The 141,621-nt window shown below is 39.0% G+C and overlaps 1 protein-coding gene across 3 annotated transcripts; it reads left to right on the top strand.

Annotated features, from left to right (window-relative positions):
* Positions 1-28,334: 28,334 nt before the first annotated feature.
* LOC128228022 (glutamate receptor 2-like) lies at positions 28,335-124,757 on the top strand. Of its 3 annotated transcripts, XM_052939044.1 has the most exons (13): positions 28,335-28,705; positions 62,395-62,523; positions 69,624-69,863; positions 75,634-75,812; positions 79,574-79,627; positions 80,581-80,817; positions 81,500-81,625; positions 102,831-102,959; positions 118,764-118,967; positions 120,129-120,958; positions 121,245-121,422; positions 122,128-122,161; positions 122,508-123,882. In XM_052939044.1, the coding sequence occupies exons 1-13, from the start codon at positions 28,615-28,617 to the stop codon at positions 122,570-122,572; spliced, it is 2,496 nt and encodes an 831-aa protein (XP_052795004.1). In that variant the 5' UTR covers positions 28,335-28,614; the 3' UTR covers positions 122,573-123,882. The 3 variants fall into 3 exon arrangements, with proteins under 3 accessions (XP_052795004.1, XP_052795006.1, XP_052795007.1); XM_052939046.1 differs by lacking the exon at positions 122,128-122,161; XM_052939047.1 differs by lacking the exons at positions 122,128-122,161; positions 122,508-123,882 and adding an exon at positions 123,901-124,757 and having other exon boundaries at positions 28,337-28,705.
* Positions 124,758-141,621: the final 16,864 nt, after the last annotated feature.

Here is a 141,621-nt window from a genome sequence, read left to right as displayed (position 1 = left end):
AATGTTTGTTATTTTGACACGCACGGTAATTTAGCGACATGCCGCAAACCGTATTGAATATTTTAGCACCTACAACACAATCTAAAGTTCGACATAAGAAACAAGAGCAATGTGTGAAAATGGACCAAAAGGGCTGAAATGGGAGGTCGAAATAGCGAAAAATCGAGATAGAAAAATCGACTCAAGCGGATTAATTTTTTATAGAATAAAAAAGAATAAATTCGGGACCGGAGAAACAAGTCGACACAACCGGAAAGTCGAGATATCCGACGTCGACATAGCGAGTATGGACTGTAGCTGATCAAGGATGGCCCGGACGGTGTTGCCTCCACGTTGGCTGCATTTAGGCTCCGTTTTGATGCATGTTCATTAAAGGTGTTTCGTGTTTATCCGGGATGGTACAATTTGGGTCCGGCTTTGGTTTGACTGTACCTTTAGTTTAAAGTTATTTCATTGTGTAATGGGGCTGGGTATGAAATAACAACAACAACAACAACTACTACTACTTCTACTACTACTACTACTACTACTACTACTACTACTACTACTACTACTACTACTACTACTACTACTACTACTACTGCCGCATGCTGCTGCTGCTCCTGCTGCTGCTGCTTCTGCTGCTGCTGCTGCTGCTGCTGCTGCTGCTACTACTACTACTACTACTACTACTACTACTACTACTGCCGCATGCTGCTGCTGCTCCTGCTGCTGCTGCTTCTGCTGCTGCTGCTTCTACTACTACTACTACTACTACTACTACTACTACTACTACTACTACTACTACTACTACTACTACTACAACTACTACTACTACTACAACTACTACTACTACTACTACTACTACTACTACTACTACTACTACTACAACTACTACTACTACTACTACTACTACCTACTACCTACTACCTACTACTACAACTACTACTACTACTACTACTACTACTACTACTACTACTACTACTACTACTACTACTACTACTACTACTACTACTACTACTACTACTACTACAACTACTACTACTACTACAACTACTACTACAACTACTACTACTACTACAACTACTACTACAACTACTACTACTACTACAACTACTACTACTACTACTACTACTACTACTACTACTACTACTACTACTACTACTACTACTACTACTACTACTACTACTACTACTACTACTACTACTACTACTACTACTACTACTACTACTACTACTGCCGCATGCTGCTGCTGCTCCTGCTGCTGCTGCTTCTGCTGCTGCTGCTACTACTACTACTACTACTACTACTACTACTACTACTACTACTACTACTACTACTACTACTACTACTACTACTACTACTACTACTGCCGCATGCTGCTGCTGCTGCTGCTCCTGCTACTGCTGCTGCTGCTGCTACTACTGCTACTACTACTACTACTACTACTACTACTACTACTACTACAACTACTACTACTACTACTTCTACTACTACTACTACTACTACTACTACTACTACTACTACTACTACTACTACTGCTACTACTACTACTACTACTAATACTAATACTAATACATTAGCATTTTTTTAATCAAGATAATGAATGGGAGAATGCAATTTTAAAAAGGGTTAAACATTTACAATTTTGAATCATATGATGCTGTAAGTTGAGACTGAGATTGAGATTTGACTTGAGTGTTTTTGTGATATTGGGGCCAGATGTTTTTTTTACAAATGAAAAGGCGGAGGAAATTTGTAATAATGTTGGAATTAAACAAAGTAATGAACTTAAATCGCTATTGTATATTGTTATAAGAGAAGTGGATATATTATATAGATGACAATTGGATTAATAATTTTACAAGTGTCGACTTACCTTCCTTTTGACCATATAACACAATGAACAATTCCCGTGAAACGTGGGCCCCATGCTTTGACACAATGATCGTCGATGCCAAAAATTATGCTTAAAAATCAACGAAAACCTAAATCGGAAAAGAAAAGAAAAACAGTTTTGGGAAAATGTTATAAACGAAAGCAAAACTACATGTTGAACCTTTTCCAGAAATAATGAACTTAATGTTAAGGTTAATGGCAAATTTTTTTTGGGTTGAATAACAGATTTTCTTCTTAACAAAACCAAGCAGTAAATATTGCAAGTATGTTACACTATGGCAAAGAACGATTGAAATTCATTTGAAAGTGGGACCAACAATTCGTCCGCCACAAAGACATTGGGTGTGTACAATTTGCATTGAGATACTATTGATTTATTGGATAGTCTAGGATCAGAGAGAAAAAAACATATTCAATATTAAAATAGAATATCAATTCTTTATGGGAAAAAAACTTAAATTTGTTTGAAGTGATAGTGCCAGGTGTACAAAAACAGTTAACCTAACAACAAACGTTGATTGTGGATTTTTTGCCATTGCCTTTGCAACATTTTACTGTTTAAATAAAACACCATGTCAAGAAATGACACTTGATTCCACTTAACAATATGTGTATTTTCCAACAGCAGGTAAAAAGGGGTTTATTTGTCAATGATTCATCTTTTTTGTTGTCTTTATGCTTATATGCATGCTTCTTGACATAAATAGATTTTTAACCCCACATAGGACCGAGAAGGAATAAACAATTATAAACTTTAGAAACCGAAGACTATTGCATATGCAATATTCCATCTTATCTTGATACCATGTTGCGGAGTGAGGAATGTGTTGGTATCATAATTATAGTGTATACGCACGTTGAGAAATTCATCACGACCGACACAGACGTTCAGTGCCTTACATAAAAAGCCGTTTAGAAGTGTTAATTTTATCTTCAAATTACGCTGATGATTCCGCCGTACAACCTCCATTTTCTGCATTCTGCAGCAATTTGTCTGATAATATTATCAGCGCTGAATACCGAGACCGGCATCATACTGCGATGAACAAATAGACCACTGAAGCACAGTACCGATTTAAGTGGTAACTGTTACGAGGCTCCGGATATTAGGCTATAAAAAGCATAATAAGATGAAAAACACACTGGGAGTTAAATTTTGATCTTGAAGAGTACAACATCGATGTTGTAATACGATATTGGAAATGGAATTGCAGTCTTGTGGTTAGATATAGCAATTTGTTTACGATCGGATCACATTCAGACGTACAATATGAATAGTATATCTAAGAAAACACACTACACACTGTTGGCCTACAGTCAGAAAATGCAATTTCATCATGTTTGAACTCGCCTACATAAAAGCAACCAAATGGCTATTTGCGACCACCAATATTCGTCAGCTCCTCTGTGATTACCGTCGTTGACATCATCAAAAATCTCAGTTAGAACTCGAAAGTGTAACAAACTTAAATTAAATGTAAAAAAGTGTGCTTTATTTTCAGCTTTTTAGGTCAAATGCCAAGGTCACAGTGAGGTCCTATATATGGTCGCGTATCGACTATGCATAGAAACATGTTTTAACATTTATTATATAAAGGTCAGTGAGTAACGAGGGCGCCTCCTTCTTTCTCGTTACTATAAAAACATTTGCAAAATATTTTCTAAATGCTAATTGAATGTTTCATCTTTAAATTTCGTCATGTCCGGTTTACAAACAAATATAAAAGCACATACGTTGATATTCAAAGGACAAATTAACCAACAAATGAAAACATAATTATACGATCAAAAATAAAAGTTTATTTCACAATCATGCTCTAAGTGGTATCAACTTTCCAAGTGTCAAATTCCGACCTTGAAGCCCGGTTTCATATTCTGGATATAACAAGATTATAAGTTTTGCATTTTGCCTCTGGTGTAAAACACATAAAAGACAGATTAGTTAATAATACATTTGATTTTAATGTTTTACTTTTTGTTCCATGAAGCCATCTTTCAGTGACATTTGTTATGACGTGACGTTAGCAGAGCGGATGGATTATGAACAAATGTAGTTTATGGGTTTTTTTGCGATATGTATTGCTTACAGATTTATGATGCGAATACATATATATGTATGTATATATTGTTATTGTTGGGTATTAACTACAAATATATAACAATAAACTCAACCATTACAAGTTATACTGTACTGCCTTTGTCCATAATTTCAAAGAACAAATTCCAAAGAATTCATTCGACTGAATATTGTTTATGCAAAACATTTTTCTTTCTATCGCCTTTTCTCTTAAAAGTAATATTTCCGTTATGTGTGAGACAAAAAAGTCAACATCAGTGTTAATTTAAACTTCGAAAACTCGCATAAATTTGTTGTTTAGAGAAAATGTTAACGTTCTTTTTAACTCAGTTATTTATGAACTACAAAAGTCTAACTTTTTCGTTTGGTATTTTCAGAAGGATAATTTTTTCAGTGTAAGGATAATATTTCACCGAATGAAATGCCTAAAAATGGTATAAGATTGCTTTTAATTGCATGTTATCAGAAAGACTCGCCAAAGTGTATGCATACTTAGCATCATTTCGTAAATTATATTGTGTACCAACATTGTAAGCGCTGATATGTGTGTTGAATAGCAGAACGCGGTAAAATTTCAAAACAGTGAAATATCATTTTTATTTCACTGAAAAATCTCTATAGTATAAACCACTGGAAAGCATTTAATAAGATATACCCAAAACCTTCCACTTTGCTTGTTAAACATTGACTCAGTATCGTCTATATGATAAATATGGAATTTTCAAAGTGGTTCTTTTTCTTGTCTAATGACAATACTCTTGCCATTATACAAAACTTAAAGAGTTTTGCTTCTTCAAGCGGGACTGTCCTGTTAATTCATTTGAAATTCAAATGTCCTAATAGTTGTTCATTTTGAATTATCCATCAAATATACCAAATCTCGAAGTGAACATTATTGCAAATATTATACGCCACCAATACAGCCCATTTTCTTAGTTTAGGGCTCCCCTTTACCCACAATATACTTTTTATGTATGAGGTTAAATATTCAACACGCAACAAGCTGCACATATAAACGCCTTAAATGGCATGATAAACATAATGTCTGTTGTCTGAAAACACTGAATCAAGTCCATTACCAAATGTAGCCCTGGCTGAAGCCATTATCACTGTCGATAAACGAATTATTGTCCACACCACAGCCATTTGCAAGCTAACCCTTCTGGCGTTAGGCCGCCTGGTTTATGGTGCTCAAGAAACAATTTTGTTCCGCTAATTCCCTTAGGTGGGATGAGCAACTACTGGAACAGACACACGGTACCAACTATTCTGTTTCCAATGTTTCTGGGATATACCACATCGTCGTATGAAGGGGTTTGATGCTGAATGTGAATGGCCAGTTCGTATCATTAGAGAACTCATGGTAATGCATACAGTAGTAGTGTGTTAGTAGTTTGGCTCAAATACTTCAACAATCTGACTTTCAAACATGAAAATATATATGAGTACATTTAGATCACTTGCCAAATGCATTTAAAATTGTAATCAAAGATTCATCAGCATGATCCCGTTTAAAAAAATATGGAAACCACAGCCAAATGTCAATCACCTGTTTATATGATTGTATAAATGTTGTTTTATACATATTTATACATAACAGCACATGCTATATGCATATGGATACAGTCTCTGTACACCACACACAAACACATATTGTACAAACATCAGGGCGTGGCGACAGTTAATCAAGCACAGCGATGTGAATAATTATAGTCCCATGTCGACATTAAGACCGAATCTACACACTAACTCCCAAAACACTCTAGACAAAAAAGTCCCACACATACCTCTATGGACTAAACTATCGGACACACTGTGACGAGGGTTAGGTTAAGTCTAACGTTGACTATTCATGAACCAGTTTAAACCCAAATACATGTAAACCCAAATACATGTAAACCCAAATACATTTAAACCCAAATACATTTAAACCCAATTTCGGTTGCAAGTCCGTGGCAGTTATGCCAACATGTATCTTATAGAGTTATTTGACTGTATATGTTACCCGTCTGGTTGTGAGTCTATCGTGGAAAGTTAGTTATGTTAGTTATAGTATTGTGCCTCTAACCAAGTTCATCATTTATGTTTTTGTACTGTGCATGACCCTGTAATAGCTACTGTATTATCAAACCAAGATGTAGGCTCCATAACTCGTGTTTGTCAGTACAGTTGAATATGTAAGGCTGGAAGAGGAAACAAACAATTTCAAAAATAACTTATTTATTGAATGTTTCATGCCTATTTTTAAATTTGTGTATTTTAAAATTTGTGTCGAATACGCTCAACGCTGTTGTAATTTATAGACGTGTGAACACAATGTGTATGCTCTGAATTAAAGAGAGCTTGTAAGAATATTATAATTTGTCAAGATCGTCATTCTTAAAGGCCTAGTTTAAGCCTTCTATAAGTGACCCCCCCCCCCCAAAAAAAAAAAAAAAAATAATAAAAAAATAAATAAATAAAAAAACAACAACACCAAAACACACACACAAAAACACACACAAAAAAAAACTCTGTATAGTACACAACCTCTGTTTATTGATCTTAATCTACTTGCTTTGATCCTCTTATCAGATCTTTGATCTTGGTATGCAGTTTTGAAAGATTTATTATATAAATGGATCCTAAATGGCCCTGAGCCAATAAACGAATACACAGGAAATTGGCCCCTACTGTGATAGCAGCCAGGAGATGCACAGCAGGGGATTGTCATGCCAAACATTCCTTAAACTAGGCCTTTAAGATGGACAAAACACCTGTAGTAATTGCTAAGTGCGTTCAACGAACGCTTCAAATGATATCATCTAAATTGTATCAATAAACATCTTCATATCCTGATTATAATGTACCCATTTAATCACATTGTGAATTTCAGATTATATCTAGCCAAATAAGAAATTCCTGGTCAGCACTGCGACATCAGTGCCAATATACAGATTGGGATTTTAGCGAAAAAATGTCAAAACTTCCATCAAAGTGTGGCCAGTGTAGAAGATATTCTGACAATGTGACAGTTCCATACTTTTATTGGAAAAGAGGATCGCATCAAAGAGGGATTGCGGGAAGAGCTCACATATTGCATGCGCCAGGATAATAAACCGAAAATGAATTCCGCGAGCAAGGGTTAAAGAAAGTAATTCCAGACAGGACCGGAGGATGGATATCGTCATCCAGTGCGTCAAGTATCACGGCGATACATACTATTTTATTAAATCAATAACTAAGTTTTGAATCAAGTATGAAGACGTGGTGATGTTTGGTAGACACAAATGTCTAGTCAGTTGCAATCAGTGCACATTCGATTACAGTAAATTCTGGATCTGAGATAATACCTTACTTTTCGTTTATAATAGCAAACGTAAGACTAAGAGAACGAGGTGCCGGTGTATGAAAGACCCTTAGGTTAACTAAGTTGCCTTCAGCGTACATATGACCTTAAATGGCTGAATATGATGCATCCTACTGAAGTAAAACCTTTTTGATATAAAATTTTAACAAATGTGCTTCAGCCAAGGAATTGAGGTAGAACTACCTACCAATACATCTCAAATAGACAAAATGCATGCGTATGGACGTCTAGCGTTGGTTGGCACTTATGAGTAGATTGCAAACGCTGAATGTGCAAATAAACTTAAATTCGAGGGAAATTGATATGAAATAAACTTGGCGTTGATACAAGAGTTTCCTCCCATCAGTTCTGTAATCAGATGTGGGTGGGTGTAGTTGTAGACATTGATTATTTGTATACATGTTATGTGCTTACAGAATGAGTTAAAAGAATGTATGTCGAAGGAAAACAATATGTTAACAAATAAACCAAAAACAGTATTACAAAGCTTTTTCGTTGTGAAAGATAGCAAAGTATGCTGATTTCCTTTAACGCCCGATTTCAATTGATTTAAAATAAATCGATAATACCGCCACAGTGAAAATATGTTTTGCTATGTCTCTTGTGAAATTGAATACGATCTTACAATGAAATCGGTACATTTTCTGTGTATTTGAATGCTTATTTTTGTACATTTAATTGGTATTTTAATTTCATTGTCAAAAACGTTCCCTTTAGGAATACCCCCTCGCCTCACAGCAAATCTTCGTTCGATAAACAAGAAGTTTGAGAAAGCAATACAAAAAAAATATGTTTTCAATAAAACTTCTTGAACAAATTAAAATCAATTGTCGTAAGATTCGCAACCATCTCTATATAATTTAATGTTTAAACTAGCATATTTCTACCAATAAACGTTAATCAATCATTTAACGAGTAACAAAATTTTCTTCTGGTAAAGATGCTAAATGTTGGCTATGTTCCCATAAACCGCTTAATTGTCTCGAATAAATTCCATAATATTGTCTCGAAGGCATGGTTTAAAAATGACACATGCTCGATCTGTCACGAACACAGTTGATATTCACTATATAATATGCTTTACACTGTTTTATTTAGGAACGCTGTTTTAAGTTCAAAATGAATTTGTTTTCTGTTACGGTTCATCCTAGTTAACGATGATTGACTCATTACAATGGAACAGAAATGTGAACTGTTGCCTGGTTAACCATAGTGATAAAAGTGCATCGTTTTAAAGCAGGTTCGACACTGATTCATGTACAAGAGGGAATTTAAGCGCTTCCTCGGAGCCTCGCCAAACCTTGAGACCTCAGTGAACTCAAAGTTTTACTTAACGCTCCAAAGCTGTAACCCAGAAAATTATTTATAAATGATACATTTATTTCTTTAAACAGTGTTCATTGTCTTCTATTAATCCTCATTTGTTTTTTTGTTCACCAGACAAGGCATAACCCCTTTGACGGTATGGTTAATCCAGCCTCTTAGGTACTTTTACGAAATAACTATTAAAAGTAAAAGACAAACACATCACAACAACAGTTACAACCCCAGTAGTCTAACATTTATCATAGATCCTCTTACATCGTGATACTATTCCATTTGACAACTACACGGCTATGTTATAGAAGTATATTTGAGATTTAGGGATGGAAATCCGTCTAACATTGATCTTACGCATATTTACATTAAAACTATCTCATTGCATACAAATAGGTAAAATGTTTTTAAGATACATTCCAGGCACAATAGAACGAGTAAACTTGACTGTATAATGTAAAGAAACTCCTATTTTCCGTCGTCAATGAAATATTACCATATTATTTCCATTAGACGGCTTTCAGGGATTTGGAAAGAAATCGCTGACTGAAGCGTTATGTAGTTTGTTTATTCATGCTATTGATGATTTGATTTAATTTTTCCCAAAGAGACAAGTCAAATACCATAATACGTCCTGAAATCTAATTGAAATGAGCCACTTCCATATCGAGCCATGATCTACATAATGCAATGAACTCTGAAGAGACAAGTCAAGAAGTTAAATGATGTTGCAAAATTACAAACATCTAAAGCAAAGCGACAAAAAAAACAAACAAACAGTACACAGGACAACCCATATCAATATCACATTGTTCAACCGTCATGATGTCAAATCTACACCCTCTCAAAATGAATTTCAGACATCCCCTATCATTATCTTGGGTGGTATTCATTGAACTTTTTTCAGTCATTTCCTAACTTGAGTCACGTTCCTAGTGTTAGTAAGTGTACCTTCAGTCATTAAGTCATATGAAATAAAAAATAAAGATTTTCCAAAATACATTATTTTTATTCAGGACCATATTGAGAAAAAATGCTTATTGTTAAAAACACTTATAGATTTCTTTTACTTTGACTATGACAATTTTAAGACATCGACTTAAGTGTGGACATAACTAAATTTTATGAATTGACATACCTTGACAATGCATTTAACAAATACTTCTAGGGACTAGGCAATTGGATGCACAGGGGAGAAGGGTCAGTATAAGTTTGAGATTGAGTACCTATAAACTAGTTTTAACCCTAATTGACTCAAACTCGGCTGGCTGTCAATGGAAGCAATCTAAACATATTTAATAGAGATATTTGAAATAATATATTAATGCCTTTGCCATTTTTCGAATATTCTAAGGCTATTGTAATACATAACACATTGACTCTAAATGTGTATGCTCTGACTCAAAGATATTTTATATGAATACGATATTTTAACGCAATACAAGAACTCTTGTGACAGATGAGTAGTAATTGCAAAGTTCATTAAACGAGATGCTTCAAAAGGTCTGACTTAAATTGCATAAATCAAAATGTTTTATATCCCGCATTTAGGTTCCCGTTTTGTTACGAATCGAGTATCTAATTCTAGCCAAAGCAGCACATTTCAGGTCAGCACTGTAACATCAACTAAGATAGGACAACATTATCAAAAACTGCCGTCAATGTAAGAAAACATTCTGACAGTGTAGGAAAACGTTCTGACAATGTAGGAAAACATTCTAACAGTGCAGGAAAACATTCCGACAGTGTAGGAAAACATACTGACAATGTAAGAAAACATTCTGACAGTGTAGGAAAACATTCTGACAAAACATTCTGACAGTGTAGGAACACATTCTGACATTCTGACAGTGTAGGAAAACATTCTGACAGTGTAGGAAAACATTCTGACAGTGTAGAAAAACATTCTGACAATGTTAGAAAACATTCTGACCGTGTAGAAAAAACATTCTGACAATGTAAGAAAACATTCTGACCGTGTAGAAAAAACATTCTGACGATGTAAGAAAACATTCTGACCGTGTAGAAAAACATTCTGACGATGTAAGAAAACATTCTGACAGTGTAAGAAAACATTCTGACAGTGTAGGAAAACATTCTGACATTCTGACAGTGTAGGAAAACATTCTGACAATGTAAGAAAACATTCTGACAGTGTAGCAGTTCCATCTGACAGTGTAGCAGTTCCATCTGACAGTGTAGCAGTTCCATACTTTTATTTGGAAAGACACCAGGACTCATCAAAGATGGATCATAGATAGGGCCTCAATATTGTATGCACAAAGCATATAAAACGAAAATAAACTCCGCGAGCAGGGGTTAAAATAGGTTATTACAGACAGTACCGGATGATGGATAGCGTCATCCATTGCGTGACGTATCAAGGCGATGCACATTATTATGACATTTTCTCTTGATATCAACTGTTTACAAATGTTCTGTATGAAGGACTCTAGGCCACGTGGTGTTTGGTAGGCATCAATGCCAATTCAATTTCGATCAGTGTATGTCCGAATATTAGGCTAAAACTATCTTTTCTGCACATTAACTTTGAACGGATATGCCTTAGTCAGGGTTCTGATATAATACCCCGTTTTGTATGATAGCCATTGGAGCACGAGCACGAGCTGCGGTGTTTAATGTACTCTTACGTTGGCTTAATCGCACGTTACAATGTACTTACAAGTGGCAATTTGACGTCGATTAAATTACATACATGAATTATGACGTTATAATGCCCGAATACAGTACATTCTAGATTAACCTGTAAACTTTTCTTGATTATAATTATCTATTAACTAATGCGCTGTAGTAACACTTTTGAGATATGCATATAGGTCGGAAGGTGATTCGTCACCAACATGAAGAAAATTGCAATCGATGTTTGTCCGAATACAAGGCATACAGCGTAAGTAACAGCATCTTAATATTAACAATTAACAAATGAGCTTTAGTCAGGAATTTGAGATTATATTCCCAACACATACATGTCAAATAGACAAATGAGCTTTAGTCAGGAATTTGAGATTCTACTCCCAACACATATATGTCAAATAGACAAGATACTTGTGGAGGACGGTTTTACAGTGTGTGGTAGGGACTGACGAGCCGACTGTAAATGATGAATGTCCGATTACTGTTGCTGATTTAACTCAAGGGAAATTGATATGCAATCAATTTGGCGTTTGTACAAGAGTTTCCTCCGATCAGTTCTGTATTCAGATGTTGTTTGGTACCAAGTGTAGACATCCAGTATTCGCATTGGTTTTCATAAAATGTAATTAATTCGAATACACTTCATTGTCATATACTTGTTTAACATGCTACGGCTGTTTAAAAGATGTTATACGAGGGGCGGTCGTAATAAAACAATCATTAGTGTTGCATTTCGTTCAACTATTGACAGAGGCGTTGCTAGCCCTCTATTCATGTTGATTAATAATTGTTCGAGGGGGGTTCGGGGGTATGCCCCCCCCCCGGGAAATTTGAACCCATTGTGCAATCTGGTGCATTCTGTTCTGAGATGCTTTATTTATTACTTGCGCCTGATCATATGAAGTTTATTCATTTATTCTAAAATTTCAAAACAAACAACAACTAAATAGTAAGCTGCTCCGTGTTCAAAGGTCTGGAATCACTTTAGTTTATTTGGTTGTACTTTTTAACGTACTCATATATATGCATTTTGGATACGTGGTGATCTCTAATTGTTAATTTAAAATGGTTTGATGTGGAGAGAAAGATGAATCTACATTACTACGACCTAGATTTAAGGCCATTAACGATTTCAAACTATGCATTTTTTGCCCAATATCAATTGAATTAAAGAACAAAATTAACTACAATTTACCATAGCTTTCTCTATGTTTTATCTTGCGGTCATTTATTTTTCAGTTTATTTATGTGCAAGTACTTCCCTTTCAAATGAGACTAAAGTTATGTCATAAGGCATTCGATGTCGCTAGGAACGTATATATCACCACACGTTAGACGTCGTTTCTTTAGGTATCTGTGTGTATCTGTTTAAGGCACCAATATGTTTCACAGGCACAGCCAAAACATTACAGCTTATTTTTGGTAATTATGAATGCTATTGTGCCTTTTGATTTATAAATGCAACTTTCATGTGAATGCAGGTATTTTTAGCGTTTCGACTCGGTAATGGTGTAGAATACAGGGTCTAAATATGTCCATTGCAGTACATTAATGCCTTATTTATAACGATCGATAATACCAATTTATTTACATCAACTGTATTCATCTAACTTAGAACATTCCTCATACAACGAATTTGACAAAGCCATGCGAAACCAGACATTCAGAAAAACTCAATTGCTGAAACATTCGTAACAGTTTCTCCAACGAATGTTTAAACTAGCATACTGTATTGCTACCAATAAACGTTGATCAATCATTTTACGAGTTACAAAATATAGGTTTTGGAATTTTTCTTCTGGAAACGCCTGTAAATGTGGACTTTGTCTCCATAAACTACTTAATCGTCTCGAACATAATCAATAAGATTGTCTTGAATGCATAAACTAAAAATGACACTTGCAAGATCTGTCACGCTTTATGTTGTTGCTTTTTTCCGAAGAGTTTTGGGTAAGCATTGACAACTCAGCATTTAACCATATTTCATGCTAAATACAGTGTTCTTAAGGGATGTTCTTCTGAATGAAAAATGAGTTTGGTTTCTGTTACGGATCATGTTGCTTAACCATGCTTGACTCGTTATAACGTTAAAAAACACACGTGAACTACTCTGTTGTCTCACAACACTATGTTCATTGGTGATTTACAAGTGGGAGATTAGAACCTCGAAAGCCAGTTAACACGCCCACTCCGCCTCAAGTGAATTCCATTTTTGACCCACTGTTTACAGGCGGCAATCTAGAAGGTTATTAAAAAATGATATGTGTATTCGTATTAACAGTGTGTGTTGTCTTGCAAGTATTCCTTTATGCGTTTGTGACTGTCACATCTCATTTTCTTCTAGATTTGAACTCAGCATTTTTACCATTTCTAACCAAAAGGAAAAAAATACTTTCCTCGGTTGAATGGATTCCATTTAAAGAACTTCCCAACCTCGCCCTTTTTCTCGCGCCAAACATTCGACTTGATCATTCCCCCTGTGTACCATATTGAGACGATCATCAACAAGTCATGTGACTACTGCTACCGCAACTTCAGATTAGCTTGCTACTCCAACAGAGATTATAGGCTGCCTGGCCTTTTTCAATGTAGTTGTATGTTTGCTTGTTCAAAAAGTAATCATTCCAACAAAACACGTCTGATGGCAAATGGTTTGACGTTTAGACAGTTCTTGGTAAGGATTTGGCTTTGCACAGTTAATATATATGAGGTTATTTAACAATTGACGTTGTCGCATTTCACAACTTTTAGAAAATAAAAATTAGTTCAAACGATACCAAATTGCTTGCACATGATATCAACAAACATATGCAAAGATGTTGTGCAGTGGACGCTTAGAATCGAAAAAATGTAATTCATTTTAGGTGTTAATCTTTATCTATTTTTTATTTTTTATATTTTTTCTGGGGTGGGGGAGTGGAGGAGGCGGTAGCCATCGAAAGGTTGGACATACTTTGCATTTGATGATCCAACCGGTAGCATAGATAAGGTTTTAAGCCGAGTTGCTGATTTAAATTGGGAGGCTTGTTCTATAAAGTATGGAAAGATGCCAGTCTAAAATTGTCAAGAGCAGAATAGTGGTATTTCCATTCAAAAAGAATAGAATCGTAACATTTTCAGAGCCGAATTATGCCCTAATTGTCCTCCAGTGTTTTCTAGTCAACAATTGAAATCCACTCCGAAAATTCAACACTTAGTCTGTTGTGAAACATACGAGGTGGCAAGGCGGATACTTGAATTTAATTTGTACTTGCAAGAACACGCACATCTACTCGCTGCAGTTAAGGTAAAACGAGGTTTACATGTACACGCTGCAGTTATGGTTAAACGGGGTTTACATGTACACGCTGCAGTTATGGTTAAACGGGGTTTACATGTACACGCTGCAGTTATGGTTGAACGGGGTTTACATGTACACGCTGCAGTTATGGTAGAACGGGGTTTACATGTACACGCTGCAGTTATGGTTGAACGGGGTTTACATGTACACGCTGCAGTTATGGTTGAACGGGGTTTACATGTACACGCTGCAGTTATGGTTAAACGGGGTTTACATGTACACGCTGCTGTTATGGTTAAACGGGGTTTACATGTACACGCTGCAGTTATGGTTAAACGGGGTTTACATGTACACGCTGCAGTTATGATTAAACGGGGTTTACATGTACACGCTGCAGTTATGGTTAAACGAGGTTTACATGTACACGCTGCAGTTATGGTTGAACGGGGTTTACATGTACACGCTGCAGTTATGGTTAAACGGGGTTTACATGTACACGCTGCAGTTATGGTTAAACGGGGTTTACATGTACACGCTGCAGGTAAGTTTAAACGGGGTTTACATGTACACTCTTCAGGTAAGTTTAAACGGGGTTTACATGTACACTCTGCAGGTAAGTTTAAACGGGGTTTACATGTACACGCTGCAGGTAAGTTTAAACGAGGTTTACATGTACACGCTGTTGTTAGGGTTGGACGGGGTTTGCATCTACTCGCTGCAATTAGGGTTAAACGAGGTTTACATGTACACGCTGCAGTTAGGGTTAAACGAGGTTTACATGTACACACTGCAGCTAGGGTTAAACGGGGTTTAGATGTACACACTACAGCTAGGGTTAAACGGGGTTTACATGTACTCGCTGCTGTTAAGGTAGAATGAGGTTTACAAGTACACGCTGCAGTTAGGGTTAAACGGGGTTTACATGTACACGCTGTTGTTAGGGTTAAACAGGGTTTACATCTACTCGCTGCAGTTAGGGTTAAACGAGGTTTACATGTACTCGCTGCTGTTAAGGTAGAATGAGGTTTACAAGTACACGCTGCAGTTAGGGTTAAACGAGGTATACATGTACACGCTGCTGTTACGGTAAAATAAGGCTTACAAGTACACGCTGCAGTTAGGGTTAAACGAGGTATATATGTACACGCTGCTGTTAGGGTTAAACGAGGTATACATGTACTCGCTGCAGTTAGGGTTAAACGAGGTATAAATGTACTCGCTGCAGTTAGGGTTAAACGAGGTATACATGTACACGCTGCAGTTAGGGTTAAACGAGGTATACATGTACTCGCTGCAGTTAGGGTTAAACGAGGTATACATGTGCTCGCTGCAGTTAGGGTTAAACGAGGTATATATGAACACGCTGTAGATAGGGTTAAACGAGGTATACATGTACTCGCTGCTGTTCAGATAAAACGGGGTTTACATCTAATCGCTGCAGTTAGGGTTAAACGAGGTTTTCATGTACACGCTACAGTGAGGGTTAAACGAGGTATACATGTACACGCTGCAGTCAGGGTTAAACGAGGTTTTCATGTACACGCTACAGTGAGGGTTAAACGAGGCATACATCTACTCGCTGCAGTTAGGGTTAAACGAGGTATACGTGTACACGCTGCAATTAGAGTTAAACGAGGTTTTACATATACTCGTTGCAGTTAAGGTTAAACGAGGTATACGTGTACACGCTGCAGTAAGGGTTAAACGAGGTATACATATACTCGCTGCAGTTAGGGTTAAACGAGGGTTTCATGTTCACGCTGCAGTTAGGGTTAAACGAGGTATACATCTTCTCGCTGCAGTTAGGGTTAAACGAGGTATACATCTACTCGCTGCAGTTAGGGTTAAACGAGGTATACATCTACTCGCTGCAGTTAGGGTTAAACGAGGTATACATCTACACGCTGCAGTTAGGGTTAAACGAGGTATAAATCTACTCGCTGCAGTTAGGGTTAAACGAGGTATACATCTACTCGCTACAGTAAGGGTTAAACGAGGCATACATGTACACGCTGAAATTAGAGTTAATCGAGGTATTACATGTACTGGTTGCAGTTAAGGTTAAACGAGGTATACGTGTACACGCTGCAGTAAGGGTTAAACGAGGTATACATATACTCGCTGCAGTTAGGGTTAAACGAGGGTTTCATGTACACGCTGCAGTTAGGGTTAAACGAGGTATACATCTACTCGCTGCAGTTAGGGTTAAACAATGTATACATCTACTCGCTGCAGTTAGGGTTAAACGAGGTATACATCTACACGCTGCAGTTAGGGTTAAACGAGGTATACATCTACTCGCTGCAGTTAGGGTTAAACGAGGTATACATCTACTCGCTGCAGTAAGGGTTTAACGAGTTATACATGTACTCGCTGCAGTTAGGGTTAAACGAAGTATACTTGTACACGATGCAGTGAGGGTAAAAAGAGTTAATATGTACACGCTGCAGTCAGGGTTAAACGAGGCATACATGTACTCGCTATAGTCAGGGTTAAACGAGGCATATATGTACACGCTGCAATCAGGGTTAAACGAGGTTTTCATGTACATGCTGCAGTTATGGTTAAACGAGGTTTTACATGTACTCGTTGCAGTTAATGTTAAACGAGGTATACATGTACACCCTGCAGTTAGGGTTAAATGAGGTATACATGTACACGCTGTAGTCAGGGTTAAACGAGGTTTATATGTACTCACTGCAGTTGGGGTTAAACGAGGTTTACATGTACTCGCTGCAGTTAGGGTTAAACGAGGTTTACATGTAATCGTTGCAGTAAGGGTTAAACGAGGTTTACATGTACTCGCTGCAGTGAGGGATAAACGAGGTATACATGTACTCGCTGCAGTCAAGGTTTAACGAGGTTTACATGTACACGCTGCTGTTAAGGTAAAACGAGGTATACATCTACTCGCTGCAGTAAGGGTTAAACGATGTATACATGTACACGCTGCTGTTAAGGTAAAACGAGGTTTATATCTACTCGCTGCAGTTAAGGTTAAACGAGGTTAACATCTACTCGCTGCAGTCAGGGTTAGACGTTGTTTACAATTTCACGCTGCAGTTAGGGTTAAACGGTGCAGTTAGGGTTAAACGAGGATAACATGTACACGCTGCATTTAGGATTAAACGAGATATACATGTACTAGCTGCAGTTATGGTTAAACGAGGTATACATATACTCACTGCAGTTAAGGTTAAACGAGGTATACATATACTCGCTGCAGTTAAGGTTAAACGAGGTATACATGTACTCGCTGCAGTTAAGGTTAAGCGAGGTATACATATACTCGCTGCAGTTAAGGTTAAACGAGGTTTACATGTACACGCTGCAGTTAATTTTAATCGAGGTATATATGTACACGCTGCAGTAAGGGTTAAAAGAGGTACACATGTACACGCTGCAGTTAGGGTTAAACGAGGTATACATCTACTCGCTGCAGTTAGGGTTAAACGAGGTTTTAATGTACACGCTACAGTGAGGGTTAAACGAGGTATACATGTACACGCTGCAGTAAGGGTTAAACGAGGTTTTCATGTACACGCTACAGTGAGGGTTAAACTAGGTATACATGTACACGCTGCAGTAAGGGTTAAACGAGGTTTTCATGTACACGCTACATTAAGGGTTAAACGAGGTATACATGTACACGCTTCAATTAGGGTTAAACGAGGTTTACATGTACATGCTGCAGTTAGGGTTAAACGAGGTTTACATGTACTCGCTGCAGTAAGGTTTAAACGAGGTTTACATGTACTCGCTGCAGTTATGTTTAAACAACGTGTATATATACTCGCTGCAGTAAGGTGTAAACAAGGTTTACATGTACTCGCTGCAGTTAGAATTAAACGAGGTTTACATGTACTCGCTGCAGTTAGGTTTAAACAAGGTTTATATGTACTCACTGCAGTTAGGGTTAAACAAGGTATACATGTACTCGCTTCAGAAAGGTTTAAACGAGGTTTACATGTACATGCTGCAGTTAGGGTTAAACGAGGTTTACATGTACTCGCTGCAGTAAGGTTTAAACGAGGTTTACATGTACTCGCTGCAGTTATGTTTAAACAACGTGTATATATACTCGCTGCAGTAAGGTGTAAACAAGGTTTACATGTACTCGCTGCAGTTAGAATTAAACGAGGTTTACATGTACTCGCTGCAGTTAGGTTTAAACAAGGTTTATATGTACTCACTGCAGTTAGGGTTAAACAAGGTATACATGTACTCGCTTCAGAAAGGTTTAAACGAGGTTTACATGTACATGCTGCAGTTAGGGTTAAACGAGGTTTACATGTACTCGCTGCAGTAAGGTTTAAACGAGGTTTACATGTACTCGCTGCAGTTATGTTTAAACAAGGTGTATATATACTCGCTGTAGAAAGGTGTAAACAAGGTTTACATGTACTCGCTGCAGTTAGAATTAAACGAGGTTTACATGTACTCGCTGCAGTTAGGTTTAAACAAGGTTTATATGTACTCACTGCAGTTAGGGTTAAACAAGGTATAACTGTACTCGCTTCAGAAAGGTTTAAACGAGGTTTACATGTACTCGCTGCAGTTAGGGTTAAACGAGGTATACATGTACTCGCTGCGGTAAGGTTTAAACGAGGTTTACATGTTTTCGCTGCAGGAAGGTTTAAACAAGGTTTAGATGTACTCGCTGCAGTTTGGGTTAAACGAAGTTTTACATGTACTCGCTGAAGTTAATGTTAAATGAGGTATACATCTACTCGCTGCAGTTAGGGTTAAACGAGGTATACATGTACACGCTGCAGTTACGGTTAAACGAGGTATACATGTACACCCTGCAGATAGGGTTAAACTTGGTATACATGTACTCGCTGCTGTTCAGATAATACGAGGTTTACATGTACTCGCTGCAGTTAGGGTTAAACGAGGTTTTTACGTACACGCTACAGTGAGGGTTAAACGAGGTATACATGTTCACGCTGTAATTAGGGTTAAACGAGGTTTACATGTACATGCTGCAGTTAGGGTTAAACGAGGTTTACATGTACTCGCTGCATTATGGTTTAAACGAGGTTTACATGTACTCGCTGCAGTAAGGTTTAAACAAGGTTTATATGTAAACGCTGCAGTTAGAGTTAAACGAGGTATACATGTACTCGCTGCGGTAAGGTTTAAACGAGGTTTACATGTAATCGCTGCAGTAAGGTTTAAACAAGGTTTATATGTACACGCTGCAGTTAGAGTAAAACGAGATATACATGTACTCGCTGCGGTAAGGTTTAAACGAGGTTTACATGTACTCGCTGCAGAAAGGTTTAAACGAGGTTAACATGTACTCGCTGCAGTAAGGTTTAAACGAGGTTTACATGTACACGCTGCAGTAAGGTTTAAACAAGGTTTACATGTACTCGCTGCAGTTAGGGTTAAACGAGGTTTACATGTACTCGCTGCAGTTAGGTTTAAACAAGGTTTATATGTACTCGCTGCAGTTAGGGTTAAACGAGGAATACATGTACTCGCTGCAGTAAGGTTTAAACCAGGTTTACATGTACTCGCTGCAGTAAGGTTTAAACAAGGTTTATATGTACTCGCTGCAGTAAGGTTTAAGCAAGGTTTATATGTACTCCCTGCAGTTAGGGTCAAACGAGGTTTTACATGTACTCGCTCCAGTGAGGGTTAAACGAGGTATACATGTACTCGCTGCAGTCAGGGTTAAACGAGGTTTTCATGTACACGCTACAGTGAGGGTTAAACGAGGCATGCATGTACACGCTGCAATTAGAGTTAAACGAGGTTTTACATATACTCGTTGCAGTTAAGGTTAAACGAGGTATACGTGTACACGCTGCAGTAAGGGTTAAACGAGGTATACATATACTCGCTGCAGTTAGGGTTAAACGAGGGTTTCATGTACACGCTGCAGTTAGGGTTAAACGAGGTATACATCTTCTCGCTGCAGTTAGGGTTAAACGAGGTATACATCTACTCGCTGCAGTTAGGGTTAAACGAGGTATACATCTGCTCGCTGCAGTTAGGGTTAAACGAGGTATACATGTACTCGCTGCAGTTAATGTTAAATGAGGTATACATCTACTCGCTGCAGTTAGGGTTAAACGAGGTATACAAGTACACGCTGCAGTTACGGTTAAACGAGGTATACATGTACACGCTGCAGATAGGGTTAAACTAGGTATACATGTACTCGCTGCTGTTCAGATAATACGAGGTTTACATGTACTCGCTGCAGTTAGGGTTAAACGAGATTTTTACGTACACGCTACAGTGAGGGTTAAACGAGGTATACATGTACACGCTTCAGTATGGGTTAAACGAGGTTTACATGTACTCGCTGCAGTTAGGGTTAAACGAGGTATACATGTACTCGCTGCAGTCAGGGTTAAACGAGGTTTACATGTTCACGCTGCAGTCAGGGATAAACGAGGTATTCATGTACTCGCTGCAGTTAGAGTTTAACGAGGTATACATGTACTCGCTGCAGTCAGGGTTAAACGAGGTTTACATGTTCACGCTGCAGTCAGGGATAAACGAGGTATTCATGTACTCGCTGCAGTAAGAGTTTAACGAGGTATACATGTACACGCTGCAGTCAGGGTTAAACGAGGTTTTCATGTACACGCTACAGTGAGGGTTAAACGAGGTATACATGTACACGCTGCAGTATGGGTTAAACGAGGTTTTCATGTACACGCTACAGTGAGGGTTAAACGAGGCATACATGTACACGCTGCAATTAGAGTTAAACGAGGTTTTACATATACTCGTTGCAGTTAAGGTTAAACGAGGTATACGTGTACACGCTGCAGTAAGTGTTAAACGAGGTATACATATACTCGCTGCAGTTAGGGTTAAACAAGGGTTTCAGGTACACGCTGCAGTTAGGGTTAAACGAGGTATACATCTTCTCGCTGCAGTTAGGGTTAAACGAGGTATACATCTACTCGCTGCAGTTAGGGTTAAACGAGGTATACATCTGCTCGCTGCAGTTAGGGTTAAACGAGGTATACATGTACTCGCTACAGTTAATGTTAAATGAGGTATACATCTACTCGCTGCAGTTAGGGTTAAACGAGGTATACATGTACACGCTGCAGTTACGGTTAAACGAGGTATACATGTACACGCTGCAGATAGGGTTAAACTAGGTATACATGTACTCGCTGCTGTTCAGATAATACGAGGTTTACATGTACTCGCTGCAGTTAGGGTTAAACGAGATTTTTACGTACACGCTACAGTGAGGGTTAAACGAGGTATACATGTACACGCTGTAATTAGGGTTAAACGAGGTTTACATGTACATGCTGCAGTTAGGGTTAAACGAGGTTTACATGTACTCGCTGCATTATGGTTTAAACGAGGTTTACATGTACTCGCTGCAGTAAGGTTTAAACAAGGTTTATATGTACACGCTGCAGTTAGAGTTAAACGAGGTATACATGTACTCGCTGCGGTAAGGTTTAAACGAGGTTTTACATGTAATCGCTGCAGTAAGGTTTAAACAAGGTTTATATGTACACGCTGCAGTTAGAGTTAAACGAGATATACATGTACTCGCTGCGGTAAGGTTTAAACGAGGTTTACATGTACTCGCTGCAGAAAGGTTTAAACGAGGTTTACATGTACACGCTGCAGTAAGGTTTAAACAAGGTTTACATGTACTCGCTGCAGTTAGGGTTAAACGAGGTTTACATGTACTCGCTGCAGTTAGGTTTAAAAAAGGTTTATATGTACTCGCTGCAGTTAGGGTTAAACGAGGAATACATGTACTCGCTGCAGTAAGGTTTAAACCAGGTTTACATGTACTCGCTGCAGTAAGGTGTAAACAAGGTTTATATGTACTCGCTGCAGTAAGGTTTAAACAAGGTTTATATGTACTCCCTGCAGTTAGGGTAAAACGAGGTTTTACATGTACTCGCTGCAGTGAGGGTTAAACGAGGTATACATGTACTCGCTGCAGTCAGGGTTAAACGAGGTTTTCATGTACACGCTACAGTGAGGGTTAAACGAGGTATACATGTAAACGCTGCAGTATGGGTTAAACGAGGTTTTCATGTACACGCTGCAGTGAGGGTTAAACGAGGCATACATGTACACGCTGCAATTAGAGTTAAACGAGGTTTTACATATACTCGTTGCAGTTAAGGTTAAACGAGGTATACGTGTACACGCTGCAGTAAGGGTTAAACGAGGTATACATGTACTCGCTGCAGTTAGGGTTAAACGAGGGTTTCATGTACACGCTGCAGTTAGGGTTAAACGAGGTATACATCTTCTCGCTGCAGTTAGGGTTAAACGAGGTATACATCTACTCGCTGCAGTTAGGGTTAAACGAGGTATACATCTGCTCGCTGCAGTTAGGGTTAAACGAGGTTAACATCTACACGCTGCAGTTAGGGTTAAACGAGGTTTACATGTACTCGCTGCAGTTAGGGTTAAACGAGGTTTACATGTACTCGCTGCATTTAGGTTTAAACAAGGTTTATATGTACTCGCTGAAGTTAGGGTTAAACGAGGAATACATGTACTCGCTGCAGTAAGGTTTAAACGAGGTTTAAATGTACTCGCTGCAGTAAGGTTTAAACAAGGTTTATATGTATGCAGTTAGTGTTAAACGAGGTTTTACATGTACTCGCTGCAGTGAGGGTTAAACGAGGTATACATGTACTCGCTGCAGTCAGGGTTAAACGAGGTTTTCATGTACACGCTACAGTGAGGGTTAAACGAGGTATACATGTAAACGCTGCAGTATGGGTTAAACGAGGTTTTCATGTACACGCTGCAGTGAGGGTTAAACGAGGCATACATGTACACGCTGCAATTAGAGTTAAACGAGGTTTTACATATACTCGTTGCAGTTAAGGTTAAACGAGGTATACGTGTACACGCTGCAGTAAGGGTTAAACGAGGTATACATGTACTCGCTGCAGTTAGGGTTAAACGAGGGTTTCATGTACACGCTGCAGTTAGGGTTAAACGAGGTATACATCTTCTCGCTGCAGTTAGGGTTAAACGAGGTATACATCTACTCGCTGCAGTTAGGGTTAAACGAGGTATACATCTGCTCGCTGCAGTTAGGGTTAAACGAGGTTAACATCTACACGCTGCAGTTAGGGTTAAACGAGGTATACATCTACTCGCTGCAGTTAGGGTTAAACGAGGTATACATCTACTCGCTGCAGTAAGGGTTAAACGAGGCATACATGTACACGCTGCAATTAGAGTTAAACGAGGTTTTACATATACTCGTTGCAGTTAAGGTTAAACGAGGTATACGTGTACACGCTGCAGTAAGGGTAAAACGAGGTATACATATACTCGCTGCAGTTAGGGTTAAACGAGGGTTTCATGTACACGCTGCAGTTAGGGTTAAACGAGGTATACATCTTCTCGCTGCAGTTAGGGTTAAACGAGGTATACATCTACACGCTGAAGTTAGGGTTAAACGAGGTATACGTGTACACGCTGCAGTTAGGGTTAAACGAGGTATACATCTTCTCGCTGCAGTTAGGGTTAAACGAGGTATACATCTACTCGCTGCAGTTAGGGTTAAACGAGGTATACATCTACTCGCTGCAGTCAGGGTTAAACGAGTTATACATGTACTCGCTGCAGTTAGGGTAAAACGAGGTTTATATCTACTCGCTGCAGTTAAGGTTAAACGAGGTTAACATGTACTCGCTGCAGTCAGGGTTAGACGTGATTTACAATTTGATGCTGCAGTTAGGGTTAAACGATGCAGTTAGGGTTAAACGAGGATAACATGTACACGCTGCATTTAGGATTAAACGAGATATACATGTACTAGCTGCAGTTATGGTTAAACGAGGTATACATATCCTCGCTGCAGTTAAGGTTAAACGAGGTATACATGTACTCGCTGCAGTTAAGGTTAAGCGAGGTATACATATACTCGCTGCAGTTATGGTTAAACAAGGTTTACATGTACATGCTGCAGTTAATTTTAAACGAGGTATATATGTACACGCTGCAGTAAGGGTTAAAAGAGGTACACATGTACACGCTGCAGTAAAGGTTAAACGAGGTATACATCTATTCGCTGCAGTAAGGGTTAAACGAGGTTTTCATGTACACGCTACATTGAGGGTTAAACGAGGTATACATGTACACGCTTCAATTAGGGTTAAACGAGGTTTACATGTACATGCTGCAGTTCGGGTTAAACGAGGTTTACATGTACTCGCTGCAGTAAGGTTTAAACGAGGTTTACATGTACTCGCTGCAGTTATGTTTAAACAAGGTGTATATATACTCGCTGCAGTAAGGTGTAAACAAGGTTTACATGTACTCGCTGCAGTTAGGGTTAAACGAGGTTTACATGTACTCGCTGCAGTTAGGTTTAAACAAGGTTTATATGTACTCACTGCAGTTAGGGTTAAACAAGGTATACATGTACTCGCTTCAGAAAGGTTTAAACGAGGTTTACATGTACTCGCTGCAGTTAGGGTTAAACGAGGTTTACATGTACTCGCTGCAGTAAGGTTTAAACAAGGTTTATATGTACACGCTGCAGTTAGAGTTAAACGAGGTATACATGTACTCGCTGCGGTAAGGTTTAAACGAGGTTTATATGTACTCGCTGCAGTAAGGTTTAAACAAGGTTTATATGTACTCGCTGCAGTTAGGGTTAAACGAGGTTTTACATGTACTCGCTGCAGTTAATGTTAAACGAGGTATACATCTACTCGCTGCAGTTAGGGATAAACGAGGTATACATGTACACGCTGCAGTCAGGGTTAAACGAGGTTTTCATGTACACGCTACAGTGAGGGTTAAACGAGGTATACATGTACACGCTTCAATTAGGGCTAAACGAGGTTTACATGTACATGCTGCAGTTAGGGTTAAACGAGGTTTACATGTACTCGCTGCATTAAGGTTTAAACGAGGTTTACATTTACTCGCTGCAGTTATGTTTAAACAAGGTTTATATGTACTCGCTGCAGTTAGGTTTAAACGAGGTTTACATGTACTCGCTGCAGAAAGGTTTAAACGAGGTTTACATGTACTCGCTGCAGTAAGGTTAAAACGAGGTTTACATGTACTCGCTGCAGTAAGGTTTAAACAAGGTTTACATGTACTCGCTGCAGTTAAGGTTAAACGAGGTTCACATGTACTCGCTGCAGTTAGGTTTAAACAAGGTTTATATGTACTCGCTGCAGTTAGGGTTAAACGAGGAATACATGTACTCGCTGCAGTAAGGTTTAAACCAGGTTTACATGTACTCGCTGCAGTAAGGTTTAAACAAGGTTTATATGTACTCGCTGCAGTAAGGTTTAAACAAGGTTTATATGAACTCCCTGCAGTTAGGGTTAAACGAGGTTTTACATGTACTCGCTGCAGTGAGGGTTAAACGAGGTATACATGTACTCGCTGCAGTGAGGGTTAAACGAGGTTTACATGTAATCGCTGCAGTAAGGGTTAAACGAGGTTTACATGTACTCGCTGCAGTAAGGTTTAAACGAGGTTTACATGTACTCGCTGCAGTAAGGTTTAAACGAGGTTTACATGTACTCGCTGCAGTAAGGTTTAAACAAGGTTTACATGTACTCGCTGCAGTTAGGGTTAAACGAGGTTTACATGTACTCGCTGCATTTAGGTTTAAACAAGGTTTATATGTACTCGCTGAAGTTAGGGTTAAACGAGGAATACATGTACTCGCTGCAGTAAGGTTTAAACGAGGTTTAAATGTACTCGCTGCAGTAAGGTTTAAACAAGGTTTATATGTATGCAGTTAGTGTTAAACGAGGTTTTACATGTACTCGCTGCAGTTAATGTTAAACGAGGTATACATCTACTCGCTGCAGTTAGGGTTAAACGAGGTTTACATGTACACGCTGCAGTGAGGTTTAAACGAGGTTTACATGTACTCGCTGCAGTTAGGTTTAAAGAAAGTTTATTTGTACACGCTACAGTTGATCTTAAACGTGGTCTACATGATGTTAGACTTGTATTTATAGGCTTTCTGATATTCGCAGAAACCTATTATAGAGAGGTGTGAACTACATTTTGTGCGTCTTTCAGGCGTGTTTGTACACTGAACAAGTTTTAAATGACATGTACCAAAAGCAGAGGAAAGTGGTTACCGCGAGGATCAGTGAGCATACACGAATACGTTTCGCAATCGTTTTTTAAACTCATGAGAAAGTTCCCTTTGTGTGTCTCTTCTATCAAACTAGCATCTTGAATTCTGTTTCGTATTTGAATGCAATTCAGCATATAATAATATTTATATTGCTACACTGCTAAACCAATCTTGAAGTATTATAAACATGTATAATTGTTTGTATTTGGTAACATCTTAAAAAAACAATCATACTGAACTTATACACACATTTGATACTTTTATATAAGATGAAACTGGAATAGAAAATTCACATTGTCCACGCTAAATAACATGGTCTTAAGGTACAGCCTTGCAGCATATTCATTATCATCAGGGTAAAGACCCTTCGCTGCAATCGTTGAGCACATTATCTATGATTTTGCTATTCTATAATACAGTCGCATTTGATGAGAAATGTTTATGAAATAGGTTCATCGGTAAAAGATTTTTAGAGATATCAAGGACGGTAAAACATATTTAATAATTGTGTTTTGCTTATAGCACTGTTACTGTGATCATGAACATTTCACTAGTCTTAGTCTTATTCGATTGTTGTAATCATTTATTGCAACCCTCATCCTTTTCATGTGTTAAAGTTCACAGTTTAGACCAATAAAATAAATTCCTATCACGCGGATCAACTTTCTGTTCTAAAATAATCAAATACCATGTATTTTTGATATCGAAATATATTCAGTATTTTGTTTTGCTAATGTCAAAGCTGAAGAAATAACGCCGCCCAATTTGTCAGCGTGATTATCGCTGGCACTGTTATACTTTCCAAACATTTTAATCTTTGTTTTTGAACAGATCATTTACATGTGACTATGTAGTTGTTATGTCAATCGAGGATTTTGTTGGTAGCCATTTCAATTTTAAAAAGGAAGATAAGTTCAAGTGAAAACGAGGCCATAAAAGAAATCGTTATCGACCCAAGGTGCAAAACGAATACTAGCTCAGTCAAGCAATTATTCGCGAAAATAATATACATTTTTATAGTATATGAAGTCACATACGTATTATTTAGATACTAAAATAAAACACTCCCCGCTTATTGATAAGCAAATTTATTTCATTTATTCTTTTCTTCATTATTATCAAGTGGGCGTCCTTGGGTATCATTTTATTGTTCGAAATGTAGTGCAGAGTAATATGAAATAAACATATAATTATTTAAAACCACAAACAAAAAGTATAGATTGACAGTATATGACATTTATTTATCTTTCCAAGCTAATGTCATATTTCGAAATTAAGATTTTATTCGAGCAAGACAATATATTTACATAGATAAAGGATACAACAGTATAAAATTTCATTTGCCTTTCAGCCGACTGTTTTATCATTTATCTGTTTTACATAATTCCTGAATACAAAAACCATATGCTGCATACTCCATGACTGACGGTTAACCGACTATCAAAACAATGTCCCCACAGCTGATTTGACACAGGTGGTGCATACGTGAAGCCCCGTTGTTCGGATATAACAACGCGAGTTTTAATTCAAGGGCAGTAATGTAAATTTTGCTAAAACAATGATGATACAATACTCTGTCTGTATTAATGGTATGAAACGCGGCAGAATTGGAAAAAGCCAATCGCAAACCGAGGAAGCACGGCGCACTATTGAAAATATCATAGGACTGCTTAGCGCAACTAACATGGCAAACAAAAACACCGAGTGCTATTGAGATTAATGTTCATACATCGTGGCTCTGTTAATTTTCGTATTGGTTAACGTAATTGTAATGATGATGAACGGACAAAAGGTTTCGATCGCCTGTGTTTGGCTATTTCAATGGAGGTGGATTTCGAAATCGGAGCACTTGTGTCAGATGTCGACAGGACAGACACACTATGTTTGCCAGGACAGAATTTAACGTTGTGTGACATTCAATACGTAATTTAGAATTTGTCTACATAATTTATTTTGACACCGTTATGACTGCGATGTTTCCAAAACGTGTATTTGTCTTCGCCTTCACCGTTGCTGTACTGCAAAACTCCATCGATGCATTCGAACTGAACATAGGTAAGTCTGATGTTTATTGTTTAATTTGTTGTACCTTTCACCTTATGTTAGTAAACATTGGAAACATTTAATCAGATATACCAAATTAATGTCATTTACAGACTCTCCGTCGTTACAAATGTCTATCAAAAACGAGCTCTTATTTATTTGATTTCGCATATCTTCATCCTAGTACAAAAACTCGAAAAGTGCAAACAGTAACAGCAGCTCTTATCGAGTTCTTGCATTAAGGAGACGATTTAGTATGTATTAATGATGTATTTACCTGGATTAGGACATGACTCGTTATCACCCGTGGAAGCATTAGTTGAACACATGTTTCACTTACCGAACGGTAGCATTATTTGTACACATGTTTCACTTACCAAACGTCTTGTTCAGTTGAGCAGAAGGTATATTTCGATACAAACGACATGCATTGAAAACATATTCCGTGTTAAATAACAATTCTTGATCGTACTCAAATGCTGAATGTTGAACTCTTAAATGGCGAATATCAAATATTTATTTCAAGCATTAAAATGGGTTAGATGAAAAATAACACTGTATGTTCCTATTATGTAGTTTTGAAGATTTCTGGTACACGATTTCTATTGACGTTTGTGTATCGTTTCAACAATGACGCATGTAACTTGGTCAGAATATACACATTTTGGTCTTTTAAGTTGTTAATTTAGCTAAATAAGTATTATTTTTATTCGTTGAGAGAATGTTGTGAGGTATTTTAATTTAACTCTTTTTTATGGAATTTTTCCTTGGTATTCAGGTTGTCAAATTCCACAAAAATGTAATTTCGATTAGAAGCATGAGAACCGTAATATCAAAGACAAGCGGTTAGAAATCGGCAGATATCAATTATTCATGAATTGAGTCACCTATTTTCTTTTGAGGTTTGGAAATTATATTGTACTGTATTAAGACTGATAGTTACATAAATGAGTTAATTATTGAAATGCACTTGTGCTATTTGTAATGGTAATTGATCATTATTCCGACTCATTATTTGCATACATGTTAGCGTGGCTTTGTGTATACATGGATCTATAGGTCTTCGATCAAACTTCTTGTCTAGTACTTGTATAAGTTGATTTCATAATTCCAGACACAACAAAGATCAGCAATGGTAATCAGACACAAGATATGTGCTCTGGTAATGGTATATCTCCTAGTCATACAGACTCGAATTAAAATGATTTATGTTATTAGATACCATCAGATGGCAAGGGTTGAATGGATGGTTATTGTTTATGTACATATGAAGTCTTTTGTGTATTGTGTTTGCCTGATCTCCTACGTGCTCATCAAAGTGCGGCTTTGGGTGAATTTTAAATGTGAAGAATCCGTTCTTAATTAGCACATTGAATATTAATGATTGATTTTAGTATTGGTATTTATATAAAGCAAAATATGAGAACTTTTCATTTAAATTCTATGGATAATCATAAAATTGTTTAACAAAATCATTAATAAGTATCAACATTTCGTTTATGCTTTTGAATGTTATTTGGAGTTTAATTCGTGAAATACCAACAGTGAAAATATCGATTTGAAAATGTTGCATAAGTTTAAATAAAGATATATTTGGAAAAAAACATATTACCGTTTATAGAAAATGGTAATCTTGTTTTTCTTTAACTTTGAAGCTGAGTGCTCGAACATTTGTTTTTATGAAAAACATATTACAGACGAAAACAACTGCTCGAACATAACTACGATGCTATATCATCGTTCAAATATCTTTTTGAACTGTTTGTCGTTGTTATACGTAACACGAACCTCCCGGGAAATTCACAAAACAATTACCAGATTAAATAATGATTTTGTTTTACAACAATTACGGTCTTCACTCATACCTGGAAAACGACCTGTCTTTGAGCGAATCAGAATGGTGTCTGGCAGCCGGGGATGACTGAACACATATGTAATATGTATCATAAACAAACTCTAAAACTAAGAGGGTTTTTAATCTAAAGACTTTCCGCAATTGTTTTACTAACACGTTAGACCTTTCAAATGTTCATTCAATAAATGGCGGCGAAGAAATTTGGTCATGTATTCATGATCTGTTTAATTTAAAAGTGCGTTCGTGCATAATTAACTGTTGTTATTTGGGACATAGATGCATTAATAAAAGTTCATTAATGAATATTATAAAATGTTTGCAATAGAAATCAAGTGAATAATAAATCATAAAAAAATATCGGAGAACTTTATCCACAAACCGGAAATAGAAAATTGACAGCTACGTCAACAGCTATAATTTGCTTGAGGGGCGTCCCACGGGTAGCGGTGTAGAAAACACTCTTTTAAAAAATGGGGTATTTAGAAAAAATGAAATAAAATACTAAAAAAACTCCATAAAAAAGCATTTAAGACAGAGAAATGATATGTTCAAAAATGTTTTTTTTTATGTTTTTTATTTTTTATTTTGAAATCGACAAATATCCTCTATCAATATCGTCTATTCAAAATTGAAATGCATGTACATTGTTCTGATTTTCAATGTAGTCCCGTAGTTCGTACAAGAGCAAAGGGAACAGGACAGTTTATGAGACAAGGACTCTAATTTCATTGTTTAACGTGCCGGGAATGTTATAGTTTCCATAGTGACCACCAAGATGTTTACGTTTGCTATTACTAAGGCAATAATGAAAACGGACAGATCATAAGTTTACTACCGTCAGCAAATGATTTATTGTAATGTTTTTTTTATTCTTATGTATACAATTAAATGAAATAAATGCACTATCTCTGACTGATACCGTCAACTATTATTGTACAATAATGCATTGAATTGTCCGAAGTCAACATAGACTTGAAAATGTCCCGTCGTCATGAGAGGGTAACAGATTGTACAAACAAAATATGAAATATCAATAACAGACAAGAATTATGTAAGAATATAAAATGACAAACTAGTTGACGTTATTAATTAATCACTGTTAAACACTTAGATACAATTTAAAGCTGCACTCTCACAACTTTTTTACTCCTTGTCTTGGAACGCGCTATTTTTGCGAAAATTCATGGAGACCAGTGATTAAACTATAAGACTTCTGACAAATAAAAGCACTGAAAGTACTGTTCGACGGTACTGGGGTTGATTTTAAAGCAGGCATCATGTAGTATTGCAAATAGAGTTTGCACAAATGCTGTAACGCTCTTAATGAGCAAGAGCAACGCCGAGAATAAAAACGCTTTGTTTTCACACAAGGGAATTGTTTAATACAGGTGCATGACCATACATAACATATAGGTATTGTGACTGTCTGTGCTTACCAAGTTTAAGTTTGTATCATAAATGATGTTCAAGGATGCACGGCAGTCAACACAGTGCTTGAACAAAGCATATAAAAGAGAAAGGCAGAAATTCTTGGTCACCATTGAATGAACACATGCTTTTGGCAACATCAAAATATTACAGTGATGAAGGTAAACAGCAAAATCAGGTGTGCACCCACTTATGTACAAGGACGGAAATATAAAAGCAGTCACAGACCGCCATATCCCCAATCAAATTTTGCTTTGTACAAAGGATAGAAATGGAAATTAAAAAAGTGCAATAACTCGAAATATACTGCACCAAAAGTTATGGCTCTGGTGAATTGCACTTATCCTGGATGATATCTATCTTATTATGATGTTTGGTGACAATACATCAAAGGCTTTTCAAGATATGCTCCGGACAAAAAATATGTATATAAATTAACAAAGGGCAATAGCTATAATGATGCCCCTGAGTTATGATTTCTGTGTACCGCACTTATCCTTAATGAAATCTATTTGTATATGATGTTTGAAGTTAATACCTTATAGATTGTCCAAGTTATGCGGAGAATAAAAAGTATGAAAATTAACAAAGGGCCATAACAACAAGTACTGCCAGAGTTATGGTTCCTGTGCACTTCTGCACTTCTCTTGAAAGAGGACCTAACGGTATATGAAGTTTGAGAACTATACATGAAATACTTCAAAGAAGTTCTTTCTCCAAACAACCTATTGGTAGCTGATGACTGGTCAAGTATGACAAATATTGAAACAATGAAATGTTACAAGAATGAATAAAGAGCATAGATACAAATGCACACAAAACGCAATGCAAATGACATTCATATTTAGTAAAATGTTGGTCTGTGATGCAGCGATTTGGTCAATCCATATCAACAGTCAACCGCAAAAGTGCCTGGTCACTGCCTAATGCTTATATATACAGAGAGTACACAAATGTGTATATCATTGTTATGTTTTGATATGAAGAGGTGGCAGGAAGAGTACACATTATAGTTTAATTTGTAAAGTCTGCATACCACTGTTTATTTATCGCTTGTATCACTTCAAGTTAGTCAAAGCTCGCAAATACGAAATGATGGAATATGAATGTTAATGTTATTTTCCAACATATGAAATGCAGTTCATAAAAAAGGATCAAGGGTTGTCACATTTGTAAAATAATCTGTTATAATCGAAGAAAAATGGTATATATATGTAACATGGGGGAAAATGCACTTCATTCAAAATACTTATCATGAATAGTTAAGTGTCTATGGTTTAAAAAAAATTAATGTGGTCAACAGATGTGATTGATGCAATGATTTGTATATACATACTCCTTACCAACAATAAACCACAGCCGTGCCAGATCACTGCATACACTCGAACAGTGTATATGGATATGTGTATCAGTTTAATGATGTAAAATGAATAAATGGAGTTATATTTTATAAATACTACACTTAATTTGGTAATTAAGAATTCAACGAAAAGTAAAAAAATGAAATGCTCCCTAAAGTAAACAAGAAGGTTGTGGAGTGGTTGGCAACGATTATATATTTTTGTCAAGTTGTTTTAATGTAGTTGTGTTAAGAATAACCTATAATGGCAATCAGTGAGAGATAATGCAAACAATGGCGACTTGAAAATGTATTATGCATTTGTAAGGCACTTTGATTAGACTAATAATAATGATATTCACAAATCAGTGAAACAATAATAATAATGTTCACAAATCAGCGAAACAATAATAAATCAGTGAAACACCATAGAAATCAAAACATGTCATGTGGACTCGACAAGGTAAAATACAGTACATAAAAGTGCACGTTATACAGACATTGATGTGGCAAAATTGAAATGGATTTTTTGCACGTCCAATATTAATTGCTTTAATATGTTCAAAAGAGTTGAATGGAATAAGTAGTAAAATGTTTTCGGAAACAAAGTAAGACTAGTTATTGTATGTGACATGTGAAATAAGCACATGGTAAACATGTTCACATCGGAAATGTGTAAAGGAATTGTGTTACGAGTACTTTTGGGAATATGTGACAGTCAGAATCTGACAATATTTGTCACGTTTGATGTCTTGATTAATTTTGATTCGTACACTGCCATCTGGTTTCAGTTGTTTTACTTCTTTAAAGTCTGGGCAACGAGGTAGCAGGAGTTCAGTTGCAACTGTGACCATGGTGGCTAGGTTTTGTAATTAGCACGCGTTAAATATATTCATATTAGAACTTTTTGCCACTTTAGATGCGTTCTCTGCCATCTGCTGTCTGCTGTTGTTTTACTTCTTTAAAGTATGGGAAACAAGGTAGAAGGAGCACAGCTGCAACTGTGACAATGTTGCCATCAGCGAGAAGAAACTCAGAAATTCCCTCTTCTATCTGTCTAGTTCCTACCACTGTATTCTCTTTAGTGGGAAGCATCCATTTTCTGCATGGATGAATATATACAAACGTAATAAATGCAGACCATTAGCACTAATAAATTATTTATTTCATTTGTCTGCCACGTATGTACTTGTTATTATATAACAATTATGTAGATATACAGTAAAAGATAAAATAAAAAAGGCATACCCGACTTGTGTATTTTATCTGGCAATATGTTTTACAAGTTCTATAAGAAAATCTATTATGATGTTGTTTTCTGATTAATTATGGATTCAGTTACTGTTCATATGTATTAAACATGAATTAGGTAAATAACAATTAAAATTTGCCATAGGGGAAACAAATGAATAAGGCATATATAGTGATATTTGTATCATTGAAGATATACAGGAGGACAAATAGTGTGGCAGATTGTGATATAAAATTACCCGCATTTTGGATCCGGGCGTGGTTGAGAGGGACACTTCAAGGGACTTGAGTTTGGGTGACAATGCCTGTGAGTGTAACAGAGTCTCCTGATCTGGCATCGGTCTGTACCGCAACATGCAATCATTTGTTTTTGCCTTCTGTTAGCCCGCCTCTGGGGTAATGACTACGTCTTCAACCTCTTTGTCGCGTACCTTGAAGGTACAAGCAGGTGACTAGAAAGGAAATAACATTATAAAAATGTTGATGTATGAACAGTGTACTTGACATGTTATGCATTGAAAGACAATTAAGTTTTTCAATCAAATGCTATTAGAATCAATCTGAATGTAGTGTTTTGCATGAATACTGTTTCTTAACAAAACAGATTTAAGATTGCAAAATTTTATACCATGAATTTTCGTTGACAGTAATTTGCAAATGACAACAGTGTGTCTCTATGGACTGTAGTAAGTTATGATTTTACGGTCAAAAATAAAACTCTCTCACAGAATGACCGATAGTAAAACTACTACTGAACGAAAATCACACAGCATGATTAAAATCAATATCCTACCAACTTATATTTCGGGTACAACAAAATGAGCGACTTTATTCGATACTAATAATTGATTAAACATAGCATTTACAATTTATGTACCTAATCAACGCAATAAAAGAATAAATAACAAACTTATATCGTTCGGAAGTTCGAATGTGAACACCTTGCCGGAGATGGCCGAGAAGTTACAGTTAAAATATGTGTGTATTCATACACTGTTCCGATCAGATCCGTCTGAGCTTGATAGAGATAGTGTATAAGTTGATACGATTTCATTCCAAACGCACACAAAAAACATCAGCTTGATATTTTCTCAAACAAATGTAATAAAGGCAAGTATCTTGACTCAAGTAGTAAGAACTTTTTTGCGTTGTTTAGTTGTGCACTTCCGTAGAACACTGGTTCCTGGACGCTGCTGTTTCAGCATTTTTAGGTGGGCACCAACTGATGCATGCCTACCGAATAGAAGCATGGTACATATGAACGGTACTGCTGTACTATGTTTTAGCCACAAAACATTCATTTTCGAATAAAAATATGCAAATCTGCGATCGGAACTACTTTCAGCGGTCTAATATCATCATGTCTCATCATATTTACGCAAAACTCACTGGCTCACTGCAAGACAAAAAAATGCCAAACGATCAATCTGTGAGATTGCAGCTTTAGAAATCATTTGTAAACCTTTCAGAATTATACCGATTGGTGACTATTCTTTTCATTCACATGTATATAATTATAATGATATGTTGACTCATGTTTTGTTCTATCGATTTGCTTGCAAGTAATGAATCGTTATCATTCCGGAAACATGTTTGTCATTGTACACTTTAACTTCCTGAAACACATTCTGCCGGGCTCAAGATTAATTGTTAGAGTATTGACATGCTGTATATAAACATAAACAATATCATTCAAAGATCATTACTTTGTTTGTGAATTCATCCTCATTAAAATCAAGCCTTGCTTATACAAGATAAATGATGACATGTGATTTCATTAAAATGTGACATTCATGTGAAACGGAACGATATTGACCTTGAATTGAATTACGACTTACTGGTATCTATAACTAAGTAAATAGTCACAATACTTTTCCTTGGAATTCTCTGTTATGAACTTTGGTCAATCATTTACAATATATAGTGCTGAAGCACACTGTTGCTTGACATTAATACTACAAAGTGGTTCATACACTGCTCATACACTGCTGTTATTTCCTTGGGCTGGTGATATATATTCACCATATTTACTACGTATTTCATATGTAATTTAGAAAAAAACAAGAAAAAAACATTTCTTAGGAAAACGCTTTACTACTTTGTGAATTTAACTCTAATTACTTTGAACTTTTACAATTAACTCAATGTATCCTAAGGGATATTGTAATTATTCATATTGTCACACTAGACAGCACGTAAATACCAATAGAACGCCATGCTAATTTAGTTATAGGTTAGTTGTGTGAAGTTAGCTAAACATACGACATTGGACATTGGACATTCAAAATCGAATGTTGTGCTGGCACGACATTGGACATTGGACATTCAAAATCGAATGTTGTGCTGGCACGACATTGGACATTGGACATTCAAAAGTGAAAGTCGTGCTAGCACGACATTGGACATTGGACATTCAAAATCGAATGTTGTGCTGGCACGACATTGGACATTGGACATTCAAAAGTGAAAGTCGTGCTAGCACGACATTGGACATTGGACATTCAAAAGTTAATGTTGTTCTAGCACGACATTGGACATTGGACATTCAAAATCGAATGTTGTGCTGGCACGACATTGGACATTGGACATTCAAAAGTGAAAGTCGTGCTAGCACGACATTGGACATTGGACATTCAAAATCGAATGTTGTGCTGGCACGACATTGGACATTGGACATTCAAAAGCGAAAGTCGTGCTAGCACGACATTGGACATTGGACATTCAAAATCGAATGTTGTGCTGGCACGACATTGGACATTGGACATTCAAAAGTGAAAGTCGTGCTAGCACGACATTGGACATTGGACATTCAAAATCGAATGTTGTGCTGGCACGACATTGGACATTGGACATTCAAAAGTGAAAGTCGTGCTGGCACGACATTGGACATTGGACATTCAAAAGTGAAAGTCGTGCTAGCACGACATTGGACATTGGACATTCAAAATCGAATGTTGTGCTGGCACGACATTGGACATTGGACATTCAAAAGTGAAAGTCGTGCTAGCACGACATTGGACATTGGACATTCAAAATCGAATGTTGTGCTGGCACGACATTGGACATTGGACATTCAAAAGTGAAAGTCGTGCTAGCACGACATTGGACATTGGACATTCAAAATCGAATGTTGTGCTGGTACGACATTGGACATTCAAAGTCGAATGTTGTGCTGGCACGACATTGGACATTGGACATTCAAAAGTGAAAGTCGTGCTAGCACGACATTGGACATTGGACATTCAAAATCGAATGTTGTGCTGGCACGACATTGGACATTGGATATTCAAAAGTGAATGTTGTGCTGGCACGACATTGGACATTGGACATTCAAAAGTGAAAGTCGTGCTAGCACGACATTGGACATTCAAAATCGAATGTTGTGCTGGTACGACATTGGACATTGGACATTCAAAAGTGAAAGTCGTGCTAGCACGACATTGGACATTGGACATTCATAATCGAATGTTGTGCTGGCACGACATTGGACATTGGACATTCAAAAGTGAATGTCGTGCTAGCACGACATTGGACATTGGACATTCATAATCGAATATTGTGCTGGCACGACATTGGACATTGGACATTCAAAAGTGAATGTTGTGCTGGCACGACATTGGACATTGGACATTCAAAAGTGAAAGTCGTGCTAGCACGACATTGGACATTGGACATTCAAAATCGAATGTTGTGCTGGCACGACATTGGACATTGGATATTCAAAAGTGAATGTTGTGCTGGCACGACATTGGACATTGGACATTCAAAAGTGAAAGTCGTGCTAGCACGACATTGGACATTGGACATTCAAAATCGAATGTTGTGCTGGCACGACATTGGACATTGGATATTCAAAAGTGAATGTTGTGCTGGCACGACATTGGACATTGGACATTCAAAAGTGAAAGTCGTGCTAGCACGACATTGGACATTCAAAATCGAATGTTGGGCTGGCACGACATTGGACATTGGACATTCAAAAGTGAAAGTCGTGCTAGCACGACATTGGACATTGGACAATCAAAATCGAATGTTGTGCTGGCACGACATTGGACATTGGACATTCAAAAGTGAAAGTCGTGCTAGCACGACATTGGACATTGGACATTCAAAATCGAATGTTGTGCTGGCACGACATTGGACATTGAACATTCAAAAGTGAAAGTCGTGCCAGCACGACATTGGACATTGGACATTCAAAATCGAATGTTGTGCTGGCACGAAATTGGACATTGGACATTCAAAAGTGAAAGTCGTGCTGGCACGACATTGGACATTGGACATTCAAAAGTGAAAGTCGTGCTAGCAGTTAGCACATTCAAATCAATGTATGACATGTTTTATGAATGAATGTTTTTTTTTACCGACTTTAAATTAATTTTGATGGCATGCAATATTCGGATTTTTGTTTGTTTGAGATATTGTCTTGAAATTATTTGAAAAGGGTCAGAGATCACAAAGCAATGAACCATTATAAAATTTATTAGCACGAAGAGAGCATTGTCATGACGATTCCATCGAAATATTTGAAACTTAAGCATGATTCAGATATATAAGATGTCACATATGCAGAGAAAGATTCAAATGAATATACTTATGAATGGTCGTGGATTATATGTAGACAAACAGTGATAATGCTTTCAAAATGGCATATTTTTAATAAGCTTAATTGTTTACACACCACTGCTACACATCTAGTACCATTTATAAAGGAAGTGAAGATAATTATATCCACAGTATATGATGACATATGGAAAATATAGACATGCATTGATGATTCCTACAAGTATAAATGTAATCGTCCGTACATCTTTTTTATCTGGTTTTACGTAAACACAAAAAAATATTGTCAATGAGTCGATAAAGTAACCTATTCCTGCCTGTCGACTTGTTTTTTTATCGACTCAGTTAGTCGAACATGCTACGTCGTCTTCATTTATATCATTTATATCGTTTATATGAAATAATTGTGTTCGATAAACCTTTTTGATATTTATAAGTCGACAGAATTACACAAAGCGTTTTATAATCAATCGCATCGACATTAAAGAATTCAAAATGACGTCTTCATCACATACGACATAAGTTATTATAGGTTTTACAGAATATACAATTTATACATGTAAAATGTGACACCAGAGCCATTGGAAATGGCATCTTGGGCAGAACTGACAATGGTTAAAGGGTTGAAAGGAAACAAAGCGCAAATAATTATATAAACCCAACAAATGTGCACTTCAGTATGTGTTTATCTACAGAGCTTTAGAATAATTATATTGCATTAATGAATGTGTCTGCATTTACATGGGAATATGTATGTATATCAATCGAAAGGATTGTTTTAATACAACTCTCAATAACAATGGATGTGACTTAAGGCAACATACACACAGCTAAACTTGTCAATGCATAAATCATTGGCGATAATGCTACATTTTGATGCATGGGGATCCCATATAAATTTGGTATTATTTTAAATGGTACTCCTGACAGATAATTAATGAGTAAAAATGACCTATGTCCAACAATTATTATTTGCATACTGGTTGTCGTTTCATTATATTTTTTCTCTTAATATTTACCACTTCCAATGGATGCCTAAATAATATTTGGTCACTATGAATAGACAGATATACGTTATTATAAACCATATTTTAAAAAATAAAAGCCAAGTTGAATGTCGTTATTTAACACAATAATTTGAATGGACAAATTAGAATTGCAGCCTTATCACCAGTCCAAGATTTCGGATATATATATTTCTGCCACCTCAGAACAGTAGATTCAAACATTTGTCCATGCGTGAAATTCTTATCTTCCCAACGGGCAAAGATAAACAAGTACCCGTATGGAAATCTTTTTTATTGCCTTCACTTTGCTGCATCCAGAACTATTTAAAGAACGATTTGACTATTAACATAATCTGAATCACTGCGCGAATATCTATGACAACCAGGAATTGTCATATATCTATGCGCACATTATTTTCACTACGCACAAATAAGTTCCAGCGATAAAATACATTTTTACATTATTTTGTTTCACTGCGGTGAGAGAGAAAAACATCTACCATAGTCGCTCGTGTAAGATAGGTTCATACCAACCCTCGCACAGGGTGTTCTGCGGAAACAGGTAAACCTCGTTTCCGCAAAAGACCCTACGCTCGGGTTGGGCTGAACCCATCTTACACTCTCGGCCATGGAAGATACTAATAGGCTACATAATGTGATTCATGAGAAAAAAAATAAACTTGAATGCTTCTACACTTGACAAAAAATAGCGTGAGACGGTGTCCAAGTGTGCAGGTCGTGTGGTAATGGAACTAGCTGTCCGACCAGCCCGTCATACCACACGTTTCCAAAGGTTTCTGATTGAAGTACTGCACAATAGTGCGTCTCTCTGTGCATCGTGACTCCTGCAAGTTGATACACGACTTTCATTTTTGAATGTCCAATGTCCAATGTCGTGCTAACACGACTTTCACTTTTGAATGTCCAATGTCGTGCCAGCACAACATTCGGTTATGAATGTCCAATGTCCAATGTCGTGCCGGCACGACAATCGTTTTTGAATGTCCAATGTCCAATGTCGTGCCAGCACCACATTCGATTTTGAATGCACGACTTTCACTTTTGAATGTCCAATGTCCAATGTCGTGCCAGCAGAACATTCACTTTTGAATGTCCAATGTCCAATGTCGTGCCAGCACAACATTCGATTATGAATGTCAAATGTCCAATGTCGTGCTGGCACGACTTTCACTTTTGAATGTCCAATGTCCAATGTCGTGCCAGCACAACATTCGATTTTGAATGTCCAATGTCCAATGTCCAATGTCGTGCTAGCACGACTTTCACTTTTGAATGTCCAATGTCCAATGTCGTGCCAGCACAACATTCGATTTTGAATGTCCAATGTCCAATGTCGTGCCAGCACGACTTTCACTTTTGAATGTCCAATGTCCAATGTCGTGCCAGCACAACATTCGATTTTGAATGTCCAATGTCCAATGTCGTGCTAGCACGACTTTCACTTTTGAATGTCCAATGTCCAATGTCGTGCCAGCACAACATTCGATTTTGATTGTCCAATGTCCAATGTCGTGCTAGCACGACTTTCACTCTTGAATGTCCAATGTCCAATGTCGTCGTGCCAGCACAACATTCGATTTTGAATGTCCAATGTCCAATGTCGTGCCAGCACGACTTTCTCTTTTGAATGCCCAATGTCCAATGTCGTGCCAGCACAACATTCACTTTTGAATATCCAATGTCCAATGTCGTGCCAGCACAACATTCGACTTTAAATGTCCAATGTCCAATGTCGTGCTAGCACGACTTTCACTTTTGAATGTCCAATGTCCAATGTCGTGCCAGCACAACATTCACTTTTGAATGTCCAATGTCCAATGTCGTGCCAGCACAACATTCGATTATGAATGTCCAATGTCGTGCTAGCACGACTTTCACTTTTGAATGTCCAATGTCCAATGTCGTGCCAGCACAACATTCGATTATGAATGTCCAATGTCCAATGTCGTGCTAACACGACTTTCACTTTTGAATGTCCAATGTCCAATGTCGTGCTAGCACGACTTTCACTTTTGAATGTCCAATGTCCAATGTCGTACCAGCACAACATTCGATTTTGAATGTCCAATGTCCAATGTCGTGCTAGCACGACTTTCACTTTTGAATGTCCAATGTCCAATGTCGTGCCAGCACAACATTCGATTTTGAAAGTCCAATGTCCAATGTCGTGCTAGCACGACTTTCACTTTTGAATGTCCAATGTCCAATGTCGTGCCAGCACAACATTCGATTTTGAATGTCCAATGTCCAATGTCGTGCTAGAACAACATTCACTTTTGAATGTCCAATGTCCAATGTCGTGCTAGCACGACTTTCACTTTTGAATGTCCAATGTCCAATGTCGTGCCAGCACAACATTCGATTTTGAATGTCCAATGTCCAATGTCGTATGTTTAGCTAACTTCACACAGCTTTATAGGTTTTACAATAGCAGTAGGACACGGTCACTCCTACTATCAATGTACGGCTGATTAGATTGATGTACGTCTGTGTTTGATAATGAAGTTGATATCGCCATCTTCAAGGTCGCGGTTAATTGCAGCTTGGTGTACAACGACCACACTAGCACATTCTTCTTCTTCTTCTTCTTCTTCTTCTTCTTCTTCTTCTTCTTTTTTTTCTTCTTCTTTTCTTCAGAAATATGTTGATGTTTATGGCTGGAGATCCCATATTATTTTGGGTTCATTTGAAACGGTTTTGTATGCATAAACAGAAAATGTAACATATTTTGAGAAAATTTAATAATTTTAAATTTCTCAGCGCCGAATGTTTAATTGTCCGCCCTTCTTTATTTTGGCGCATTTCTCACTTGTTCTATTAATAGTTTAATCCGGTTCGATCGTGTTAATTAAATTTATATTTTATTTTTGTCTTTGTTTTTCCTGAGCGCAATAATTTAAAACAAATACCGAGACTATTATAACATGTTCGTTTGGCCTTCAAAGATAGCAAACTATGTCATTTATGTCCGATTGCAGTAGAAATAGTGAACGAATATTTAATCTATTATACTATGCATTATACTATTATAGTATGCATGATAATATTTCTGCCATTTACTTCACATATTAGCAATCAGCAAGGAAAAACCTTTCAAATGATATCATCATTGAACTGGGTTACCGGGTATAAAACATATAGTGAGGATAATGAAGCTAGGTTATTTCTGGATCATAATTCATTCCTTAACATGTTCATTTCAAAAGTTCAGATACCTTTCTGTTTATTTTATATTTTAGAACTACAGCTAATTGACCATTAATGCATATGAATGCAGTGCATGTGTTTTACTTTCATTCTCTTATGCAAAACATATCTAGTGTATACCTTTATATAAAAAATTGTCTTTATTATAAGCAAGCAGGGATAAAACAAAAATCATAATTTCTTAATCAGAATATATTCTGATCGACCTTAAATACCTATCACTAAAGGGGCATACTTTGTAAACAGTTTTTATATACCAATCCCTAAAGGGACATGCTTTGTAAACAGTTATATATAGCGATCCCTTAAGGGACCTGTTTTGTAAACAGTTATATATTCCCCTCCCTAAAGGGATACTCTTTGTAAACATTTATATATACCCATCTCTAAGGGGACATGCTTTGTAAAAAGTTAGAAGTACCCATCCATAAAGGGATATGCTTTGTAAACAGTTATATATTCCCCTCCCTGAAGGAGCATGCTTTGTAGACAGTTATAAGTACCCATCCCTTAGGGGACATGCTTTGTAAACAGTTATATATTACCCTCCCTGAAGGAGCATGCTTTGTAAACAGTTATTTATTCCCCTCCCTGAAGGAGCATGCTTTGTAAACAGTTATAAGTACCCATCCCTTAGGGGACATGCTTTGTAAACAGTGATAAGTACCCATCCCTAAAGGGACATGCTTTGTAAACAGTTATAAGTACCCATCCCTAAAGGGACATGCTTTGTAAACAGTTATAAGTAACCATCCCTAAAGGGACATGCTTTGTAAACAGTTATAAGTACCCATCCCTAAAGGGACATGCTTTGTAAACAGTTATAAGTAACCATCCCTAAAAGGACATGCTTTGTAAACAGTTATAAGTACCCATCCCTAAAGGGACATGCTTTGTAAACAGTTATAAGTACCCATCCCTAAAGGGACATGCTTTGTAAACAGTTATAAGTACCCATCCCTAAAGGGACATGCTTTGTAAACAGTTATAAGTACCCATCCCTAAAGGGACATGCTTTGTAAACAGTTATAAGTACCCATCCCTAAAGGGACATGCTTTGTAAACAGTTATAAGTACCCATCCCTTAGGGGACATGCTTTGTAAACAGTTATAAGTACCCATCCCTAAAGGGACATGCTTTGTAAACAGTTATAAGTACCCATCCCTAAAGGGACATGCTTTGTAAACAGTGATAAGTACCCATCCCTAAAGGGACATGCTTTGTAAACAGTTATTAGTACCCATCCCTAAAGGGACATGCTTTGTATACAGTTATAAGTACCCGTCCCTTAGGGGACATGCTTTGTAAACAGTTATAAGTACCCATCTCTAAAGGGACATGCTTTGTAAACAGTTATAAGTACTCATCTCTAAAGGGACATGCTTTGTAAACAGTTATAAGTACCAATCCCTTAGGGGACATGCTTTGTAAACAGTTATTAATAACCATCCCTAAAGGGACATGCTTTTTAAACAGTTATTAGTACCCATCCCTAAAGGGACATGCTTTTTAAACAGTTATAAGTACCCATCCCTTAGGGGACATGCTTTGTATACAGTTATAAGTACCCATCCCTTAGGGGACATGCTTTGTAAACAGTTATAAGTACCCATCCCTTAGGGGACATGCTTTGTAAACAGTTATAAGTACCCATCCCTAAAGGGATGTGCTTTGTAAACAGTTATAAGTACCCATCTCTAAAGGGACATGCTTTGTAAACAGTTATAAGTACCCATCCCTTAGGGGACATGCTTTGTAAACAGTTATAAGTACCCATCCCTTAGGGGACATGCTTTGTAAACAGTTATAAGTACCCATCCCTAAAGGGACATGCTTTGTAAACAGTTATATATTCCCCTCCCTGAAGGAGCATGCTTTGTAAACAGTTATAAGTAACCATCCATAAAGAGATGTGCTTTGTAAACAGTTATATATTCCCCTCCCTGAAGGAGCATGCTTTGTAAACAGTTATAAGTACCCATCCCTTAGGGGACATGCTTTGTAAACAGTTATAAGTACCCATCCCTAAAGGGACATGCTTTGTAAACAGTTATAAGTACCCATCCCTAAAGGGACATGCTTTGTAAACAGTTATAAGTACCCATCCCTTAGGGGACATGCTTTGTAAACAGTTATAAGTACCCATCCCTTAGGGGACATGCTTTGTTAACAGTTATAAGTACCCATCCCTAAAGGGACATGCTTTGTAAACAGTTATAAGTACCCATCCCTAAAGGGACATGCTTTGTAAACAGTTATAAGTACCCATCCCTAAAGGGACATGCTTTGTAAACAGTTATAAGTACCCATCCCTAAAGGGACATGCTTTGTAAACAGTTATAAGTACCCATCCCTAAAGGGACATGCTTTGTAAACAGTTATAAGTAACCATCCCTAAAAGGACATGCTTTGTAAACAGTTATAAGTACCCATCCCTAAAGGGACATGCTTTGTAAACAGTTATAAGTACCCATCCCTAAAGGGACATGCTTTGTAAACAGTTATAAGTACCCATCCCTAAAGGGACATGCTTTGTAAACAGTTATAAGTACCCATCCCTAAAGGGACATGCTTTGTAAACAGTTATAAGTACCCATCCCTTAGGGGACATGCTTTGTAAACAGTTATAAGTACCCATCCCTAACGGGACATGCTTTGTAAACAGTTATAAGTACCCATCCCTAAAGGGACATGCTTTGTAAACAGTGATAAGTACCCATCCCTAAAGGGACATGCTTTGTAAACAGTTATAAGTACCCATCCCTAAAGGGACATGCTTTGTATACAGTTATAAGTACCCATCCCTAAAGGGATGTGCTTTGTAAACAGTTATAAGTACCCATCTCTAAAGGGACATGCTTTGTAAACAGTTATAAGTACCCATCCCTTAGGGGACATGCTTTGTATACAGTTATAAGTACCCATCCCTTAGGGGACATGCTTTGTAAACAGTTATAAGTACCCATCTCTAAAGGGATGTGCTTTGTAAACAGTTATAAGTACCCATCTCTAAAGGGACATGCTTTGTAAACAGTTATAAGTACCAATCCCTTAGGGGACATGCTTTGTAAACAGTTATTAATAACCATCCCTAAAGGGACATGCTTTTTAAACAGTTATTAGTACCCATCCCTAAAGGGACATGCTTTTTAAACAGTTATAAGTACCCATCCCTTAGGGGACATGCTTTGTATACAGTTATAAGTACCCATCCCTTAGGGGACATGCTTTGTAAACAGTTATAAGTACCCATCCCTTAGGGGACATGCTTTGTAAACAGTTATAAGTACCCATCCCTAAAGGGATGTGCTTTGTAAACAGTTATAAGTACCCATCCCTTAGGGGACATGCTTTGTAAACAGTTATAAGTACCCATCCCTAAAGGGACATGCTTTGTAAACAGTTATATATTCCCCTCCCTGAAGGAGCATGCTTTGTAAACAGTTATATGTAACCATCCATAAAGAGATGTGCTTTGTAAACAGTTATATATTCCCCTCCCTGAAGGAGCATGCTTTGTAAACAGTTATAAGTACCCATCCCTTAGGGGACATGCTTTGTAAACAGTTATAAGTACCCATCCCTAAAGGGACATGCTTTGTAAACAGTTATAAGTACCCATCCCTAAAGGGACATGCTTTGTAAACAGTTATAAGTACCCATCCCTTAGGGGACATGCTTTGTAAACAGTTATAAGTACCCATCCCTTAGGGGACATGCTTTGTAAACAGTTATAAGTACCCATCCCTTAGGGGACATGCTTTGTAAACAGTTATAAGTACCCATCCCTAAAGGGACATGCTTTGTAAACAGTTATAAGTACCCATCCCTTAGGGGACATGCTTTGTAAACAGTTATAAGTACCCATCCCTAAAGGGACATGCTTTGTAAACAGTTATAAGTACCCATCCCTAAAGGGACATGCTTTGTAAACAGTTATAAGTACCCATCCCTAAAGGGACATGCTTTGTAAACAGTTATAAGTACCCATCCCTAAAGGGACATGCTTTGTAAACAGTTATAAGTACCCATCCCTTAGGGGACATGCTTTGTAAACAGTTATAAGTACCCATCCCTAAAGGGACATGCTTTGTAAACAGTTATAAGTACCCATCCCTTAGGGGACATGCTTTGTAAACAGTTATAAGTACCCATCCCTTAGGGGACATGCTTTGTAAACAGTTATAAGTACCCATCCCTTAGGGGACATGCTTTGTAAACAGTTATAAGTACCCATCCCTAAAGGGACATGCTTTGTAAACAGTTATAAGTACCCATCCCTTAGGGGACATGCTTTGTATACAGTTATAAGTACCCATCCTTAAAGGGACATGCTTTGTAAACAGTTATAAGTACCCATCCCTAAAGGGATGTGCTTTGTAAACAGTTATAAGTACCCATCTCTAAAGGGACATGCTTTGTAAACAGTTATAAGTACCCATCCCTTAGGGGACATGCTTTGTATACAGTTATAAGTACCCATCCCTTAGGGGACATGCTTTGTATACAGTTATAAGTACCCATCCCTTAGGGGACATGCTTTGTAAACAGTTATTAGTACCCATCCCTAAAGGGACATGCTTTTTAAACAGTTATAAGTACCCATCTCTAAAGGGACATGCTTTGTATACAGTTATAAGTACCCATCCCTTAGGGGACATGCTTTGTAAACAGTTATAAGTACCCATCCCTAAAGGGATGTGCTTTGTAAACAGTTATAAGTACCCATCTCTAAAGGGACATGCTTTGTTAACAGTTATAAGTACCAATCCCTTAGGGGACATGCTTTGTAAACAGTTATAAGTACCCATCCCTAAAGGGACATGCTTTGTAAACAGTTATAAGTACCCATCCCTTAGGGGACATGCTTTGTAAACAGTTATAAGTACCCATCCATAAAGGGATATGCTTTGTATATAAGTATGAATACCTATCAATATAAAAAAATATTTTAAAATTAAACACGCATACATACACACGCACGCACGCACGCACGCACGCACGCACGCACACACACACAGACAGACAGACATACACACACTCACGCACGCATGCACACACGCACACGCACACTAACAAAACCTCTCTTACATTAAATACATTCAGCTCTCTGATTTTTGTCACATTAAGAATATGCACTCAAACGCATTCCTACGCATGTTGATAAGCAAAAGTTCCCTGTTATATGTTTAATGTGTTGTTTGATTCGTTTTAGAAATAAATGTTTGACAAAGAATTAGAACTATTGAATGTGGAACGCCGAAAATAATGTTACCCAGCATTTAAACGGTGGTGGGTACACCATGAATTCGCTTACTGATATTTTTCAGTGTTGGCGAGTATATCAAATATCTGAAAGTGCTTAAATATGGATGTATATACCCTATGTTTATTTCAAACCGATGTGTTTCTTCAGCTATTTCATTGCTTCGATGAGATTTATTATCCTTGGTTACTACCGACTCGGCGTGGGGTGCCAAAACAGAAGTTGTTTCAACACAGTTTTTCAACTGATATGATTACGATGATTGAATAAAACCCACTTTATGTCCGTATCAGAGCGAGTTACGCCTAATAAACACATATGAAACACCCAACAACTTCTTAATATAGTTCAAAGAATTATCCCATTTAACATTTTGAATATTTTGGCTTGTCTATCCATGGATTATCTGTGTAAACTTTTACAAATGTTTTTTTTTTCCTAAGGATCGTTGTACGTTGTTCTCTTTGCCAGATGAATAAATTGTAAACATAGAAAACCTATACTTTTGCAGTAAAATTCCCAAAGAACCTTCTTTAAATAACATGGTGTGATCGACGAGTTATTTGTGACAGAATAAAGAATTGAGAAACATGTGTAAAATGCCTAACAAACTTTCTATCTGTGTGCATTCAAACGGTTTGATATCAAATATTTATAAACAGCATATCCCGTATTTTATCCACAGAGTTTGTTCCCTCTCGCTGGACGTATCCTGGAATCGATAGAATTCTTAAATTACAACATAGCCTATTCCAGGCTATTATCTACAAAAATATTCACATGCTAGATTGTAAATATATAAGGACGACATTTAGGAAAAGGCAGCATTTCTGAAATAAAATATAAAACATATTTGGAATACTGCAATATGATACATTCCGCTATATGATGACACATAAACATACTTCATGTATTATTATAGTTCATGTGGAAATTTGTAAAACATCTAACGCAGACAACATTTTTCATCATACCATTTTAAAGAAGCTTTTTCATTACTTCTTTTCGAAATACTTGGCAATTTTAACCAATTATTCGACTTTCCTATCTGTTGAAAACAACACCAATCCTGTATGCAGGGCACCAATCTAGTTTACGAAATTTGAACTGGTCCCAACAGGGAAATAACAAGAGCATTAGAACCTTTGGATCAACATCTGCATGCGCAGTGACTTGATATCTGTGAAGGCACTCCGAATGAAACGAAATGAAATGTAAATCGCTAACCCCAGGGAGCTCGGTGTGGCTATTAGACGGTCTATCAGGATTTCGTCGGAAACCTGACATAAACAGGGATGTCATACTGTTTGATTGCTTGATTGGGGCTTTCAACATCAAGTGTGTTTGACGTATCAGCCGGTATTTGATTTTATTGTTAATTATTTGGATGATATCGAATGTACGTGAAGTTAGCGGCCTAGCGGCCTAGCGGCCTAGCGGCCTAGCGGCGTGAAGTTAGCGGCCTAGCGGCCTAGCGGCCTAGCGGCGTGAAGTTAGCGGCCTGGCGGCCTAGCGGCCTAGCGGCGTGAAGTTGGCGGCCTAGCGGCCTAGCGGCCTGGCGGCCTAATTATTTTTTCTATGTCCAAGCAATTGTTAATGCGTTTTTTTTTAAAACAATGATAAATCAAGGTTTTTTATTCATATAGTTACATAGCGGCCTTAAATTGTTATCTATTCAGAATATTTTTCTTTACCTTTTATTCTAAAACAATTTAAAATTAACTGTTTTATGCACAAATTATCACTCTGAAGCGTTTTTCAACTTTTTTTCAAAAAAGTCGATCAAGCACTTCAGCGGCCTAGCGGCCTAGCGGCCTAGCGGCCTAAAATGGTTCCTATTTCAAACCATGTATACATGCATTTTCTTCTTAAACAATGACATATTAACTGTTTGGATGCACAAATTAACACTTTGAAGCTATTAGCGATAATCAACATATTTTTTTTCAAAAAGTCGATTGAGCAGTCAGCTATTTCAAAGCATTAAACATGGCTGATCTTCTCAAACAATGATGTATTTGCTGTTTTTATGCACAAATTATCACTCTAAAGCGTTTTTTTTTTCAAAAAAGTTGATCGAGCACTTCAGCGGCCTAGCGGCCTAGCGGCGTGAAGTTAGCGGCCTGGCGGCCTAGCGGCCTAGCGGCCTAAAATCGTTTCCTTTTTCAAACCATGTATACATGCATTTTCTTTTAAACAATGATATATTAACTGTTTTTATGCACAAATTAACACTTTGAAGCTATTAGCGATTATCAACAGTTTTTTTTCAAAAGTGTCGATAAAGCAGTCAGCTATTTCAAAGCATTAAACATGCCTGTTCTTCTAAAACAATGATGTATTTACTGTTTTTATGCACAAATTATCACTCTGAAGCGTTTTTCAACTTTTTTTCAAAAAAGTCGATCGAGCACTTCAGCGGCCTAGCGGCCTAGCGGCGTGAAGTTAGCGGCCTGGCGGCCTAGCGGCCTAGCGGCCTAAAATGGTATCCTATTTCAAAGCATGAATACATGCATTTTCTTCTAAAACAATGACATATTAACTGTTTGAATGCACAAATTAACACTTTGAAGCTATTAGCGATAATCAACATATTTTTTTTTTCAAAAAGTCGATTGAGCAGTCAGCTATTTCAAAGCATTAAACATGGCTGATCTTCTAAAACAATAATGTATTTACTGTTTTTATGCACAAATTATCACTCTAAAGCGTTTTTTTATTTTTATTTTCAAAAAAGTTGATCGAGCACTTCAGCGGCCTAGCGGCCTAGCGGCGTGAAGTTAGCGGCCTGGCGGCCTAGCGGCCTAGCGGCCTAAAATTGTTTCCTATTTCAAACCATGTATACATGCATTTTCTTTTAAAACAATGATATATTAACTGTTTTATGTACAAATTAACACTTTGAAGCTATTAGCAATTATCAACAGTTTTTTTTTCAAAAGTGTCGATAAAGCAGTCAGCTATTTCAAAGCATTAAACATGCCTGTTCTTCTAAAACAATGATGTATTTACTGTTTTTAGGCACATAATATCACTCTGAAGCGTTTTTCAACTTTTTTTCAAAAAGTCGATCGAGCACTTCAGCGGCCTAGCGGCCTAGCGGCGTGAAGTTAGCGGCCTGGCGGCCTAGCGGCCTAGCGGCCTAAAATGGTATCCTATTTCAAAGCATGTATACATGCATTGTTTTCTAAAACAATGATATATTATCTGTTTTAAGCAAACACTATCACTCTGAGGCGATTATCAACCTTTTTTTCAAAAAGTCGAACAAGCAGTCAGCTTTTCAAAGCATGTGAACATGCCTATCCTTCTCAAAAATATGTTGATAATCGCCTCAGAGTGATAGTCTGTGCATAAAAACAGTTAACATATCATTTTTTTAGAAGAAAATGCATGTATACATGCTTTGAAATAGGAGAGCATTTTAGGCCGCCAGGCCGCTAGGCCGCTAGGCCGCTAGGCCGCTAACTTCACGCCGCTAGGCCGCTAGGCCGCTAGGCCGCTGAAGTGCTCGATCAACTTTTTTGAAAATAAAAATAAAAAAACGCTTTAGAGTGATAATTTGTGCATAAAAACAGCAAATACATCATTGTTTTAGAAGATCAGCCATGTTTAATGCTTTGAAATAGATGACTGCTCAATCGACTTTTTTGAAAGAAAAAAAATATGTTGATTATCGCTAATAGCTTCAAAGTGTTAATTTGTGCATTCAAACAGTTAATATGTCATTGTTTAAGAAGAAAATGCATGTAAACATGCTTTGAAATAGGAAACCATTTTAGGCCGCTAGGCCGCTAGGCCGCCAGGCCGCTAACTTCACGCCGCTAGGCCGCTAGGCCGCTAGGCCGCTGAAGTGTTCGATCGACTTTTTTGGAAAAGAATTGAAAAACGCTTCAGAGTGATAATTTGTGCATAAAAACAGTAAATACATCATTGTTTTAGAAGAACAGGCATGTTTAATGCTTTGAAATAGCTGACTGCTTTATCGACACTTTTGAAAAAAAACCTGTTGATAATCGCTAATAGCTTCAAAGTGTTAATTTGTGCATAAAAACAGTTAATATGTCATTGTTTTAGAAGAAAATGCATGTATACATGGTTTGAAATAGGAAACAATTTTAGGCCGCTAGGCCGCTAGGCCGCCAGGCCGCTAACTTCACGCCGCTAGGCCGCTAGGCCGCTAGGCCGCTGAAGTGCTCGATGAACTTTTAAAAAAATAAAATAAAAAACGCTTTAGAGTGATAATTTGTGCATAAAAACAGTAAATATATCATTGTTTTAGAAGATCAGGCATGTTTAATGATTTGAAATAGCTGACTGCTTAATTGACGCTTTTAAAAAAAAATGTTGATAATCGCTAATAGCTTCAAAGTGTTAATTTGTGCATAAAAATAGCTAAGATGTCATTGTTTTAGAAGAAAATGCATGTATTCATGCTTTGAAATAGGATACCATTTTAGGCCGCTAGGCCGCTAGGCCGCCAGGCCGCTAACTTCACGCCGCTAGGCCGCTAGGCCGCTGAAGTGCTCGATCGACTTTTTTGAAAAAAAGTTGAAAAACGCTTCAGAGTGATATTATGTGCATAAAACAGTTAATTTAAAATTGTTTTAGAATAAAAGATAAAGAAAGATATTCTGAATAGATAACAATTTAAGGCCGCTATGTAACTATATGAATAAAAAACCTTGATTTATCATTGTTTTTAAAAAAAACGCATTAACAATTGCTTGGACATAGAAAAAATAATTAGGCCGCTAGGCCGCTAGGCCGCTAGGCCGCCAACTTCACGCCGCTAGGCCGCTAGGCCGCTAGGCCGCCAGGCCGCTAACTTCACGCCGCTAGGCCGCTAGGCCGCTTGGCCGCTAACTTCACGCCGTTAGGCCGCTAGGCCGCTAGGCCGCTAACTTCACGTACATTGATAATGTAGCCGTTATTTGGTTTATTTAATGTAAAAGTACTACAAAAATTACATAGTTGTAGACCGATGCAATAATATTGATAAAATATACAAAATGATACACCAAACTTTGCCTCTGGTAATTATTAACTGCCTTTCAAAATTGATAAAGCTCGACAGCTGTGTTGCTGTAAAGCTAGAACTTCAAGTTTGTGTCTATTTGTCAGCCCAACTTGTGTTGAAGCTTTCTATAAACCTAGGTTAGTTTGTTGTTAAATGAGGCTTGTCCGTGCTGTCTCATTTAAATCGGACTGACATATTGCTATGTCAACAGCAGACAGAGTCAAGCAGACACAGTCCCGGCAGACAGAGTCAAGCAGACACAGTCCCGGCAGACAGAGTCAAGCAGACACAGTCCCGGCAGACAGAGTCAAGCAGACACAGTCCCGGCAGACAGAGTCAAGCAGACACAGTCCCGGCAGACAGAGTCAAGCAGACACAGTCCCGGCAGACAGAGTCAAGCAGACACAGTCCCGGCAGTCGACACTTTGTATTTTATTGAAATGAATCTTGCCACCGTTTGTTGATTGTGTTAATCTTTTCGTGTTAGCACATTAAATTGATGCCCCTGTTTTATTTACCCAAAATATTGGAATGTCTTGAAGGTTTTGTTTTAGAAAATAATAAATACTAATAATACTGACATACTAGTAATGATGCGTCATAGGGGTACCCAGCGGCTCATTGTTCGATTATAGAGATCTGCAGTATTGTTATCATGGACATGCAGTGCAATGGAGTGCATATAGCCTAGCAAGCCAAAACTTGCCTAAAGCCATGACACGAACTGTTGAATTACAAAATACTTTTACAGCAAATATATTTGGGTTTTATGTACCCTAATATTGAAGATGGACGCAAATTACAATGCCGATTTCTGTAGTAATGCTTTACGGTATAAATTGAACTTGGCTTTAATGTAATGCCGTTTATTAACAAGTGTTTCCTAATGTCCTACAAACCAGAAGCAAAATGGAAATGCTCTCTCATGAGATAGTTAATGGATTCTTGGTGTTTATGCTAAGAATGACAGTTGAATTCACAAAGGTATGATTAAGAATTTAGAAAAAAGACCGTAGCCAAGGAATATAGGCCGTATAATACCTAATCTAGAACTTTATAAAAATTGAACACGGAACACGGTGACATAAAAAACAATCGATCGATTTCGGTAAACGTTTATTTATATGCATAATCTAGCAGTAAAGGGATCTATACGCTACGTTTGTATTGTGACGAGAGTCATTTTCCCTTTTTGAAAATATTTCGTTATATTTCTTTGAGTACTGTTCTTAAGTAATGACAGTTCATTGACACATCCTGAAAAACAAACTGTCTATGTTCGACAGTGGTTTCTGTGTAATCGTTTTATACATGAATTCCCTTATTGGAACGGTAACATGAAGGCGGAGCTAAAACATGCGACATCATGCAACAACTATCGTGCAGAAAATGTAAAACGCTACTCATTTCTATTGGGTTCCATTCACTGTCAGGGCGTTTTCATTGGCAACATATTTAATCAACTACTACACCACTCACTACCTTAGTAATTGAAACTATACACTTGCGCTGAAGCGTGTTGAGTGCATGTCATGTGTTGCAACATTGATGTTTTATTCTAAATGTGTGTAATAAAATTTGAAAAGAGAAAAAAAGAAGCGTTCGTTTATCTGGTCAATAACTCGTGTTATTTGTGCCAAAACCATTACTTATGAAGGTCTTGTTCTCTTACATGAAACAAATCAAACAACAAATATTGAGCAAAAAACACGTACAAATCTTTTTTGAATTATGATATTTCTATCGTTTTCAGCATCTCTGCGATTGAATCTCCACAGGACATTTATCAAATTATATCGCTTCCTGCAAATGGTGAAATGCACGAGCGATTTATAAAAAGGGTACTCAGTGGAAGCTTCAAGAATCATAGCTATACATAAAATCAAGCAAATTGATATCAAGTATTTATACAAATATTCCAATGACTCCGTTCACTGTTTTAATAGGATAGATATTCCACACTATTGTGAAATAGCCACGTGGTTCACGTCTCGTTTTATTAACGGTTTCTCTAAAAACAGTCATACCTTATTTAAAGACACGTTAAATTGCATTCTAGACGGTTGCAGGAAATTGCCCAATACCGGTTTGGTCAAAGTTATCCGACATGTTTATTGATTGACCATTATAAAAAACCTTTGGTCAAATTATCCGAGTTGTATACATTTATCTGCTGGTAATGCAAAAAAGTGCATTTTGAAAACAATACAGACATATTTTATTTTCCTATTTATTTGAAGACGTTGTGTTCATCTAAAGCAGCACCCACTGTACCGGCTTATTAGTTGTTTATATTAACGAATAAAGAAATAAATAGCAGGTCGAGTACGGGCCTCATAAAATACTACTAGTACCTAAAAGCAGAATTAATGCGCTGAAAGCGTTGAAAGACTGTAGGCGCGACAAGCGTGATTTTACGTCTTTAACAATTCTCTTCGCAGGTATAATACAACTGTTTTGAGTGGCCCCAAATTGTAACCAATAAGTGCCTGTCATAACGTAAGAATAGGTCATGTAAATTGATGATTTTTAATACAGTTAGCTATTTCCATAACAGTAACTGATAAATCTAAATGTACTTGGGATATATGAACTTTGCTGTCACCTCGCAAGTATTTTACTTGTGTGAAGTTAATTAAATGACACCCGATATTGGCTGAGGACGTTTTGACTATTTGGAGTAGAGAAAACAGGCATTTTCATATATCTTTTTGCGTTATTAAATACAATAATCTATTCCCCATGGTTCCTCACAATAGCAATAATCTATTCCCCTTGGTTCCCCACAATAACAATAATCTATTCCCCATGGTTCCTCACAATAGCAATAATCTATTCCCCTTGGCTCCTCACAATAGCAATAATCTATTCCCCATGGTTCCTCACAATAGCAATAATCTATTCCCCATGGTTCCTCACAATAGCAATAATCTATTCCCCTTGGTTCCCCACAATAACAATAATCTATTCCCCATGGTTCCTCACAATAGCAATAATCTATTCCCCATGGTTCCTCACAATAGCAATAATCTATTCCCCTTGGTTCCCCACAATAACAATAATCTATTCCCCTTGGTTCCCCACAATAACAATAATCTATTCCCCTTGGTTCCTCACAATAGCAATAATCTATTCCCTTTGGTTCATCACAATAACAATAATCTATTCCCCATGGTTCCTCACAATAGCAATAATCTATTCCCCATGGTTCCTCACAATAGCAATAATTTATTCCCTTTGGTTCCCCACAATAACAATAATCTATTCCCCTTGGTTCCTTGGTTCATCACAATAGCAATAATCTATTCCCCTTGGTTCCTTAGTTCCCCACAATAGCAATAATCTATTCCCCTTGGTTCCTTGGTTCCTCACAATAACAATAATCTATTCCCCTTGGTTCCTTGGTTCCCCACAATAACAATAATCTATTCCCTTTGGTTCCTCACAATAACAATAATCTATTCCCCTTGGTTCCTTGGTTCCTCACAATAACAATAATCTATTCCCTTTGGTTCCTCACAATAACAATAATCTATTCCCTTTGGTTCCTCACAATAGCAATAATCTATTCCCCTTGGTTCCTTGGTTCCTCACAATAACAATAATCTATTCCCCTTTGTTTCTCACAATAGCAATAATCTATTCCCCTTGGTTCCTCACAATAACAATAATCTATTCCCCTTGGTTCCTTGGTTCCTCACAATAACAATAATCTATCCCCCTTTGTTTCTCACAATAGCAATAATCTATTCCCTTTGGTTCCCCACAATAACAATAATCTATTCCCCTTGGTTCCTTGGTTCCTCACAATAGCAATAATCTATTCCCTTTGGTTCCCCACAATAACAATAATCTATTTCCCTTGGTTCCTTGGTTCCTCACAATAGCAATAATCTATTCCCCTTTGTTTCTCACAATAGCAATAATCTATCCCCCTTTGTTTCTCACAATAACAATAATCTATTCCCCATGGTTCCTCACAATAGCAATAATCTATTCCCCTTGGTTCCCCACAATAACAATAATATATTCCCCATAGTTCCTCACAATAGCAATAATCTATTCCCCTTTGTTCCTCACAATAGCAATAATCTATTCCCCTTTGTTCCTCACAATAGCAATAATCTATTCCCCTTTGTTCCTCACAATAGCAATAATCTATTCCCCTTGGTTCCTCACAATAGCAATAATCTATTCCCCTTGGTTCCTCACCAATATATTTGGGAGGTTCTTCGGCTTGCTTTTATTTTGACATTAACGTTGCATTGTTATGAAGGTATTTAAAAAGTGGTCTGTTAATATGTTAATCTGCACTATTTTAAACCGCATAACACCATTAATCTCATTTTGTAACCCCGAAGCATTAATTAAATTAACATTTCATGTCAATAGGTAGATCTGACGATACCTTAGGTCGTTTTGCGGAACCAAAGTGTATAGGCCTGCGGCCTTCGGCCTAAATATGCCAACAAAAATATAACATTCACTTTCTGTTATATGTCTAAACAACGCTAGACGTTTTTTTCTTTCCGTCCTATCATTGTTTGGAAGACAACCACATTAAACACCGACAGTATATAATGGATGGACGTCACAAATTAAGCGTTTACGATTCTGAACTTTCCAAAATGAGACAAAAGACCAACGAAAAGAAACTTTGAGACAGACTGCTAAACTCGAGACCGTAAGGGCAGCTTAGGGCATTCATCCCTACTTACGGAGAAAATCAGAACGAAAGGTCAGAAGCTGAGAGCATTCTTTGGTATTTACAGAAAAAAACTGACATTACCTCGGACGCCATGATATTTGGTAGCCGTAGTGTCTTTAGTCTTTCCCAGGTTAATATTGATCAATTGCTTTTATGATAACACCCTGATGCCTTAATATTATTCAATCGCACTGATTATGAGAAATCTCTTCCAAATAATACAATGGAGTGAGTAAGGATACGCTCAATCGTTAGCGAAAACATTAAATCCCGACGGAAACTAATTGTGTCAAAGTGTTCGCTAAAATGTCAGAAAAAAAACGCATTTGCCCGAACACTGCTTTCATAGACTGTCGACATCACATGGAGTTGTACGAATACATGATAATAAAAAAATAAGTAGCTAACATTCTTCAAGATAAGCTTTTTATATAAAAATGTATAGCTTTGTATCATAACCGAGATTATGTATCAGGAAAAAGTATTTGTTTTTATAAGATCCTTTATTACATTAGATGTGAACTATATGCGGGTTCCTTGTGCCGAGGAAATGGCGGCCTTATCGCAACACTGTGGTTAGAATTCCTTCTCTCACAAAAGGCAAAAAACACCTTTCTGGCAAAGAATTTGAACCGTCCAGACAGTTGTCACACTTGAGAATACATTTTGAGCGTACCAAAGGGAAAATGAGGAAGTGTCTTATACCGGACTCGAGTATTCCTGTCCATCAGGTTATTTACTTGAATGACACTGTAGTTGTAATAGCTGACTGATATATCAACTAGTTTGAATAACTTGAAATCATTGATGTCTGCCATTACGTTCTATCATGTAAAGTAGACCATTGAACGTCATTATACAATATAATGTGTTAACCAGGAGGGGCTTTTTAGCAACGTATTGCCCCCCGCTAGTACACATGGTCAGTTAACAAGAGGCAGAATCTGTATTAGGTTATCTATATGTTGGTTACTATGGGCCGTCTTGTCCAGCAATCAGAACTTTAATTGATAAAATTTGCTTCTTTTTCATACAGGTAAGTCGTTCTTGATCAAGGACACCTCATTCAACAAAACTATCACATCACGTAATTTCTGGACCTAGGTCGAAAGCCTCGATGTTTTAAACAACACGATGAATGTAAAATGTATGTGATGAAAATAAATTGAACATGGTTTGCATGTTGACTAGATTATACATTTTAAAATAGGTCTGCAATTTCGTATCTGAGTTAACATATATTGTGAACACTAAACCAAATCGTGCAAAGCCCAATGAGGGTAATATGTCACATTTCAGCTCAACGAGATAATCACCATCATCACTTAAATATTAGTCTTTAATTTACGTTCATTGACGATTAGATCGTTCGTTTAACTATAAAACTCCATTAGTTGAGTAAATACAAACCTTGAATCAATTAAAAAATATTACCGTCTATTATTCAAACATTAAGTTATGACGCATAGCAGCCAGTCTGGTTGAAGATAGTAAAACAGATTATTCATTGACTAAACAATATCCATTAAGCAGTCTATTGAGTGCAATCAAAAGGTGACCCTTAAATGTTTATTCAAAGTCTTATACAATTATCCATAGAAATAGGTCTAGAAATAGTAGTCCTATATTGATTGAAAGGCGAACGATAAAAAAAAATAGCAATGAGAGTATTGTCACAATGAGTGATTTCTATTGCAAGTGTTCAAGTAGCAGCCCAGTTTTAAAATCTAGTACTACAATCCATTGGTAAAGTCTACTGATAAAGTCGAGTGGTAATGCCTTAAGGTAAAGTCTACTGATAAAGTCGAGTGGTAATGCCTTAAGGTAAAGTCTACTGATAAAGTCGAGTGGTAATGCCTTAAGGTAAAGTCTACTGATAAAGTCGAGTGGTAATGCCTTAAGGTAAAGTCTACTGATAAAGTCGAGTGGTAATGCCTTAAGGTAAAGTCCAGAAGTAATGGTCATGTCTAGAGGTAAAATTCAGCTGTAAATTTCAGTGGTAATGTTAAGTGGTAAAGTCCTGCGGGAGTGAATAATGAATGTATGAAGATACATATATAATAGACGAAACACGTACAAATGTATTTGGTGAATAAACATACATATATACATATAGATAGGATGAATAAAACTATTGTCAAATGGTTATACATGATAAGACAAACAAGCAAGTTTGGCCTTATGATCCATATACTCGTATATTAGGCCATTTCACGTCCGGTTTTAGTTTACGTAAAGCACTAAAGCACAAATTACAATCATAATGTTACTGTGATTCTATAAGATATCAAAAAAATAAGGTTGAACTATACTTACTGTAGTTAACTAATTAATATAACATATAAGTAATAAATAAGCAATTGTCTTATAAATGGTACCAACATTTATTATAATGCTCATTGAAAATTTGTTTGTCGGATAACGCCTCAAATCGCTAGGCTCTTTCTGCACTGATGGGACATATCTGTGGTAACATGAGACAGCTTCGGGATAATGTATTACGTTTTGTCATGACTTCATTTCCTTTCAGAAATGCTGTTTTTTTCCGAATGCAACCTGTCCGTGATTCCATTAAAAATGTGTTAAATTTCGGCATAGTTTAGACAGGGTTACTATTAACTCATTTGATACCAAGAATACCCTGGCAATATAGGAACTGTATCGATTGTGATTCCCTTCTATACGACTTAGTTATGGAAAGTTTTTAGCATCTGACCCCATTTAACATATAAACTTATAAATTTATATAAGTAAAGATAATGCAGAAAGGAATATTATAGAAATGGAGAAGTTTAATTGGTAAACGTAATCAAATGTATACAGTGACTTTTTTTTAAAATTATTTTGGTGCCTATAAACATTATAACTTGTTATGTGCTTGAAAAGCACGCGGTTACTTTCAAAATAAAGAAAAGTGTTTGTTGTGTAAAGCGTATTTCCTATATTTTGCAGCACATAATCTTTTTGGTTTGGGTTTGTATTAAAACAAAAAAACGACAAACGTCTTTTTTTGGAATTTGGACGATTTTTATGGACAAGATTCATGTAGATAGGTCTCTATAAAACTAAGTATGTCGGTTCAAACTGCCTACGGTACGTCTAAAATATTTTGATAATGCGGGACAATTCCAGTGACACAGTTATTAAATCAAATCGCTGTAAAATCACAAGTTTTCACTACGTTAGAAAAGAAACGATCGGAAGACCGGTACAAGCTTTCCGCATCCGTTATCTGCATTCTAGTATGTGTTACACGACAACCTACATAGATTACCCATTGGTGGTATATATAAATATATTTGCATGAACAACCAGAGTTTAGATTATTAGCGTTAAAACCTTGGATACTGCGATTTAATTTGTATATAATCAACGACGTCGCTATCATGGCTCTAGCTCAACCCAGCAAAAGAGTATAAACATGCTTATTCCGCTAAACGGGCGGTCATTTTTATTCCCGACAAAATAAAAGCACTCGATAATACTGGTTTTATCTTAAATGTAAGCTTCTTGAGTGAAATTCAGCTGAAAATTGGTGAAAATGTTCTACTTTCGTTTGTAAACATGCATGTGTTTGATGGGAGAATCGATCTTATAACTCCATAAACAATATGTTTACAAAATAACCGAAATACGTGTGAAGATTAAACACATTTATGTGGCACTGCATTCCCCGATTTCTCAAATAAGCCCTCATAATTGTGATATTAGATAAAATAACGAGTCATACGTTTTATAATGATGTCCGTTCTTATTCTCTAGCACGGAAGTGTAATTGGCTCTTTTTTAGAGCTAAAAGAGCTGGAGCTACTGTTTCGCACGCGTGACTGAGTACGAACTATATTTAACTTGTTAACAAATAAAAAGTAATCTTCATGTCCTGTTTTTATGTTTTTGTAAAAAAAAAACTCGTTCAATAAATTCAACTACTCTTGTAAAATTCTCTATCTACATATCATAAATTTATTAATAATACATGATTGGATATAAGAGTTTGGTATAATTCTTTAATATCTCAAGTTTGTGTTGCTTCAGCGGTTCTGCCAGAATGGAAAACGATCATAACACCATCATTAACATTGCGACAGCTTGGCCTTACATCCTTCAACATGAACACATTTGATATCGGCAGCACCAGGTCCGACTACGACAAAATTAAAAAAGGTAATACAATCATTTATGTAGCAAGTACATGGATATGTTGTACATCTTCTTTGACATCTTTAACTCTTTAACCGGTTACTGTTGTCAGAAATACCATTGGAGAGAACGTATTATATTATTATATCCTATTACGCCTTTGATTTGATTTATACCATCGATCGCATGGTTGTTTTATACCATCAGCCGTAAGGCCATTTCATACAATTAGCCGTAATGCCATTTCATACAATTAGCCGTAATGCCATTTCATACAAATGGCCGCAATGACGTTTCATACAATTGGCCGCAATGCCGTTTCATACCATTGGCCGTAATGTTGTTTTATACTATCAGCCGCAATGCCGTTTCATACGATTGGCCGCAATGCCGTTTCATACAATTGGCCGCAATGCCGTTTCATACGATTGGCCGCAATGCCGTTTCATACCATTGGCCGTAATGTTGTTTTATACTATCGGCCGCAATGCGGTTTCATACAATTGGCCACAATGCCGTTTCATACCATTGGCCGCAATGCCGTTTCATACCATTGGCCGTAATGTTGTTTTATGCTATCGGCCGCAATGCCGTTTCATACAATTGGCCACAATGCCGTTTCATACCATTGGCCGTAATGTTGTTTTATACTATCGGCCGCAATGCCGTTTCATACAATTGGCCGCAATGCTGTTTTATATAATTGTCCGCAATGTTGTAACATACCATTGGCCGTAATGCTGACTTATATAATTGTCCGCAATATTGTAACATACCATTGGCCGCATTGCTGTATCATACTATTGTCCGCAATGCTGTTTCATACTAATGTCGGCAATGTTGTTCCATACCATCGGCTGCAATGATGTTACAGACCATTAACCGTAATGCCATTTCAAACCATTGGCAACAATGCTGTTTCATACTATTGTCCGCAATGCTGTAACATACCATCGGCTGCAATGATGTTACAGACCATCGGCCGCAATGTTGTTTCATACCATTGGCCGCACTGCATTTTATACTATTAGCCTACAATGTTGTTTCATACCAGTGGCCACACTGCCGTTTCATACCATTGGCCGCAATGCTGTTTCATACAGGTGGCCGCAATGCTGTTTTATACCATTGGCCGCAATGCTGTTTCATACCAGTGGCGGCAATGCTGTTGCATACCAGTGACCGCAATGATGTTTCATATCATTGGCCGCAATGCTGCTGCATATCAATGGCCGCAATGCTGTTGCATACCAGTGGCCGCAATGATGTTTCATACCATTGGCCGCAATGCTGTTGCATACCAGTGGCCGCAATGATGTGTCATACCATTGGCCGCAATCCTGTTTCATACCAGTGGCCGCAATGATTATACATACCAGTAGTCGCAGTGCTGTTTCATACAGGTGGCCGCGATGCTGTTACATACCAGTGACTGAAATGCTGTTGCATACCAGTGGCCGCAATGATGTTTCATACCATTGGCCGCAATGCTGTTACATACAATTGGCCACAATACTGCTGCATACCAGTGGCCGCAATGATGTTTCATATCATTGGCCGCAATGCTGTTGCATACCAATGGCCGCAATGCTGTTGCATACCAGTGGCTGCAATGATGTTTCATACCATTGGCCGCAATGTTGTTGCATACCAGTGGCCGCAATGTTGTTTCATACCAGTGGCGGCAATGCTGTTGCATACCAGTAGCCGCAATGCTGTTGCATAACATTCGCCGCAATGCTGTTGCATACCAGTGGCCGCAATGATGTTTCATACAGGTGGCCGCAATGATTTTTTATACCATTGGCCACAATGCTGTTTCATACCAGTGGCGGCAATGCTGTTGCATACCAGTGGCCACAATGCTGTTGCATACTATTTACCGCAATGCTGTTACATACCATTAGCCGCAATACTGCTGCATACCAGTGGCCGCAATGATGTTTCATATCATTGGCCGCAATGCTGCTGCATATCAATGGCCGCAATGCTGTTGCATACCAGTGGCCGCAATGATATTTCATACCATTGACCGCAATGCTGTTGCATACCAGTGGCCGCAATGATGTTTCATACCAGTGGCCGCAATGCTGTTTCATACCAGTGGCCGCAATGATTATACATACCAGTAGTCGCAGTGCTGTTTCATACAGGTGGCCGCGATGCTGTTACATACCAGTGATTGAAATGCTGTTGCATACCAGTGGCCGCAATGATGTTTCATACCATTGGCCGCTATGCTGCTCCATACAAGTGGCCGCAATGATTATACATACCAGTAATCTCAATGATGTTACATGTAGTTGGCCGCAATGCTGATACATACCAGTGGCTGAAATGCTGTTGCATGTAAGCGGCCGCAATGCTGTTTCATACCAGTGGCCGCAATGATTATACATACCAGTGGCCGCGCTGCTGTTTATACCAGCGGCCGCAATGATTATACCTACCAGCCGTCGCAATGCTGTTACATACCAGTGGCCGCGCTGCTGTTTATACCAGCGGCCACAATGATTATACATACCAGCGGTCGCAATGCTGTTTCATACCAGTGGCCGCGCTGCTGTTTATACCAGCGGCCGCAATGATTATACATACCAACGATCGCAATGATGTTACATACCAGTGGCCGTGCTGCTGTTTTATACCAGCTGCCGCAATGATTATACGTACCAGTGGCCGCAATGCTGTTTCATACCAGTGGCCGCGCTGCTGTTTTATACCAGCGGCCGCAATGATTATACGTACCAGTGGACGCTATGCTGTTTCATACCATTGGCCACAATGCTGTTAACATACCAGTGGCTGCATCGATGTTTCTTACCATTGGCCGCAATGCTGTTTACATACCAGTTGGCGCAATGATGTTTCATATCATTGGCCGCAATGCTGCTGCATATCAATGGCCGCAATGCTGTTGCATACCAGTGGCCGCAATGATATTTCATACCATTGACCGCAATGCTGTTGCATACCAGTGGCCGCAATGATGTTTCATACCAGTGGCCGCAATGCTGTTTCATACCAGTGGCCGCAATGATTATACATACCAGTAGTCGCAGTGCTGTTTCATACAGGTGGCCGCGATGCTGTTACATACCAGTGACCGAAATGCTGTTGCATACCAGTGGCCGCAATGATGTTTCATACCATTGGCCGCTATGCTGCTCCATACAAGTGGCCGCAATGATTATACATACCAGTAATCTCAATGATGTTACATGTAGTTGGCCGCAATGCTGATACATACCAGTGGCTGAAATGCTGTTGCATGTAAGCGGCCGCGATGCTGTTTCATACCAGTGGCCGCAATGATTATACATACCAGTGGCCGCGCTGCTGTTTATACCAGCGGCCGCAATGATTATACCTACCAGCCGTCGCAATGCTGTTACATACCAGTGGCCGCGCTGCTGTTTATACCAGCGGCCACAATGATTATACATACCAGCGGTCGCAATGCTGTTTCATACCAGTGGCCGCGCTGCTGTTTATACCAGCGGCCGCAATGATTATACATACCAACGATCGCAATGATGTTACATACCAGTGGCCGTGCTGCTGTTTTATACCAGCTGCCGCAATGATTATACGTACCAGTAGTCGCAGTGCTGTTTCATACAGGTGGCCGCGATGCTGTTACATACCAGTGATTGAAATGCTGTTGCATACCAGTGGCCGCAATGATGTTTCATACCATTGGCCGCTATGCTGCTCCATACAAGTGGCCGCAATGATTATACATACCAGTAATCTCAATGATGTTACATGTAGTTGGCCGCAATGCTGATACATACCAGTGGCTGAAATGCTGTTGCATGTAAGCGGCCGCAATGCTGTTTCATACCAGTGGCCGCAATGATTATACATACCAGTGGCCGCGCTGCTGTTTATACCAGCGGCCGCAATGATTATACCTACCAGCCGTCGCAATGCTGTTACATACCAGTGGCCGCGCTGCTGTTTATACCAGCGGCCACAATGATTATACATACCAGCGGTCGCAATGCTGTTTCATACCAGTGGCCGCGCTGCTGTTTATACCAGCGGCCGCAATGATTATACATACCAACGATCGCAATGATGTTACATACCAGTGGCCGTGCTGCTGTTTTATACCAGCTGCCGCAATGATTATACGTACCAGTGGCCGCAATGCTGTTTCATACCAGTGGCCGCGCTGCTGTTTTATACCAGCGGCCGCAATGATTATACGTACCAGTGGACGCTATGCTGTTTCATACCATTGGCCACAATGCTGTTAACATACCAGTGGCTGCATCGATGTTTCTTACCATTGGCCGCAATGCTGTTTACATACCAGTTGGCGCAATGATGTTTCATATCATTGGCCGCAATGCTGCTGCATATCAATGGCCGCAATGCTGTTGCATACCAGTGGCCGCAATGATATTTCATACCATTGACCGCAATGCTGTTGCATACCAGTGGCCGCAATGATGTTTCATACCAGTGGCCGCAATGCTGTTTCATACCAGTGGCCGCAATGATTATACATACCAGTAGTCGCAGTGCTGTTTCATACAGGTGGCCGCGATGCTGTTACATACCAGTGACCGAAATGCTGTTGCATACCAGTGGCCGCAATGATGTTTCATACCATTGGCCGCTATGCTGCTCCATACAAGTGGCCGCAATGATTATACATACCAGTAATCTCAATGATGTTACATGTAGTTGGCCGCAATGCTGATACATACCAGTGGCTGAAATGCTGTTGCATGTAAGCGGCCGCGATGCTGTTTCATACCAGTGGCCGCAATGATTATACATACCAGTGGCCGCGCTGCTGTTTATACCAGCGGCCGCAATGATTATACCTACCAGCCGTCGCAATGCTGTTACATACCAGTGGCCGCGCTGCTGTTTATACCAGCGGCCACAATGATTATACATACCAGCGGTCGCAATGCTGTTTCATACCAGTGGCCGCGCTGCTGTTTATACCAGCGGCCGCAATGATTATACATACCAACGATCGCAATGATGTTACATACCAGTGGCCGTGCTGCTGTTTTATACCAGCTGCCGCAATGATTATACGTACCAGTGGCCGCAATGCTGTTTCATACCAGTGGCCGCGCTGCTGTTTTATACCAGCGGCCGCAATGATTATACGTACCAGTGGACGCTATGCTGTTTCATACCATTGGCCACAATGCTGTTAACATACCAGTGGCTGCATCGATGTTTCTTACCATTGGCCGCAATGCTGTTTACATACCAGTTGGCGCAATGATGTTTCATATCATTGGCCGCAATGCTGCTGCATATCAATGGCCGCAATGCTGTTGCATACCAGTGGCCGCAATGATATTTCATACCATTGACCGCAATGCTGTTGCATACCAGTGGCCGCAATGATGTTTGATACCAGTGGCCGCAATGCTGTTTCATACCAGTGGCCGCAATGATTATACATACCAGTAGTCACAGTGCTGTTTCATACAGGTGGCCGCGATGCTGTTACATACCAGTGACCGAAATGCTGTTGCATACCAGTGGCCGCAATGATGTTTCATACCATTGGCCGCTATGCTGCTCCATACAAGTGGCCGCAATGATTATACATACCAGTAATCTCAATGATGTTACATGTAGTTGGCCGCAATGCTGATACATACCAGTGGCTGAAATGCTGTTGCATGTAAGCGGCCGCAATGCTGTTTCATACCAGTGGCCGCAATGATTATACATACCAGTGGCCGCGCTGCTGTTTATACCAGCGGCCGCAATGATTATACCTACCAGCCGTCGCAATGCTGTTACATACCAGTGGCCGCGCTGCTGTTTATACCAGCGGCCACAATGATTATACATACCAGCGGTCGCAATGCTGTTTCATACCAGTGGCCGCGCTGCTGTTTATACCAGCGGCCGCAATGATTATACATACCAACGATCGCAATGATGTTACATACCAGTGGCCGTGCTGCTGTTTTATACCAGCTGCCGCAATGATTATACGTACCAGTGGCCGCAATGCTGTTTCATACCAGTGGCCGCGCTGCTGTTTTATACCAGCGGCCGCTATGATTATACGTACCAGTGGACGCTATGCTGTTTCATACCATTGGCCACAATGCTGTTAACATACCAGTGGCTGCATCGATGTTTCTTACCATTGGCCGCAATGCTGTTTACATACCAGTTGGCGCATCGATGTTTCATATCATTGGCCGCAATGATGTTTCATACCAATGGCCGCAATGCTGTTTACATACCAGTGGGCGCATCGATGTTTCATATCATTGGCCGCAATGATGTTTCATACCAATGGCCGCAATGTTGTTTTATACCATTGTCCGTAATGTTTATACATTATGTTGTTTTATGTCATGGACAGCAATGTTGTTTCATACCATAGGCCGTAATGTTGTTTTATGCCAAGGACAGCAATGTTGTTTTATACCATAGCAGTGTGTGTATACCAGGTGATAAATGCTGTCATGTATGCTACGTTGGAAGGCAAAAAATTGCTTAAAATAAAGACTTAAATCAAAGATAACTTTTTATTTACAACACCCCTTTAAATGAAACAAAGGGCAGTCTTTGCTGCTTAAATAGCCCCGCATTTGTTTTATTTCCGAAATTTGATGAGGTCATTAGTTTCATCAAACACTTCGACAAACCTGTTTCCAAAATAATGTTTTGAAAGTGCTCCGTCAGACGGCCGTATTGTGAAAAGGTTTGTCGAAGTGTTTTAAGAAACTAAACGCGCAATCAAATTCTGGTTAAAGGCCGAAGGAGGGGCTCCGTGAGGGGCGTAGACTGTGCTATGTTTCATTTTAAATGGTGACGAAATAATAAAGTTATCTTTGTTTAAAGTATTTTTTTCAAATCAAAATATTGCCTTCCGACGTAGCATTTATTTCGTTATTTACCACGTGGTATACACACACTGCATAGGCCGTAATGTTTTATGCCATGGACCGCAATGTTGTTTCATACCATAGGCCGCAATGTTGCATATCAAACCCATTTAGATTTTTTCAAAATGATATGCGGTAACCAAGGATCAACATTTTACCTAATCGTACATGGCATGATGGTATCTGATTAAGTTGTATTTCCATTTTATGTTTTACTGCTTGTTGTTTCAGCCATTCAGATGCTCAAAGAACATAACACACACGCCATTATTGGACCGTTCTATGAACCAATTTCTCTAGCAACCGAATCGTTAAACGTGACATACCTAGCGACAACGGAAGTGACGTCAGATGAGTTGAATGCTACGTTCCAGATGCTTCCACGCCTGGATGATTTTTCAGAAGCTATCCTGGATCTAGTCAAACAGTATGCATGGGATGACGTCAGCATATTCTTTGACGATAAGAAAGGTATGTACACCGTATGTAGGCATTTTTCGATTTACTGTACAACTCAGTCGACTTAATATTAGTGTTGTCGCGAAAAGCTCTTTACTAGCCTTTATGGATGCACAACTTTAAAATTACCTTCTTAATAACACTTATTAACGATGTTATTATTGTCAGGTCATCAGGCGATCCAAATGGTAAAGACGTGAGCACTGCTATAATTTAATTGTTGACCATAAAGAACTTTTACCCATACAATTCCATTTAAAGAGATATGTTTGCAACATGGTAAACATGCACATAATTTGTCAAATAGATAAGCATCGACATGTTCTTTCATTGCATAATGCTAATTTAAATTCATGAATAATTTGTTTTCATTGCATTTGCGAAAGACCTGACGTAATGTCCGTTTATTACATTCCGGAAAATGGTTTGAATTATTTATTTTACGTCGGACACCAATAAGAGGCTTTAAATACTGTCGTCTGCCTTTGAAGCTTTTCCAGATACTCGACATGACTGTTGTTCGTTGTACTCGAATAAATGATGTTTTTTATGGGCGAATGAATAACAGGGTAATTAATTGACAGGTTTGACATTTATCCATTCAAAAAGAGATTTCCCTGAAGTGATATAACTGTATGGCGATCGTTACTACATAAGTGGGTGTTCGGACAAGTATTAGTGTCATTTCGAAAAATGAACGTGAAAATGCTTTAAGTAATATCAATTAAGACGCAGGTAAAACCTTTCCGCGTCCATATTTCGATATGGATCTTTACAAGGGGCCTCTATGATAGAAGATATGTAAATAGATGAATCAGTGTTACACTGGAAATGCACAAGACTTAACGCCGCTATTGACGGGAATTAATACTGCAATGGAATCAAGAGGGCAGGGGGGGGAGCTAGTAGTAAAACCAATCAAGTTCCCGTTCAAAGGCATAGAGGCAAACGCTTTACAGAAGAGGCACACTATGTCTTAATAACACAGACAGACCTTTGGAACGGTCAGGCCGGGAGTTAACTTGTGTTTGCCGTGCTCTTAACATAATCAGCTTATTGGTACGGAAAACAACCTCTTCGATACTTGCAAAAAAACATAAGCCTTAATGAAGGAAATGAAGAAAAGGGGTAAAGCTATACCCATATAAACAGATAAGCTTATTTCAGATTAAATACTTAACCAATTAAGGCTAGAGAGTGGCTTACCATAATATTCGCGCCCATTGGCATTGATGGATTGGAATTGATGTTGAAATGAGGAAAACATCAGACGGTCATAATTGAGAATCATATGAACGTGTCGGCGTATTTATTGCTATTTCCTGTTTCTGATTACAAAGTTACGATTCAAGGGAGGAAAAATATTTCCCATTGATATGATTCCCTGTGGAACCAAAATTATTAATTAAATCACATCATTTTCACGAAGCGTAAGAACATGTGTCCAACAGTCTCTGTAATAGCACGAATGCCGTGACGATTCTTAAACTCCAGGCAACGATGTAAATAAATGAGGTATACCACAACATTTTATATGATGAATTAAACGTTCTTAAAATAAACAAGGAGATTCGTTTCGTTGCTACTGTTTCCCGGATTTTAGCAACTCTCAATGTGACAATTCATTTAGGACTTGGCCAAAACTCCGAATGTTTTCTTAAAATGTCAGATCATTCTTTCGACTTCCTGTTTCAATATTATGTTTGCCGCGTGTTTAACTTATTCACTGTGACACTGTCGGCTGCATAACCTTGCGATCATATTCGATTGAATATCAGGCTTACTCTCAGTAAAAACAACAACTTAAACATGTGTTTGTTTGTTTGGATAATGCCCCAATTACTTTTGGAATACTTAATCATGTCATGAAACATAATCTAGCCTGAGGACATGCCGCCGAATACGCCCTTAGTGATGTCACGCACAATCGCTTACTTAAAGGTGCACTCTTACTCCCAAATAACTTTTACCACCAGTAACTACTGTTTTAATATTCCAAAAAGGATGAAAACATGTCCAAAACAATGGTTCTTATAAAGGATACCGAGTTTCATTTGAAAGAAATTTGCATAAAACATAGTATTTCTACCTTATAGCAGATCACAGTAAATATTTTAGCATTCACCCATCATTTAATATTTTTGCGTTTTCAGTTATTAAAACACGCTTACAACCTTATTTTCAGTAATTGATATTTTCCATTAATGCATTATTTAGCTATAAGTTTAAGATTTAACACTCAAAAAATATATTTGTTTGGCTTATACATGTGTATGATAGTATTTTGAATGAGAGTGTCACTTTAAAACTGCATAAGAGAAGGACAATTTCGAGGTTACGGTGGCCGCTTACGAACAACCATTAGAAGAAGAATTCGAAGGTCACATGAGCAAATCATCTGGACAATTCCCCTGAAAAGGACTAAACAATTCCAATTGTAAGCGCTATATAAACTCATTTTCTTCGTTTATATCCCGTCGATTATTCTCCTGTGATGGGTTGCGTGCAAACAAATCGAGATCTTAGACAGACTACTATCACAGGGATACATCGCTTTATTGGATCACGGGTGTTCCGTATTCAATAAGGACTAGGCAATTTTATATGAACATTCAATGATAATTCCAGATAAAATGGCATGGAATTGAATTACCATAGCTGTTTATTTAAGGGATCAATAAGATTTTTGACGACGCAGTGTACTCCAAAAGATTGTCTGCTAAAACTCAATTTCCGGGAAGACTTTAAGACTTATGAGATGGACCTTTCCTCTAGGCCAATTTGTTTAAAAAAAGTCAGTCAAGTGGAAAGCCTCAACTAGTTCAGGAACTAAATATGTTGGATATTTGTCAATTATTGCGTTTATGCTTATATGTTTAGGACTAAACTCCTACAATGTCGCATGAGTCGAATACACCAAACATGAACATGAAATCGGCAGGCGCAAAGACGTTGAAGTTTTGAGACAACTTTTCCTATTAATGGATGCGATTGCCACTTCTGCAAGAGTGCTGACACGTGAATAAGCACAAAACAGAACATCAATATCCACTTAGTCTGGATTATGGGGCCAAATGATTCGCTTATTAAATTAAGAGAGATGGAACAATTCCTCACAGACAGAATATTTTTCGGAGAAATTTCATTTTTCCCATCATTGAATCCGCTGAGTGTTGTGAAAAATTAATGTTCTAAAGATCATGCTGCGAACAATAATGTTTACTTAACCTTTTTGAATGATTAATAAATATTGCTTACAACGAATTGCACTCAGACCGAAAAGTACAACTAATTTCAAGGTGTTTGTCATGATTTTTACGATTGTCGCGAAGTTGGCAGTGAGTTGTTCCATTTGTAATGAGCTTGTCCTTCCTTTAATGAAGTTCGTTCAACAGGACATCGAATATATTTCGGCTATTGAGGAGCGTCCACTTTGACGGACCAAAACACCAAATTTAAAAAAGGTCTGCATTCATACATCTTTATGTATGTTTGAGAGATTTTAAGTTCCAAAAACATTTCCGTTCAAACGCTACAAGTGCTACAAGAATAGAAATTAAAATAAATTTATTTGACACCACAACAAAACTTAACGCGTTATGACCTTGCATGTTTGTGTCCAGGAAGTGAATATAATACCCAAGTATATCTTCCCAATTCTAAGTAACCGAGAGCCACATCTTCTGAATAGTCTGGAAAATCTTTGCACAAAAACACATTGATATGGTCAGTGACGTTTCCAAATTACGCTAACGGAGTTTGAAGAACACAAATAAAAAGTTTTACGCGTGTTCTCGAAGACTTGCATTCAAAAGCCGATTTTCCTCTTAACGGAACCAAATCTGAAAAAAATATGTTGAGTAAAAGCATTAGAATATATGCAAAGGAATTGGGGAAATCAAGGAGAGATAACAATGTCGTAGATAGTAGATTATAGTTCCTTTACGTAATTTCGGTATATTACTTTGAGCAATATTATTCAAGCAATCGAACGACAAGGGCAGACAACATATCAAGAAAGTGTCAGATTTAAATGTATGTTCTGTGAGCAAATTAACAATTACATCTATCAAATGAGATTAAATGAGAAAAGGGTTAATGCGCCGTACACTTGTTTAACGATTCATGTAATAATAATAATAATAATAATAATAATAATAATAATAATAATAATAATAATGATAATAATAATGATAATAATAATAATAATAATAATAATAATAATAATAATAATAATAATAATTATCTATGAAGTTTACAAGCAGTGTATGTACATTTCCATTTTCTAGCGTTATTTCTTGATAGTCAAATATAGATACTCAGCTTGCTTATACTTGTAGTGTGTGCCTATAACCATGCATTTTGATATAGTTGAATGTAAAGACATGTTGTTAATGACTAACTTTAGAATAATTGTTAAAAATTACTACCAGATTCATGCATGATTTCTTATTTTTTCTTCACTTTACAGGCGTGGGTTCGGACCCCACAGTAACCAAAATACTTTTTTATGCTATAACCGTAATTTTTTCTGCAATTTCGATATCATAGAGTAAAATAATGATATAATACGTGTTTTCAGATGGATTACCGGGAAAACTAATTTTGGTTCCAAACACATGAGCGAGTCACTTTAAAGCAGGGCTCCAAGAATGATTTTTCCTAACACCGGACCGTTTTGTATGGATAACATTAGTAGAATGGAAGTTTGATTGAATTTGATTTGCAATGAGCCTTTCAAATATGTGGGCTGCGTTGCAGGAAACTATGTTAAAAGCGTAAAGGTCATTCAAACACGCCTTCCTTCGGTGACAACACATCGCGTGCTCACATTATAAATACAGTGAAAGTCATTTGTAATGTTTCATTCAAAAGTGAAATGTGTTGGCCTAGATCAGACAGACATTAAATCGGCTTCCAAATGATCAAACACAAATAGTACCAGGTTATAACCAATTGGATTAACTCATAAGAACAGTGATAATGTTTCATCAAACTTTCTAATATATAGGAGTTGTTTTTTATATGAAATGACACTTTTACTTGATTTTGATATTAGAAGGTCTGAAATGCTGAGAGATTGTTCCTTTATGGAAGTTCGGCTTCCCGCCTCGGAGCGGTCAGTTCTCAACCTCACTCATGTCCCAAGATTATGAAACAAGTATTTAAGAAACAAAATACACTATGTTATTCCCCAGTTATTTTGTCACAACCATTTGTCATTTGGTGCTTCAGCATCACCGTTTACAAATTTCTAAACTAGATTAGTTTACAATCCTGTTTTACTGGCCGATCCCAGGGGGTAGTCCCTACATTTATTCATAGTGTTATGCCTATGTATATGACATATGTTGCTGTGTCTCGTTGTCCTCTAAAGAAGGTTATGTTTATTTGTCATGGATACTGGGTTTGTCCATGTTCTATCAATCGTATTGTAAGCTACCACTAACACTATCATAAGCTCGAAAAAGTAATACACCTAACCCAAACTATTTTTATTTCGATTTAGATCTCTAATGAAACTGCCAATTTATTGTTGAATAATTTAAGTATTATTAATAACGCTTAACTACGAACCAAGACTAACTCCGGCGCCTATGGATAAGACTCTCAGTACATTTTGACGGTTATATCTATGTATAACATTAACGAAAATGATTAAGTCGAATATTATTTCCGTTTTGTTTAAAATGGTATAGGAACACATGCACATTATTGATGGTCGAACACATGCACATTATTGATGGTCGAACACATGCACATTATTGATGATTGTTTTCAGGAATTTCCATTGTCGAGAAACTATTGACAAATCATGAATTGATGATCAAGTCTTGGCGATTAGAAGCTCATACGTCTGAAAAGGAAGTGAGGGACCATCTGGTACACATGCGCAGAGTCTTCATGAAACGTTCTATTGTCTTCTGCAGAAAAGAGAACATTCACATTCTTCTTGAAACGGTCAGTGTCGGTTATTGTTGGAAAAATTTGAAATTTGTGCAGATTATTGTTGTCGCATAAGGGATAGCTTTCATATGCAATTGATACGTTTGTGTTCGTATTGTAGTTGTCTAGAATGACAATCGCGTTATTCAAATCAATTACATGTTTGATTCATGTCCTATATTAAAAGCGTGAAGATAAAGGCGCCATTTAGAGGGGTAGGACAAACTATGATTTAATATGCATTGCCAGACAGTATCGATGGATAAATGTAATAAGGGAAGCCTGCACCTCATACAGAGATAACATTAATCATTGCCTTATGTCGCCATTATATTACAGACTGCATATGCCATGCTGTAATGTATTTTCAACCCTGAAAACAATGGCTTGTGCAAACACGCTAATGATTTAGGAACGCAATTTAACAATGCAAATACTGTAATTCTTCGCTTTCAAACTGTCAGAAAATCATTAAACATGCAGATTGTTGAACAGGTTATTACACAAATCGATACATAAGATTTTTGATTGATAGTATCAGCTCAATTATTAACATGACGTGCAATAAACAATGCGTTTGACAATTTATGAGACAGAACTAAAACATTTCTTTGTTGTGAATAAAACATATCGGACATATAACGTCAGCTATGTTTAACTCGGTAATGCGGCACCGACGCTTCGCACGAATACCGACTATTCCATCCACACCGTTTAATAACACATGAACTATATTTATAATACCTCTGCCGAAAAAGGAATGAGGCAGTTTAGAAGAAAAGGTGTCATCCTCCAGTCCGAGAGGTTGTGGGTACGATGCTCTTTAAACGAATATTTTTCTCACCAACAGGACACCAGAACTGTTTTACCCAGGAAACAGACCCGAATATAGATATCAACATCAGCAAGTGCGAGGTTTTGGTCACGTATATAAGGCTTACATGTTCCTATTTCATTTTGCTTCTATTGATGAATGTTCGGACAAGTGTGAGGTCGTGGTCACGTATATAAGGTCAACATGTTCCTATTTTAGTTTGCTTCTATTGATAAATGTTCGGACAAGTGTGAGGTCGTGGTCACGTTTATAAGGCCAACAGGTTTCTATTTCATTTTGCTTCTATTGATAAATGTTCGGACAAGTGTGAGGTCGTGGTCACGTTTATAAGGTCAACATGTTCCGATTTCATTTTGCTCCTGTTGATAAATGTTCGGACAAGTGTGAGGTCGTGGTCACGTATATAAGGCTTATATGTTCCTATTCCTTTTTGCTTCTATTGATAAATGTTCGGACAAGTGTGAGGTCGTGGTCACGAATATAAGGCTTACATGTTCCTATTCCTTTTTGCTTCTATTGATAAATGTTCGGACAAGTGTGAGGTCGTGGTCACGTATATAAGGTCAACATGTTTCTATTTCATTTTGCTTCTATTGATGAATGTTCGGACAAGTGTGAGGTCGTGGTCACGTATATAAGGTCAACATGTTTCTATTTCATTTTGCTTCTATTGATGAATGTTCGGACAAGTGTGAGGTCGTGGTCACGTATATAAGGCTTACATGTTCCTATTCCTTTTTGCTTCTATTGATAAATGTTCGGACAAGTGTGAGGTCGTGGTCACGTATATAAGGTCAACATGTTTCTATTTCATTTTGCTTCTATTGATGAATGTTCGGACAAGTGTGAGGTCGTGGTCACGTATATAAGGTCAACATGTTTCTATTTCATTTTGCTTCTATTGATGAATGTTCGGACAAGTGTGAGGTCGTGGTCACGTATATAAGGCTTACATGTTCCTATTCCTTTTTGCTTCTATTGATAAATGTTCGGACAAGTGTGAGGTCGTGGTCACGTATATAAGGTCAACATGTTTCTATTTCATTTTGCTTCTATTGATGAATGTTCGGACAAGTGTGAGGTCACGTAGATAAGGCTTTGTAAGACCTTATTTTTCCAAGATCATATTCTTCCCACCTGAGAAAAATAGGATCCTATTCTTCACAGTTGGGAAAAATAAGATCTCATTTGTCACACATTTCGAACATATATGTCACAGCTCCTGGGAAATTTGTGATTGAAGCCAGATTTTTATGTACCATGAAATCACATTCCTCACAGGAAAAAATTGCATCATTTTTTTAGCAAAAAAAAGTAAATTTTACAACTGAGTCACATTTGTCACAGATTGCTATTTCCTGTATTGCAGATATATTTGCGTATACATTCTAGTCATAAAGAATCGTTGATTATGTTGTTGTCGTTTCTGTTGTTGTTGTTGCAGTTAGTTGGCTGCAGTTGTAGGCGCTGTGGCGGTTGATGTAGGGATAGTTGTTTTATTTATTTTTTATGTTGTTGCTGTACGGGTATTAGTGGTATAAGTAGTATTGGTTCTTGTAATAGTTGGTGTATGCCTAGTAAAGGTAGATGGCATTGTGTTTGCTGTGTTAGCTGTGTTGGCATAGACAGATATACGGGGAAAAGTATTTCCAACGCTTTTAACGGCTAAATTTCGGGAAGGCAGTGAATACCGCAGTGCTAGAAGAGCTTTGGTTTAAAGATAGTATTGTTCCGAGCTTTCCTGATATGGTCGAGCATTTACAATAGTGTAATAATTCACCCTCGGGGACAAAATCCGACCAAGATAAATATAGAGAAAGTTTTAGTTTTAAGAATTGATGGTGGTGTTGTTGTTGTTTTTGTTGTTGTAAGAATATTTTTTAATTTTTTTTGTATAAGGCGTAGTTTTAAGAATATGTGTTGTTGTTGTTGTTGTTGTTGTTGTTGTTGTTTGTTTCAATGGCGTAGAAGTGGTTATTGTAGGTGTTCGGCGTTGCGGGACATATTATTTAAACTTCTTCTTAATATTATTATTATTACTTTTATCATGCTACTATTATTATTATTATTATTATTATTATTATTATTATTATTATTATTATTATTATTAATCTATTTTTATTACTTTTTATTTATTTTTATTATTACATTTTTAATATGAAATTTATCAAACAGCAATGTCATCGACAAAATCTGTGAAGAATATGATTCTCTTGCCTACCACCATTTTGGTCAATCATATATGTCACAGTTTGAAACTGTGAAGAATAGGATGCTATTTTTCCCAGACCTGTGAAGAATATGATCTGGGAATAATAAGGTCCTACAAGGTTTACATGTTCCTATTTCATTTTGATTCTATTGAGGATACGACAAGTGTGAGGTCGTGGTCACGTATATAAGGCTTACATGTTCATATTTCATTTTGATTCTATTGAGGATACGACAAGTGTGAGGTCGTGGTCACGTATATAAGGCTTACATGTTCATATTTCATTTTGATTCTATTGAGGATACGACAAGTGTGAGGTCGTGGTCACGTATATAAGGCTTACATGTTCATATTTCATTTTGATTCTATTGAGGATACGACAAGTGTGAGGTCGTGGTCACGTATATAAGGCTTACATGTTCATATTTCATTTTGATTCTATTGAATGTTCGGACAAGTGTGAGGTCGTGGTCACGAAAACCGGTTAAAAGCCCCAGTTGACTATTGGTTGACTAATCAAGCAAAAGCAGTTACCCATAAGTTATTGATAACGCAATTCTAATTTTTATGTAATATGTGTTTGATGTTTTGTTACTTTGTGTGACGTGCTATGACGTGACGTGTTGGGTTTTCATCCTTGTGGCTTTAAACAAGCGCGTAGCTTAAGTGTTTGTTTTCTCCGACGTCAAATCCACTATAGCGACGCTAATCAAATCCTTAACATTTCAGGCTCGATCTTTGGCGATGCTGTCAACACCTTACGAATGGCTCTTCTACGATCCTGTACGTGTCCTTGGGGTCTTTGTGTATTATAATAATGCGGTTAGAGTCTTTAGGACCTGTTTAAATAAAAAATAAATCACCAACACAATAATTCAACCAGTGTATGATTTTCAAAAACAAATATATGAAAAGATATTTGCAGACATACATCTTCGATATTATTTGAATTATTTATATCAAAGCGTACTCTTTCTCAGATGGCATCACCATGTTCGTTGAATGACTTTATTCCTTAGTGTATGAATACAAACTATATTGCCACACAATGTACGGGTTGTATTAACACCGAGATAAAAAAATAACCGAATCAAACTTCAATTTATTTTGTAAATAAATCAAGCAAATGTTTTCATTAGATTCCAGACACCACTTTGGTTTGCAGCGGATTGCATTAGATAGTTTGTATGCAAACACTGATTTCAGTTTAAAACGCGATGAAGTGGTTGAGGAAGGCCATATAAGGAATCTCTTGAATCGGGAAGCATTGAAAGAGAGAGTCGTAAATTTATTCTGTTTCATTAATAGAGCACTGCATTTCAGTTGAAATTTACAAAGCAATGTAAATTGCAATTAAATTGCAAAGTTTCGACCGAAGCATTTAATTTTCTGTGAAAAATAGCAATGAAATATTTCTTTATTAGTATCGCTGGTATTTTTTAGCCATAATTCGGAAAAAACTTTTGTAGTAGACTGGATAGGAATAATGGTAGTCGTACAGTTTGATTACTTGTGTGTTGAAGATAGGATTGCAAAACTAATTAATAACAGATATGTTAACCACAAAAAGGTCACAAACCCATCCGATAAACGAGCAATATCATACTTCTAATAAATCTGGGTAGTGTAGAACATAACAGTAAGCCAGATAAAGATTTCTTGTTTGTTTTTTCTTAAACAGGTATTTTAATTCAAATGATTAGTTAAAATTCAAGTAAATAGTCTTTTGTTGCTAGGGAGACCAGTTGGTCGACATATTCGAGCTCTATCCGGACATCCATGTCAACTTCACAGTATTCAGCCTCATACCATTCAACTCGAGCGTCCAGAGGACTTGGCTCGATAAAGGAGGGTTCAACATGACGCTTGCACAAGACACTCTGGCTATACTAAGAGACGCTGTTGCGTTAATACCTTTTGATAACGCAACAACTGAAACAGTCAGGAATGCTATTCTTGAACGGGTTTCTGGCGTGAGTATACCTTACTTATCAAAATATGTTACTATAGATATGACGTCACCATTGCGTCATATGTACCTCCGTTGTGTGGAAAATTCTCAATAAAAAAAATAATGTTTTTATGACTGATAGACATGTTTTCACATGCTCAATACACTGTAAATCAAAAATATCATTATTCCTGAAACTTTTATACCTTGAGTATCTATTATTGCTTGATTTATCATTTAGAATAGAGATTTAAGCATAAACTGCTGCCCTATAGTTGAAAGGTCATTTTGGAAGAACTGTCATGGCGGAATGTGCAATTTTTAGAGTTTGTTTTTCAAGTGGAGAGATTTTTCTAAGGAATAACTTGACCCCCCCCCCCCTTTTTATTGGCTTAAAAGGTAATTTAAAGCTTGTACTTTAAGAATACATATGTTTATCATAGTCTGCATTCGCTCGAAATGCCTTTAAATGTTGTCTAAAAATAATCATTTCACATTGAATCATAGAGGAAATGACAATGGTGGTGTGTAACCTATACGTGCATGTACAATATTTAACGATTGGAACGTTTACTCTAATTATAACTTCGTTTATAAACTACGTTCATATTGAATTGATTTTCAACTCGTATTGAAGAAAAAGTAAACTTAAAGTGTCAATTAGTTTAGTATTATATATTTTAATTTTCCTGATTTGAATACAGGTTCAGCTGCCGGGCAACTCGGGTTTTCTCCAATTTGACCACCAAGGAAAACGATCCAATTTTAGCATCATTCTCACAGAACTGTCTGGGTACTCAGCCAACAACTCGGGAATGACAGCTTACCAGGTAAACAACTGAAATTTTACTTAAATAAATTTACGACAACCAGGAAGCCAATAATGAACTCACAAACTTAACACGAACAATCTATCAATAGTGTTAGAGTTAACACTGGGATTAAAGACAATCTCACTGTTGTAGTTCGACATTTTCACTGTAAAAAATACTATTGTACCCATGGAATGGGTATTTATAATTTAGCTTTATCATTTGCCAGTCCAGCAACTGACTCGTTGTAAGCGCAATAATTAATGTCCAAGTGGCATACCTTACGAGGGGAAATAGACACATACATGTTTATATATTTCCGTTTCAGACAAGTTCTATGTAACTGTATTAAGCAATTTCCGCTTGGATGGCAGAAATTCTCTATAGTCTATCAATATTGCAAACGCTTATGAATAGCTTGTAATTAACAGCGACGGACAACTCGGGACCTCATTACATTGCAACCCTAATGAGACATCATGTATCGCTCATCAAGAAGGAAATGTGTTGTTAATTCCAGTGTTTAAAGACTGTTTCACCATGTCTGAACAAAACAGTTAATAAGTGCACCAATATTTGCAAATGTAGTGGTGCTTTTGCATCAAAGGTATTAAATAACTAAAATGAGATTTTATGATCAGATATAATTGCTGGGTTGACAGCATGGGTACACATTAGTGACTCATGCAGCAGGAATAAAAATAACTAGATCAATACATATTTGTTTCAACAAACATTACGTTTGCGTCATATGAGAGAGTGGTCACCATACTGAAGAACTTTATACCTATTTGAAATGAATACTTACTAATTTTTGATAAAATACAAGTAGCTCATGCAATGCAGTGACACTAGAAACAACGGTCGAGTGCAATTACAATTAAGATTTCCAAGTTTACAAACGAAATTTTCATCAGGTTTTCATTTGTAATACAATGTTAGTCAAATCAAAGAATTACTTTTGCTTTCACCGTATACTGGGTGAGTACCTAAATATGGAACACCTGTTATAAAAGTGTTGTTTTTTTCAATCACGATAGCTTTTTTAAGATTTTAATCAATATAGACGCTTGCCTTAGGTACAAGTTCCAAAGAACATGATTCTCTGGTAAGTATTTCAAATACTGCTAACATTCAAAGTTCTTTATGTTCAAATGTCAATACATGGCATGCGGGGGAATGACTTCATGCTTACCACAATCACAGCATACTGGTACAGTCTGTATTTGTTTTACTTAAATCGTCAAATATTACTGACAAAAAGGACAAAAACCAAGCTGGAAATAACATAAATTATTAATTTACCACAACAATACAAGTAGCAATAATTTTGAAAGAATACATAAAAATAAATAACGAATTAATACTGTTCTATATTTAGGTACTCCGAGGACAAAAATGGCTGTCCTTGACTGTACGGTTAATAACATACTGTTCATACAGATTGGTAGTATTTTAAAAAAATGCCATTTGTATCAACCAATTGGTCTTGAATCCTAGTATGCTGATTGAAAATTTTATAGTCGTGGTGAAGTCTAACTAAAAATATTTCAAAAATATTACCGATAATGTTCCGATTTAGATACTCACCAAGTATGATTTTTTTGTTTAAAAAATATTATTCATGTTCCCTAGTATACCATATGTACAATTCTGATCCCCTGTTATGCCATTGACAGGTATTTCATGTCCCCTGTTACAACTCGTATCCCCTGTTATGCCATTGGCAGGTATTTCATGTCCCCTGTAACAACTCGTATCCCCTGTTATACCATCGACAGGTATTGCATGTCCCCTGTTACAACTCGTATCCCCTGTTACGCCATCGACAGGTATTTCATGTCCCCTGTTACAACTCGTATCCCCTGTTATGCCATAGACAGGTATTTCATGTCCCCTGTTAAACTCGTATCCCCTGCTATGCCATAGACAGGTATATCATGTCCCCCGTTCAACTCGTATCCCCTGTTATGCCATTGACAGGTATTTCATGTCCCCTGTTACAACTCGAATCCCCTGTTATGCCATAGACAGGTATTTGATGACCCCCGTTCAACTCGTATCCCCAGTTATGCCATTGACAGGTATTTCATGTCCCCTGTTACAACTCGAATCCCCTGTTATGCCATTGACAGGTATTTCATGTCCCCTATTACAACTCGTATCTCCTGTTATGCCATTGACATGTATATCATGTTCCCCGTTACAACTCGTATCCCCTGTTATGCCATTGACAGGTATTTCATGTCCCCTGTTACAACTCGTATCCCCTGTTATGCCATTGACAGGTATTTCATGCCCCCTGTTACAACTCGTATCCCCTGTTATGCCATTGACAGGTATTTCATGTCCCCTGTTACAACTCGTATCCCCTGTTATGCCATTGACAGGTATTTCATGTCCCCCGTTACAACTCGTATCCCCTGTTATGCCATTGACAGGTATTTCATGTCTCCTATTACAACTCGTATCCCCTGTTATGCCATTGACGTGTATATCATGTTCCCCGTTACAACTCGTATCCCCTGTTATGCCATTGACAGGTATTTCATGTCCCCTGTTACAACTCGTATCCCCTGTTATGCCATTGACATGTATATCATGTCCCCTTTTACAACTCGTATCCCCTGTTATGCTATTGACGTGTATATCATGTTCCCCGTTAAAACTCGTATCCTCTGTTATGCCATTGACAGGTATTTCATGTCCCCTGTTACAACTCGTATCCCCTGTTATGCCATTGACGTGTATATCATGCTCCCCGTTACAACTCGTATCCCCTGTTATGCCATTGACAGGTATTTCATGTCCCCTGTTACAACTCGTATCCCCTGTTATGCCATTGACAGGTATTTCATGTCCCCTGTTACAACTCGTATCCCCTGTTATGCCATTGACAGGTATTTCATGTCCCCTGTTACAACTCGTATCCCCTGTTATGCCATAGACAGGTATATCATGCCCCCTGTTATAACTCGTATCCCCTGTTATGCCATAGACAGGTATTTCATGCCCCCTATTACAACTCGTATCCCCTGTTATGCCATAGACAGGTATATCATGTCCTCCGTTCAACTCGTATCCCCTGTTATGCCATTGACAGGTATTTCATGCCCCCTGTTATATCTCGTATCCCGTGTTATGCCATAGACAGGTATTTCATGTCCCCTGTTACAACTCGTATCCCCTGTTATGCCATAGACAGGTATTTCATGTTCCCCTGTAACAACTCGTATCCCCTGTTATGCCATTGACAGGTATTTCATGTCCCCTGTTACAACTCGTATCCCCTGTTATGCCATAGACAGGTATTGCATGCCCCCTGTTATAACTCGTATCCCCTGTTATGCCATAGACAGGTATATCATGTTCCCAGTTACAACCCGTATCCCCTGTTATGCCATTGACAGGTATTTCATGTCCTCCGTTCAACTCGTATCCCCTGTTATGCCATAGACAGGTATTTCATGCCCCCTGTTATAATTCGTATTCCCTATTATGCCATTGACAGGTATTTCATGTCCCCTGTTACAACTCGTATCCCCTGTTATGCCATTGACAGGTATTTCATGTCCCCCGTTCAACTCGTATCCCCTGTTATGCTATAGACAGGTATATCATGTTCCCCGTTACAACTCGTATCCCCTGTTATGCCATTGACAGGTATTTCATGTCCCCTATTACAACTCGTATCCCCTGTTATGCCATTGACAGGTATTTCATGTCCCCTGTTACAACTCGTATCCCCTGACATGTATATCATGTTCCCCGTTACAACTCGTATCCCCTATAATGCCATAGACACGTATTTCATGTCCCCGTTACAACTCGTATCCCCTGTTATGCCATTGACAGGTATTTCATGCCCCCTGTTACAACTCGTATCCCCTGTTATGCCATAGACAGGTATTTCATGCCCCCTATTACAACTCGTATCCCCTGTTATGCCATTGACAGGTATTTCATGTCCCCTGTTACAACTCGTATCCCCTGTTATGCCATAGACAGGTATTTCATGCCCCCTGTTACGACTCGTATCCCCTGTTATGCCATTGACAGTTATTTCATGCCCCCTGTTACGACTCGTATCCCCTGTTATGCCATTGACAGGTATTTCATGTCGCCTGTTACGACTCGTATCCCCTGTTATGCCATTGACAGATATTTCATGCCCCCTGTTACGACTCGTATCCCCTGTTATGCCATTGACAGGTATTTCATGCCCCCTGTTACAACTCGTATCCCCTGTTATGCCATTGACAGGTATTTCATGTCCCCCGTTCAACTTGTATCCCCTGTTATGCCATTGACAGGTATTTCATGTCCCCTGTTACAACTCGTATCCCCTGTTATGCCATAGACAGGTATTTCATGCCCCCTGTTGTAACTCGTATCCCCTGTTATGCCATATACAGGTATTTCATGTTCCCCGTTACAACTCGTATCCCCTGTTATGCCATTGACAGGTATTTCATGTCCTCCGTTCAACTCTTATCCCCTGTTATGCCATAGACAGGTATTTCATGCCCCCTGTTATAACTCGTATTCCCTGTTATGCCATTGACAGGTATATCATGTCCCCTTTTACAACTCGTATCCCCTGTTATGCCATTGACGTCTATATCATGTTCCCTGTTAAAACTCGTATCCTCTGTTATGCCATTGACAGGTATTTCATGTCCCCTGTTACAACTCGTATCCCCTGTTATGCCATTGACGTGTATATCATGTCCTCCGTTCAACTCGTATCCCCTGTTATGCCATTGACAGGTATTTCATGACCCCTGTTATATCTCGTATCCCGTGTTATGCCATAGACAGGTATTTCATGTCCCCTGTTACAACTCGTATCCCCTGTTATGCCATAGACAGGTATTTCATGTTCCCTGTTCAACTCGTATCCCCTGTTATGCCATTGACAGGTATTTCATGTCCCCTGTTACAACTCGTATCCCCTGTTATGCCATAGACAGGTATTGCATGCCCCCTGTTATAACTCGTATCCCCTGTTATGCCATAGACAGGTATATCATGTTCCCCGTTAATACTCGTATCCACTGTTATGCCATTGACAGGTATTTCATGTCCTCCGTTCAACTCGTATCCCCTGTTATGCCATAGACAGGTATTTCATGCCCCCTGTTATAACTCGTATTCCCTGTTATGCCATTGACAGGTATTTCATGTCCCCTGTTACAACTCGTATCCCCTGTTATGCCATTGACAGGTATTTCATGTCCCCCGTTCAACTCGTATCCACTGTTATGCTATAGACAGGTATATCATGTTCCCCGTTACAACTCGTATCCCCTGTTATGCCATTGACAGGTATTTCATGTCCCCTATTACAACTCGTATCCCCTGTTATGCCATTGACATATATTTCATTTCCCCTGTTACAACTCGTATCCCCTGACATGTATATCATGTTCCCCGTTACAACTCGTATCCCCTATAATGCCATAGACACGTATTTCATGTCCCCGTTACAACTCGTATCCCCTGTTATGCCATTGACAGGTAGTTCATGCCCCCTGTTACAACTCGTATCCCCTGTTATGCCACAGACAGGTATTTCATGCCCCCTATTACAACTCGTATCCCCTGTTATGCCATTGACAGGTATTTCATGCCCCCTGTTACAACTCGTATCCCCTGTTATGCCATTGACAGGTATTTCATGTCCCCTGTTACAACTCGTATCCCCTGTTATGCCATTGACAGGTATTTCATGTCCCCTGTTACAACTCGTATCCCCTGTTATGCCATTGACGTGTATTTCATGTCCCCTGTTACAACTCGTATTCCCTGTTATGCCATTGACAGGTATTTCATGCCCCCTGTTACAACTCGTATCCCCTGTTATGCCATTGACAGGTATTTCATGTCCCCTGTTACAACTCGTATCCCCTGTTATGCCATAGACAGGTATTTCATGCCCCCTCTTACGACTCGTATCCCCTGTTATGCCATTGACAGGTATTTCATGTCGCCTGTTACGACTGGTATCCCCTGTTATGCCATTGACAGATATTTCATGCCCCCTGTTACGACTCGTATCCCCTGTTATGCCATTGACAGGTATTTCATGCCCCCTGTTACAACTCGTATCCCCTGTTATGTCATAGACAGGTATTTCATGTCCCCCGTTACAACTCGTATCCCCTGTTATGCCATTGACAGGTATATCATGTCCCCCGTTTCAACTCGTATCCCCTGTTATGCCATTGACAGGTATTTCATGTCCCCTGTTACAACTCGTATCCCCTGTTATGCCATTGACAGGTATTTCATGTCCCCTATTACAACTCGTATCCCCTGTTATGCCATAGACAGGTATTTCATGTCCCCTGTTACAACTCGTATCCCCTGTTATGCCATAGACAGGTATTGCATGCCCCCTGTTATAACTCGTATCCCCTGTTATGCCATAGACAGGTATATCATGTTCCCCGTTACAACTCGTATCCCCTGTTATGCCATTGACAGGTATTTCATGTCCTCCGTTCAACTCGTATCCCCTGTTATGCCATAGACAGGTATTTCATGCCCCCTGTTATAACTCGTATTCCCTGTTATGCCATTGACAGGTATTTCATGTCCCCTGTTACAACTCGTATCCCCTGTTATGCCATTGACAGGTATTTCATGTCCCCCGTTCAACTCGTATCCCCTGTTATGCTATAGACAGGTATATCATGTTCCCCGTTACAACTCGTATCCCCTGTTATGCCATGGACAGGTATTTCATGTCCCCTATTACAACTCGTATCCCCTTTTATGCCATTGACAGGTATTTCATGTCCCCTGTTACAACTCGTATCCCCTGTTATGCCATTGACAGGTATTTCATTTCCCCTATTACAACTCGTATCCCCTTTTATGCCATTGACAGGTATTTCATGTTCCCCGTTACAACTCGTATCCCCTATAATGCCATAGACAGGTATTTCATGTTCCCCGTTACAACTCGTATCCGCTATATTGCCATAGACAGGTATTTCATGCCCCCTATTACAACTCGTATCCCCTGTTATGCCATTGACAGGTATTTCATGTCCCCTGTTACAACTCGTATCCCCTGTTATGCCATAGACAGGTATTTCATGCCCCCTGTTGTAACTCGTATCCCCTGTTATGCCATATACAGGTATTTCATGTTCCCCGTTACAACTCGTATCCCCTGTTATGCCATTGACAGGTATTTCATGTCCTCCGTTCAACTCTTATCCCCTGTTATGCCATAGACAGGTATTTCATGCCCCCTGTTATAACTCGTATTCCCTGTTATGCCATTGACAGGTATATCATGTCCCCTTTTACAACTCGTATCCCCTGTTATGCCATTGACGTCTATATCATGTTCCCCGTTAAATCTCGTATCCTCTGTTATGCCATTGACAGGTATTTCATGTCCCCTGTTACAACTCGTATCCCCTGTTATGCCATTGACGTGTATATCATGCTCCCCGTTACAACTCGTATCCCCTGTTATGCCATTGACAGGTATTTCATGTCCCCTGTTACAACTCGTATCCCCTGTTATGCCATTGACAGGTATTTCATGTCCCCTGTTAAAACTCGTATCCCCTGTTTTGCCATTGACAGGTATTTCATGTCCCCTGTTACAACTCGTATCCCCTGTTATGCCATAGACAGGTATATCATGCCCCCTGTTATAACTCGGATCCCCTGTTATGCCATAGACAGGTATTTCATGTCCCCTATTACAACTCGTATCCCCTGTTATGCCATAGACAGGTATATCATGTCCTCCGTTCAACTCGTATCCCCTGTTATGCCATTGACAGGTATTTCATGCCCCCTGTTATATCTCGTATCCCGTGTTATGCCATAGACAGGTATTTCATGTCCCCTGTTACAACTCGTATCCCCTGTTACGCCATAGACAGGTATTTCATGTCCCCTGTTCAACTCATATCCCCTGTTATGCCATTGACAGGTATTTCATGTCCCCTGTTACAACTAGTATCCCCTGTTATGCCATAGACAGGTATTTCATGCCCCCTGTTATAACTCGTATCCCCTGTTATGCCATAGACAGGTATATCATGTTCCCCGTTAAAACTCGTATCCACTGTTATGCCATTGACAGGTATTTCATGTCCTCCGTTCAACTCGTATCCCCTGTTATGCCATAGACAGGTATTTCATGCCCCCTGTTATAACTCGTATTCCCTGTTATGCCATTGACAGGTATTTCATGTCCCCTGTTACAACTCGTATCCCCTGTTATGCCATTGACAGGTATTTCATGTCCCCCGTTCAACTCGTATCCCCTGTTATGCTATAGACAGGTATATCATGTTCCCCGTTACAACTCGTATCCCCTGTTATGCCATTGACAGGTATTTCATGTCCCCTATTACAACTCGTATCCCCTGTTATGCCATTGACATATATTTCATTTCCCCTGTTACAACTCGTATCCCCTGACATGTATATCATGTTCCCCGTTACAACTCGTATCCCCTATAATGCCATAGACACGTATTTCATGTCCCCGTTACAACTCGTATCCCCTGTTATGCCATTGACAGGTATTTCATGCCCCCTGTTACAACTCGTATCCCCTGTTATGCCATAGACAGGTATTTCATGCCCCCTATTACAACTCGTATCCCCTGTTATGCCATTGACAGGTATTTCATGCCCCCTGTTACAACTCGTATCCCCTGTTATGCCATTGACAGGTATTTCATGTCCCCTGTTACAACTCGTATCCCCTGTTATGCCATTGACGTGTATTTCATGTCCCCTGTTACAACTCGTATTCCCTGTTATGCCATTGACAGGTATTTCATGCCCCCTGTTACAACTCGTATCCCCTGTTATGCCATTGACAGGTATTTCATGTCCCCTGTTACAACTCGTATCCCCTGTTATGCCATAGACAGGTATTTCATGCCCCCTGTTACAACTCGTATCCCCTGTTATGCCATAGACAGGTATTTCATGTCGCCTGTTACTACTCGTATCCCCTGTTATGCCATTGACAGATATTTCATGCCCCCTGTTACGACTCGTATCCCCTGTTATGCCATTGACAGGTATTTCATGCCCCCTGTTACAACTCGTATCCCCTGTTATGTCATAGACAGGTATTTCATGTCCCCCGTTACAACTCGTATCCCCTGTTATGCCATTGACAGGTATATCATGTCCCCCGTTTCAACTCGTATCCCCTGTTATGCCATTGACAGGTATATCATGTCCCCTGTTACAACTCGTATCCCCTGTTATGCCATTGACAGGTATTTCATGTCCCCTGTTACAACTCGTATCCCCTGTTATGCCATAGACAGGTATTTCATGTCCCCTGTTACAACTCGTATCCCCTGTTATGCCATAGACAGGTATTGCATGCCCCCTGTTATAACTCGTATCCCCTGTTATGCCATAGACAGGTATATCATGTTCCCCGTTACAACTCGTATCCCCTGTTATGCCATTGACAGGTATTTCATGTCCTCCGTTCAACTCGTATCCCCTGTTATGCCATAGACAGGTATTTCATGCCCCCTGTTATAACTCGTATCCCCTGTTATGCCATTGACAGGTATTTCATGTCCCCTGTTACAACTCGTATCCCCTGTTATGCCATTGACAGGTATTTCATGTCCCCCGTTCAACTCGTATCCCCTGTTATGCTATAGACAGGTATATCATGTTCCCCGTTACAACTCGTATCCCCTGTTATGCCATGGACAGGTATTTCATGTCCCCTATTACAACTCGTATCCCCTTTTATGCCATTGACAGTTATTTCATTTCCCCTGTTACAACTCGTATCCCCTGTTATGCCATTGACAGGTATTTCATTTCCCCTATTACAACTCGTATCCCCTTTTATGCCATTGACAGGTATTTCATGTTCCCCGTTACAACTCGTATCCCCTATAATGCCATTGACAGGTATTTCATGTTCCCCGTTACAACTCGTATCCGCTATAATGCCATAGACAGGTATTTCATGCCCCCTATTACAACTCGTATCCCCTGTTATGCCATTGACAGGTATTTCATGTCCCCTGTTACAACTCGTATCCCCTGTTATGCCATAGACAGGTATTTCATGCCCCCTGTTACGACTCGTATCCCCTGTTATGCCATTGACAGGTATTTCATGCCCCCTGTTACGACTCGTATCCCCTGTTATGCCATTGACAGGTATTTCATGTCGCCTGTTACGACTCGTATCCCCTGTTATGCCATTGACAGATATTTCATGTCGCCTGTTACGACTCGTATCCCCTGTTATGCCATTGACAGGTATTTCATGTCCCCCGTTACGACTCGTATCCCCTGTTATGCCATTGACAGGTATATCATGTCCCCCGTTACAACTCGTATCCCCTGTTATGCCATTGACAGGTATATCATGTCCCCTGTTACAACTCGTATCCCCTGTTATGCCATTGACAGGTAATTTATGTCCCCTATTACAACTCGTATCCCCTGTTATGCCATAGACAGGTATTTCATGTCCCCTGTTACAACTCGTATCCCCTGTTATGCCATTGACAGGTATTTCATGTCCCCCGTTCAACTCGTATCCCCTGTTATGCCATTGACAGGTATTTCATGTCCCCTGTTACAACTCGTATCCCCTGTTATGCCATAGACAGGTATTTCATGCCCCCTGTTGTAACTCGTATCCCCTGTTATGCCATAGACAGGTATTTCATGTTCCCCGTTACAACTCGTATCCCCTGTTATGCCATTGACAGGTATTTCATGTCCTCCGTTCAACTCTTATCCCCTGTTATGCCATAGACAGGTATTTCATGCCCCCTGTTATAACTCGTATCCCCTGTTATGCCATTGACAGGTATTTCATGTCCCCTGTTACAACTCGTATCCCCTGTTATGCCATTGACAGGTATTTCATGTCCCCCGTTCAACTCGTATCCCCTGTTATGCTATAGACAGGTATATCATGTTCCCCGTTACAACTCGTATCCCCTGTTATGCCATTGACAGGTATTTCATGTCCCCTGTTACAACTCGTATCCCCTGACATGTATATCATGTTCCCCGTTACAACTCGTATCCCCTGTAATGCCATAGACACGTATTTCATGTCCCCTGTTACAACTCGTATCCCCTGTTATGCCATTGACAGGTATTTCATGTCCCTCGTTACAACTCGTATCCACTGTTATGCCATTGACAGATATTTCATGCCCCCCGTTACAACTCGTCTCCCATGTTATGCCATTGACAGGTATTTCATGTCCCCCGTTACAACTCGTATCACCTGTTATGCCATTGACAGGTATTTCATGTCACCCGTTACAACTCGTATCCGCTGTTATGCCATTGACAGGTATTTCATGTCCCCCGTTACAACTCGTATCCCCTGTTATGCCATTGACAGGTATTTCATGTCCCCCGTTACAACTCGTATCCCCTGTTATGCCATTGACAGGTATTTCATGTCCCCCGTTACAACTCGTATCCCCTGTTATGCCATTGACAGGTATTTCATGTCACCCGTTACAACTCGTATCCCCTGTTATGCCATTGACAGGTATTTCATGTCCCCCGTTACAACTCGTATCCCCTGTTATGCCATTGACAGATATTTCATGTCCCCTGTTACAACTCGTATCCCCTGTTATGCCATAGACAGGTATTTCATGCCCCCTATTACAACTCGTATCCCCTGTTATGCCATTGACAGATATTTCATGCCCCCTATTACAACTCGTATCCCCTGTTATGCCATTGACAGTTATTTCATGTCCCCCGTTACAACTCGTATCCCCTGTTATGCCATTGACAGATATTTCATGCCCCCTATTACAACTCGTATCCCCTGTTATGCCATTGACAGGTATTTCATGTCCCCTGTTACAACTCGTATCCCCTGTTATGCCATAGACAGGTATTTCATGTCCCCCGTTACAACTCGTATCCCCTGTTATGCCATTGACAGATATTTCATGCCCCCTATTACAACTCGTATCCTCTGTTATGCCATTGACAGGTATTTCATGTCCCCCGTTACAACTCGTATCCCCTGTTATGCCATTGACAGGTATTTCATGTCCCCCGTTACAACTCGTATCCTCTGTTATGCCATTGACAGGTATTTCATGTCCCCCGTTACAACTCGTATCCCCTGTTATGCCATTGACAGGTATTTCATGTCCCCCGTTACAACTCGTATCCCCTGTTATGCCATTGACAGGTTTTCCATGTCCCCTATTACAACTCGTATCCCCTGTTATGCCATTGACGTGTATATCATGTCCCCTGTTGCAACTCGTATCCCCTGTTATGCCATTGACAGGTATTTCATGTCCCCTGTTACAACTCGTATCCCCTGTTATGCCATTGACAGGTATTTCATGTCCCCCGTTACAACTCGTATCCCCTGTTATGCCATTGACAGGTTTTTCATGTCCCCTATTACAACTTGTATCCCCTGTTATGCCATTGACGTGTATATCGTGTTCCCCGTTACAACTCGTATCCCCTGTTATGCCATTGACAGGTATTTCATGTCCCCTGTTACAACTCGTATCCCCTGTTATGCCATTGACATGTATATCATGTCCCCTTTTACAACTCGTATCCCCTGTTATGCCATTGACGTGTATATCATGTTCCCCGTTAAAACTCGTATCCTCTGTTATGCCATTGACAGGTATTTCATGTCCCCTGTTACAACTCGTATCCCCTGTTATGCCATTGACGTGTATATCATGCTCCCCGTTACAACTCGTATCCCCTGTTATGCCATTGACGTGTATATCATGCTCCCCGTTACAACTCGTATCCCCTGTTATGCCATTGACAGGTATTTCATGTCCCCTGTTACAACTCGTATCCCCTGTTATGCCATTGACAGGTATTTCATGTCCCCTGTTACAACTCGTATCCCCTGTTATGCCATTGACAGGTATTTCATGTCCCCTGTTACAACTCGTATCCCCTGTTATGCCATAGACAGGTATATCATGCCCCCTGTTATAACTCGTATCCCCTGTTATGCCATAGACAGGTATTTCATGCCCCCTATTACAACTCGTATCCCCTGTTATGCCATAGACAGGTATATCATGTCCTCCGTTCAACTCGTATCCCCTGTTATGCCATTGACAGGTATTTCATGCCCCCTGTTATATCTCGTATCCTGTGTTATGCCATAGACAGGTATTTCATGTCCCCTGTTACAACTCGTATCCCCTGTTACGCCATAGACAGGTATTTCATGTTCCCCGTTCAACTCGTATCCCCTGTTATGCCATTGACAGGTATTTCATGTCCCCCGTTACAACTCGTATCCCCTGTTATGCCATTGACAGGTATTTCATGTCCCCCGTTACAACTCGTATTCCCTGTTATGCCATTGACAGGTATTTCATGTCACCCGTTACAACTCGTATCCCCTGTTATGCCATTGACAGGTATTTCATGTCCCCCGTTACAACTCGTATCCCCTGTTATGCCATTGACAGATATTTCATGTCCCCTGTTACAACTCGTATCCGCTGTTATGCCATAGACAGGTATTTCATGTCCCTCGTTACAACTCGTATCCCCTGTTATGCCATTGACAGATATTTCATGCCCCCTATTACAACTCGTATCCCCTGTTATGCCATTGACAGGTATTTCATGTCCCCTGTTACAACTCGTATCCCCTGTTATGCCATAGACAGGTATTTCATGCCCCCTATTACAACTCGTATCCTCTGTTATGCCATTGACAGGTATTTCATGTCCCCCGTTACAACTCGTATCCCCTGTTATGCCATTGACAGGTATTTCATGTCCCCTGTTACAACTCGTATCCTCTGTTATGCCATTGACAGGTATTTCATGTCCCCTGTTACAACTCGTATCTCCTGTTATGCCATAGACAGGTATTTCATGTCCCCCGTTACAACTCGTATACTCTGTTATGCCATTGACAGGTATTTCATGTCCCCTGTTACAACTCGTATCCCCTGTTATGCCATTGACAGTTATTTCATGTCCCCTGTTACAACTCGTATCCCCTGTTATGCCATAGACAGATATTTCATGCCCCCTATTACAACTCGTATCCCCTGTTATGCCATTGACAGGTATTTCATGTCCCCTGTTACAACTCGTATCCCCTGTTATGCCATAGACAGGTATTTCATGCCCCCTATTACAACTCGTATCCTCTGTTATGCCATTGACAGGTATTTCATGTCCCCTGTTACAACTCGTATCTCCTGTTATGCTATAGACAGGTATATCATGTTCCCCGTTACAACTCGTATCCCCTGTAATGCCATAGACACGTATTTCATGTCCCCTGTTACAACTCGTATCCCCTGTTATGCCATAGACATGTATTTCATGCCCCCCGTTACAACTCGTATCCCCTGTTATGCCATTGACAGGTATTTCATGTCCCCCGTTACAACTCGTATCCCCTGTTATGCCATTGACAGGTATTTCATGTCCCCCGTTACAACTCGTATCCCCTGTTATGCCATTGACAGGTATTTCATGTCCCCCGTTCCAACTCGTATCCCCTGTTATGCCATTGACAGGTATTTCATGTCCCCCGTTACAACTCGTATCCCCTGTTATGCCATTGACAGGTATTTCATGTCCCCCGTTACAACTCGTATCCCCTGTTAGGCCATTGACAGATATTTCATGTCCCCCGTTACAACTCGTATCCCCTGTTATGCCATAGACAGGTATTTCATGCCCCCTATTACAACTCGTATCCCCTGTTATGCCATTGACAGGTATTTCATGTCCCCTGTTACAACTCGTATCCCCTGTTATGCCATTGACAGGTATTTCATGTCCCCCGTTACAACTCGTATCCCCTGTTATGCCATTGACAGATATTTCATGCCCCCTATTACAACTCGTATCCTCTGTTATGCCATTGACAGGTATTTCATGTCCCCCGTTACAACTCGTATCCTCTGTTATGCCATTGACAGGTATTTCATGTTACCCGTTACAACTCGTATCCTCTGTTATGCCATTGACAGGTATTTCATGTCCCCCGTTACAACTCGTATCCCCTGTTATGCCATTGACAGGTGTTTCATGTCCCCCGTTACAACTCGTATCCCCTGTTATGCCATTGACAGGTATTTCATGTCCCCCGTTACAACTCGTATCCCCTGTTATGCCATTGACAGGTATTTCATGCCCCCCCCCGTTACAACTCGTATCCCCTGTTATGCCATAGACAGATATTTCATGCCCCCTATTACAACTCGTATCCCCTGTTATGCCATTGACAGGTATTTCATGTCCCCTGTTACAACTCGTATCCCCTGTTATGCCATAGACAGGTATTTCATGCCCCCTATTACAACTCGTATTCCCTGTTATGCCATAGACAGGTATTTCATGCCCCCTGTTACAACTCGTATCCCCTGTTATGCCATTGACAGGTATTTCATGTCCCCTGTTACAACTCGTATCCCCTGTTATGCCATTGACAGGTATTTCATGTCCCCTGTTACAACTCGTATCCCCTGTTATGCCATAGACAGGTATTTCATGTCCCCCGTTACAACTCGTATCCCCTGTTATGCCATAGACAGGTATTTCATGTCCCCCGTTACAACTCGTATCCCCTGTTATGCCATTGACAGGTATTTCATGTCCCCCGTTACAACTCGTATCCCCTGTTATGCCATTGACAGGTATTTCATGTCCCCCGTTACAACTCGTATCCCCTGTTATGCCATTGACAGTTATTTCATGTCCCCCGTTACAACTCGTATCCCCTGTTATGCCATAGACAGATATTTCATGTCCCCCGTTACAACTCGTATCCCCTGTTATGCCATAGACAGATATTTCATGCCCCCTATTACAACTCGTATTCCCTGTTATGCCATTGACAGGTATTTCATGCCCCCTGTTACAACTCGTATCCCCTGTTATGCCATTGACAGGTATTTCATGCCCCCTGTTACAACTCGTATCCCCTGTTATGCCATTGACAGGTATTTCATGTCCCCTGTTACAACTCGTATCCCCTGTTATGCCATTGACAGGTATTTCATGTCCCCTGTTACAACTCGTATCTCCTGTTATGCCATTGACAGGTATTTCATGTCCCCTGTTACAACTCGTATCCCCTGTTATGCCATTGACAGGTATTTCATGCCCCCTGTTACAACTCGTATCCCCTGTTATGCCATTGACAGGTATTTCATGTCCCCTGTTACAACTCGTATCCCCTGTTATGCCATTGACAGGTATTTCATGCCCCCTATTACAACTCGTATCCCCTGTTATGCCATTGACAGGTATTTCATGTCCCCTGTTACAACTCGTATCCCCTGTTATGCCATTGACGTGTATATCATGCTCCCCGTTACAACTCGTATCCCCTGTTATGCCATTGACGTGTATATCATGCTCCCCGTTACAACTCGTATCCCCTGTTATGCCATTGACAGGTATTTCATGTCCCCTGTTACAACTCGTATCCCCTGTTATGCCATTGACAGGTATTTCATGTCCCCTGTTACAACTCGTATCCCCTGTTATGCCATTGACAGGTATTTCATGTCCCCTGTTACAACTCGTATCCCCTGTTATGCCATAGACAGGTATTTCATGCCCCCTGTTATAACTCGTATCCCCTGTTATGCCATAGACAGGTATTTCATGCCCCCTATTACAACTCGTATCCCCTGTTATGCCATAGACAGGTATATCATGTCCTCCGTTCAACTCGTATCCCCTGTTATGCCATTGACAGGTATTTCATGCCCCCTGTTATATCTCGTATCCTGTGTTATGCCATAGACAGGTATTTCATGTCCCCTGTTACAACTCGTATCCCCTGTTACGCCATAGACAGGTATTTCATGTTCCCCGTTCAACTCGTATCCCCTGTTATGCCATTGACAGGTATTTCATGTCCCCCGTTACAACTCGTATCCCCTGTTATGCCATTGACAGGTATTTCATGTCCCCCGTTACAACTCGTATCCCCTGTTATGCCATTGACAGGTATTTCATGTTACCCGTTACAACTCGTATCCCCTGTTATGCCATTGACAGGTATTTCATGTCCCCCGTTACAACTCGTATCCCCTGTTATGCCATTGACAGGTATTTCATGTCCCCTGTTACAACTCGTATCCCCTGTTATGCCATTGACAGGTATTTCATGTTACCCGTTACAACTCGTATCCCCTGTTATGCCATTGACAGATATTTCATGCCCCCTATTACAACTCGTATCCCCTGTTATGCCATTGACAGGTATTTCATGTCCCCTGTTACAACTCGTATCCCCTGTTATGCCATAGACAGGTATTTCATGCCCCCTATTACAACTCGTATCCTCTGTTATGCCATTGACAGGTATTTCATGTCCCCTGTTACAACTCGTATCCCCTGTTATGCCATTGACAGGTATTTCATGTCCCCTGTTACAACTCGTATCCCCTGTTATGCCATTGACAGGTATTTCATGTCCCCTGTTACAACTCGTATCCCCTGTTATGCCATAGACAGGTATTTCATGTCCCCCGTTACAACTCGTATCCTCTGTTATGCCATTGACAGGTATTTCATGTCCCCTGTTACAACTCGTATCCCCTGTTATGCCATTGACAGGTATTTCATGTCCCCTGTTACAACTCGTATCCCCTGTTATGCCATAGACAGGTATTTCATGCCCCCTATTACAACTCGTATCCCCTGTTATGCCATTGACAGGTATTTCATGTCCCCTGTTACAACTCGTATCCCCTGTTATGCCATAGACAGGTATTTCATGCCCCCTATTACAACTCGTATCCTCTGTTATGCCATTGACAGGTATTTCATGTCCCCTGTTACAACTCGTATCTCCTGTTATGCTATAGACAGGTATATCATGTTCCCCGTTACAACTCGTATCCCCTGTAATGCCATAGACACGTATTTCATGTCCCCTGTTACAACTCGTATCCCCTGTTATGCCATAGACATGTATTTCATGCCCCCCGTTACAACTCGTATCCCCTGTTATGCCATTGACAGGTATTTCATGTCCCCCGTTCCAACAGGTATCCCCTGTTATGCCATTGACAGGTATTTCATGTCCCCCGTTCCAACTCGTATCCCCTGTTATGCCATTGACAGGTATTTCATGTCCCCCGTTCCAACTCGTATCCCCTGTTATGCCATTGACAGGTATTTCATGTCCCCCGTTACAACTCGTATCCCCTGTTATGCCATTGACAGGTATTTCATGTCCCCCGTTACAACTCGTATCCCCTGTTATGCCATTGACAGGTATTTCATGTCCCCCGTTACAACTCGTATCCCCTGTTATGCCATAGACAGGTATTTCATGCCCCCTATTACAACTCGTATCCCCTGTTATGCCATTGACAGGTATTTCATGTCCCCTGTTACAACTCGTATCCCCTGTTATGCCATTGACAGGTATTTCATGTCCCCCGTTACAACTCGTATCCCCTGTTATGCCATTGACAGATATTTCATGCCCCCTATTACAACTCGTATCCCCTGTTATGCCATTGACAGGTATTTCATGTCCCCCGTTACAACTCGTATCCCCTGTTATGCCATTGACAGGTATTTCATGTTACCCGTTACAACTCGTATCCTCTGTTATGCCATTGACAGGTATTTCATGTTACCCGTTACAACTCGTATCCCCTGTTATGCCATTGACAGGTGTTTCATGTCCCCCGTTACAACTCGTATCCCCTGTTATGCCATTGACAGGTATTTCATGTCCCCCGTTACAACTCGTATCCCCTGTTATGCCATTGACAGGTATTTCATGCCCCCCCCGTTACAACTCGTATCCCCTGTTATGCCATAGACAGATATTTCATGCCCCCTATTACAACTCGTATCCCCTGTTATGCCATTGACAGGTATTTCATGTCCCCTGTTACAACTCGTATCCCCTGTTATGCCATAGACAGGTATTTCATGCCCCCTATTACAACTCGTATCCCCTGTTATGCCATAGACAGGTATTTCATGTCCCCTGTTACAACTCGTATCCCCTGTTATGCCATTGACAGGTATTTCATGTCCCCTGTTACAACTCGTATCCCCTGTTATGCCATTGACAGGTATTTCATGTCCCCTGTTACAACTCGTATCCCCTGTTATGCCATAGACAGGTATTTCATGTCCCCCGTTACAACTCGTATCCCCTGTTATGCCATAGACAGGTATTTCATGTCCCCCGTTACAACTCGTATCCCCTGTTATGCCATTGACAGGTATTTCATGTCCCCCGTTACAACTCGTATCCCCTGTTATGCCATTGACAGGTATTTCATGTCCCCCGTTACAACTCGTATCCCCTGTTATGCCATTGACAGGTATTTCATGTCCCCCGTTACAACTCGTATCCCCTGTTATGCCATAGACAGATATTTCATGTCCCCCGTTACAACTCGTATCCCCTGTTATGCCATAGACAGATATTTCATGCCCCCTATTACAACTCGTATCCCCTGTTATGCCATTGACAGGTATTTCATGCCCCCTGTTACAACTCGTATCCCCTGTTATGCCATTGACAGGTATTTCATGCCCCCTGTTACAACTCGTATCCCCTGTTATGCCATTGACAGGTATTTCATGTCCCCTGTTACAACTCGTATCCCCTGTTATGCCATTGACAGGTATTTCATGTCCCCTGTTACAACTCGTATCTCCTGTTATGCCATTGACAGGTATTTCATGTCCCCTGTTACAACTCGTATCCCCTGTTATGCCATTGACAGGTATTTCATGCCCCCTGTTACAACTCGTATCCCCTGTTATGCCATTGACAGGTATTTCATGTCCCCTGTTACAACTCGTATCCCCTGTTATGCCATTGACAGGTATTTCATGCCCCCTATTACAACTCGTATCCCCTGTTATGCCATTGACAGGTATTTCATGTCCCCTGTTACAACTCGTATCCCCTGTTATGCCATAGACAGGTATTTCATGCCCCCTGTTACAACTCGTATCCCCTGTTACGCCATAGACAGGTATTTCATGCCCCCTATTACAACTCGTATCCCCTGTTATGCCATTGACAGGTATTTCATGTCCCCTGTTACAACTCGTATCTCCTGTTATGCCATAGACAGGTATTTCATGTCCCCTGTTACAACTCGTATCCCCTGGTATGCCATTGACAGGTATTTCATGCCCCCTGTTACAACTCGTATCCCCTGTTATGCCATTGACAGGTATTTCATGTCCCCTGTTACAACTCGTATCCCCTGTTATGCCATTGACAGGTATTTCATGCCCCCTGTTACAACTCGTATCCCCTGTTATGCCATTGACAGGTATTTCATGTCCCCTGTTACAACTCGTATCCCCTGTTATGCCATTGACAGGTATTTCATGTCCCCCGTTACAACTCGTATCCCCTGTTATGCCATTGACAGGTATTTCATGTCCCCCGTTACAACTCGTATCCCCTGTTATGCCATTGACAGGTATATCATGTCCCCCGTTACAACTCGTATCCCCTGTTATGCCATAGGCAGGTATTTCATGCCCCCCGTTACAACTCGTATCCCCTGTTATGCCATAGACAGGTATTTCATGCCCCCCGTTACAACTCGTATCCCCTGTTATGCCATAGACAGGTATTTCATGCCCCCTGTTACAACTCGTATCCCCTGTTATGCCATAGACAGGTATTTCATGCCCCCTGTTACAAACTGTATCCCCTGTTATGCCATTGACAGGTATTTCATGTCCCCTGTTACAACTCGTATCCCCTGTAATGCCATAGATATGTGTACACGTCTTTTCCCTTGTTACAATTCATGTTCACTTTTACAATTTAGGTACCCCGTTACTCCTCATGTACACTATTAAATCATAAATAGATGTACATTTCATTTTGACTGTTACAATATTCATGTCTTCTGTTAAGCCAGAGATTGGTGGTGTGCACTTAATATACATGTTATGTGATCGATGCACTTCTAGTCTATATTTGTAACACTTAAAATTATTGGAATACCTTTTTTACACATCGAATATATAGATTAATAAAATATTGTCTACATATTCCATTGTCTCTTTGAATCCTCAAATGACGAGCAGCAGTTTCAATTATAACAACGATATCTCAACAAAGACTTTCTGAATTAAGACGCTGGCATTTTTCTTGATTTAACATATATTTAAATTCCTAGAAGGACGAAAATATTCCTATTTGGTCTTACAGATCGGACGATGGTTTTCAGATTCACCTCGGTTCATGTCAAGACTTCATATCCGAGACAGACTTGGTATAGGGAACAGCACCTCGCCTTTCCCCTTGGTCGGCAGAACTGCGAAGGTTGTCACTATACTGGTAAGAAAAGAATACTTTAGTGAAATAAAAATTCAGTTCCAATGACTTTAGTGTCATCGTTATTTTAATTGTTTTATAAAAGAAAACCAATAGCGCAATATCGAAGATTACTGCTCATAATGTAGACATAAACGAGGGTTGCTCAGTATGTAGATACCATTACAGTGGACCTAAACGAGGGTTGCTCAGTATGTAGATACCATTACAGTGGACCTAAACGAGGGTTGCTCAGTATGTAGATACCATTACAGTGGACCTAAACGAGTGTTGCTCATTATGTAGATACCATTACAGTGGACCTAAACGAGGGTTGCTCAGTATGTAGATACCATTACAGTGGACCTAAACGAGTGTTGCTCAGTATGTAGATACCATTACAGTGGACCTAAACGAGGGTTGCTCAGTATGTAGATACCATTACAGTGGACCTAAACGAGGGTTGCTCAGTATGTAGATACCATTACAGTGGACCTAAACGAGGGTTGCTCAGTATGTAGATACCATTACATTGGACCTAAACGAGGGCTGCTCAGTATGTAGATACCATTACAGTGGACCTAAACGAGGATTGCTCAGTATGTAGATACCATTACAGTGGACCTAAACGAGGGCTGCTCAGTATGTAGATACCATTACAGTGGACCTAAACGAGGGCTGCTCATAATGTAGATACCATTACATTGGACCTAAACGAGGGTTGCTCAGTATGTAGATACCATAAGAGTGGACCTAAACGAGGGTTGCTCAGTATGTAGATACCATTAGAGTGGACCTAAACGAGGGCTGCTCAGTATGTAGATACCATTAGAGTGGACCTAAACGAGGGCTGCTCATTATGTAGATACCATCAGTGTTGACATAAACGAGGGCTGCTCATTATGTAGATACCATTAGAGTGGACCTAAACGAGGGCTGCTCATTATGTATATACCATCAGTGTTGACATAAACGAGGGCTGCTCATTATGTAGATACCATTAGAGTGGACCTAAACGAGGGCTGCTCATTATGTATATACCATCAGTGTTGACATAAACGAGGGCTGCTCATTATGTAGATACCATCAGTGTTGACATAAACGAGGGCTGCTCATTATGTATATACCATCAGTGTCGACATAAAAGAGGGCTGCTTATTATGTAGATTCCATCCGTGTTAACATAAACGAGGGCTGCTTATTATGTAGATACCATCAGAGAGAAACTAAACGAGGGCTGCTCATTATGTAGATACCATCAGTGTTGACATAAACGAGGGCTGCTCATTATGTAGATTCCATCAGTGTTGACATAAACGAGGGCTGCTTATTATGTAGATTCTATCAGCGTTGACATAAACGAGGGCTGCTCATTATGTAGATACCATTAGAGTGGATCGAAACGAGGGCTGCTTAGTAAGTGGATACCATTAGAGTGAATCTAAACGAGGGCTGCTTATTATGTACTAGTAATTATTGAGTTTTGTTGTGGAGAATCATTTCCAAAATAGTTTAAGTTTATTGCTTGTGTTTCTGTTATGGCTCATATCTGTTGTGCGTATGCATAAAAAAGCAATAAAGATAGGTAACATAATATATTTACTGTGGTGTTTTATTGGCAATAAGCTCGTTTTCCATCTGTCATGTCTCACATTGCAGACAATTGGAAACAAATTACAGTAGTGAATATAATACCTAAATTTGGGAATCATAACATTATGTACTGAAGACGTTTTATAGTGCCTATGAATGTTTGATTGTAAGTAAGTGGTTTATTTATCACGAATTTCAGATTCAATTATCCCGAAAATGCTGCCAAATCAATTTAATAAAATGGTTAGGTATCATAAAAATATCTTCTAAGTGTTAAGAAATATTCACAATTACGTCTCACATCCTACCATTATTCATTGTACGGAATGGCTTTTGGGATTGGAAGAAAGGAGACGTTGCTTGTAATATTTTTGAATGCACTAATCTGAAACCGCGTGATCCATCGCATTCCAGCGTTTATAGTTTGTTATTGTTGTAGAAACTATTGCATTCATTCAAAACACATTCCATGTAACCGTGTCTTGAAATAAATTTAAACTGTATCCCAGACAAAACAAGACGAATGTTAATGTTAGGCATCAAAGACGCGGCTGAATGGGGATTGACCCAAATGGACGTCATTATCACCGTTTACGTTACCATAGTAAACATCAAGCATATATTGCGGACAAAATAAATCATTTCTAAACCTAACGGATGTTGGCAAATCATTATGCGATAAATATCGAGCCTCGTTTATACTTTCCACTATGGTAGAATACAAAGCATTTCCCTCATTCAGTATACAGTCTACATCGACAGCCGTTAATGAGGACATGTGGTTGTGTTCGTAACTAAAAACGGCCAATAATGCAACCAGAGCCATAGCGGTACATTGCATGCCATTGTATGGAGAAAACAAAGTTTGCCCTTGGTGAAAATGTCCTAAAACACCTCTTACCATAGTGAGTTTTCGCGTTTTTCTTTCCCCGCAAAAAGATGGAGGAGGCTGCTGAATCGTTGTGTCACGTGAAAAATATCGATACCCAATTGGCTCAATAAAGTCATGTGACAATATATACAATTGTTAACATTCCGAATAAATACGGACATAGCCGAACTATGACGGTTTAATCAACTTTCTAGATCGTAGTTACTCTGTCGTCTCCGGCATGCGTAAATTTTTTAGAGTGGTACCTTGCATTATCACCGATAAAATTATTGGTGTCGGGTCGATTCGGCCGAGATATCATTTCGGCCTGATCCTTTTCGGCCTACTTTTATTCATTAATGTTTGTTTTAAATCGTGTGAATTACGCTTTGAACTTTCATTTTATATCAGTTAAATTTAAATTGTGTTAATTTCGTTATTGCGACTTATATTTGTTAGTAAAATCGTGTGAATTAAGCTTTGTACTTCCATTTTATATCAATTAAATTTAAAATAGTCAATTAATGTCGTGTTAAGGCACTTATATTTGTTATCAAATGCATAATTCAAACTATTATTCACAATATGCCCGTAAATTCTTACATGCTTATTTACTACCACAGCGTGTATATAAATCGTTTTCACAGAAAGTAAATTTCTAAAATAACGAACTCGTATGACCGGCGACCAGACAATACAAAAACACAGCGAATAACTTTTTTTAGTTTAACACGCATCAAAACGGTTATTGACGACAAATTTTAAGTAAAGTTGAATAATAGTTGATATCATTAACAAATCTTCTTTTTTTTCATATATAAAATTTATCCGTATACACTTCCCCATTGACAATTGAAAACATGTATCCCTATAGACGCGGCCTCCAGGCGTTTAACAAGAAAAACCATTGATGCAAAGCATCAAAGGGCGCCGTTTAATAGTTTATGCATTTGTTATATGTTGAAAACAAGGAATAGTAAAGGCCAACAAGCATAGTACGGTGCATCGAACCGCATCAATAAAATTCTCAAAATATTGGTAGTATTCTGCTTAACAACATAAGCTAAAGCATTGAAATTGAAGAGTTTCAAGTTGAAGATTTCATTAGGGGTGTGGTACATTAATGAACACGACAGAATTAGGGCACTTGTGCACTGTACTTTTTGTCATTGCCACCTACCCATATACCAAGTTTTATTTCAATACCATACGTAGTTCGAGGGATATGACTAAGTGGTTAATAAGTTCGCGACGTGGAATATTTGCGAATTATATTGACCAGCGTAAATATCCACGCCATCAGATGTTTACAAAATACAAATAAATTCAATAAAATGAACTAATTTCATTACTAACATTATGTACACAAACATGTTTCATTGTTTAATAAATGCAAAATGCAAAATTTCAAAAGATGAAAACGTCACATATAGCCAGAGCAGCTTCATCACTTCTGTACAATCAAACAAAAGCTACAGATTAGTTTTCACACATCATTTGTGATAAAGCATGGCATAGCGACTGTTTCTTGGTTACCACGTATCGGCTTTAAATGAAATGTGTATTGTACAGTATTGTTTTGAACTGCACAAAATAACTGTTATCAAACTGAGAATGCTATACCTTTATATTTAGATGATTATTATTATTTATGAAACCTGAGTAACCGATTACTAAAAATTGACAACATACCTTTCAATTGGCAGAATTTCTTTAACGGACTCGTGTAAATATTACGCACAGTCATATTTTGGGATTCGCGAATATTTCTGCCAGCGAAACGTGGGAAATTTTCAATTCGCGAAGTTTTTGACCAGCGAACATAACCACTTTTACAGTATTCGGCTACTCGAATAATTAGTCCATGTTTCGAATACAGAAATGCACATCATAAAAAGCTAAAATGTATGTATGCAATCTAAGTTCAATTTTAATCTGTTTTGTTAGAACGTATTGAATTCAAATTTGAACGGAACACAATGACGAAAGCAGAACAATAATTTAGGATTCCATATCACAAAGGCTGGGCAAAAAAAAATGATTACAGTTAGTGAATTACAACGTGCAATACAGATTTCATTGCCTTTTCATCACATCTGAATTGACGGGCAAATAGTTTATACCGCGAATGGACTATAACTTTTCTTTCATATTTTATACTGCTAGGCTTTGATTGTGAACAGGCAGATTGATCCTGGAGTTCATGTCGTGAGCTGCGTGTCTGTAACAGGATTAAAATGACAGACACAAATAATATATAAATTGCCTTTGTTTTATCAAACTCTGATGAATCAATAAGCTGTCAGTCTACAGAGGCTGCGATGACATGAGGTGTCTCAAAAATAAACTTGAGTGGGCTTAGACTACGAACAACTGTCCCGTGAAGAATTGAAGTATAGCTGTTGTTTTATGTACTAAGAGCCTTGCAGTTAATCTCAAAACAAAACGCGTATGTTTTTGATGTGCGTGAAGTTAGCACCGTAGCACCGTATCACCATATCACCGCGGGGAAGCGGTGCTAGCACCGTACCACCATCAATATCAATACAATAAGAGCATTTATCTCGAGGAAACATGTAAGACTCGTTCTCGCAGAAACGAGCAAGGGGACCATAGGGACCTATGTCACTGTGTAGCCGAGTCCTGGCCCTAGGTGATGGCACATGTGAATACCCTAGGATTTTAGGCAGGCTATGCGGGATAGGGACATGAACTCGATCCCCCATGCCAATTTGGCCCATATTCAGACACTGTTATGGTGCGGATGCATTAAAAACGAGCAAGGGGACCAATGGCACTGTATCCAAGGGTTACCTGGCGGTGTGATATATTCGGGGAAACTGTTAATACTACGAGGATTTTAGTCTGGCTCCGTCCTTAGCCCAACATTGTGCGTATATGGGCAATATAAGCCCTACTGACCCCTACCATTCATGTAAGACTCGTTCTCGCAGAAACGAGCAAGGGGACCATAGGGACCTATGTCACTGTGTAGTCGAGACCTGGCCCTAGGTGATGGAACATGTGAATACCCTAGGATTTTAGGCAGGCTATGCGGGATAGGGACATGAACTCGACCCCCCATGCCAATTTGGCCCATATTCAGACACTGTTATGGTGCCGATGCCTTTAAAACGAACAAGGGGACCAATGACACTATATTCAAGGGTTACCTGGCAGTGTGATACATTCGGGGAAATTGTTATTACTACGAGGATTTTAGTCTGGCCCCGTCCTTAGCCCAACATTGTGCGTATATGGGCAATATAAGCCCTACTGACCTCTACCATACATGTAAGACTCGTTCTCGCAGAAACGAGCAAGGGGACCTATGTCACTTAGTAGTCGAGACCTGGCCCTAGGTGATGGCACATGTGAATACCCTAGGATTTTAGGCAGGCTATGCGGGATAGGGACATGAACTCGATCCCCCATGCCAATTTGGCCCATATTCAGACACTGTTATGGTGCGGAGGCCTTAAAAACGAGCAAGGGGACCAATGACACTGTATCCAAGGGTTACCTGGCGGTGTGATACATTCGGGGAAACTGTTAATACTACGAGAAGTTTAGTCGTGCCCCGTCCTTAGCCCAACATTGTGCGTATATGGGCAATATAAGCCCTACTGACCCCTACCGTACATGTAAGACTCGTTCTCGCAGAAACGAGCAAGGGGACCATAGGGACCTATGTCACTGTGTAGCCGAGTCCTGGCCTTAGGTGATGGCACATGTGAATACCCTAGGATTTTAGGCAGGCTATGCCGGATAGGGACAAACTGACTCAAGAATTTTACCTAGGGGACATAACGATAAGTGTAGGGATGAACCACGAGGCTTACTTTATGATCAATTTATATCGCTGGAGCTTTTGTACTGAATAGCCGAAAATAGATCTCGAAAATCGAACTTTGCTGCTGCAAAAGCCATTTTTGGGACGGACTGACCCGATTATTCGACTAAGAGGTCTTTAACAGATAGTTTAGTGATAAACTAGGTTCAGGGCCTATAGTGTGAACTATAGATAATAATAATACGCTTTCATGGCTCATGTTCTAGGCATTGACATGTTGCTTAAAATTATCATGGCTATTGCCACTATGCTAGAGTGGTCGGCATTTGGAATTTCTTCAACCTCAAACATACCATTGTATTCGGAAAAGTCTGCTTTGAGCACATTAACATGTGAGCATTGCCTTATGCCTCAATATGCTGTGATGGCTCATGTTCGAGGCATTCACGAGTTTATGTTCAATTAACATGAATATTGTCAGAGTGGTAGGAATTTGGAATCACTTCAACCTCACATAGGCCATTGATCTGGGAAAACTCTGGTCTGAGCATATTGAACGAACATATGGACATTCCTTTATACATCGCTAAGGTTGTTTGAGCACACAACATGAAAATCCCGTTATTTTGGTAAATGAAATGTAAATTATTTGTAAATAATGAATTTTATTGTATTTGGTCAAAACTACAAAAGCGAGAGGGAAGAAAACGTACTTAGAAAGTATATATAACTGCATTCCAGGCATATGCAGTGATCTATTCTGCTTGTTAATGGAGAACACTGCAATGGAGATTGATTAACACCGGGTTGCAGACATCAGGTTTAAAGTTGCCCTCTCACAGATTTACCGTTTTTCCATTTTTTTTTGTCTTGGAATTGGAAAATATTGCGTAAATATCTGCTAACCAGTGATTAAAGACTGCTGACAAAAAATCAGATCGCAGATCTTCATATTTCCATTCCAAATTTGATGTTTTATGGCTTAAACCGTTACTAACGGTTTAAGAAAAATGCATAAAACATCAATTTTGGGACAGAAATATGTAAAGCTGCGATCTGATCTTTAGTCAGCAGTCTTTTATCATTGGTTTGCAGATATTTACGCAAAAATATTCTCGTTCCAAGACAAAAAATAAAAAAAAGTTGTCAAAACGTTCAATCTGTGAGAGTACAGCTTTAAAGCTTAGCTTCAGAATTGAAATTGAGGGTGTTTATAGCACAGTTTCGAATTTAAATCGGCCCTATATAAGAAACAGTCGTAACATAGTACCTGTTTAACAAAAACAATAGCTTTATATTTGACAGATATTGCCGAAATTTACCTTCAATGCCTTATAGATAGAAATTTGGGATCCCCGATTCGCATCTTACGATGAACAATCGAATGATGACCAAACGATTGACTGCTACCGAACATCCGTTTTAACGGAGGGTACACAGGGGTAACATTTTGGATGGTATAAGAGGTGCAGGAGAGAAAACAGTGATTACTTACAGGGGAAAAGAGGGCTTTTCGTTAAGCAGTGTTGTTGAGTATCCAATATGTTTACTTTTAGATAAAGATAAGTGGCATTATCTTTATGTTTAGGTCTATAAACGTATGCTACATTTACACAATATATTTCTTGAATAAATTATATTTAAAAATATGGTAACATTTTGTAAACTTATGAATGCGTTGGTATTCTTTCCTGAATGTGGCCATTTGAAGCGGTAATTTATCAAAGCCTGGCATTAATACGCATACATCAAGTATATAAATATGCATTTAGTATATAAATATGCATTATATATTATCACAAATCAGCATTGCTCTCCGGGATACGACATTATGTAACGGCAAACATCTTCACCGTATTCCGGGATAGTTCTAAGCCTCTGTCATGTGTATGTATTACAAAATGCACAGTTTTAGAATTATTTTAGCCGCGCATATGTTTAGGTGTTAACATATTTTAGGATTACATGGAAGACGTCACATTCCCAATGTGACGCCATAAAATTAACGTTTAATGTCCATATAAATAAGCAAATATTACACCAACGTGCACAGTTCAAGACTGAATTTAGACATAGCGATATTATTGCGTGAGAACCCTCAAATCTCCTTATTCATTTATGCAGCATATTCTATGCTTCAAGGGGAAGACGGATCAAGACTAAGTTGTGATCCCTAGGAAATATCAAATCGTGGACCGCCCCTTACTGCAATAGCAAATCTTATTGGGGTACCCTAGGCCTCAACCCCCTTCTGGCTTTATAAGTTTAGCAACATACTTTGGGATTCCATGGAAGACGGTGCACACCCAAAGGTGTTATGTCAATGTTATGATCGATATGACAGTGTATTTATGTTAATTATACAGCAGAGTCCACAATTTAGGGCTTCACACACTTTGACCAGCCCAATTGCGTTCATACCCCGATAATGACATCAACCCAGCAATTCATTCCTTTAGTAAATACTAAAGTGCACTGTTGTTTACGGCCATCAGACAAGCAGGTGTAAACACCGTAGTATCCCTAAATAAAATAAAAGCTGGACCTATTTATTTATTTAATTGCCTATGACAGGCACATTTATATACACACATTAAACACGCATTAAGAACCAAATGTATGTCCCTATCTCGAAACACCTTTCGAAAATCCGAAGTTATTCACATAAGGCCTCACCAAGGGCCAGGTCTCAGTTACACTGTGATATTATTGGTCGATATGGTACCCTTGTTCGCTGTAAGGATTCCGCAACATAAAGGATACGTATGTGGGTCAGGTAGGTGTTGGGAGCTTATTTCATGTCCCTATCCCGCATTATCACCCTACAATCCTAGGTGATTCACATATCCCATAAACTTAAACCAGTCTCGGCTATACAGTGGCAAGGGTCCCTATGGTTCGCTTGCTAGTGTTAAGGTTATCGCACCATAACAGTTGTATATTGGATATTAGGTATTGGGAGTCTTATCATGTCCTATTCCGCATAACTTGCCTAAAATCCTAGGTTATTCAAATATATGCCATCATTTGGTGCAAGGTATCGGCTGAACAGTGACATATGTCCATATTGTCGCAATGCACGTTTTAATGTTTCCACACAATAACAAACAATAACGCTGCAAAATATCGGGTAAATTACTAATATGCATAATGAGCATATTTTATGTCCCTATTCCGCATAGCATGCCTAAAATCCTAGGTTATTTTTATGTTTCAACACCGAGTATGGCCATGTCTCGGCTAAACGGTGACATAGGTCGCTATGGTCTCCTTTCTCGTTTAAAGGTTTCCGCACCATAACATGTTAGTAATGCAAGGTAGGCATTGGGAGTCTTTTTCATGTCCCTATCTAGCATAACTTGCCTAGGTTGATCCATATACCATCACTTCAAGCCAAATATTGGCTACAAAGTGTCATAGGTTACTACTCGTTGTAATGTTATCGCACCATAAAAGTTGTATATTGGCTAAATAGTACTTGGGATTCTTTTGAATGCCCCTTTCCCGCAAAATCTGCCTTAAATCCTAACTAATTCACATATGAAATAATCTTGGGTAAAGTCTCGGCTACACAGAAACTAGGCCGCTATGATCTCTTTGAGTGTTGTAAGGTTTCCGCACCATAACAATGCCAGAATATAAATAACTAAATATCCATTAGGAGCAAATTTCATGTCTCTATCCCTCATAGCCTGCATAAATTCCTATGTTCACTCATCGTGTATGGCCAGGTCAGCTACACTGTGATTTGGGTCGCTATGGTATATGTGTTCGTGTTCATGTTTACGCTGTTTGTTATTAATGCAATGAAGGCATTTGGAGCTTATTTCATGCCCCTTTCCCTCAAAGCCTGCCTAAAATTCTTGGTATTTCAGCGATGTTATCACTTAAAGCGAGGACTGGGCTACAAAGTCCCATAGGTCCCTTTCGTGCGCTTGCTCGTGTTAAGGGTTTCGCACCGTTTTAGTTGTATATTGGGTAAATAGGCATTGGGAGCCTTTTCCATGTCCCTATCACTCATAGCCTACATATGTACTATCACCTAGGACTTGGTCTCGGCTACATGGTGACACATGTCGCTGTGGTCCCCTTGCTCGTTTTAATGTTTACTTGCCATAACAAATTAATGACTATTCGGCAAATATATATTGGGGGTCTATTCCATGTTCCTCTACCGCAAAGCCTGCCTAAATTCCTAGGTTATTCACATATACTATTACCTAGGCCTAGTCCTCGGCTACATGATGACATAGGTCGTTATGTTCTCCATGCTCATTTTGAGGTTTTCGCACCATTGATAGTTATACCATTTCATGCGATAAATAGTCATTTGGAAACTATTTCATCTCCTTATTCCGCATATTCAGCTTGAAATCCTAGGAAATTAACATGTTCTATCACCTATGGCCATGTTTTGGCTACACGGTGACATGGATTGCTATGGTCCCATTGCTGATATTAAGGTTTCCCCTGTATATGAGTTACTGACTATGTGGCAAATACCATTATGTGCCTATATTCAAATACGGCATTGCCGGCCAAAAATCCTAGGTTATTCACATGCAACTTTTACCTATGGCTAGGTCTTGCCCCCACAGTGTAATAGGTGTCATATCCAAGAATAAGAGACTCTTAATACTACATGTATACTGATATGACAATATATGGAGATACGGTGCTAGCACCGCATCACCGCGGTGATATGGTGCTAAGGTGCTAACTTCACGCACATATGTTTTTGTACCAAATAAATCATATACTGTTACCACCTCGAACCTTTAAACGAATCGATAAAAGTACGCAGAGATTTTTTTATGTAAATTCTATCAAGATAAACAAACAATCTAAAAAATAATACGGAATGTTCAATGATATGACACATTAAACTTGAAATGAATTGTGTATACTTAATTCCAATGAAATGTAACATATGTTGTCTCTCACAATGAAAAACAAACATTATATTGTAAACTAGTGTATGCTTTTTCCTACACTAACCAGAAGCGAACTACACTTGCCAGCAGCTTCCTACACAAGACAATAGTTTCATTCACTGACCAACAGCTTCATACTCTAGTCGGCGGTTTCCTACACTAACCAGTAGCTTCATACACTAGCCAACAGCTTCATACACTAGCCAACAGTTTCATACTCTAGCCAGCAGCTCCCTACACTAACCAGTAGCTTCATACACTAGCCAACAGCTTCATACTCTAGTCGGCGGTTTCCTACACTAGCCAGCAGCTTCATACACTAGCCAGCAGCTTCATACACTAGCCAGTAGCGTACTATACCAACAGCTTCATACACTAGCCAGCAGCTTCATACACTAGCCAACAGCTTCATACACTAGCCAGCAGCTTCATACACTAGCCAGCAGCTTCATACACTAGCCAGTAGCGTACTACACCAACAGCTTCATACACTAGCCAGCAGCTTCATACACTAGCCAGCAGCTTCCTACACTAGCCAGCAGCTTCATACACTAGCCAGTAGCGTACTACACCAACAGCTTCATACACTAGCCAGCAGCTTCATACACTAGCCAGCAGCTTCATACACTAGCCAGTAGCGTACCACACCAACAGCTTCATACACTAGCCAGCAGCTTCATACACTAGCCAGCAGCTTCATACACAAGCCAGTAGCGTACTACACCAACAGCTTCATACACTAGCCAGCAGCTTCCTACACTAGCCATCAACTTCGCTCACTAACCAGTAGCGTACTTCACTAGCCAGCAGCGTCCTACACTAGCCAAGAGCGTATTTAACTAGCCAGCAGCTCCATACCTTAACCAATAGAGTACATTACTAGCCAGCAGCTCCCTACACTAGCCAGCAGCTTCATGCACTAACCTGTAGCTTCATACACCTACCAGTAGCTTCCTACACTAATCAGTAGCTTTTTACACTAACCAGCAGCTTCATACACTATTAAGTAGCATCATACACTTACCAGCATTTCCCTTCACTGTATAGAAACTTCTTACACTATTATACAGCTTCCCTACACTAACCAGTAGCTTCCTACACTAACCAGCAGCTTCCTACACTAGCCAGCAGCTTCCTACACTAACCAGTAGCTTCAGACACTAATCAGTTGCTTCATACACCAACCAGTATCTTCCTACACCAATCAGTAGCTTCATACATTAACCAGTGGCTTCCTACACTAACCAGTAGCTTCATAAATTAATCAACAGCTTCACCCACTAACCAGTAGCTTCTTACACTAACCAGAAGCTTCCTACACTAACCAGTAGCTTCATACACTAGCCAACAGCTTCATACTCTAGCCAGCAGCTTCATACACTAGCCAGCAGCTTCATACACTTACCAGTAGCGTACTATACTAGCCAGCAGCTTCATACACTAGCCAGCAGCTTCCTACACAAGCCAGTAGCGAACTACACCGGCAAGCAGCTTCATATTCTAACCACTAGTTTTCTACACTAACCAGTAGCTTCCTACACTTACCAGCAGCTTCATACACCAATCAGCAGCTTTATACAACAACCAGTAGCTTCATGCAAAAACCAACAGCTGCTTACACTAACCAGCAGCTTCCTACACTAGCCAGTAGCTTCAGACACTAATCAGTAGATTCATACACTATCCAGTAGCTCCATACACCAACAAGTAGCTTCCTACGCTAACCAGTAGCTTCCTACACCAACCAGCAGCTTCATACAACAATTAGCAGCTTCATACAACAACCAGAAGCTTCATTCAAAAATCAGCAGTTGCATACACTTACCAGCAGCTTTATACACCAATCAGCAGCTTCCTACACTATTCAGTAGCTTCGTACACTTACCAGCAGCGTCATACACTATTAAGTAGCTTCTTACACTAACCAGTAGCTTCATACACTAACCAATAGCTTCCTACACTAATCAGTAGCTTCTTACACTAACACGCACCTTAATACACTATTAAATTGTTCCATACACTTACCAGCATTTCCCATCACTGTTTATAAATTTCTTACACTAATCTACAGCTACCTACACTAACCACTGGCTTCATACACTAACCAACAGCTTCATATACCAATCAGCAGCTTCATACAACAACCAGTAGCTTCATGCAAAAAACAGCAGCTGCTTACACTAACCAGCAGCTTCCTACACTAGCCAGCAGCTTCCTACACTAGCCAGTAGCTTCAGACACTAATCAGTAGATTAATACACTATTAAGTAGCTTCTTACACTAACCAGTAGCTTCATACACTAACCAGTAAGTTATTACACTAACCAGTAGCTTCATACAACAACCAGTAGCTTCGTTCAAAAATCAGCAGTTGCATACACTAACCAGCAGCTTCATACACCAATCAGCAGCTTCCTACACTATTCAGTAGCTTCTTACACTAACAAGCAGCTTCATACACTATAAAATAGCTCCATACACTTACCAGCATTTCCCATCACTGTATATAAATTTCTTACACTATTCTACAGCTTCCTACACTAACCACTGGCTTCATACACTAACCAGCAGCATTGTATACCAATCAGCAGCTTCAAACATCAATCAGCAGCTTCATACAACAACCAGTAGCTTCATGCAAAAACCAGCAGCTGCTTACACTAACCAGCAGCTTCCTACACTAGCCAGCAGCTTCCTACACTAGCCATTAGCTTCAGACACTAATCAGTAGATTCATACACTATCCAGAAGCTTTATACACCAACCAGTAGCTTCCTACGCTAACCAGCAGCTTCATACACTAACCAGTAGCTTCGTACACTAACCAGTAGCTTCATACACTAAGCAGTAGCTTCATACACTAACCAGTAGCTTCCTACACTAATCAGTAGCTTCTTACACTAACCAATAGCTTCATACACTATTAAGTAGCTTCGTACAGTTACCAGCATTTCCCTTTACTATATAGCAATTTCTTACACTATTCAACAGCCTTCTACACTTACCAGTAGCTTCCTACACTAACCACTAGCCTCCTACACTAACCAGCACCTTCATACACCAATCAGCAGCTTCATACAATAACCAGTATATTCATACAAAATCCAGCAGCTGCATACACTAACCAGCAGCTTCCTACACTAGCCATCAGCTTCCTGCACTAACCAGCACCTTCATACACCAATCAGCAACTTTATACAAAGCTTCATACACTAACCAGTAGATTCATACACTACACTAACCAGTAGATTCATACACTTACCTGTAGCTTCAAACACTAACCAGTAGAATCAAACGCTAACCAGCAACTCCCTACACTAACCAGCAACTCCCTACACTAACCAGCAACTCCCTACACTAACCAGCTTATTATGCTACCGAGCGGCAAACAAACCTTCAATTGTAATAAAACGTAAGATGATCGGCAATTCCAAACAGTGAAGAAACATTCCTATGCTATGCTTTACTGAGGACGGTCCATAAATAGAGCCCATCATAATCTAGCTTACCGTTTCATCTGTTACAACTATGTGTCAACGGGATCAATATGTTGCAATTTTTACCACTTATAAAAAGAGGAATTTCCAGAGAATATGAAACATTTGACAGTATGATTAATTCGTTGGCATGAGATCGCGGCAATTTCTTGGCTACTTTCAACGAGAGTTTGGAGATTTGAAATCAACGGGGATTCTTTGTAAACAGATAGACAGATTAGGATTCTCAGTAATTATAACTACAGTGATCTAACCATACTTTATGCGAAAGTGATTGCTTTGTCAATATTTGAAGATTCGCAGAAAACATTTTTGATATTCTTAAGATTTTCTCCTCTTAGTATGTAATTCCTTCAACTGCGGTCGCATATCGGCTTCCAATCTGTACCATCTTAATCGTTAAGGCTCGCTGATTTAAACTAAGTCAGTGTTATGACCGTCTCGTTGCATCGCCCGCTCCTGCCTTCTCAACCATTAAATGTTACACTATAATTCTCTAACTATTACATGAATGCAATAACTTTTTTAACCAATTGTTTAAGGTTAATTCTTAATCAATGTTTGTGATTTACTCTATCTATTTGCACACTGTTTGTTTTTCCTACTTCAAAACTTAATATGTATAACATTTCAATTAAATTATTAATCACACAAAATACCGCACTCTTGATTCTTCCATCGTCTATATATTCTAGTCCCATGCCATGAATCCCGATTTTGAAATCTAATTAAGAAAACAATGGAAACTACAGGGACAAGTCCAGTACACTGACGGCTGTTTGCAACAGACGGACAATCATTAAAGTAGAAACAATATTGAACTTTACTTAAAAATAGTGTACTTGTTTCATTATAATATTGCTAGTTTGCTACAATTAGTAGCCGATAGTTTATACCTTGGCCAGTTTGATGTATACATAGTTCTAGGTCTGTAGTCTGCCGAGAAAGAAGGGGACGATTCGTGAGTTACGCAGTTGTTATGACAATAACGGACATGACGGCCTGCATTGATGTTATATCCGTGTTACTCTTGTACACATATTCCGTCGTTATGGGTGTTCTTTCAATCTGTTGATGGCTTCAAAACAAATAACACTGATCCTGGTCATCGGTAATTTAATATGTCATTTCTTAATGCAGGAGAAACCGTTTTGCATGTTGAAGAGAGACTACAAGGTTCGTGTTGGAAATGACAAGTACGAGGGGTTTGCAGTGGACCTCATACAGGAAGTTGCTGACATGCTTAAGTTCAACTACGAGATTTACCTCGTGCACGATGGGAAATTTGGCTCCAAATTGGCCGACGGTAACTGGAACGGAATGATTGGTGAACTCCTATCTGGGGTAGGTAACAGATGGAAAGAAACAAATAATTAGTGTTAACACTTAGGAAGTCAGAAAATGCATTAGCACTCATTAACTACTTTGATATACAACTATCTTATTTCGGAGAATTTAAAAGAGGCTTAAAGCATTTAAAAATCGATAAAAGTCGAGCGGTTTTATCAAAGCTTTATAACAATGTGTTGTTAAAATAATAAGTGTACAATTAAGGAAGAAACCGACAGGAGATATTTCTTCTATGTTAGAGGATGTGCTACCAAATTATAATTGCTGTAACACAAAGTGTAGTTAAGTGCTTCCCCAAAGAGAATTAAAGTCATATGTAATAAATTTTATTGCCTGACATAATTTTATCCATTACACATTGCATGTAAAGCATGGAAATACAGATGAATTATGCAGCCGACACTGTCATACGAATAGTAGATAATCCAACAAGGGTGTTAAAGAGAGGAAATGTTTGTTTCGCGGGGAAATGTTTCTTATTTTTGACATTTAATTTCCACCAAAAGCCATCAATTCGAAAGCCAACTAATAAACAACATCCGTACCAACTAATATACAACATCCGTACCATTGCCGGAGAAAGCGTGTTTCCCTTTCAGACAAAATTGAACATAGAAAAGCGTGATAATGTTACTGTCCATATTTTCTTAATGACGTTTGTTATTCATTCAGAGAAAACTCATTTAGGAGTATAAATGCTGACATGTTCCATAAAACCAGTCGTATAGTGGCTATAAAACCACAAACTGATCGTCACAAATACCCATATGGATAATAAATTATATCTAATCGAAATTCATAAGATAAAATAATTTGCAAAACGAGTTGTTTTGCTTAATTGACCCAAAAGGGATTAAATTCCGTTAATAAATAATAGCACATGGTCGTATACATCAACAGAAAACTTTAAATTCCTCTAACAAAAAACCTCCGATGGAGTCGGGTCCCACCCGCGTCATGTTAATTGGTTCGTGTTTCTAAGTATGGTAATTCTGGAAGAGTTTTACACCCACAATTGGACAAAAAAGCGTTTTACACATTTGTTATAATATGTTCCCTAATAGCGTTTCCCCAACTTATATAGTTACAGCAAAATTCAAAGTCAACATAGAATAAATTAAGCAAACACAGTATACTTGCTTTCATATATTTCAGAACGCGACGATGTCAGTAGCTCCTTTAAGCATCAACTCGCTGCGAGAGGAGGCTGTCGATTTTACCAAACCTTTTATGACTCGTTACATAAGCGTTCTAATGAAAGTTCCCCGATCTACCACTTCATATTTTGAGTTCCTCAATCCGTTACATCCTGTAGTTTGGTTCTGTACTCTAGGTGCCTTTGTGTTTGTTAGTATTGTTTTGTATATATTAGAGCGGATAGGAAACGTCAACAGAAAGGAGTGCCCATCTATCAGCTTTAAAGAGAGTTTTTGGTTTGTATTTGGTTCTCTTTTACAAGGCAGCACTGATGCGACTCCTTCCACACTTCCAGGAAGAATATTAACATCCTCCTGGTGGTTCTTCGCTTTAATTCTCATTTCATCTTACACGGCTAATTTGGCTGCCTTCCTAACTGTTAAGAAAATTAATACCCCAATTAAGACAGTGACTGATTTGGCTTCGCAGACTAAGATTAAATACGGAACGGTTCAGAGCAGTGGGATAATGGAATTCTTCAAGAACACCGATATCGAGCATTTCTCAAAAATGTGGGCACAGATGTCGGAAATTGAACCGTCCTCAATGGTAGCGAACACAGAAGAAGGGTTTAAAAAAATCAAGGAAGGCAACTATGCGTTCTTCTGGGACACAACTGTAAATAAATACAAAACGATTGAAGACTGTGACTTTATGGAAGTGGGGCCACCGTTTGACCCAAAGGGGTTTGGTATCGGGGTCCCACCTGGCGCCACATATAGGGACGAGCTGTCCATGGCGATATTAAGGCTCAGCGACACTGGGAGACTTCATGAGCTTGAAAATGAGTATGGCAACATTAATACATTTCTCTTGGAATTGTTTTAAATGGTACAAAATTCATCAGTAACAAACTCTACAACAATGACATCATCACATTTTATTTTATAAACTTTATTCTGATTTATCAACCAATAAGAACGTAGCATATATGTACTTATAGTGGACATGTCAGTAAAGTCATGTTTTAATGTAACAGTAGAATATACAAACATGCACACCTGATGAATTATATAAACATGCATACCTTTCTAAGTTATTTATAAAGCATGTTTCAAGTCCTTTGTGTTGCAGATGGTGGGGACGGCGAAACTGCCCAGATTTTGGTAAACCATCAACGGACGAAACCTCGGAGCTACAAATAGAAAATGTCGCCGGTGTCTTCTTTATTCTTGTCGGCGGGGTAGCAGTAGCAGCTGTTGTGTGCCTTGGAGAGTATTTTGCAAAACAGATATCTAACAGTGTCAAAAAGGTAACATCTTTAATATTGCTGATCAGTATTAATTCATGTGTGGCTGTGATCAACCAAACTTGAAATTAAGCTATGTAGCTCGAGGTCCATTGTTGAACACAGTTTGTAATTTAGACTGATGCTTATAAGCCCTTATACATAATGGTACGTCTGATGAAGCCGTTTATTTCCATTTTAAAGTGTGTCGTTTAGTCAGGTAGGCGCACGTATTTTCTTTTCACTTCATCACGGTATTTTTATCACCTTGCCCTGAAAATGTTCACCAATACCGTAAATACACCATTTCAATTATGATGACCTCTAACACAACATGACATTTGCAGTACCAACAGCATTATCGAGGAAATATTGTTGTAAGCACTTAAGCAGGGGTTCGCCTGACAATTTATTTCGATCAATTTGGACTCCTGTGTATATTGGCAATGCAATTCTGTTTGACACAAGATGTATGCTTTTGGTCCAGAGTAGATGGACTGCTATTTTCCTTCGTCGGTCGACATTGGTCAATACTTGTCAGATATTGTAGCTAGAAATCCTTTGTGAAACATGATTATAAAAAATGTGCTGTCATAGATGGTTTTTTATATGCCTGGCGCTGTCTTGCAGGCTACGTAATTGATTAATTTGTCAATGTTTTAGCATTTTGTCTATATCATAGGGCACAATTTGTTTTGTTTTCGTTAATATTTCGTTGCCATATTCCAGCAAAAACGGTCACTGAATATCTCACAGCAAAGAGGTACAATTGCCTGAATCTAGTTTGTAGAGCAACAGATAAAATATAGTGCCCAAAGTAACACCCATGCTTAATCTATTGAGAACGCATGTCTAATGTAGTCATACCTAACGCCATATACGCAGCCAACCTTTCACATTATTTAAACTAATTATTATCCGTACATAAAATAAATAATTATACAAAGAAATAATTTGATTTATAACAAAAAGAAAGAAAAAAAATGAAAGAATATAAAACGATCACACCCTTTGTGAGGCTAAGCACATACATGATAAGACTTTCTATCTCGATCAACCTCTAAATGCGCATATAGACAATGACTAGATTTGTCGATTGGATCTTTCAGAGGGCTCTAGTTCGAGGTTCTCTGGTCGCCATGGATATTCTGCAAACAATTGGACGAACACATAATACTGATGAACCGAGTGAATGATGCAATAATATTGATCTAATTATATTAATCATTTTTCCGTACTTTCTTATCTTTATGTGATGCGGATCAAACGTTATCTATTAAATGGAATTGCATGGTTTGCATGTTTTATTGTAAGCTGCCAACAGGTTTTGTAATGTTAAATGTCTTCCATTGCATCTCAATGAAATGAAATACATAATTCGCGGAAACCATTATTACATTATATGTATGTTACAAGTTAATAAACAATTCTCCACAGAAAGTAACATGACACAGTTACCCATTGGTTGTGTTAATTTTAAATAAATTCGCCATGTATTTTGTATAATGCGTGTCGGCAATCTTTATTTCGCGTCATGCTTAATTATATTTGAATTAAAATAAAATGACCTTGCTAATACCGTTAATCAAGGCGAATATCGGCAATCAACAAACAGTTTTTGAGAGGGATTGGGAATGCCCTTGCCAAACCTCTGTTCCGCCTGAAAGATCGCCCAACCATAAACATTGACCAGTGCCTCATTATTTGCTCCTATGACTGCGATAAAGATGCAAAGTTAAAGTTTATTTTGAATAATTAATTACGTGGCAATTTAAGTGAAAATACATTCGCCCCGTTCCCTCCTCTCAAATGCCCTAACCCTTTTGTCAGTGAGATGCCCTTCCATACACATGTAGTTATCAATATTACTTTAAGTTAATGTTGATAATCTCTAGTCTCTGATTTTAGTGATACATGAAGCTAAAACACTCATAATTATTATTTTTAAATCATTGTTAAAAAGTCGTACAACGCATGGATGTTTTGTAAATAATCAATGCTATGATTTGTATGGTGCACAAATCTTTTATTTATCAGTTTTTGAACAACTTGAAAGACCTTTATGAACTTGCAAATACTATCAATTTCTTGTTGATATTGTGGATTCAGGAAAAAAAGTATTACTTACTAATATTGTTTAAATGTTTTACCTTTTCCTATCCCTTTTAACTTTGGATATTTTGTTTCAGTTTAAAGATATTATGATTGTTTCTTTTATAATGAAAATGGCTGGATCTTTCGGCAGTTTACCATCAACTTCTTTGTAAAATTAATTACCATTTCAGATTTAAACCTCACATTGTAAAGTAGTTTAAATTTATGAAACAGGAAATATTTTTTTTATTGGTGGATCCTCGGTTGATAACCACCTTTCGTTAAATGAATATTTGAAATAAGATCCTATAATTTTGTGACGCGGCTAACATTTTCAGTTCAACGTAATGATTAAGCTCATTCATTCTGCATGCGTTTTCTTGTCATTATCTGTGTCTTCTATTTTAGGAGAAACATGCACGTGTAACCGATAAGGAGAGGGAGAGTTTCCTTTAGTGTTCTGCATGAGTAGTCGGCCGTTACGATTCCTGGTGCATGTAGTTCGGCTCTGCTCTCGCTTCGCGACTTTCGTCTGCTTAGGTTATAAATGACGGTATCTATGAACGCCGACTGTGCTAAGACGCTATGCATTTTGTAATGTGGCGTTTTTGTCCAATGTCTATGTGAACCAAAATAAAAAAGGAGAGAATAGCATGCAAACGGGTTGAAAGCAATGGCTGCTTATACAGAATGCATGCATATATGTGCACTTGTTTTGTATGTACTCTGTATTATGCCTGTCGAATCATCGCAGTATACATTATGATGGTCATTTTGTCCGCTATCAAGGAAATGCTTTAAATCGTCTTGTAAATGATTCTGATAGTGTGTTCTGTGTGTTCATCTATCTCTACAGTATTAATCCGCGATTTCTAAACACGTGGTATTGTGAGTGTTGCTTTTCTGTGTAATTTTGTAATAATGTAAGTGTATGTTTCCATCTAAATTGTATTATTTCATTAACTTGTGGAGTGCGTCCACTGGTCTTGTTTGTGTTGAACGTGTACGTGACACATGTATTCAGTTGTCATTGTATTATTCCATTTCGTTTAAATATAAGTTTCTGATCGCTATACTAATGCTAGAAAGTGCTTTTACCATGCAATGTAAAATATCTCAACCATTGTTAATATTGTATCCAAATGAAAGAAAATTCATTATTGTATCAAACGAAAAAACTCTATAATAACCAACTTTTCAATTTGCCATTTTAGAATACAATTCATTCCTGACATAACAATGTATGAATAAAGTATGAAACTTGCTGTCGTTTTGTTTTGTTCTCTTTCAGTGATTCATGGTCAAGTGATTGAATTCCTCATTGAAATCGCGATAGTTAACAACTTAGCTGCAACAGAAAAATTCAGTCAAAATCAGACATTTGCTTAAAATTTACTCTTTTTAATGAAACAGGTGTTTGTTTGCATGTTGCCTGTCAATGTGGGACTAATTCTGAATCATTAAAATACCCATCACGGGTGCCCACTACACGTTTTACCGTACCGAAACTTTGGTGTGTGTTTCTTTAAATATTAAAGCATATCCGCGTCGCGGCAATAGGGTTTTGGTCCTTGTTCAACTGCTCTTAATAATCTGAACCATATCTGAATCATTGTGTTCCTACTAAATTCGCTGTGATATTTAATGACCAATTCATGTTTTGTTCCAGAAACTCTATAATTGTTTACCTTTTGTGACAAAATCTACAATAAAATATCAATATCCAATGTCTATTCCGTGTGTCTGTCATTTCGCAGTAACATGTACCTATGATCACATATTCGTGTTCACTCTACAACTTCAACGGCGAACAATGAAAGGAAGTTTATCACGGTCAGACGATGTTTCACACACCAGACATAGGGGTCTCAGGTCCAGGTCACGGTCATAGATTGTTTACATTTTTATCACCAACATTGATGTCTAACTTGAATATAGTATGACACTTAAGTGTTCGACAATGTCTAGCATACTGCATCCAAGTATGTATGTCCAAGGTCTTGTTCGTTGGCACAGTCCGATTTTCTATGAGGACTTATGCATGCCACTTATTCTGTGTCTGCCTTATTTTCAAGAGTGGAGTAAACTTAATATTTCACATGTACATTGCCCAAATGTGTGCGAGAAATACACGTGGCATTTACTACCAACGTTTGTAGGTCCACTCAAAAGGTTACCGTGACAATATTAGATTCAAAGAAATTTGATATATCTAGCCAGGGTAAATAAAGACAATACCCTGGGTAAAGAAGACACAACGCCCAATTACGAAACGATACGCTTTGTGCCACATCATAGGCTCATTTATCCATTGGTTTATTATATAAATAAATTGTGCTACCGCTTCAGAAAACGTCACCATTTTCTTTTACAATTCACTTAAGTCTTTTTAAAAGGGAGTCGATTTTCCTTTTTTCTGTTACAGTTATATCTGATTTAAAGCATCTGCTATTGTATTGATCCTCGTGCACAAAGCAGCTGTACAACTAAGCCAACCTCATGTACCAGTCAGCTCTACCACTAAGCCAACCTAATGTACCAGTCAGCTGTACAACTCAGCCAACCCCATGTACCAGTCAGCTCTATCACTAAGCCAACCTCATGTACCAGTCAGCTGTACAACTCAGCCAACCCCATGTACCAGTCAGCTCTACCACTAAGCCAACCTCATGTACCAGTCAGCTCTATCACTAAGCCAACCTAATGTACCAGTCAGCTGTACAACTCAGCCAACCCCATGTACCAGTCAGCTCTATCACTAAGCCAACCTCATGTACCAGTCAGCTGTACAACTCAGCCAACCCCATGTACCAGTCAGCTCTACCACTAAGCCAACCTCATGTACCAGTTAGCTCTATCACTAAGCCAACCTCATGTACCAGTCAGCTGTACAACTCAGCCAACCTCATGTACCCGTCAGCTCTACCACTAAGCCAACCTCATGTACCCGTCAGCTCTACCACTAAGCCAACCTCATGTACCCGTCAGCTCTACCACTAAGCCAACCTCATGTACCAGTAAGCTCTACCACTAAGCCAACATCATGTACCAGCCAGCTCTACCACTAAGCCAACCTCATGTACCAGTCAGCTCTACCACTAAGCCAACCTCATGTACCCGTCAGCTCTACCACTAAGCCAACCTCATGTACCAGTCAGCTGTACAACTAAGCCAACCTCATGTACCAGTCAGCTCTACCACTAAGCCAACCTCATGTACCAGTCAGCTCTATCACTAAGCCAACCTCATGTACCAGTCAGCTCTACCACTAAGCCAACCTCATGTACCCGTCAGCTCTACCACTAAGCCAACCTCATGTACCAGTAAGCTCTACCACTAAGCCAACATCATGTACCCGTCAGCTCTACCACTAAGCCAACCTCATGTACCAGTCAGCTCTACCACTAAGCCTACCTCATGTACCCGTCAGCTCTACCACTAAGCCAACCTCATGTACCAGTCAGCTGTACAACTAAGCCAACCTCATGTACCAGTCAGCTCTACCACTAAGCCAACCTCATGTACCAGTCAGCTCTATCACTAAGCCAACCTCATGTACCAGTCAGCTCTACCACTAAGCCAACCTCATGTACCAGTCAGCTCTACCACTAAGCCAACCTCATGTACCCGTCAGCTCTACCACTAAGCCAACCTCATGTACCAGTCAGCTCTACCACTAAGCCAACCTCATGTACCAGTCAGCTCTACCACTAAGCCAACCTCATGTACCAGTCAGCTCTACCACTAAGCCAACCTCATGTACCAGTCAGCTCTATCACTAAGCCAACCTCATGTACCAGTCAGCTCTATCACTAAGCCAACCTCATGTACCAATCAGCTCTATCACAAGCCAACCTCATGTACCAGTCAGCTCTACCACTAAGCCAACCTCATGTACCAGTCAGCTCTATCACTAAGCCAACCTCATGTACCAATCAGCTCTATCACAAGCCAACCTCATGTACCAGTCAGCTCTACCACTAAGCCAACCTCATGTACCAGTCAGCTCTACCACTAAGCCAACCTCATGTACCAGTCAGCTGTACAACTCAGCCAACCCCATGTACCAGTCAGCTCTATCACTAAGCCAACCTCATGTACCAGTCAGCTCTACCACTAAGCCAACCTCATGTACCAGTCAGCTCTACCACTAAGCCAACCTCATGTACCTGTCAGCTTTACCACTAAGCCAACCTCATATACCAGTCAGCTCTACCACTAAGCCAACCTCATATACCAGTCAGCTCTATCACTAAGCCAACCTCATGTACCAGTCAGCTCTATCACTAAGCCAACCTCATGTACCAGTCAGCTCTACCACTAAGCCAACCTCATGTACCAGTCAGCTCTATCACTAAGCCAACCTCATGTACCAGTCAGCTCTATCACTAAGCCAACCTCATGTACCAGTCAGCTCTATCACTAAGCCAACCTCATGTACCAGTCAGCTCTATCACTAAGCCAACATCATGTACCCGTCAGCTGTATCACTAAGCCAACCTCATGTACCAGTCAGCTCTACCACTAAGCCAACCTCATGTACCAGTCAGCTCTATCACTAAGCCAACCTCATGTACCAGTCAGCTCTATCACTAAGCCAACCTCATGTACCAGTCAGCTCTACCACTAAGCCAACCTCATGTACCAGTCAGCTCTTCCACTAAGCCAACCTCATGTACAAGTCAGCTCTACCACTTAGTTGTACAGCCTCATGCAACAGTCAGCTCTACCATGTACCAGTCAGCTGTACAACTAAGCCAGCCTCATGTACCAGTCAGCTCTAGGACTAAGTCAGTCTCATGAACCAGTCAGCGCTACCATGTTCCAGTCAGCTCTTCCTCTAAGTCAACCTCATGCCCTAGACTGCTCTAACACTGAGCCAACCCCATTCACCAGGCCGCTGTACCATTGGTCCAACCTCATGCGCATTGCCGCTCTTAAACTAAGCCAACCTCATGTACCAGTCAGCTCTGCCACTGAGACAGAATCATGCAACACGCTGCTCTACCACTGAGCCAAACTTATGTACCACGCCGCAATACTACTGATCCAACCTCATACGCCACGCCACTCAACCACTGAATCAAACTCATACGCCACGCCGCTCTACCACTGACCCATTTTCATGTTCCACGCCGCTCTTCCACTGATCCAACCTCATACGCCACGCTGCTCTACCACTGAAACAACTTCATGTTCCATGTCGCTCTACCACTGATCCAACCTCATACGCCACGCCACTCTACCACTGAGCCAACTTCATGTACCACGCCTCTCTACCATTGATCGAACCTCATAAGCCATGCCATACTACCCCTGAGCCAACCTCATGCACCACGCCACTCTACCACTGATCTAACCTCATGCACACCGCCGCTCTACCACTGATCTAACCTCATGCACGACGCCGCTCTCCCACTGATCTTACCTCATGCATCACACCGCTCTTCTAACGATCTAAACTCATGTACAACGCCGCTCTTCCACTGAGCAAACCGCATACGCCATGCCGCACTACCCCTGAGCAAACCTCATGCATCACGCCACTCTACCACTGATCCAGCCTAATACGCCACGCCGCTCTACCACTGTGCAAACCTCATGCGTCACGCCATTCTACCACCACTGAGCCAACCGCATGCACCACGCCACTTTACCACTGAGCCAACCTCATACGCGACCCCGCTCTACCACTGAGCCAACCTCATGAACCACGCCACTCTACCACTGAGCCAACCTCATAAACCACGCCGTTCTACCACATATCTAACCTGATGCACAACGCCGCACTACCACTATTCTAACCTCATGCACAACGCCGCTCTCCCACTGATCTAACCTCATGCGTCACGCCGTTCTACCACTGAGCCAACCTTATTCATCCGCCGCTCTAAAACGGAGCCATCCTCAAGCACCAAGCTGCAAACTCATATACCACGCAACTCTACCACTGAGCCAACCTCATGTTCCACGCCGCTCTACCACTGAGCCAACCTCATGTACCACACCACTCTACCACTGAGCCAACCTCATGCACCACGTCACTCTACAACTGAGCTAACCTCATGTACCAGTCAGCTCTACCCCTGAGCCAATTTCGTGCACCACGCCGCACTACCACTGATCCAACATAATACGCCAAGGTGCTATACCACTGAGCCAACCTCATACACCACGCCGCTCTATCACAACCCCAACCCCATACGCCACGCCACTTTACCACTGATTCATTTTCATGTGCCATGCCGCGTATCAGGCCGCTCTACAACTGAGCCAACCCCAAACATAAGGCCGCTCTACCACTGAGCCAACCTCATACGCCACGCCGCTCTACCACTGATCCAACCTTATACGCCACGCCGGACTACCAGTGAGCTAACCTCATGCACCACGCCACTCTACCACTGAGCCAACCTCATACGCCACGCCGCTCAACGACTGATCCAACCTAATACGCCACGCCGTATCAGACCTCTCTACAACTGAGCCAACTCATACGCCACACCGTATCAGGCCGCTGTACCACTTAGCTAACCTCATACGCTACGCCGCTCTACCACTGGTCTAACCTCATACGCCACGCGGTATCAGGCCGCTCTACAACTGAGCCAACCTCATACGCCACGCCGTATCAGGCCGCTCTACCACTGAGTTAACCTCATAAGCCACGCCGTATCAGGCCGCTCTACAACTGAGCCAACCTCATACGCCACGCCGTATCAGGCCGCTCTATCACTGAGTTAACCTCATAAGCCACGCCGTATCAGGCCGCTCTACAACTGAGCCAACCTCATACGCCACGCCATATCAGGCCGCTCTACAACTGAGCCAACCTAATACGCAGGCCTCTCTGCAACTGAACCAACCTCATACGCCACGCCGTATCAGGCCGCTCTACAACTGAGCCAGCCTCATACGCCACGCCGTATCAGGCCTCTATACAACTGAGCTAACCTCATACGCCACGCCGTATCAGACCGCTCTACAACTGAGCCAACCTCATACGCCACGCCGTATCAGGCCGCTCTACAACTGAGCCAACCTCATACGCCATGCCGTATCAGGCCGCTCTACAACTGAGCCAACCTCATACGCCACGCCATATCAGGCCGCTCTACAACTGAGCCAACCTAATACGCAGGCCTCTCTGCAACTGAACCAACCTCATACGCCACGCCGTATCAGGCCGCTCTACAACTGAGCCAGCCTCATACGCCACGCCGTATCAGGCCTCTATACAACTGAGCTAACCTCATACGCCACGCCGTATCAGGCCGCTCTACAACTGAGCCAACCTCATACGCCACGCCGTATCAGGCCGCTCTACAACTGAGCCAACCTCATACGCCACGCCGTATCAGGCCGCTCTACAACTGAGCCAACCTCATACGCCACGCCGTATCAGACGCTCTACAACTGAGCCAACCTCATACGCCACGCCGTATCAGGCCGCTCTACAACTGAGCCAACCTTTGTATCAGGCCGCTCTACAGCTGAGCCAACCTCATACACGCCGTATCAGGCCGCTCTTCAACTGAGCCAACCTCATACACGCCGTATCAGGCCGCTCTACAACTGAGCCAACCTCATACACGCCGTATCAGGCCGCTCTACAACTGAGCCAACCTCATACACGCCGTATCAGGCCGCTCTACAACTGAGCCAACCTCATACACGCCGTATCAGGCCGCTCTACAACTGAGCCAACCTCATACGCCATGCCGTATCAGGCCGCTCTACAACTGAGCCAACCTCATACACGCCGTATCAGGCCGCTCTACAGCTGAGCCAACCTCAAGCACCAATCCGCACCACTACTGATCAAAACACATTCACACTTGAATTCATATGTTTGATCCATTTCTTCCAAAATCATTTGATAAAATGGTCTTTTTTGAGATCCTGAGGCGAGGAGCATGTGATTGATGGTGTTGTCTGGGTCATCCATAACTTAAACAAGATACCGATAGTATGTTCTTGTTGTTGACAATGTTCTTCACGCATTGCCCAATTCGTTCCGTATTATAGATGTCTGCTTTAATAAATCATTTTTGTATTATTTTGTGTGACGGTAAATACATACATATCGTCCATACCATTCTGGTGTAAAATCAAACAGTGTTTTATGTAATTTCCTGTTTAATGGTTACCCTACTACCTAAACGTATTTAACATTAATCACACAATTTCAATTTTTCTCAATTAACATACATGGCAAAGTATATGAGTAGCTCTTACACCGCGGACACTAAATGTGAGAAATTGACAACCACCGTTTGATTGTTCTACAGTTGTAATCCGGTCTGTCATGGCAACAAACCATTAGCACAATACACTGTTTTAACCATTTTCTGAAAATGAGCTGATAGCGTGACACAGGACATGTAGCAAAGACAATGGAGCCGTAATAAGAAAAGACATGATACAAGTCCGCCTGCGGGTAATTAGAGCCAACACTCGGATAAAGCGGCGCTTGGAGTGAGAGCGCAAGAAGTCATTTCATAAGATCCCGAGGCGAGTGGCACACCAATTAAATGGGTTAACATCATTGGTGGATGATGTTGTCTGTTACGTTCATAACTGAAATTGGATACCGAAAAATAGTTTTTTGGTTGGCTTTGTGCGTACCGTTAAAAAGACTTGGTTTAGAACAAAACCATTTAAGATGATTGAGTTCTGCCATTTTATGTACTTTAACCCTCCTCAATAAATTCAATCCATATCAAAATTATTTTATTATTTATTTTCGACAAACATGGCAAATTAAAGAACATGTTGCTACGGCCTGTTATGTATTGCTTATACGATGGCAATTGATTTTGATTTAAACCATTAACACAATACTTGTATCTTACTTGACTTTGATGTTGTACCAAATTTTAAAAGGGAAAAGTCATCTTATTGCAGAAAATTGCAGTCTCATTTGGAAATGATATGTAATCAAAGTCAGTGATAATTATAAAAACCAACACTCCGGTATATATTTTTTATTGAAACAAAAGTTGAGAACGAACCATGAAATGTGTGTCTTACAAAAAGGTAACATGACAACATACTAGGTAACATGACAACATACTAGGTAACATGGCAACATGCTAGGTAACATGACAACATGCTAGGTAACATGACAACATGCTATATAACATGACAACATGCTAGGTAACATGACAACATAAATGGATTGTTTATCTTCAACATTGGAATCGTGGTAATATTTGATTACAGCTTCAGAAGAAAATGGAGCGCTTCTATTTTGATAAGTCCGTTTAAAAAATAAGTATTGTTACGACACCGAATATTCAGAAGGTTATCAATTGAAATTCCTGGTGAAATTTCTTAACGATGGTGGTCTTCTTTTCGTAGAATGGTATTCATAAGCCCCATAACATGTCGGCTCAACACCAAGGCAACATTTGAGTCAAAACACGGGATGAACAAGTATGAACTTGCCAGCAAGAACAACACGTCCTTAGCACCCAGATATATATCGAACCTCTTCTGTGCTTATTAAAAACAGGCAAAACCTGCAAAGAAACAACCGCAGTGTGTGATCAAAGTGGGCGTAGTTAGAATCTATACTCCGGTCAAAAGGAGTTTTCCGAAAACAAGCGGTGAGATCGGAGATATTTCTTAAAATCCCAAGGTAGTCGCCTTTCCCTATATTTTCTGTTGATGGATGGTATGATTTGTAACTAAAGATCACAAGTTTTCGTTCTGTCTGGCTGTGTTAAAATTAACTTGTCTCTCAACTTCCCGAAGCAATTCATATTTTGTTATGATGTCCCGTTTTCTAAAGTTTACGAATTGCCGTTATAATGTTCGAGTTTGAACCAAAGAGAAGCAATTGCTCGTTTGAGGAAAGCTAAAACAAGTAGTATAAGTAAAAAATTAAGTGAGGTTGCGAAACATTACTCTAAACTAAGAATCGTTTGTGTAAAGCCTTATCATCGCAGTTGGATTTAGAGCTTTTAGTCTGAGAAATGCCTTTTACATCATTGAAGGTAACTACGGGCTAAGATGTCGTTGGACTGACAACTGAAGGCTCACTTCAGTCAACAATCAAAGCGCGAGGCGCTGAAAGACTATCTGCGGGCAAATATGTGAGAGTTGCAAATTTTATTTGAACTATGGGAATTGGTGAAGAGCACATAAATAAAAGTTAAAAATGTGCCGACAGCGCTTGTGCCCACACTGGGCGAAGAAACAAACATATCTATATCCTTATGGCGTCTTGTGTCATTTTGTTTTTGTAAATGTCACACAGCTTTATATCAATTCAGTCGACGTATCCCCATGTATTTGAAGTTACAGTAAATGCTCTTTTCAATCGCGTCTAAAGGTTTTTCGGTGCTTTGATTAGATAGCATAGGTTAGACAAATTTTATGAACTTATACGTTTTAATTCTTTAAGGAAAATGATATTATTTTTACGAGCAGCTTCAGAAATAATACCTTTTAAAATGCAGAGCTTATCAGATGGTCGTTTTCCCGCGGTGAGGACAAACATGTGGTCAGTTAATGTATGTAGAAACTATGTTTAGAATATAGGTCAGTTAATGAAGTTGAAACTATTTTTAGATTATCGGAACTAGTCTGTTTTTATGAATGAGAATATGATTGTGCTTTTTTAAAGTTTATTGATAAATTTAATGTTATTTATGTTTAATGTAAGTACCTGTGTAGAAACAGTACTAGTGCTGTTATGAATGCTTCGTACTCTTTGGATGTTAAACAGGTTTAATCCGAACTACTTTGCTTCACCAAACGTATGCATGACTCGACGTCGTATCAGGGCATGTGTGCTTATATAAATTGAAAGCCTAATGTCTACAACTATGCCAAGAATATACCGGAACGAAGCTTTTATGCAAAAATGAAAACATCTCATTAGAAATATAAACGCCTAAAATCATAAAATGAATAGTATCTTGTAATTGGGTAGCAGGTAAATTACAATGTATAGTATTTGAAGCATTAGCAATGCGAAACCTGAGATACAACTATTTTAACACTAAGACAATAATTATATTTGTTTCTTATCTCATAAAAGTCAAATAAAAAATCTACATTACAAATAAGCGTGCTTCAGGGTCACGTCAGGTTTAAATAACAAATCCTGCAGGTGATGGGACACTTGCGGTCGATAATAATTTCTGAAACATCATGGGCTAAACTAGAGTGAATATCAATACTGTATGTTATCTTCCTACCAGTGCCTCCATTATCTTGACCCTCATTAATCTGATAAATATAACGATTTAAAATAGTCATATTCTGCTAAAAATAAAACGCCGGGATACATAATTACAGCGCGGAAATAGCCGAACAAGCAAAAACTCATACTCGGACTGCAACACGACCAATCCATTTGTATGGTTTCGACGTCATTCTGCTAAACATAGAGCGCATTGAGACAAAAAAATGGGTTAAAACGACATGAATAGAAGTAGTTATTTGGAGTTTGTGGTCTTAAGACTACCTGCGCGCATGCGCAGATAGTAAAAAACCCACTGCTGTGTATGCTCTCTTTACCAGCAACCAATCAGAAATGAATATTTTCACCAGCAAGGCTGGGTGAGTATGTTGCTCAAAGATTTAAATGCAATATCCATTCTGCATATTCAAATATGACGCATCCTTATATGGTCCGAGTTCACGCATTGAGCCATGAATTTAATTTTGTATTATGAATATTTGGGTTTATCCATAAAATGGGTAATGTCCTTATTTCAATGATAGCTCATAATTGTATGATTAAACATAAAAACGAGTCATAGCCTTGGCGGTAGCGAGCCGGAGTTCTATTCATATGTCATAGAGCTTGAGAGTTCGAAACTCGGATTTTTTCTCAATCTATTATTGTCCTCATTTCATTACATACTTGTAGACATCTCACAAAAAATAACTTTGGAAGCCGTGTAAATTTAGTCTTAGTTTTCATCTAGTAACATATCCAGATCATTCGTATTTCAAATAACTAGTGCTATGATGTCACTATTGAAGTTTACTGTACATTATGTAAAATTGTATTAAATAGTTACCTACTGCACTAAACACCTACCTAACTACCTTCTGCGTTAATCAATTTAATTAGTAACTAAATAAGCAACATGACTAATTTTGATGCAAAGCATCAAAGACGACGCAAATGTTTTCGAAACATGACTTTTAAAAAGGAAGCAGATGCAGTTCACCAGCATACCAAGTTTAAGGTATCTGGATACAAGCATTTTTCAGTTACTGAACGAGTTCGGACTATTAGCTCAAGGTCACCAAGGCCTTGACTATGGACCAAGTGACGTCAAAATAGTTAGGGTGCTGGTCATGTTTAAGGGACCTCTGCCAAGTTCGAGGTCTCTAGGCCTACGCGTTTTCAATAATTGTAAGAAACTGCGTGTTTTCAGCTTACGGTCACAACGACCTTGACCTTTGACCCAGTAACCTTTAAAGCAATAGGGTTCATCTACTGGTTATTCCAAACTGCTTACGATGTTTAAGGTCCTTGTGTCATGGTGTTCTTTATAATTATATTGATCGGAAACCGATTTTCAGCTGAAGGTAATCTTAAGGCCACCACGACATTGACCTAAGACCAACTGACCTCAAAATCAAAAGGCTTTATCTGCTAGTCATGACAAACCTGCCCACAAAGCTTAAGAACCCTGGGCCTAAGTGTTCTTCAGATATTGATCGGAAAACCGTGGGGAAGGACGGATGGAAGGACAGACGATCAGATAACTATATGCCACCCTTTGGGGCATAAAAAAACCCAGGTGCTGTAATACTAACAATTATGATCTTTAGGTTTCATATTTATAGTTATGTGTTGTATGACACAATTTTTGGGTGACTAAGGGAAATTCAATACTCTTCCAGTTTATTAGGGGTATGATGATAGAAACTGAGCTGGTATTCATAAAACGTATTATCATATTATGATTATTGCATAGTTGGATCACGTACACTTACTTTATATCATTCATACTGTTATATGTAATGGATTATTTTTGAATTTTCAAGTTTACCCATTTATTAAAAATCAGATTATTTTAAATATGCAAAACATCCTCCAAATATTTTTCTGAGCTTTGATGAATCGGGTCCTACGGTTCGTATACCAAGCTAGAAGAAAACCGTAGCCTACGAGCTTGGGGACAAGTTATTTAATACCCATTACATATGTCCAAAGGTTTGTAATAATGTGCAATTGTGTGTTCATTGGTCAATTGGTTGTTTTTTTATCAAACTTTTTTTATTGTTTTATTTTGCAATAATTATGTTGGCTGTTCCATTTTAATCACATGACCATCCATGATACAACATTGAAACCAATTCCAAAGTGACGTCGCGTTGAACATTTTATAAATGTGCCCAGCATTACACAAGTATGCCGCAAGAACAGTAAATAAATAGTGCGCCCAGCTTTGATGATCTGAGGAAATACCTTAAATAAGAAAAAGGTATGTATTTAACTATAATTTGACATAAATAAAGTTCAATACTGTGAAATTGCCTAGTGAACAGCCTACAGTTTAACACTGGCGATCAAAATTACTACATTGTAGTTATTAATTATAAGTTGTTATTCATAAAGGTCATTTAAATATATATGACGATGATCAAAACATCGAAAAGACACGTATGGACAACATTGAAAAATGCTTACAAATATCTCCATTCACGAGAAACTGTTGACAAATTATGTAGCAATGATCAAGTTTTTCGATTAAATTCTCGCACATCAAAACAACAACGCGAAGGACCATCTAGTAAAATACTAGGAAATTGTCCATTGTCGTCTGCAGAAGGGATTATTCTGTTTTAGTTGAAATAATAAAACTCGCACGTTAGAAAAGAAAGTGAGGGACCATAAAAACGTTCTATTATACTTTGCAGGAAGAACAACTTTAACATTTTCTTGAAACGGCCGGAGTCTAATTGTGTTTGAAAAATAAATACTTATGTGCAGTTATTGTCGAATATGACAAATATCTTGTGTAATTGATTTGTTTTATTTTTGCAATGTATTTGCCTAGAATGCCAATCGCGTCGTACAATTCAATAACGGATTAAATGCAATACTGAATAAAGGACATGGAGGTAAAAAGTAATATTAAGGAGGGGAAGCACAAACTCGGATTTAATATCAATGGTCAGGCAATATCGATGGAAACTGTAATAATAGAAAACTGCACGTCATGCAAAGACACACAAATATTGCCTGTTTCGCTTGCTGATGCAATGCAATATAACATAAAACATATTTTAGTCTGAAAACAATTACTTGTAGAAATACGTTTTGTGATTAGACAGTGCTATGTAACCATGCAAATAATTTAATTAATATCCGTCAGACAGCATCTAATCCTGTTGTCGAATTACCTTGAGATAATACACGTGTTTTCATTGTTAGTCAAAGTCCAATTGCAAACAGGACTTGAATTTTAACATCGTTATTGTATTATGTTTTAATACAGATGATGCAGTCTTGGCGACAATAACGGAAATGATTTAGGGTCCCTGAGCGGGCGTAGATGGTAGGGTTCATGTTTGCTTCTTACCCAAGAGGTAGTGAGAACGAGCCCCTCCAAGGAATACACTCAAAAATATACCACAGTTATTCGAAATTTATAAATTCTGTTTATATGGTAAAAAGAAAATAATGGATGTTGTGTTTGCCTATCGTATTATTTATTACTTTTTAAGAAAAAAGGAGTTGTTGTTCATCATTTATGCTTTACCAAACATAGTGCAACTTTAAAACAAACTAACTCAAGTTTATTTTTTGCTAAAAAATAAATCTTTAAAATCTCGACTAGAGAATTATTTCAACATAAAGAAAAGATTTAAACTGTATTGTATCTACAATGGCATTTGGTCTAATTTAAGTATAAACCAAACTAATGCACCAGTCAATTGTACAAGGTCCGGGGGTATACCGGGGATAGCCGGGAAATAAGTCGTGTTTTTACCTTTCAGGTGGCCCCGCAGTGCCGGGTGAATGCGTTGGTTTTGTCTTCGCTTAAAATATAGCGGGGAATGGGCCTTACCTAGGGTCCCTGGGGTGCGGGGGCATTTGGCGGGGATTTTACCATCTGTTCGTCCCCAGGGCGGGGATTTTAGCCGGGGTTGGCTGGACCGAAAGTCAAAGTCCCCGCTATTCCCCGGACCTGGGGGGGGGGGGGGGGGCGAGGTTACATTTGACTGGTGCATAAATACCACTTGACCATAATCTCTCTTGTTCGAAAAAAATGGAACGTTTATAATTTCAGCCTCTTTCTCTGGCGATATTTTGTCAACACTTTGCGAGTAGTTTTTCTATAATCGTGTACGAGATCTCAGTATGTTGATTGTCCCTATTATCTACATTAATTTTGACGAAAAATAAAATAACCTTCAAAAAACAACATTCCGCATTGTATCTGTATTTAAAATACAAAAATGTGTTTACGTTCCACACATATAAGATACGCCACTATTAATAAGAAGTCGGTTAATGCAAGTATATACATACATTAAGATATTTAAATGTTTCGTGTTTTTTTTTATTAATTGGAAAACATGATCAAGAATGACGTCTGCTACATAAAGCCTTTTCTTAAAATGGCAACACATTTTCTTCGGTGTAAAGTAACTAGTACAAACCAATTCACCAAGTCCACAGGCTAAAATAAAGCCTTCATAAAAAGAACAAAGTTCAATTTATTTCGTAAATTAATCAAGTAAAGTTATTAATCAAGTCCCAGACACTTTACTCTGCAGTGTAGCGGGCTGTATTAAGTACAGTGAATTCAGTTTTAAACTCAATCATGTGAACGAAAAAGGCTATTTTAGGACTCCCTTGAAGCTAAAAGCATTGAATGAGAGAGAGACGTAAAAATGATTCTGTTTCATGAACACATCGCCGCAATTCAGTTTATACTCAGGAAGACATCGCCGCAATTCAGTTTATACTCAGGAAGACAACGCCGCAATTCAGTTTATACTCAGGAAGACATCGCCGCAATTCAGTTTATACTCAGGAAGACAACGCCGCAATTCAGTTTATACTCAGGAAGACAACGCCGCAATTCAGTTTATACTCAGGAAGACATAGTGTAAATTATAATGATAGTTGAACAAAATCGTCCCAACCTTGTTTTCTGTAAAATTCTTTATTCTTGCTTTAATAATTTACCGGATGACTTTTTTTATAAAGAATGGTTGACGTATATATTGAAAATTAAATCAATTTCGGACATAAAATGCACATGAAGAATACACAAGTGAATATTTCTGATTGCTTGGAAAACCAGCTGGTTCGTGATCTGCCCAGACATACATGTCCTCTTCACAGTATCAAACATCATGCCATTTACTAGAAAGGCTCTATAAAGGAGTCTGGAATACGACAAATGAACGAGTTTCTAGGGAAAGTAGATTTGCTGCACAGTTCATATTACAAAGAGGATAATCGTTTGTTTCAGTGTAGGATAATTATATATTCCACCAAGTGAGCACCAAAACCTATACTTCTTGTGTGGTCTAGCCACGAGTGAAACATTTAACTTTTGTTTTCCCGAGGGGAAATGTATTGAGGTTTTACACTGAAACATTTTCTATTATCATTTGGATATAAGATTACATTTTATAATTGTAGTTTTCCAGAAAAGCTCGCCAAATTGTATGCGAACGGAAATCACGTCGTTGAAATTGTGTCCCAGCCCTGTGCGCGCCGTTTGATTTTGGAATTGAGAACGGGCTAAAATTTCAAAACAGTGAAAATGATCAAAATGTTATCATATGAAACATCATTTTTACTCACTCATAAATCTCTTTAAATCACGGGAAAGCATATATATTAACAAAACAATTTGTACACGTCAAATGTTTTTGTTTTTTATTAATCACGTGAAAGCATACATAGTAAATATAGATATTAACAAAACACGTGTAATATTTTTGTTTTTAAACGTTTTATTTTCCTGATTTCAATTCTGGTCTAGCCGTTTGTACCTCGGGATATCTCATACTTGGTCGGCAGAGAAACGATCTAAGTTTCACATCATACCAAACTAACGGGAGTCAGACAACAACTCAGGGATGACAGTTTATCTTTGTACTATAAAGAAACAATCTGGAGTCACCCATATATAAAATCCATGGTTAACAACACACAGTGCAAATGTTACGGTCACGGTAGTATTTGAAATGATCGTGGCAAGACGGTATCCTAAATTTATATGAACAGTGGAATGATGGAGAAACTCACATGGGCTCATCGTACACGATCTCACATGTATATATCACCTGTCGTATGTCAGGCAGTTTCACTTCAAAGTTTTCATTACAAGAAAGCCCATTGATGCAAACCATCAAAGGGCGCCGTTTAATAGTTTATGCACTTGTTATATGTTGAAAAACAAGGAATGTCAAGGCCAACAAGCATATTATGATGCATTGAACCGCATCTATGAAATTCTCAAAATATTTGTAGTATTCTGCATGACAACATAGGCAAAAGCATTGAAATCGAAGATTTTCAAGTTGAACATTTCATAAGGGGTGGGGTATATTAATGAACCCGACAGAATAAGGGTGCTTGTGCACTATACTTTTTGTCATTGCCACATACCAATATACCAAGTTTTATTTCAATACCATAAGTAGTTTTAAAGTAATGCTCTGGTCAAGAAAAAGCGGCAAAGGGCAATAATTATGTAATTAGCTTGAAAACAGCTATAGTCATTGTGCACTGCACTTCCTCTCGTTGTGCTAAATACCATTGAATGATGTTTAATAAAATTCCCAAAAAAGTAGTTTTCTAGTTATGCTCCTGACAGGAAAAGATACAAAGGGAATAACTCTTGCAATACGCTGAAATAGAGTTATTGTTCATGTACACTGCAGTTCTAATCATATAGGGGGAGGGGGCAACGTCACCAAAACTGCTGGAATGACAACTTGTAGGGAAGAATAAGTGATATGAAATAACAATTTAACAATTTGTGTAGTACTTTAATAAACATTATCATTTCGTCCGAAAGTTACAAACATAAATAGAACATAATTATTGAACTGTAAAGTTGCAAACATAAATAGAACATAATTATTGAACTGTTATATAATAAGTGAACATTGTTTACTAGA

Source organism: Mya arenaria, chromosome 3 (assembly GCF_026914265.1).
Source record: "Mya arenaria isolate MELC-2E11 chromosome 3, ASM2691426v1".
Lineage (NCBI taxonomy): Eukaryota > Metazoa > Mollusca > Bivalvia > Myida > Myidae > Mya > Mya arenaria.
The sequence above is the reverse complement of the archived record's forward strand: the minus strand, read 5'-3'. Positions and strand labels throughout refer to the sequence as shown.

Coding starts and splice junctions, on each gene's coding strand:
- LOC128228022 (XM_052939044.1), top strand. CDS start 28,615: ATGACTGCGATGTTTCCAAAACGTGTATTTGTCTTCGCCTTCACCGTT. Junction 69,864..75,633: donor ATTCTTTGACGATAAGAAAG/GTATGTACACCG, acceptor GATTGTTTTCAG/GAATTTCCATTGTCGAGAAA. Junction 102,960..118,763: donor CGAAGGTTGTCACTATACTG/GTAAGAAAAGAA, acceptor TTCTTAATGCAG/GAGAAACCGTTTTGCATGTT.